Below are 144,179 nucleotides of genomic sequence, written 5' to 3' on the forward strand. Positions count from 1 at the left end.
TTGGAACAATCAGGGTTAAGTGGCTGCCCTAGGGCTATCCAGCAAGCATATATCTGATTATAGATTTAAAATAAGGTTCTTTTGACACTAGAGTTAATGTCACTTCCCTTCCCTGTTCTTAGAGGTATTAAATTCTTAGTTCTTATATGCCTTTTTTCTTTAATTATTCCTCTTTTTAAATCACATATCAATTTTACTTTAAAATTTTAAATCATATGTAGAAAAGGTTTTATTTTTACTGCCTGGTGTTTTTCTTGATTATTATTTTTGTGCCATTTTTGGAATATTTATTAGTAGATTAATCATATCACATATTTTTACAATTTATGTTTTATAGTAACATTTCAAATACATGACTTGTATTGAAAAATATCTTTTTCACATATTATTGGTTGCTAATTTGTAGTTAACTTTCTATGTTTTATTTTTATTTATTTTAGTTTTGTTTTATTTTTTATAATAGCTTTATATTTCAAAATACACACAAAGTCAATTTCAACATTCATCCTTCCAAAACCTTGTGTTCCATTTTTTTTTTCTTTTTCTCCCCCCTTTTCCCTCCTTTAGAAAGCAACTAATCCAATATAGGTTAAACATGGGCAATTCTTCTAAATATAGCGCTACAATTATCATGCTGCACAAGAAAAATTAGATCAAAAAGGCATAAAGAGCTGAAACTCTTAAAAGGTGTGCTTGAATCAGACAACTGAGCACTGAAGGCTAATTACCTATTGGGCAACAAGCTCTATTAGCATATGTTTGGAAAAATGGCCATTCTCACTATTCTATGCTAGCTCGATGTTTTGGTGTATACAGATAATCATAGGAGTGTAATGGGCTGAAGCTGAGCAAATGCACTGAGCACTTTAGGCTAATTACCAATTGGACAATACTCTATGCTTGGAGAAAGAATGGCCCCACCCATTCTCTGTGCAAGTTTGATCTGTTGTGTAGAAGATTGGGTAGAGGATTTAGGGAGTGGAGTGTGAGAGCTAGACATACTGCTGGTCGGATTCAGTTCAGGATTGCTTTCACTTTGTATCGCCATACCTGTTCACCTCCACAAAGAATAAAGATCAAGGACTTTTGCTTATCCTGACTCTGGCTGATTTTAAAGTGCCCTAGGGTACTAATGTGATTATCACATAGGAGAGATTAGAGGGTGAAGTGAGACAAGCCAGACTCACTTTGCAGCAGGAGGAGGATAAGGGAGGTTGGTGGAGAGCTTGTGGCAGTTTTGTCCATCTCTTTTACCTCTCCCCCTAAACACCAAGGACTTTTGTTTATTCTGACTCTTGCTGATCCTGAGGTCTCCAGGGAGCTAGCCCAGACTTTACAAAAAGGAAATAAAATAAGGGGAAAAAAACAAGAAAGTGAACAACAACAATGACAAAAAAACTAAAAATACTATGTTGTGATCCACATTCAGTCCCCCTCTCTGGATGCAAATTATTCTCTCCATCACCTGTCTATTGGAATTGGCCTGAATCACATCATTATTTGCAAAGAGCCAAGTTCATCACAGTTGATCATCACATAATCTTGTATCATTAGTTAATGTATGTTCCTTCAGATCTTTCTGAAATAAGCCTGCTTATCATTTCTTATAGAACAGTGATATTGTATTCCAATTCTTCCATATACAACAGCTTGTTTAGCCATTCCCCATTTGAAAGGAATCTACTCATTTTTCATTCCTTTTCTATTACAAAAAGAGCTTCTACAAACATGTTTGTACATGTAGATTCTTTCCCCTCTTTTATGATTTCCTTGGGATACAGACCAAGTAGTGACACTGCTGGTCAAAGGGTATGCACAATTTTATAGCTGTTTGGGCAGAGTTCTTAATTGTGCTCCAAAATGGTTGAATCTATTCACAACTCCATGAACAATGCATTAGTGACCCAGTTTTCCCATATCCCCTTCAGCAATTATCATTGCCAATTTTTGGTAATATTAGACAATCTGAGAGGTGTGAATGGGGTATCTCAGAGTTGTTTTGATTTAATTTAATTGTTTTGATTTAATTTTCATTTCTCTAATCCATAGTGATTCTGAGCCTTTTTTCATATGGCTATAGATACTTTAATTTCTGTAAAATAGTATTTTTGAGTAGCAGCTTGAATTCCTTTTATTTTTAAACATAGCATTCCATTTTTTCTTGTGATTTCTTATGACTATGGAATAATACTGAGATAATTTTGTTTCTTTTTATTCACACTTAATAATATTTTAGCTTTTAAAATGTTTTTTAGTGAAATAGTTTTATAAAATATCAAATTCTTTGGAGTTTGAAAAATATTGGTCTCATTTTATTGATTCTCTCAAGTTACATTGTTATGTTTTTCTGGGAAAAATAAAATTCTTAAGTTATCTATAAAATTCACTGGGTAATCATTTTTGGCTTTTATAGAATTTTTGTGTCATTTTAATATTGATGAATGAATGAAAACATGTATAAGTACTTATTAGATGTAAAGCAATTTCTCAAGTACTGGTAATAGAAATAGAAAATAGAAAAGAAAATAACCCATTCTCTTAAGGACCTCACATTTTAATGGAAAATTGATCACTTATGGAAAATTTCAGCTGTAAGTAGATGAAAAGTTTCTATGATCCTTAAGCTGAAGTGGTAATGCAGAAGGTAATTTATCTTCTTTAATTTTATTTCTTCTCATAGACACACATCAATTTCTGGGATTGTACTGTAATGTCTGGACTAGCTTTCTGGAGGTCCTCTGGGAGGGCATTAGTCTCAGCAGGATAAACACAATGAGAATGGACCAGAATAGAGTCTAAAGTTTTTATTGTTTCTTACACAGATTAAGTCTGTCATAGTCTGACCCAGTTTCCCTCAGCAGTCTGCCAGTCTTCCAGTCTGACTTCGGTCTGACTTCCTGTCTCCAGTTCTTATATAACCTATTACAATTATATCATTATAGCATACTGAATGGGTGTGAAGTAGAGAGATATTACATCACCATGCTAAGTATTAAGTATATGTAAACTAGATAACCATTGTCTCATCAATTCCTCTGAGTTAACCACCTTGTTTCAAGTATACTTCTTTCAAGTATATGGTCTCCAGAGTTATGGCTTTCCACACTGTACCATTTTACATTGGCAAATTTTTTGATGGTAAGAACTCCCCCCCCCAAAAAAAAAATCTTCAGTAGCTAACTTTTTCCTCCTGCAGGAGCAGTTACCAGGCTTTCTTCAAAAAGATTGCTTGTAATATGATGACTGTGACTGTGCTCAATCAACTGGAAGTATTGTCATTCCAGAGTGTTGGGTTCAAGTTCTCATCTATTTGTATTTGAGTCAAGATAGTAACAAGGTGTTGGCAGTTGGTAATTTATCCAAACTGGAACTTGTTACCTCCTGTTTCTCCCTCAGGTGTTTTGCTGCCTCATCTAGGCTGGATTATAGATGGCACTTGGTTGACCATTGTCAGGGATGACTGGTCCATTTTCCTCAGTAGTTGTCTCTTTGAATGAGAGTTGTGAGGGCTGGGTTACGAGCAGGAAGAGTGATCTAATTCTTTCTGCCACTCCACAGGGCTCTTGTCCTCATATACTTTTTAGTGGTAATTAATCAGGAATTGTTGCTAAGGTAAAAAAGGAATGTGAACTCATTTTCTACAATAATTTATCCTCTTCATGATGTTTTCTAGTAGTTGTTCTGAAAGCAGAATTGATGGTTTATGGGTCATTAATATTTTCAAGGGTTTAGGATTCAAGGTTCTGGGCTTTCTCCCTTGATCTGCAAGGAAATGCTGATCAAAATGGTGGTGGTGATTTGACTTTCCTGGGACATGCTCTCTTATTATCTCTCAGAGTTCTATTTGGGTTTTATTAAGAAAACTCCCATCCTTTTAATTATTTTGCATACTAAACATGGAATTTTATCTGTCATATAGTTTCTGCTGCTTTGGATAGTTTCTTCATTTTGTATTTAATTCTTCCTATTATGGTATTTCTTTTTTTTTTCTAATTCCTAGGTTTAAAACTGATTTCTGACCAAAACTGAATTCTTATTTTTTTCTGTATTTATTCTTTATTACAAATGATGGGTCTTTAAGATGCATAAGGTAAGGAGAAGAGATATATTTCAAAATGAATTTAAAATATGATATATCAATAAAAGTATTTCATTCATCTTTTGAAATAATTTAGATTTTCTGTTACTTTTTCCATGATCTGTATGCAATTTGCAGTGCTATTTTTTATTTTCCTTCATGTATATATATATTCATGATTATAAAGCTGGAAGATTTTATTCATTTTTCCTTTTGTATTTCTGATCCTTCTTTTTTTTTTCTCTTATGAGATTTTCTCTTCACACCCTAGATATTTTAGTGAGTGCAAACAAACTTTGACTGGAAAATTACTAGTCAAGCATGATAGAAGGATCATTTTTACTCCTGTTCAGAAAATGCAGCTACAATCTAACTTTTTTTTTTCCTGTGAATCATGATGAATGGTAGATTCATCTTACATGTCTTTTAACAAACTATTTTAATCAGTTCTGTCTATGTTCAAGGAATAAGTCCTAGATTCTCAGGTCTCCTTTTTCTTCAAAAATTTCCAAAGTCCACATAACATTTTCTGAACTATCTGGAAGGTTAAGTAACCATTAATTTCAAAATGTTTTCACATATACCATCAATTTGTAATTTTTATGCAAGAAAAATATATTACTTAGCCTTTTCTTTCTGAATGTAAAGACAATTTTTTTTAGTAATACATTTTACACAGTAAAGAAAGGCACCTTAAAAGATTATAAAGAAAAAAATAGAAGGAAAAGAGATTAAATGATAAAATAGAGTGTTTATTCCTAATGAAGCAAGACAAAAGGGGTATGAAATATAGATTGTAGAAAGAGAAATAAGGTACTGAAAGATTGAAAAAGGATAATGATTCAGAGATAAAATGAAGATCCTCAGGGTGAAACTTTGCATCTTCACTCAACAAATGTTACTTCAAAGTAGACATTGATGATTTTATTACTGTGGCTATAATATTCAGCCTCTGTAATCATGGTATATTTTAAAATTCTAAGCCAATTAGGATTTTTATTTATTAGGTTCATCAATACAGGGAAATGTTTACCTCATTTAATTTCTGTAAAAATATATACTTTTTAATCAAACTGTGCATACCCTTTGATCCAGCAGTGCTACTACTGGGCTTATACCCCAAAGAGATACTAAAGAATGGATAAGGGACCTGTATGTGCCAAAATGTTTGTGGCAGCCCTGTTTTAGTAGCTAGAAACTGGAAATTGAATGGATGCCCATCAATTGGAGAATGGTTGGGTAAATTGTGATATATGAATGTTATGGAATATTATTGTTCTGTAAGAAATAACCAGCAGGATGAATACAGAAAGGCTTGGAGAGACTTACATGAACTGATGCTAAGTGAAATGAGCAGAACCGGGAGATCATTATATACTTCAACAATGATACTGTATGAAGATGTATTGTGATAGAAGTGGATCTCTTCGATAAAGAGAGCTAATTCAGTTTCAATTGATCAATGATGGATAGAAGCAGCTACACCCAAAGAAACAACACTGGGAAATGAATGTAAACTACTTGCATTTTAGTTTTTCTTCCCGGGTTATTTTTACTTTCTGAATCAAATTCTTCCTGTGCAACAAGACAACTGTTCAGTTTTGCATATATATATATATATATATATATATATATATATATATATATAGTATCTAGGATATACTGCAGCATATTTAACATATACAGGACTGCTTGCCATCTAGGGGAGGAGGTGGAGAGAGGGGAAAAATCGGAACAGAAGTGAGTGCAAGGGATAATGTTGTAAAAAATTACCCTGGCATGGGTTCTGTCAAAAAAAAAGTTATTATTTAAAAAAAAAGGAAAATGAAAGGACAAAAAAAAAAAGAATTCCCACTATTGCATAGATGGTGGCTTACAAGTTCACTTAAAGATAAGCATTGATAGAAAAATAATAAGTTAATATTTGTATAGAACTTTAAAATATATATATATATACTTTTATAAATATATTAATTTAAAATTAAGTAGTGATGAGGAAATATTTTCACCTTATAGGGTTCAATAATTTGATCATGTTTATTAATGCATTGCCTTGCAACATATCAACTATTGTCAGTGCAAGAGAATATGATAAATATAAAAGAAAAATAAAACATAATTCTTATCTTAAGGGACTGACAATCTATTGTGGGAAGAGGGAGAGGAATGGACACACATGTAGTACAATACAAATAACAGTATAAGAAAACATATGATTGCATTCCCACACAAAATGGAGTGAAGAAGAAGTATGTGCTTGGAAAGAAAGAATAATGAATTGATTGATGCACAAGATATGACACTTTTCAAGGGTGACACTAATTCATCAAGGAAGTATTCAGTGAATTGGAGACTAAAAAGAAAAAAAAACACCTCTTTTTATTCTTGGATCAATTTATATTAAACTCAAAACTTGAAAGTTAATAAAAACATAATTGTATATATTACTTTGCCTGATTTTTTAAAATAACTTTTTATTGACAGAACCCATGCCAGGGTAATTTTCTACAGCATTATCCCTTGCACTCACTTCTGTTCTGATTTTTCCCCTCCCTCCCTTCACCCCCTCCCCCAGATGGCAAGCAGTCCTTTACATGTTAAATAGATTACAGTATATCCTAGATGCAATATATGTGTGCAGAACTGAACAGTTTTCTTGTTGCACGGGGAGAATTGAGTTCAGAAGGTATAAATAACCCAGGAAGAAAAACAAAAATGCAAGCAGTTTATATTCATTTCCCAGTGTCCTTTCTTTGGGTGTAGTTGCTTCTGTCCATTTTTGATCAATTGAAACTGAATTAGCTCTCTTTATCAAAGAGATCCACTTCCATCAGAATACATCCTCATACAGTATCATTGTTGAGGTATATAATGATCTCCTGGTTATGTTCATTTCATTTAGCATCAGTTCATGTAAGTCTTGCCAGTCCTCTCTGTATTCATCCTGCTGGTCATTCCTTACAGAATAATAATATTCCATAACGTTCACATACCACAATTTACTCAACCATTCTCCAATTGATGGGCATCCAGTCATTTTTCAGCTTCTAGCCACTACAAACAGGGCTACCACAAACATTTTGGCACATACAGGTCCCTTTCCCTTCTTTAGTATCTCTTTGGGATATAAGCCCAGTAGAAACATTGCTGGATCAAAGGGTATACACAGTTTGATAACTTTTTGAGCACAATTCCACATTATCTTCCTCTGTCATTCTAGCCAATCTGACAGGTGTGTAGTGGTATCTCAGAGTTGTCTTAATTTGCATTTCTCTGATTAATAATGATTTGGAGCATATTTTTATATGTCTATAAATAGTTTCAATTTCTTCATATGAGAATTGTCTGTTCATATCCTTTGACCATTTATCAATTGAAGAATGGCTTGATTTCTTATAAATTAGAGTCAATTCTCTATGTATATATTACTTTAAAAAAATCCAATTTACCTACCTCCTTTTTAGTCACAAATGTTTAATTAAAGCAATCATTCTAAATTTGAAAGAATATATATAGAATTCTTTGGGAAAATCTAGATTCCAATTAACTTTGTCATTAATTCCAGTGCATTTTGAGTCATTATTCTTTAATTAGCAGAATTGAGAATCTCCATGATTAATAAATATTTCTTAGAGTAATGGAAAATGAAAAAAAAATGCTCACTCAGAATTTCCCCATCTCTATACTTACATATTTTTAAGGTAAAATAAGAAATAATATAAAGGGAGGAATTATGTAAGTGTATATGTTACTAGGCTTTCTTCACTTTGGACTATCTTAAAAGTTTCTAATTCATGGCCTTCTGCAGAACCATATTATAATGTTGTCCCGTTAAGTTATACTATTTTGTTATAATAAGTAAAGAACTATTTCCAGGAGTAATCTAATTAAAAATGTTCCTGAAAGAGCATTTCATAATGAATTGATATTCTTAAAATCTTAATCGCCCATTTTGATAATCCTGGTTTAAAGATGAAGTTATTTAATATCTTGAAGCAAGCTGGGATTTTTTTCTTGAATATTAGTTTCTTTATTGTGCTTAGCTTGAAAAAAAAATAGAATTGTTTTTCTTCTCCTAATTCGTATTAAGCCTATTGAAATGTAGAAAATGTAGTGAAATGTTGCTTACAAGATGGTTTTATTGCCTATCAGATTTTTGTGGCCTCAGCCTGCTCTATTTTTTTGTTACCCTGTTACTGTAATATCTTATAGAAAAAAAAAAATTACTTTTCAATACACTGTTGTTTTAAATAACAAAAACAAACAAACAAACAAACAAACAAAAAAAAAAAACTTCCTATAATCTGTCTCTTCTGGTGGCGTATATTTACTGTGACTTTTCTGGGTATCTTGTACATACCTGTCCCCTTTCTATGTATACTGCCACATAAGTATACATATGGAATGCTATTAAATTCTCAAAGCATTAAAAATTATTGTCATAATTAACCCTATCAATTTTGTGAAGTAGAAATGAAAGTTTCAATCCAAAACAGGAGGTACTATCTACAATCCTTTGAGGTAAGTTTGCCTTTCATCATCAGGATTTGAACTCTAAACTTATCTTTATTATCTTGGTTGATCAGGAAAGACAGTTCTAAAAATCTTTGTAATGTAGATATTCACTAAAGCACTGAAAATTCTTTAAATATTTCTGTCAATATTTTTCAATTCTGCTTGGGTACAGAGTTAAAATCCAGATTAAAAATTATTTATAATTTCAAGTTTTTATTTCTCACCCTCCCTCTCTTACTTTCCATATTCAATCTGTCACAGAGAATGACTAAATTTTTTTACACAATTCTTTGATTCCCCCTCCTCTCAGCCAATTTCTACTGCTATTACTCTAACACATTTTGTGTTATTCAGAAGCATATAAGAGGGCCTTTTATTGGCTCTACTGTCTAAGAATTTCAATTGCTCATGCACATAGCTGGTAGTATAATCTTCCAGATAAGTTTTCAATACCATCCCTCTCCTGAAATAGCTCTTTGTTTGTCATTTTAATTCTCTGCTACTGTACTTAAAATTAAGACCTTCTACAAATAAACATTATCCATAAACAATATGCAGAGAGATAAATTGTTTTTTAGCATACCATTTTTTAGAAAATGATAACAAGATATTCATAAGGAATGAGAAAAATATATGGGGGAAATGGCTTTAAAGGCAACTAGGGAAACTTTGGTGATCATGCTTATGATAAACATAATTTCTATTGAAGGAATTTGGAAAATTCTGGAAAGCTGAAGAGGTTTTCAGTACAGACAAGGTAAAGATTTGTGTGAGATAAGATATAATCTAAGTTGCAACCTCTTTAAATATTAAGGGATTTACTGCTAAAAGTTTAGTATCCCAACTATGAATGTTTTCTTTTTCTCTCCCTTCCTCCTTCCTTTCTTTTTTCCTCTTTCCCTCCATTTCAACTTTCTTCCTTCTTTCCTTCCTTCCTTCTTTCCTTCATTCATTCCTTTCTTCTTTCCTTCCTCTTTTCCTTCCTCCCTCCCTTCCTCGCTCTTTCCTTCCCTCCTTACTTCCCTCTGTCCTTCCTTCCATCCCTTCCTCTCTTCTTCCTTTCCTATCTCCTTGCCTTATCTTCCTTCCTTCCTTCCTTCTTTCCTTCCTTCCTTTCCTCTTTCTAATTTGCCTAAAACTAATCCAAATATGTGTTGCTTAAAATTCTCTCAGGTCTACTCTTATCATTTTCTTAATTTAACAATTTTTTGACATATTCACTCTTGATTTCAAATTCTACATTATTAGTACTTTCTGGGCATAACAATTTAGACATTCCATAGCAATATCAAATTTAACATGTAAAATTCACTTCCTCATACCTGCTCTCTTCCCCCAGTTGGGGGATATGTTGAAGCAAGAAAAAGGAAAGAGGAAAATCAAATTGTTAGTCTTAGAAAGAAAAAAAAAGATCTTTCCATTAATGAAAAGGAAATAAGAGCAATAATTAGGAGTTATTCTGAACAACTTTATGCCAGGGAATTTGATAACTTAAATGAAATGGAGAAATACCTACAAAAATATAGAATGCTGAGATTGACAGAGGAGGAAATAAATTAAATAATATCATTTTAGAAAAAGAAATGGAACAAGCTATTAATCAACTCACTAAGAAAAACCCCCAGGACCAGATGGGTTTACATGTGAATTCTACCCACCATTTAAAGAATAATTCACTACAATACTATATAAATTATTTGAAAAAACAGGGAATGAAAGACTCCTACCAAATTCCTTTTATGACACAAACATTGTACTGGTACCTAAACCAGGTAGGACAAAAACAGAGAAAGAAAATTACAGACCAATTTCCCTAATGAATATTGATGCAAAAATCTTAAATAAAATATTAGCAAAGAGATTACAGAAAATCATCCTCAAGGTAATACAATATGACCAAGTAGGATTTATACCAGAAATGCAGGACTCATTCAATATTAGGAAAACTATTAGCATATTTGACTATATCAATAACCAAATTAACAAAAAAAAATATTATCTCAATAGATGCAGAAAAAAGCATTTGATAAAATTCAACATCCATTTCTATTAAAAACACTAAAATATATAGTAATAAATAGAGTTTTCCTTAAAATAGTCAGTAACATCTATCTAAAATCATCAGTAAATGTCATATGAAATGGGAATAAAATGGAACCATTCCCAATAAGATCATGGGTGAAACAAGGTTGCACACTATCACCATTACTATTCAATATTGTATTATAAATGCTAGTTTTACAAAAAGAGAAGAAATATTAAAGGAATTAAAGTAGGTAATGAGGAAACCAAATTATCACTCTTTGCAGATGATATAAAGGTATTCATAGAGAACCCCAAAGAATAAACTAAAAAGCTATTGGAAATAATCTACAACTTTAGCAAACTTATACAAAATAAATTCACATATATCCCCAGCATTTTTGTACATCACTAAGAAAATCCGACAGCAAGAGATACAAAGAGAAATTCCATTTAAAATAACTGTTGATAGTAAAAATATTTGGGAATTTATCTGCCCAGGGAAAGTCAGGAACTATATGAGCAAAACTACAAAACACTTTCCACACAAATAAAGTCAGATCTAAACAATTGGAAAAATATCAAGTGCTCAGGGCAGCTAGGTGGCACAGTGAAGTCAGGAAGACCAGAGTTCAAATCTGGCCTCAGACACTTAACACTTCTTGGTTAAGTGAGCCTGGGAAAGTCACTTAACCCCAATTGCCTCAACAACAACAAAAAAAGTATCAAGTGTTCTTGGATAGTTTGGCGAATATAATAAAGATAACAATATTGCCTAAACTGGTCTATTAATTTAGTGCTATACCAATCAAACTCCCCAGAAACTTTTACTGACCTAGAAAAAATAACAACAAAATTCATCTGAAAGAACAAAAGGTGAAGAATTTAAAGAGAATTAATGAAAAAAAAAATCAAATGAAAGTGGCCTAGATCTACCAGATCTAAAACTATAGTATAAAGCAGCAGTCATCAAAAACATTTGGTATTGGCTAAGAAAGAGAACAGTTGATCAATGTAATAAGTTAAGTTCACAGGAAAAATAGTCAATAACTATAGCAAGCTAGTATTTGACAAACACAAAGACCCCAGATTTTGGGATAAGACTTCACTATTTGACAAAAACTGCTGGGAAATTTGGAAACTAATATGACAGAAACTAGGCATTGACCCACACCTAACACCATATACCAAGATAAGGTCGAAATGGGTTCATGATCTAGACATAAAGAATGATATTATATACAAATTAGAAAAATATAGTCTATACTCTCAGACCTGTGGAGTAGGAAGGAATTTGTAATCAAAGAAGAACTAGAGATCATTATTGATCACAATATAAATAATTTTGGTTATATTAAATTAAAAAGTTTTTCAACAAACATACCTAATGCAGGCAACATTAAAAGTAAAGCAATAAACTGGAAAAACACTTTTACATTCAAAGGTTCTGATAAAAGCCTCATTTCTAAAATATAAAGAAAACTGACTTATATTTATAAGAAATCAGGCCGTGCTCCAGTTGATAAATGGACAAAGGATACAAGCCGACAATTATCAGATGAAGAAACTGAAAGTATTTGTAGTCATATGAAAATGTGCTCCAAATCACTATTGTTCAGAGACATGCAAATTAGGATAACTCTGTGATATTGTTACACACCTGTCAGATTAGCTAAAATGATCATGAATGTTGGAGAGGATATGGGAAGCCTGAGATACTGATAAGTTATGGACCAGAACTTGAAACAAGGTGCTAAGTAAGTGGAATTGAGGAGACAGTGGTTAAATGTAGCTTAGTATTTATTTAATCCTACAACAAATAATGGTTTCCTAGTGATATAATGATTGGTGTATACTCAGTGTGGATCATATAAGGAGCTATCAGGGCCAGAAAGGACAAGCACATTAGAAGCTTTCTGAGGCTGTGGCAATTCATTCCTTCATCCACCTTTGTTGTGTCTGGAGACTAAAGCACAAACCTTTGGAAGTTGAGGAGATTCAGCAGCCAGAGAAAGCAGTTGAGCAGAAGTAATCAAGACAGAAAAGTGGTGGCAGGCTGTCCTGTGGAGAACACTGAAACCAAGATCTGGAAGGCCTTCAGAAAACTAGCCAAGCCTCAAGTGAAGGAAATAAGACTTTAAAGGAGACAATAAAGGATTTGGACTTTAACTCCTGGCTGCATTTGAGGTGATTATTGAACTGAAAAGAAACCTGTTTCCAGAGAACATTATATGTTGGAGAAGAATATTACACCAAGACATTGTTTGTGGAACTGTGAACAAATCAAACCATTCTGGAAAGCAATCTGGAATTATGCCCCAAAAGTTATCAAACTGTGCATACCCTTTGATCCAGCAGTGTTACTACTGGGCTTATACCCCAAAGAGATACTAAAGATCTTGGGTGTATTTCTTGAACATTATATATGGACATTCTTTGTTCTCTATCTACCTATATGCCAATAATTGATAATTTGTTTTTAAAACAAATTCTTTGTCTATTCCTGCAATCATAAGATTATTAATTGATTATTCAATTTTTTCTTATCAATTTTATTTTTTTCACATATTTCTCCTATCTGAAGTGATAATATGTTGAATAATATGTTCATCTGTATTCTTTTGGGGAAAGTATTTTAAATGCTTCATTATTGTTGAAGTTCCTTCCCTTTTCAATGTTAAGTAGGATCAATTCTGTAGAACATATTATTCCATGTTACCTTCATATAGTCTTTGAAATTTGAAATAATATATCATGAGCTTTCCTTTGTTTTCTTATGGACAGAGTAGTTCTTGGTTACTTAAATTGACTTTGCTTCATTGCTAAAGGTTTTTTTCACTTGGCTGACTAGTAAATTCAGAGTTTGACATTAAAATTCTGATACTTAACCACTACCTCTTCTCAGTATGTGATCTTTAGATTCTATGTTTGGCCTGGCATAAGTACATTATTCACTGATATATATATATGTATATGTACTTTTAAAGTGATTTGAAAAGCCATGCTTTAAAATATTTCCAGTGTTTTTTTTTTTAACATTTTTCCTTTAGTGTCTCATTAAAAGTACTTTTCCAACCTGTAAATAATGTATCTGATTTAGCAAATATAATTATAGCTATGATAACATTTATAACAGCAACAATAGTGATAGCTAGCATTTAATGGAGAATAAGACATATAAAATGTTTTAAATCAATTTATTTCATTTTAATTCCTACAAAACAGTAGTTTTGGTGCTATTATTAATCCTATTTTACAGATGAAAAAACTCAAAATTTAATTCCCTTGCCAATGATGTTAGTATGAATATGACTATATTTGGATATGATTATAAGATTCTTGATTCAAATTTAACTTTCTACAACAATAGATAGACTCTCCTTGTCATAAGTTCTAAATAAATTGAATCCAAATAAATAACATTTTATTCTTTGCCTACCTCAACAGAAGGCACATAGAACACTCTTGAGTACTTGCTGAGTGATATTATTACTAACATTTCTTTATCATATCCCTGTGCTATGGAAAGTATTTTCCATATTTCATATATATTTTTTTACCATTTCATAGGGTTGATAGAGTTCAGCTACAGTGAAGTTTGTCAGTGCTCTATGACTTCATTGGAAAGATTTCATAGAAGATTAAAAATCAGTAGTTATAATATATCTTCACTTCAAGGGTTTCAATAGCCATCTGCCAATGTGTCAGTCAGTGTCAACATTTAATGTGCCAGGATTCAAATCTTGACTTTGTCATTTATATGTTCTTGAGCAAGTTGTTCAGCCTTGCCCAATTCTTTGTTACCATTGGAATAACCAGTCCTGTGTTTTCTTGGCATAGGAACTAGAGTAGTTTGCCATTTCTTTCTCCAGCTTCATATAGATAAGCATAAAGTGGTTTGCTCAAGACCATATAGTTAGTATGTGTCTGAGGTTAGATTTGAATTCTGGTCTTTCTGATTCAGGGCCAATGTTCTATCTACTTTACCAATAAAGTTATTGGTAAGTTACATGATCTCTATTAGTCCTCAATTTCTTTAAAATATGGAGGAAAGAGAGGCAAGATGAAGCAGAATGGTAGGAGATTGGACTAGGACTCTGTATAAGCTTTATTATAGTTTGAATATTTGCTGATTCTACTTTTTTGATTTTTGATATTTGTTAAATTATTTTAAAAATCTTGGATATGAAAACATCAGAAATAATTCACAAGTCTCTTGTACCTAGAGCAAAAGAAATGCTCCAAATGTTTTCTTTACATTTTTTTAATATTACTCTCAGTAGAGTATAAGCAACCAACTGGTTAAACATTTTGTGGTTTGTTTGATATAAGAAAATTTGTACTGCACTTCAAAGGAATACTGACATACAAAATTATAAAGAGTCAGAGGGGCAAAGATAATGACTCTAGAGCAGATTGCAGGCCAGGCAATTGGGAAATGATTTTAAATTGCTACCTCACTAAATAAAAGATGAATCATTTATGTGTATGAAATTGTTTCCCAACCAGATGTGCAGGTAGCAGAATGGGATATTTTAGAAGAAATTTAGCTGATCAACAAATTTGTACTCCCTCAGAGCCTATAATTACTGTACTGGAATTTTAAAAAAATTACATCGATGAGCAAGTATCTGATTTTATTTATTACAACAATTTCTAAAAATTGATGGTAATTTTGTCCTTGATATTTTCCCCTCTAATAGAAAGGGTCATATAAATAAAATATTGCATGATAGTATGAATATAGAAATCAAGGAAAGATGGATTTGAATTCTATCTTTGATACTTACAATTAACCATGAAAACTAAGGTATTTAATTTCTCTAATTTTTTGGTTTCATCATCTACAAAATATAAAATGCATATGATAATCCATCTTTGCTGGATTATTATGAAGAAAAAAATAATTTACTTTAAAAACTTTTCAAGATTTGAATTGTTATGTAAATTCTATTTATTATTGGTTTAGTTCAAGGCAGCATTATGGTGTTTAATTTAATAGTATTAGTTTAACTTAGAAAGCAAAATGTGCTTCTCTCCCTATTATAAGTGCTAATTACATATGTAGTGAAAGATCTCATCCAGTAAGTACAATTTAATTATTTTTTTTAGACAAATTAACAATTAGATTCCACTGAGGAAGTTTCATTGAAATGGATAGGTAGAAATATACTCAGAAGTTAAAAAAAAAAGAAAAGAAAACTTTATTTGATGTTTTTTCTTCTGAAGAACACTGAATTAAAGAAATTTTACTACTGAGAAAATAGAGATGGAATTTTAATACTATTTTTTGGAATGATCTTGCCTTATAAAGATTCATAAAAAACTGAATTTCAAACAATCTACATTGACTCATTCTACCTTAAAAAAATAAATTGTCTGATATGACCAACAAGATAAAAGACTACAATTTCTTTTTTCCCTCACAATCTCTCAAAACTCCCTAATATAAGATTCATTTTCAAGATTTAAAGTAGGATTAAGAGTATTTAAAAATAAATTCCTCAACATGAAAGTAGACTAGCAATGGGAAAGCCTGCCACACTGTCAGTATCAGCCCAAATCCTGCATAGTCAATGAGAGGACTCAATCCCCCTGAAGAAGAATTTAGGAGAATTTTCCCTGTGCTCTAGGAGCAGAGTTTATTTTTTTTTAATGAGCAAAAAAGCAAAACAAGAACAAGAACAAGAACAAGAACAACAACAACAACAACAACAACAACAAAAAACAGTTCTGACTATAGAAAGCACCTATAGAGAAAGGGAAAATCAGAACACAAACCCAGAAGAGGATAGTAAAGGCAAAATGCCTTCAAATGAAGCCTCAGTGGGGAATATGAACTTATGTTCAGTTCAAAAGACTCTCTTGAGAAAGTTGAAAAATATCTTAAAAGAGAGACAGAAGAAAAATGGGGAAAAGACAAGAGGAATATGAAGAAAAAGTATGGAAATTTTTGGGAAAGAGGTAATAGCTTGGGAAAGGATACACAAATCGTCTAAAGAAAGCAACAACTCTTTAAATTATAAATTTGGTGAAATGACAAAAATTGTTGAAGAAAACAACTACTTAAACATAAATTTGGTGAAAATGGAAAAAAAGAAAACATCTCCTTGAAAAGTAGAATTGGTAAAATGAAAAAAGAGAGCAACACTTTAAAAATAGAATTGACTAAATGAAAAAAAAATCACTGAACAAAACAAGTTCTTTAAAAATACAATTGGCCAAATACAAAAGGAGATTAAAGAAAAGGTAACTGAAGAAAATAATTTAGTAAAAAAAAAAAAAAAAAATAGAACACATCAAGAATTCAAACAAAATTCAATAAATGAAAAAAATAGAAAAAAATATAAAATATCTCAAACAACTGACCTGGAAAAATAGATGCAGGAGAGACAGTTTAAGAATTACTGTACTATATGAAAGCTGTGTTTTTTTTTTTTCCTTTGTTTTTGTTTTTTTTTTTTAAGAAATTATCAAAGAAAACAGGTCTGATATCCTAAAACTACAGGGTAAAGTAAGCATTGAAAGAATCCTTTGATCAATTATTCAAAAAGACCACAAAATAAAAACTCCAAAGAATATTGTAATAAAATTCCAGAGTGACCAGATCAAGGAAAAAACGTAAGCAGCCAGAAAGAAACAATTCACACATTGCAGAGCCACAATCAGGATTACCCAGGACCTGATGATTTAAGAGCATATTATCTGATGTAAGACAAAAGAGCTTGGACTACAATCAAGAATCAATTACCCAGCAAAATTAAGCATTATCTTTCAGAGAGAAAGATAGAAGTTCAATGATATGTGGGACTGTCAATTACATTTGATTAAAAGATCTGAGCAGAACAGAAAAGTTGATCTTCAAACATAAGACTCAAGAAAAATATAAAACAATAAACATGGAAGGAAAAAAAAAACTTTTTAGAGGTTAAAATGTTTACATCATTACATGGGAAGGTGATATGTACAACTCCTGAGAAGTGTATTTCTGTCAGAGTAGTTGGAAAGGGTATAATTAGAGAATGTAGGTATACACTTTATGTAAAGAATGACTTTAATGAGATGGTATAAAAAGAGATTTCACTGCTAGAAATAGAAAGGGGAGGTTAAATGGGGTAAATTACATCACATGAAGAGGTGCAAAAGTTTTATCACAGTTGAGGAAAAGAAGGGAGAGGAGTAAACATTGTTTGAATCTTAATCTCATTAGATTTGACTCATAGAGGAAATAAGGCATATCCTTCGGTTAAAAAAAATTGTCTTACCTTATATTAGGTAGATGGGGACAGGGAAAGGCTGATAGAAGAAAGGGCAGGAACTTCCGGCCAAGATGGCGGAGAGGAGGCACACAGCTGTGTAAGCTCCGTGTTTTCTCTCACTATCCATTTCATTACAAGCCTCTGAATTAATGCTTGACTGAAAAAAAAAACTCACAAATAGTTACCAAGAGAAGCTATCCTTGAGATTCACCAGGAAAGGTCCGTTTTTGCACAAGGGTGGGGACGGTTTTAGATCAGGCACAGGCTGAGGGCAGCGGCAGTGAGAGCACGGGAGCAGACTGGAGAGGGGGTGGGGTGTGATCGCAGCCGCCTCTGCGGGGAGAGCTTTGCTAAACAGGATTGGATACTTTGCCCTGGCAGCAAGTCAGCAGCCCAGCAGAGAAGCTAAAAACACCAGGGAGTGAAGAATACAACTCCAAACAGCTGGAGTCTCTCCGGACCTGGCCACCCCTCCCCCACAGTGTCTCAGCACACTCTCGGAGTCTCAGAGCGCAGGGGCAGCACAGTCCTACTAGTGCCTCACTGCTGCCCCCACAGTCTGTAGAGGAAGCTCAATAACACCACACAGGCCCTCCCCCAAAGAAAGCACTCCCCATTTAGGTTTTTTTTTTTTTTTCTTTTTTTTCTTTGCTAGTTTGTCTTTGATTCTTTGACAAAATGAGCAAAAAACTGAAGAGGACTTTAACCCTTGACAGCTTCTATGCAGATAGACAGCAGACTCTAAGCCCTGAGGAGACTAAAAACAGACTGTCTCCAGGTGAATCCCCAAAGGAGGAGATCATCTATTCCTCAGCACAGATGAATCTCATGGAGGAAATTAAAAAGTCTCTCACAAGAGAGCTAGAAGAAAAATGGGAAAAGGAGAGGGAGACTTAGCAAAAGAGCCTGGAGAAGTCATCCCACTCATTTAAAGAGAGACTAGATAAAGAAATAAAATCCTAGAAAAATAGGATTAGTGAACTGGAAACAGAAAACAGCTCTCTAAAAAACAAAATTGGTGAAATGGAAAAATTCCACAGAACAAAAGAACTCAATTGGACAATTAGAAAAAGATTTTTAAAAAGTGAGTGAAGAAAATACTTCGTTGAAAATCAGAATTGAACAATTGGAATTGAATGACTCGAGGAGACAAGAAGAATTAGTCAAGCAAATCCAAAAAAATCAAACAATGGAAAAGAATGTGAAATACCTTCTGGGGAAGACAACAGACCTGGAAAACAGATCCAGGAGAGACAATCTGAGAATCATTGGCCTCCCAGAAAAGCATGATGAAAAAAAGAGCCTGGACACTATTTTCCAGGAAATTATCTAAGAGAACTGCCCAGAAGTCATAGAAACAGAGGGTAAAATAGACATTGAAGGAATTCATCAATCACCCACTGAAAGGGATCCTAAAATCAAAACACCAAGGAATATAGTGGCCAAATGCCAAAACCCTCAGATGAAGGAAAAAATACTGCAAGCGGCTAGAAAAACCCAATTCAAGTATCAAGGAGCCACAATAAGGATCACCCAGTATCTAGCAGCATCCACATTAAAGGATCGAAGGGCCTGGAATATGATATTCTGAAAGGCTAAGGAACTTGTTATGCAACCAAAAAATAACTTACCCAGCCAAAATGAGCATCTTTGTCCAGGGAAAAAGATGGATATTCAACAAAGTAAGCGAATTTCACCTATGTTTGATGAAAATGCCAGAACTTAACAAAAAGTTTGATCTACAAATATAGAACTCAAGAGAAATCTAAAAAGGTAAAGAGTAATCTTGGGAACTATATTTCGGCTATAAAGATGTATAAAGAATACATGTATACCTTGTTCTAGAAACTAGATGTGGAAAGGACATTGTACCAGAAAAAGGGTAAAGTGGTGTACTACATCTCATGAAGAGGCAAAGGAAACCTATTAAATCTGAGAGAAAAAATGGAGGGGGATGAATATAGTGGGTATCTTACTGCCTTCAAAATTGGCTTTAAGAGAAAAATTTAGACATATTCAATCTATGGTGAAAGTTCTCCCACCTCATTGAAAAGTGAGAAGGGTTAGGCATGGACCCACACTTAACACCATATACCAAGATAAGATCAAAATGGGTCTATGACCTAGGCATAAAGAACAAGATTATAAATAAATTAGAGGAACATAGAATAGTTTATCTCTCAGACTTGTGAAGGAGAAAGAAATTCGTGACCAAAGATGAACTAGAGACCATTACTGATCACAAAATAGAAAATTTTGATTACATCAAATTAAAAAGCCTTTGTCCAAATAAAACTAATGCAAAGAAGATTAGAAGGGAAGCAACAAACTGGGAAAACATTTTCACAGTTAAAGGTTCTGATAAAGGCCTCATTTCCAAAATATATAGAGAACTGACTCAAATTTATAAGAAATCAAGCCATTCTCCAATTGATAAATGGTCAAAGGATATGAACAGACAATTTTCAGAGGATGAAATTGAAACTATTACCACTCATATGAAAGAGTGTTGCAAATCATTATTGATCAGAGAAATGCAAATTAAGACAACTCTGAGATACCACTACACAGCTGTCAGATTGGCTAAGATGACAGGAAAAAATAATGATGAATGTTGGAGGGGATGTGGGAAAACTGGGACACTGATGCATTGTTGGTGGAGTTGTGAATGAATCCAACCATTCTGGAGAGCAATCTGGAATTATGCCCAAAAAATTATCATATTGTGCATACCCTTTGATCCAGCAATGTTTCTATTGGACTTATATCCCAAAGAAATACTAAAGAAGGGAAAGGGACCTGTATGTGCCAAAATGTTTGTAGCAGCCCTGTTTGTAGTGGCTAGAAACTGGAAAATGAATGGATGCCCATCAATTGGAGAATGGCTGGTTAAATTGTGGTATATGAATGTTATGGAATATTATTGTTCTGTAAGAAATGACTAGCAGGATGAATACAGAGAGGACTGGCGAGATTTACATGATCTGATGCTAAGTGAAATGAGCAGAACCAGGAGATCATTATACACTTCGACAACGATATTGTATGAGGACATATTTTGATGGAAGTGGATTTCTTTGACAAAGAGACCTGAGTTTCAATTGATAAATGACGGACAAAAGCAGCTACACCCAAAGAAAGAACACTGGGGAACGAATGTGAACTATCTGCATTTTTGTTTTTCTTCCCGGGTTATTTATACCTTCTGAATCCAATTCTCCCTATGCAACAAGAGAACTGTTCGGTTCTGCAAACATATATTGTTTCTAGGATATACTGCGACTTATCCAACATATAAAGGACTGCTTGCCATCTAGGGGAGGGGGTGGAGGGAGGGAGGGAAAAAAAATCGGAACAGAAACGAGTGTCAATATAAAGTAATTATTAAATAAAAATTAAATAAAAAAAAAAGAAAAGTGAGAAGGAAAAAGTGAAAAGGGAAGGAATAAGCTAAGTGGAAGGGAATACAGAAACTGGGAGGGAAAGGGGTAAGATAGGGGGAGGAACTCTAAGGCAGGGGGAGGAATACTAAAAAGGGAGGGCTGTGAGAAGCAAGTGGTGCTCACAAGCTTAATATTGGGAAGGGGGGTAGGGGGAAAGAAGAGAGAAAAGCATAAACCGGGGTTAACAAGATGTCAAGTAATACAGAATTGGTCATTTTAACCATAAATGTGAATGGGGTAAACTCTCCCATAAAGAGCAAGCGGTTAGCAGAATGGATTAAAAACCAGAATCCTACAATATGTTGTTTACAAGAAACACACCTGAAGCGGGGAGATACATGCAGGTTAAAGGTAAAAGGTTGGAGCAAAATCTACTATGCTTCAGGTGAAGTCAAAAAAGCAGGGGTAGCCACCCTGATCTCAGATCAAGCTAAAGCAAAAATTGATCTAATTAAAAGAGATAAGGAAGGGCACTATATCTTGCTAAAGGGTAGCATGGATAATGAAGCACTATCTATATTAAACATATATGGACCAAGTGGTATAGCATCTAAATTCTTAAAAGAGAAATTAAGAGAGCTGCAAGAAGAAATAGACAGCAAAACTATAATAGTGGGAGATCTCAACCTTGCACTCCCAGAATTAGATAAATCAAACCACAAAATAAATAAGAAAGAAGTCAAAGAGGAAAATAGAATACTAGAAAAGTTAGATATGATAGATCTCTGGAGAAAATGTAATGGAGACAGAAAGGAGTACATTTTCTTTTCAGCAGTTCATGGAACCTATACAAAAATTGACCATATATTAGGACACAAAAACCTCAAACTCAAATGCAGTAAGGCAGAAATACTAAATGCATCCTTTTCAGACCATGATGCAATGAAAATTACATTCAACAAAAAGCCAGGGGGAAGTAGACTAAAAAATAATTGGAAACTAAATAATCTCATACTAAAGGATGATTGGATGAAACAGCAAATCATAGACATAATTAATAACTTCATCCAAGAAAGCCATAATAATGAGACATCATACCAAAATGTATGGGATGCAGCCAAAGCGGTAATAAGGGGAAATTTCATATTTCTAGAGGCCTATTTGTATAAAATAGAGAAAGAGAAGGTCAATGAATTGGGCTTGCAACTAAAAATGCTAGAAAAGTAACAAATTTAAAAAACCCAGTCAAATACTAAACTTGAAATTCTAAAAATAAAAGGAGAGATCAATAAAATTGAAAGTAAAATAAAAAACTATTGAATTAATTAATATAACTAAGAGTTGGTTCTATGAAAAAACCAACAAAATAGACAAACCCTTAGTAAATCTGATTAAAAAAAGGAAAGAGGAAAATCAAATTGTTAGTCTTGAAAATGAAAAGGGAGAACTCGCCACTAACGAAGAGGAAATTAGAGCTATAATTAGGAGTTACTATAATATAATTAGGAGTTACTTTGCCCAACTTTATGAGAATAAATTTGACAACTTAAATGAAATAGAAGAATACCTCCAAAAATATAGCTTGCCCAAACTAACAGAGGAAGAAGTAAATATCCTAAACAGTCCCATCTCAGAAAAAGAAATAGAACAAACTATCAATCAACTCCCTAAGAAAAAATCCCCAGGACCAGATGTATTCTATCTGTGAATTCTATCAAACATTTAAAGAACAATTAACTCCAATGCTAAATAAACTATTTGAAAAAATAGGGATTGAAGGAGTCCTACCAAACTCCTTTTACGACACAGACATGGTACTGATACCTAAACCAGGTAGGCTGAAAACAGAGAAAGAAAATTATAGACCAATCTCCCTAATGAATATTGATGCTAAAATCTTAAATAAAATATTAGCAAAAAGATTACAGAAAATCATCCCTAGGATAATACACTATGACCAAGTAGGATTTATATCAGGAATGCAGGGCTGGTTCAATATTAGGAAAACTATTAGCATAATTGACTATATCAATAACCAAACAAACAAAAACCATATGATCATCTCAATAGATGCAGAAAAAACATTTGATAAAATCCAACATCCATTCCTAATAAAAACACTTGAGAGCATAGGAATAAATGGACTTTTCCTTAAAATAGTCAGGAGCATATATTTAAAACCATCAGTAAGCATCATATGCAATGGGGAAAAACTGGAAACTTTCCCAGTAAGATCTGGAGTGAAGCAAGGTTATCCACTATCACCATTATTATTTAATATTGTATTAGAAACACTGGCCTCGGCAATGAGAGTCGAGAAAGATATTAAAGGAATTAGAGTAGGCAATGAGGAAACCAAACTATCACTCTTTGCAGATGATATGATGGTATACCTAGAGAACCCCAGAGATTATACTAAAAAGCTATTAGAAATAATTCATAATTTTAGCAAAGTAGCTGGATACAAAATAAATCCCCAGAAATCCTCAGCATTTTTATACATCACCAACAAAACCCAACAGCAAGAGATACAAAGAGAAATTCCATTCAGAATAACTGTTGATAGCATAAAATATCTGGGAATCTATCTACCAAAGGAAAGTCAGGAATTATATGAGCAAAATTACAAAAAAGTCTCCACACAAATAAAGTCAGACTTAAATAATTGGAAAAATATTAAGTGCTCTTGGATAGGCCGAGCGAAGATAATAAAGATGACAATACTCCCTAAACTAATCTATTTATTTAGTGCTATACCAATCAGACTTCCAAGAAAATATTTTAATGATCTAGAAAAAAATAACAAAATTCATATGGAACAATATGGAATCTCAAGGGAATTAATGAAAAAAAAAATCAAATGAAGGTGGCCTAGCTGTACCTGATCTAAAATTATATTATAAAGCAGCAGTCACCAAAACCATTTGGTATTGGCTAAGAAATAGATTAGTTGATTCGTGGAAAAGGTTAGGTTCACAAGACAGAATAGTCAACTATAGCAATCTAGTGTTTGACAAACCCAAAGATCCTAACTTTTGGGATAAGAATTCATTATTTGATAAAAACTGCTGGGATAACTGGAAATTAGTATGGCAGAAACTAAGCATGGACCCACATTTTAACACCATATACCAAGATAAGATCAAAATGGGTCCATGACCTAGGCATAAAGAACAAGATTATAAAAAAATTAGAGGAACATAGGATAGTTTATCTCTCAGACTTGTGGAGGAGAAAGAAATTTGTGACCAAAGATGAACTAGAGACCATTACTGATCACAAAATAAAAAATTTTGATTACATCAAATTAAAAACCTTTGTACAAACAAAACTAATGCAAACAAGATTAAAAGGGAAGCAACAAACTGGGAAAACATCTTCACAGTTAAAGGTTCTGATAAAGGCCTCATTTCCAAAATATATAGAGAACTGACTCAAATTTATAAGAAATCAAGCCATTCTCCAATTGATAAATGGTCAAAGCATATGAACAGACAATTTTCAGATGATGAAATTACCATTCAGATGAAAACTATTACCACTCATATGAAAGAGTGTTCTAAATCATTATTGATCAGAGAAATGCAAATTAAGACAACTCTGAGATACCACTACACAGCTGTCAGATTGGCTAAGATGACAGGAAAAAATAATGATGAATGTTGGAGGGGATGCGGGAAAACTGGGACACTGATGCATTGTTGGTGGAGTTGTGAATGAATCCAACCATTCTGGAGAGCAATCTGGAATTATGCCCAAAAAGTTATCAAATTGTGCATACCCTTTGATCCAGCAGTGTTTCTATTGGGCTTATATCCCAAAGAAATACTAAAGAAGGGAAAGGGACCTGTATGTGCCAAAATGTTTGTGGCAGCCCTGTTTGTAGTGGCTAGAAACTGGAAAATGAATGGATGCCCATCAATTGGAGAATGGCTGGGTAAATTGTGGTATATGAATGTTATCGAATATTATTGTTCTGTAAGAAATGACCAGCAGGATGAATACAGAGAGGACTGGCGAGACTTACATGAACTGATACTAAGTGAAATGAGCAGAACCAGAAGACCATTATACACTTCAACAATGATATTGTATGAGGATGTATTTTGATGGAAGTGGATTTCTTTGACAAAGAGACCTAACTCAGCTTCAATTGATAAATGATGGACAGAAGGAGCTACACCCAAAGAAAGAACACTGGGAAACGAATGTGAACTATCTGCACTTTTGTTTTTCTTCCCAGGTTATTTTTACCTTCTGAATCCAATTCTCCCTGTGCAACAAGAGAACTGTTCAGTTCTGCAAACATATATTGTATCTAGGATATACTGTAACATATCTAACATTTATAGGACTGCTTGTCATCTAGGGGAGGGGGTGAAGTGAGGGAGGGGAAAAATCGGAACAGAAATGAGTGCAAGGGATAATGATGTAAAAAAATTACCCTGGCATGTATTCTGTCAATATAAAGTTATTATTAAATAAAATAAAATAAAATATTAAAAAAGGCAGAAGTAAGCAGGGGAAGGGATGAGAAGGGGAGAAGGGGCTAAAAAAAAAGAGAGAGAGAAGATTGATGGAGCAAGTGGTCAGAAGTAAAACACAGGTGAGGAAGGAAATGGGTTAAAGATAGAAAAATGTATAAATTGGGGAAAATAGAATGACAGGAAATACAGATTTAATCATTTTAACTGTAAATGTCAAATGGATAAACTCCCCCATAAAATAGAAATACAGGCAGATTAGATTAAAAGCCAGAATCCTATGTACAAGAAACATATCTGAAGAAGAGAGACTCATATAGAATAAAAGTAAAAGGGCAGAGTAGAATGGTTATGCTTCAACGTAAGTAAAAAAAAAAGGAAAGAAAGAAAAGAAAAGGAAAAAAAAAACAGGGATAGCAATCCTGATCTAAGATCAAACAATCACAAAATAGATTTAAATAAAAGTGATAATCAAGGAAAATACATTTTTTTCCCTAAAGGGTACCATAGATAATGAAGTAATATCAATAATAAACATATATGTACCAAATAACATTGTATCCAAATTCTTAGAAAAGAAGTTAAGTAAGTTGCAAGAAAAAATAAAGAGCATCACATCCTCCCTCTACCAGAAGTCGATAACTCCAATTGCAAAATAAACAAGAAAAGAGTTAGGGAGGTGAATAGAATTATAGAAAAGTTAGGTATGATAGGCCTTTTGAGAAAATTGAATGAAGACAGAAAAGAGAATCCCTTTATCTCAGTGCCACATTCACAAAAACTGATCATTTAGTAGGGCATAAAAGCTTCACAATCAAAGATAGAAATAGTAAATGCATCTTTTTCAAATCATAATACAATAAAAATTATGTGAAATAAAGAGCCAAGAAAAAATAGATAAAATTAATTGGAAACTAAATAATCTGATCCTAAAAAAAATGAGTGATCCAAACAAATTTAAGAAATAATCAATAATTTCACCCAAGACAATGACAAAATGGAAACATAACAAAACTTGTGGGATGAAGTCAAAGCAGTTCTGAGGGGGAAATTTTTTCTCTCTAAAGACTCTTATGAATAAAATAGAGAAAATAGAAGATCAATTAATTGGACATGTAACTAAAAAAGCTAGGAAAAGAACAAATTAAAGCCCCCTAATTAAATACCAATTTAGACATTCTGAAAATCAAAGGAGAGAGTAATAAAATTGAAGAAAATTATTGAACTAGTTAACAAAACTAAGAGTTGATTTTATGTTTAAAAAAACAACAAAGTAGATAAACCTTTGGTTACTTTGCTTTGAAAAAGAAAAACAAAGACCAAATTAGCAATATCAAAGATGAAAAAGGCAAACATCACCAAATGAAGAAGAAATTAAAGCAATAATTAAGAGCTATTTTGCCCAGTTCTATGCCAATAAATCTGATAATCATAGCAAAATGAATGAATATTTACAAAAAATATACATTGGCTAGGTTAACAGATATGATAATAAATTAAATTAAATATATGACTTTATTTTAGAAAAAGAAATTGGATAAACCATCAAGCAATTAAACTCCTGAAGGAAAAAAAATATCCAGAGCTAGATTGATTTACAAGTGAATTCTAACAAACATTTAAAGAACATTTTATTAATATAAACTATTTAGAAAAATAGGGGAAGAAGGTCTTTCCAAATTCCTTTTATTGACAAAGATGTGGTACTGATATCCAAACAGGGAAAACAGAAAGAAAATTATGGATAAATTTTCCTAATGAATATTGATGCAAAAATCTTAAGTAAAATATAGTAAATAGATTACAGCAGCTTATCATCAAAATGATTCACTATGACCCAATGGGTTTTATAACAGGAATGCAAGGCTGATTCAATATTAGCGAAACTATCAGTATAATTGACCATATCGATAACTAATCTAACAAACCATATGGTTATCTCAATAGATGTAGAAAAAGCATTTGACAAAATACAATACCCATTTCTATTAAAAACACTGGAGATCGTAGGAGTGAATGGAGTTTTCTTTAAAATGATATGTAACATCTATTCAAAAGCATCAGCAAGTGATATATGTAATGGGTATAAAAAAGAAATATCAGGGATCAAAGATGATGAGGGATAAAACAAGGTTTTCCATTATCACCATTATTATACATCACTATCACATTATACTATATTGTTACAGAAATGTTAGCTTTATCAATAAGAGAAGAAACAAATTGAACAAATTAGAGTAGATAATTGTTAAGGACTATGCCTAAGTGTGAAGGAGCAGGTTGATTCTCTGAAAGCCCCCACAGCTGTGAATTATAACACATTTGAAGGAATTGCAAGGCAGCCTTTACTGACATAGATGTTGCTTGTGGATTGGGAATGAAATAATTTGGAGGCAAGAAGGAAGAGGAGAGGGGCCAGAGAATGCAACTGCCTCTCAGTCTCCTTGCATCATTACCATCCTTTTACATGAAGGGATTTATTCTGCTGGACAGAATTAGATCCCCAGCAGCCACTAGCAAGAGGCTCCCATAACAGATAATGTAGGTAGAATAAATAGAGTAGTAATGAAGAAACAATACTATAACTCTTTGAAGATTATATGATGGTATACTGGGAAAATTTAGCAAATCAACTAAAAATGACTAGAAACAATTAACAATGTTAGCAAAGTTGCAGGACATAAAATAGACCCACACAAATCATCAGCATTTCTAAATGTGACCACAAATTCCAATAGCAAGAGATAGAAAGAGAAATTCTACTTAAATTAGCTGTAGGTAATATAAAATATTTAGGAGTCTGCCTGCAAAAACAAAGTCAGGAACTACATAAACACAATTACAAAATGTTCTTCATGCCAATAAAGTTAGATCTAAACAATTGGAAGTATATAACATGCTTGTGGATAGCCTAACTAATATAATAAAATTAACAATTCTAGCTAAATTAATCTACTTACTCAGGGACATAAAAATGAACTGCCAAGAGATCCATTTATAGAGCTGGAAAAATAATAGCAAAATTCATCTGGAACAAAAAAAAAGTCAAGATTTCAAGAGAATTAATGAAAAATGCAAAGGAAGGTGGTCTACCTATACCAAAAGTCATCAAAACCATGTGGTACTGGTGAAGAAATAGAGATGCAATATGTAGATTTTAAGAAGTTAAAATAATATTGCATTGTAGAGATAAAAATGGACTTTGGATTATAATGACAGGAAATTTTTTAGGTGAGGAAATTACCTCTACCAATTCAACTTGGAAGATTTTTTGAAGCTTAAGTCTTACAGAGTTGTTTGAAATACAGAGAAATTTTGAGACTTATTCAGATACACTTAACTAATATGGTTTAAAGAGAGCATTTGAAAGACTGTCCTGGGTTTTAGGACATCTCTCTAATTTACTATGTCTCACTACCTTTTGGGGGTCTTAAATAACTTATTTAATGAAAACATTAAGATTCCATGCCCCACCCCAAGTATATCACAGCACCTTAACTGGAGGAATGATTTGTCACACAAAAGAAGTGATCTTCTTGGCTTCAGAGAAGAGAACTAGGACAAATGGTTATGTTATTAAAAAAAAAATCTGGGAGGAGGTAGATATTCGGTGTAGTTGATAAAGCACCACCTCTGAAGCCAGGAGGACTTGGATTCAAATCTGGCCTCAAACACTTAAAACTTCCTAGTTGCGTGACCGTGGGCAAGTGAGTTAACCCCAATTGCTTCAGCAAAAAACAAACAAACAAAAACAAAAAACAAAACAATATCAACAACAAAACCCTTCTATGTTAAATATAAGAACAAAATTTACAATAATAAGGGAAATCCAAAGAGATATAAAATGTTAGAATACATTGAGTTCTAATTCAAATATAGGTCTTAAATATGGATTGGATTAGATTGAGATCTACATTATAAGATTTTTAACATAAACTAAATAGACTTGATTAGCCCCCAAATTTAGGAATCCATTGATTTTCTTTTTCTTTTTTTATTATTATAGCTTTTTATTTACAAAACATATGTGTAGGTAATTTTTCAACACTGACCCTTGCAAAATCTTCTATTCCAAATTTTCCCCTCCTTTCCCTCACTCCCTTCCCGAGATGGCAGTAATTTCAATACATGTTAAAATGTATGTTAAAGTCAATATATGTATGTATGTATATATTCATACAGTTCACTTGCTGCACAAGAAAAATCGAATCTAGAAAGAAAAAAAAAACTGAGAAGGAAAAAAGATGCAAGCAAACAATAACAGAGAGAGTGAAAATACTATATTGTGGCCAACACTCAGTTCCCACAATCCTCTCCCTGGGTGTAGATGGCTCTCTTCTTACGGAACAATTGGAACTGGTCTGAATCAATTCACTGTTGAAGAAAGCTGCATCCATTAGAGTTGATCATCATATAATCTTGCCATTGCCATGTACAATTAACTCCTGGTTCTGCTCTTTTTACTTAGCATCAATTCATTTAAGTCTCTCCAGGCCTCTCAAAAATCATCATGTTGGTCATTTCTTACAGAACAATAATATTCCATAACATTCATATACCACAATTAATTCAGCCATTCTCTACTTGATGGTCATCCATTTAGTTTCCAATTTCTAGGCACTACAAAAAGGGCTGCCACAAACATTTTTGCACATGTGGGCCCCTTTCCCTCTTTTAAGATCTCTTTGGGATATAGGCTCAGTAGTAGCACTGCTGGGCCAAAGGGTATATACATTTTGGTAACAGTTCGAAATTGCTCTTCAGAATGGTTGGATTCATTTACAATTCTACCAATAATGTATCAGTGTCCCAGTTTTCACATATCCCCTCGAAAATTCATCATTATATTTTCCTGTCATCTTAACCAATCTAAGAGGTGTGTAGTGGTATCTCAGAGTTGTCTTAATTTGCATTTCTCTTATGAATAGTGATTTGGTGCATCTTTTCATAAGGCTAAATAATTTCCATTTCTTCATCCAAAAATTCTTCATTCATATCCTTTGAGCATTTATCAATTGGAGAATGGTTTGATTTCTTATAAATTAGACTGTATTCTCTATTTTAAAAATTAAGCTTTTATCAGAACCTTTGAATGTAAAAAATGTTTTCCCAGTTTATCCCTTTCCTTCTAATGTTGTCTGCATTAATTTTGTTTGTACAAAAACTTTTTTAACTTAATATAATCAAAATTACCTACTTTGTGATCAATAATGATCTCTAGTTCCTCTTTTGGTCACAAATTCCTTCCTCCTCCACAGGTCTGAGAGTATGTCCTATGGTTTTCTAATTTATTTATAATCTCAATCTTTATGCCTAGATCATGAAGCCATTTTGACCTTATTTTGATATATGGTATTAAGCGTGGGTCAATGCCTAGTTTCTGCTATACTAGTTTCCAATTTTTCCAGTGGTTTTTGTCATACAATGAATTCTTATCCCAAAGCTGGGGTCCTTGGGTTTCTCTAAGACTAGATTGCTATAGTTATTGATTATTTGGTCCTGGCTACCTAACTTATTCCACTGATCAACTAGTCCATCTCTTAGCCAGTACCAAATAGTTTTGATGACCACTGCTTTATAATATAGTTTTAGATCTGGTACAGCTAAGCCACCTTCATTTTATTTTTTTTCATTAATTACCTTGAAATTATTGATCTTTTGTTCTTCCACATACATTTTATTATTTTTTTCTAGGTCAGTAAAATAGTTTCTTGGGAGTCTGATTGGTATAGCACTAAATAAATGGATTAGTTTAGGTAGTATTGTCATCTTTATTATTATAGCTTGACCTATCCAAGAACACTTGACATTTTTCTAATTGTTTATATCTGACTTTTTTTATGTGGAAAGTGCTTTGTAATTTCCTCATATAATTCCTGACTTTCCCTTGGAAGATAAATTCCCAAATATTTTTACTATCAACAGTTATTTAAAATGGGATTTCTCTTTGTATCTCTTGCTGTTGGATTTTCTTAGAGATGTATAAAAATGCTGAGAATTTATGTGGATTTATTTTGTATCCTGCAACTTTGCTAAAGTTGTGGATTATTTCTAATATATTTTTAGTTGATTCTTCGGGGTTTTCTAAGAATACCATCATATCATCTGCAAAGAGTGAAATTTGGTTTCCTCATTATCTACTGTTATTCCTTTTGTCCCCTTTTCATCTCTTATTGCCAAACTTAGCATTTATAATACAATATTGAATAATAATGGTGATAGTGGGCGATCTTGTTTCACCCTTGATCTTATTGGGAATGGTTCTAGTTTATCCCCATTACATATGATGCTTATTGATGTTTTTAAATAGATGCTACTGACTATTTCAAGGAAAAGTCCATTTATTCCTAAACTCTCCAGTGTTTTTAATAGGAATGGGTGTTAGATTTTATCAAATACTTTTTCTGCATCTATTGAGATAATCATATGTTTTTTGTTAATTTGGTTATTGATATAGTCAAACATGCAATAGTTTTCCTAATATTGAATGAGCCCTGCATTCCTGGTGTAAATCCTACTTGGTCATGTTGTATTATCTTGGGGATAATTTTCTGTAATCTCTTTGCTAGCATTTTATTTAAGATTTAATATTTATTTGATATTTTATTTAAGATTTTTGCATCAAATGTTGGAGGGGATGCGGGAAAACGGGGACACTGATGCATAGTTGGTGGAGTTGTGAACGAATCCAGCCATTCTGGAGAGCAATCTGGAATTATGCCCAAAAAGTTATCAAACTGTGCATACCCTTTGATCAGCAGTGTTTCTATTGGGCTTATACCCCAAAGAGATACTAAAAAAGGGAAAGGGACCTGTATGTGCCAAAATGCTTGTAGCAGCCCTGTTTGTAGTGGCGAGAAACTGGAAATTGAATGGATGCCCATCAATTGGAGAATGGCTGGGTAAATTGTGGTATATGAGTGTTATGGAATATTATTGCTCTGTAAGGAATGACCAGCAGGATGAATACAGAGAGGCTTGGAGAGACCTACATGGACTGATGCTAAGTGAGATGAGCAGAACCAGGAGATCATTATACACTTCGACAAAGATATTGTATGAGGATGTATTCTGATGGAAGTGGATTTCTGTGACAAAGAGACCTAACTGAGTTTCAATGGATAAATGATGGACAGAAACAGCTACACCCAAAGAAGAAACACTGGGAAATGAATGTGAACTATTTGCATTTTTGATTTTCTTCCCGAGTTATTTTTACCTTCTGAATCCAATTCTCCCTGTGCAGCGGGAGAACTGTTCGGTTCTGTAAATATGTATTGTATCTAGGATATACTGCAACATATTTAACATATATAGGACTGCTTGCCATCTTGGGGGGGGGGTGGAGGGAGGGAGGGGAAAAAAATGAAACATAAGCGAGTGCAAGGGATAATGTTGTAAAAAAAAATTATCCTGGCATGGATTCTGTCAATACAAAGTTATTATTAAATAAAATAAAATTTAAAATTAAAAAAAAAGTTTTTTGCATCAATATTCATTAGGGAAATTGGTCTATAGTTTTCTTTCTCTGTTTTCATCCTATCTGGTTTAGGTATCAGTACCATGTATGTATCATAAAAGGAATTTGATAGGGGTTCTTCATTTTCTATTTTTTCAAATAGTTGATATAGTATTGCAGATGATTATTCTTTAAATGTTTGTTTTGCAAGCAGGGCATAATAGCCAATACTGTGGTAGAGTCTTCCCTGTAGGTTCTCCACAGCATGGAGTCTGCATCTCCCCATAGAGATAATACCCTGCCCCGGTCTGCACAGTGCTGGCCTCTGTGCTCTGCCTGCCTGCCTGCCTGCCCCTAGCCTCCTCCTGTGCCTGATCAAAACACACCTTTTCTGGCAATCTTCAAAATTATCTTCTACTGATAACTTGCTGCACTCCCAGTATTTGTGGATTCTGCCAGTACAATACTATTTCAGAAGCTGAATTTTGTAATTAGTGTGAAGATAGTAGGAGAGCACAGAAATAAGCCATCTTGGCTCTGTCCCCCCAGGCCTTTCTATAATCAGGTTTTTTTTAAATCATTTTTATAGAACAATACCTTAACCTTCATGTACCACAATTTTTTCAGCCATTCCCCATTTGATAGTCATCCACTTCTTTTTCAATCTTTGCTACCACAAAAAGAATTGTAAAGGGCCACAGATAACAGGTGAACTCTGGGGGAGGTACAAGACCCTTCCATCGGGAGAGCTGTCCACCTTCCTGAGAAGTCAGAGAGCAGTGACAACCTGTGTTTTAATTAAAGAAGAGTGATACCAAGTGGCAAAAAGTCATTTACATGAAATAGCAAGTTTTTTTTAAAAATGTGGTCCTGCATACACAATATATAGTTAGCACATGTTCAGTATGCTGTGGTTATGTAAGAGTATTAGGGTATATAAGGCTGGAGAATTTGAAAGGAACATACTCCATGTTTGACTATCTACATAAGTGCCACCTTTTTACTCCTTTTCTAAGATCAAGTACTCCATCTGATACTGAGATCTTCCAGAGAGCTAGTCCAGATGCAACAAAGAGTTGCTACAAACATTTTTGGACATGTGGGTCTTTTTTCCTCCTTTATGATTTCATTGGGATAAAGAATCTGTAATGCCAGTGCTAGGTCAAAGGGTACCAACAGTTTTATAGCTCTTTTGACATAGTTCCATATTGCTCTCCAGAATGGTCATTTCATAACTCCACCAACAATGCATCAGTGTCCCAATTTTCCCACACCCCCCCCCAACATTTATCATTATCTTTTTCTGTTATCTTAGCCAGTCTGAGAAGTGTGAGGTACCTCAGAGTTGTTTTAATTTTCATTTCTCAAATCAATAGTGATTTAGAGCATTTTTCATGTAACTAAAAATGGCTTTAATTTCATAATCTGAAAATTGTCTGTTTACAAATTTTGCCCATTTATCAACTGGAGAATAAATTTGAAATAATTCTTTATAAATTTTGGAATCATGACCTTTATCAGAATTATTGGATGTAAAGGTTTTTTCCCTCTCATTTTTCTTTTAAAGTATTTTATGAGCTTTTTTGTGAGCTTTTTATGGTCAAAATTCTTTTTTGTTTCTTGCTCATTTTCTTTCCTTTTTTGGTATTTCTTTTTTTTTTTTTTTTTTTTTTTTACTTTTATGCTTGAGCTCTGCTCCTGGGTTAAAGTGGGTGCTTCCCCAAGTTTCTGGTGCAGCTCTGAGCCTTGGCTTTTAGCACTGGGGCCCCTTGTATTTGCAGGGGGTAGCTTTTCCTGCTCTTTCCAGGAAATAGCCTGGTTTTCCAGAGTTTACCTTCTCAGCTGGTACTGGAGGCTGCCCCATTGATGTGCTCCTTTACTGAGTCAGAACTGAGTCTTAGTTGCTGATTTGCTGTGACAAGCTTTCCCAGAATCTGTCTGAATTGAGCTGAACACCATTTTCATCTCATTGAGATTAACCTTTTTTGAAGTTTTTCCAATCTACTTTGAATTGGATAGTGGCTTCATTCCATCAGACTTTATTCAGAGTCTTGATTTCATGTGTTTTTTGAGAGAAACTTGGAGGGCTCAAGCAGCTTCCAGGCTTTATTCTGCCATCTTGGCTCAACCCACAGAAGTCTCTTTTTATTAAGTCTCCTTTATTTTTTCCAGATCAATTTTTTATTTCAATAAGACAGTTCTTTTTCATTCTTTTGGCTTCATTTTATTGTGTCTTCATATCTCATTGAATCATTGGTTTTCACTTGTCCAATTATAAATTTTAAGGAATTATTTCTTAAGTGAGTTTTTGCATTTCTCTTTACATTTGGCTAATATTGTTAGTTATACCAGTAAAGTTTTGTAATCACTTTCTGTTTAGAAAATTATGGTTCTTAAATATTACTTTACTTTTTTTGTTGTTTTTGTTTTTGTTCCCCTTTCACACTGGTAATTGTCTTATCATAATTGTCATCTTTTACTTTCATTTCTTTATTTAATCTTCCTCTTATTTATCTTACTTGATTTAAAAAATACTTTCAAAGTTCATTCAGGATTTCTTGATGGACTTTTATCAAAATTACATAATTTTCTTCAAGGATTTGCTTTTAGATTTTGTTTTACTTTGTTGCCTTCTTCTGAATTGGGGTTCCAGCTTTCCTGTCACTATACCATCTTTTTCATTGTGAGGTTTTTTGTTGTTTGCTCGGTTTTCCACCTTATTTTTTGATTTTGAATTTTTTGGTAAAGTTGGTGTCTATTCCTGTTGTATGTATATGGGAAGTAGGGACATCTCCCAAGTTACAGTCTTTATGCACTATTTTTTTCAGAACTAGGTCAGGGAATTTGGAAGTTTCTGGTGCTTCCAAGATGGTTTTCTCTGGAAAGAGGTATGAACTTTGCTCTTCTCATCTGTACTCTGGGACTTACCGGGAAAGATCCATTTTCCCTTGGTATTGCAATAGAATGCTTTTCAAAGTGTGGGACTAGAAACAGTACTATTCTTCAGGGTCCCTGAAATCTTGGGACTGTGATAGGGCTTATCAGGATATTCCCTCTTGAAGGAAAGATCTCCTCCCACCTATAAATTATTATGCAGATATAGGTGCAGGCAATAAATTTGTCAAATACTATCTGATTCTGCACCCAATGGTAATATGGTGGTCCTGTATAACATTTTGCTGATTAGTTACCAAATCTTTTTACTGTCTCTGGCTTGAAAGCTGCTGCTTCTACTTCTATTGTCATCACCAAATCCCACCATTGGCATTTCTTCCAAGTGAGCTTTGGGTCAGCCTTCATTCTGAGTCACAAATCACTATTTCCATCCTCTTTGGACTATAAGAAGGTCTCATCCTGAACTTTTGTTTGTTTGTTTTGTCATGTCAGAACTCAATCTGAGATGTTATTTTAAAGATGTTTAAAAATTATTAGGAGAGGTCAGTTAAGTGCTTTCTCTACTTCACCTTCCTGTCTCTGACCCTGAAAGATTACAATTATTAAAATAGGGATTTTATAGGCACATCATTTAGAAGTTCTTTGAGAACTATGTATAATTATCCTAATATGTGTATTATCAAACTCACAGCTGCAATGGGCCAATGAGTTTCTCATGAGATCATTTAAATATATACATTATTCAATGTTTTTCTCCTTTGGAGATCAAAGTTTGAGAACAATAATTATTTAGATTGATTTGATGTTAATACCAAAAGCCCAACAATCATTAAAAAAAAACAATAATGAAGAAAGCAACAATCATTAAGAAACTATCATTATTGTTGTTTGTTAAAATCAATAAAAATGAACAATTAATTAATATGAAAAAAGATAACAACCCCACCTCCATGGGCTTCACAGTAATGAACTTCTTTCTGTTCTTGAATCTTCTGAAACTGACCCTAACTGACAAAGAGTTCTAGTTATCAGTTAGAAATCATTGTTAAAAAGTAAGTTATTTAATAATCTAATTCTATTGTTAGGGACTTTATAGAATTTTGAAAAACATAATGAAGTACAAATGCAATACATGCTCTCCATTGAAATTTCTGATTTTTTAAAAATTTGTTTCTGATTGATATAGTATGGTTTTATGCTCCAAACTAAAAAATGAAATGTCTGTGCCTTTGTCAAAGAGTACATCTTTGCAAGGACTTTCACAGATTTAGCGAGTCTTAAAAAATAAATTTTCTGGTTGTGTGGTAAAAAATTCACTACTGTTTTGACCCCTAATTGAGGAACTTTGTACTTTCAGCTGCCATAAATCATCAGTATAACCTTCGGCTAAATAAAGCAAGTTTGCTACTTCTCACAGACCATATCAAATATGAGATTCTTTAACTCTGACAGTCAAGCAGAGAGAAATGCATAACTTTTAACTCTTTGACTATTTGGGATATTTAGACTGGCAATAAAATGAAATAGAACAAAGCTTAGTAGGACTCAATAGAAGAATAATGGTCAGGTTTTCACTATTTAGTATTTTGGAATACCATAGACCAGGCAAGATGTGATGGGAAGATACCACATAAGGATTTTTATAGGGGAAAAAAAAACCCTAAAGGCAATTTAAATAAAATATAAATGCTTTCTTACTCATAACCAGAGAAACAAATTTTCAAGCAAAAGAACAGCTTAGGGCAAGGTTTCTTCCTTAACCTCAAGTCCATGGATCACTTATAGACCTATAGATAAATTTCAGGGGTCTATGAACTAGGATGAGGGGAAAAGTCTTATAGCTTATTTTCACTAAATTCTAACTGAAATTGAATATTTCCTTCTATTATAAAACTTTATAATAATACTAGGAATTATAGAAACTTTAGAAAGATACTAGGAAAGGATCCATTATATTTTATCAGATTGCCAAATGAGTATATAACACTCAAAAAAAAAAAAAGGTGAAGGACCTCTATGCTAAGGAAAACTACTTAAGAGATAATGACCATTTGTTATTTTAAAATTAAATTAAAGATGAATCTGCTTTAATGGCATGAGCTACTTTTCCAATTTTCCTCTCATAATTTTTATAACAAGAAATTTATCTTTAGTAAATTGGTATACTTACTATCTTTCTATCTCATTATGCCTCCAAAATTTTCTTATTTTCTTCTGTGCTTTAATCATAGCATTGCCTGTGATCTAGAATGTCACTCATTCCTCCTGAATTTCCATATTCTACCTATCCTGTGAAATGCTGCTCAAATATCACCTTTTGCTATGGTATTTTTGGTGGTCTTTTCAACAAACTACTTCAACTTAAGGTGATCCCTTCCTCTGGTGGGCTTGGAGTGCACTGATCTTTTGTACCACTAATTTGCCAGGTCACTGTAGTGGCCTTCTCAACCTTGAAAGTATTCTCCTTAAGGGCAGGGATTATTTTGTTTCTTAGTTTGTATTTCTAGTTCCTAACACTAAGATTTGCATAATTGTCCATGAATACATTTTTATTGAATTTAATTGCTTTACTTTATAGAAGTGTGGCACAAGGCATAAAGTTGTGGAGATAAATTTGGGAAGATCTGAGTTTGAATGCCACAGCAGATAGATACTATGAGCCATGTTTGTCTTTTTTTCTTCTACAAAATGAGGGAAACAGACTTTTTGATCTCTGGAACCTCTTCCAGGTCTAAATATTTAATATGTGAGCTGTGGAATTGTTTAACACTTGTCTGATCATTATCATTAAATATTTGCTTTTTATCTAATTTCTATATCCCTAAGTAGATTATTTCCTGAAAGTTAGAGGTTATATTATTTGTATAATGGAAAGAATTTGGCAAAATCCCTCCTGTGAATGGGAATTCTAGAACATTTGTTGTTTATTTGAATATTTAAAGATATTTCTTGGGGAATCCAAAATGGTAGAAATAAGTGTGGAAGTGGCCTGAGCTTTCTCCCCAGTTTTTCTAAGAAATGCCCTTAATTAAAGCTTCTAAACAGAATCTGGAGTGGTAGAACACAGAAAACAAACAAAATAAAATATTTTTTCAGCCTAAGATAACTTAAAAGGATTTCAGGAAAGATCTGCCTCACTTGGGTAAAGGGAAAGTGGAGTCCAAAACAGACAGTATCCAGGCAAGCAACTTGGAAGCTCTTAGCTACAATATACATTAACAATCTCAAAGCCCTCAATTCTAGCTCAACAGGTCAGTGGCAACACAGGCCACTAAAGAAATAAATGGACTTTTTTCTTATAATGATATATAATATCTACCGGCAAGCATTATGTATAATCGGGATAAACTAAAAGCATTCCCAGTAAAATCAAGGGTAAACAAGAATGCCCATTAACAATACTACCAAGATGAAGTCAAAGTGAGTAATACCATAAGCAAATTAGGAGAGCAAGAAAGAGTTTATTTGTCTAATCTATGAAAAAAAGGAGGAATTTATTATAAAACAAGAGATAGTGAACATTATGAAATTCAAAATATATAATTTTGATTACATTACATTTAAAAGATTTTGTGCAAACAAAGCCAATATAATCAAGATTAGAAGTAAAGCAGAAAGCTGGGAAACAATATTTACAGCCAATGCTCCTAATAAAGACATCATTTCTAAAATATATAGAGAAGCAAATCATATTTATAAGAATATTAGTCATTTCCCAATTAATAAATGATCAGAGGATATGAAGAGTTTTCAGAAAAAGAAATTAAAGCTATTTATAATTATATAAAATACTATAAATCACTTGATTAGAGAAATGCAAAGTAAAACAATTCTAAGGCACTGTCTCATGCCTTTTAGGTTGGATAATATGATGTTAAATATAAAAAAGTGTTTGAAATGTGGGAAAATCAAAACACTACTGTATTGTTGGTGGAGTTGTAAAATGATCTAACCATAATGGAGAGCAATTTAGAACTTTGAGCAAAGGGCTATAAAACAGTGTATACCCATTAATCCAGCAATACCCCTACTGGGTCTGTAAGCCAAATAAATCATTAAAAAGGGAAAAGGATACACTTGTACAACAATATTTATAGCAGCTCTTTTTGTAATAGAAAATAATTAAAAGTTGAGGGAATGGCTGAATGGCTGAAACATGATATAAATATGGAATAGAATACTATTATTCTATAAAAATGATGAGCAGACAGATTTTAGAGAAGAAAAACACAACCTGGAAAGACTTACATGAACTGATACTTTGAAGTGAATAGAATCAGAATACTGTACTATACTGTAATACTAATACTATACTATAATATTAGCAACATTGTATCTTAATCAGCTATAAATGGTTCAGTTCTTCTTAGCAATACAGTTATACAAGACAAATACAAAGAACTCACAAAGGAAAATGCTATCCACATCCAGATAAAAAACTGGTAGACTCTGAATGCTGATCAAATCATTTTCCCCACTTTTTTTCATATTTTTCCTTTTGATTCATTTGTTCTTTAGGAAGTATGAGTTATATAAAAATATATTTTACCTGATTGTACAGTTATAAGCTGTTTCAATGTGTGTAACATCTTTGGCAGAGAGGAGGGACAAAAATTTACAAATCAAAATCTTGTAAAAATGCATGCTAAATATTTTCCTGACATAACTAGGGTGAAAAATAAAATACTATCAAATGGTTTCCAACCTAGTTAAAAATGAGTAACATTTATAGGTACATTTTTTGGCTTGGTCATCCAAGATATTCATCAAAGAAATACCTATTAAATTAAAATTGTTTAGGAAAAGCAAATAACCTCACTCTTGTTTTCATGAATAGATATTTATCAAGTATCTAAGGAAATACTATTCTGTTAGCTTAAAGGAAATAGAGAAAAGTTCCTGGATATTTAGAGGATTGCAATTAAAAAGATGTCTTAATTCGAATCTGTTTTTTTTTTTTTTTTTAATTCTTTGGCCTTTTCAATTGAAGGGACGAAAAAGAAAGATTCCTAAACATCAAAGTAACTAAGTGGGAATATTAATTAAAGAGGCTTTTATTAGCAATTAAATGAGCAATTCCTATAAAAGGTGATCTTAAATTAACTTTGCAATAAGCAGACTATGTCCTGGTAGAACAGAGTTAAATTAAGATTCCATTAATGAATAGCTTTTTACTTGTTAATTGAGTTAAGGAAGGTTTTTGTTGTCTGAAAAATAGTTTTTTATCTCAGTTTTTTCTTCTCTCTGGATTTTTCTCAAAAGGTATATTTTTAACTAAGCAAAATGTGATGTTAGACATTTAAGCAAATGATTGTGTGTGTGTGTTATTTTACTTGATTATTATTTATAACTTTGGTTTATGATCAACAATTTAAAAGTTGTATTTTTGGATTTCCTTCACAGGTTAATTGTACAATATTTCAGAGTCCGATTTTTTTTCTGTACAGAAAAATAACAGTTTGGTCATGTATACTTATCATGTATCTAATTTATACTTTAATATATTTAACATCTTCTGGTCATCCTGTTATCTAGGGGAGAGGGTAGGAGGAAGGAGGGGAAAAATTGGAACAAAAAGTTTGGCAATTGTCAATGCTGTAAAATTACCCATACATATAACTTGTAAATAAAAAGCTATTTAAAAAAAAAAAGTTGTATTTTCCTTTTTCCTATTTCCCACATCTCCTTTATTAGCATTTCATCAATATCAGCAAAAACACCCCAAAAAACAACAAAATAAAACCACAAGCCAACAACAAAGAAATAATTACTTCAAAACCTATATACCAAATAAAGATTTTACAAATAAAAAAATGAAATCAACATTTTTAAGCTCTATTTTGTATTTCTCTAGGTGATTGATAATCTGATTTTTTCTTCCCAATTTAAAATTAAATCTCCAACCTTCTGTCAAACTGAACTTAATCTTTAGAGTGCCTTTCAGAGCTCCAGGATAGTCTTTGTAAATGAATTTCCTTGTTACATGATAAAAATTACACTGCAGTTCTGAAACCTAATTTGGGGTCTATGTACTTTCAGCTTCATAAATCATCAGCACAGCCTTCAACAGAACTGCTCTCACCACTTTTCATAGATTGTTATATAGTGTATAACTATATAAAATAAAGGAACAATAATGTCTTTTAAAATTCAAATTCAGGGCATTACTTGTAAGGGAAGAAGTTTGCTTAGGTTAATACTATGATATAAAACATGGAATTTTGCTAAGATGACTTTTGGCTTTTGAATATTTGAAAGAAATCTGAAAGACTATGAAAAAAGAGATGCTATTATTTGTCTCTGCATGTGCATGCACACATTTATTTTTAAGCCCTGATAACTGTTTATAGTTTTAACTTTAGGAATTATAGGTCCAATTCCTTTAATGTTTCTTTCAAATTTTGCAGAATTTTACATTTGATATGTCATATTTTTTTAATCAATTGCATCTATTGCATACTTCGATTTAATTAATTAATTATTATTTTCTTTTGTAAAACACAGAACTCTTTATGTCTGTGTATTCATGAAGAGTTGAAACTGGCATACATGTTTCTGTTTTATCCATACTACCACCAGGTTTATATTTTGATGTTGTTTATTTTTGCAGTATCTGAAATTTTGGTGATCAGTAACTGGTCTTGGCATGGTTTTTGATGCACTGAGATGTTAAGTGACCTGCCTAGGATTCCAAAAATAGTCTGTCAAAGTGATAGGATATGAACTCATGTCTTCCTAGCTAATAGATTATCTCATTAGCTGTTAGACACTTACCTCATCAAATTGTTAAGGGAACCAAATGTTATACATTGTATATTGCTTTGGAAAACTCAAACTTCTACATATGTCCTAATTGTTGTACTTATAATTTGTCTTTTATGATCTGCCATGACAGAAATAATTGGCTCACATAAAAATTAAATTCTGGAATAACAACTACATAAAAATATAGTCTTAATAATAGTTGAATGCTAATATTGTTTAGATATGAAATTCTAAAGCTGCCAAAATCTGCAGGGAAGTCTATAAATAAATTCTTTGCTTACATGATGCTAAATATACATATAAAATAGCTAGCTCTTAGCTATTAGATTTTTTAAAACACCTAGGTGGCAAGCTTTGTGTATTCATAAAGTTTGTATCATTGTTAGCAATTATAAAAGTGATTCAGCAGGGAAAGTAAGGATGAGAATTTGAATTCTTTTCTGCTACTTATTAGTTAGATAAGTTTTAGACATGTCATTTAACCTTTAAATTTCCTGACTTGTAAAATGAATTAATCAGGTTAGATTACTTCTAAAATCATTCCTATTTCTAAATCTTTGGTCTTATAAGTTTTGCAAGTATAGAAAAAATTCATATAAATATAAATGTAAGATTAAAATGAAGATGCCTTCTTTTCATGTGTGTATATGATAATTATCATGCATTTTCATGTATGTGAATGCCATGATCCTTCTTTTGAGGAATTATCATATGTATATATTCACTTGAACATTAGCAACTTTAGAAGCTACAGCATGATATAAAATACTATAATAATATAGTATACTATAGTAATACAGTAAGTGTTTGATGTGGAATTCAAATCCATTACTGTATTACTATAGTATATTATAGTAATCACAATTTCTTTAGGAAAAACATATAACCTCTCTGGGTTTTAATATCCTCACATGCAATAATTTTTTCTACTTCCCAGGAACGAGTGAACAAGAATATAAAGTTCTATGTAAATATAAAATGTTATATAATTATTGGAATAGGTTAGATTATTTATTTAAAAACACTTTCTTAAGAAGGGAAAAACAAGAGCCAATATTCCTGAATTAAATCCTTTAGTACTTGCCAGCTATGATTTATAAATTTGGTTAATTTTTCAATCTTGCAGAATTTACCCCAATGTTAGGACTTTTCTATTATATGATCATTCATTTATTTTTAAACATGTGCAATTCTTTTATACATATTCCCACAAACATCATGTTGCACAAGAAAAATCAAATAAGATCTTATTTATAAATGGATGTACTAATATGAAAGAATGTACATTATTGAAGACACAGATTTGAGAAAACTATTGCTATGCTATTACTAACTGATTCCATAATGCTTTAACAGTTACAAAGCTCTTTCATCTTTAAAAAACAAAAACAAAAATGTGTGTAATATAACGTTAAAATACTATTATCTCATCTTAGAAATAAAGTCAAAGAGGAGAACTGTCTTGGCAAAAGTTATACAATTAAGATTAGATTCAGTGCTTGAACATTTATTCTGATTCCAAGTCATATTCATGTCTGAGGAATAATGGGATTGTTAGTGGTGATGGTAAAGGAATTGAGAGAGCCACTATAGACCAAAAATTGATTTAGGGGAGAAACTATTCCTATAGCATTAGTCTCACCTGACTTTATAAGAAATGTAGAAGCAGAACATTTTTTAAAATTATCTCAACAGTGGTGTTTAATATCTCTCACCAGAACTTTGTTTATGGATGATTAAACCAGTCATTATCATGCCATTAAGGAATTCACAAAGAAGATTTGGGCATATTCTAGGGTTGGATAAAATCAGTATAGTGTCTTGTACAAGGACCATTTGGATAAATTCATATTCAGTGGATACACACATGTATAATGCATAATGCATACATGAACATATATATGTACATATTTGTATTTATACATAAATATAGTATGCATTTATATGCATATATGTATGGTAATTAGATTCTCTCTGAATATGTGTGTATTTATCATATATATGTATATATATATATACTCTTTATCCATAAACCTGGTAATTCTTATTAATTGATTAATTGAAGTAAAATTCATCTCCCTTTTTGTGTCTCATGATTTCAGCATTCATTTTAGTAAAAGGTGGTTTCTTTTGTTTTGAGGGGGGTCCTCCTTATTATGACACCACTTTTGCCTTTGGTAAACTTTTTCAGGAAGAGATGATATTTTATATTAATGGCATTAAATCTGTTATTTTTTTTAAAGTAAATTGATGTCTTGTTTAAACATTTTTCTTGAATCACATACAGTTCACCTTCTGATCTTTATCTTTTCTAATTTTATATTTCCTTTCATCTTTCATCTAGTCAATCAATGATCAGATTGCACACAGACCTGATTTTGAAATAATGGCTTCTTTTATAATCATCAGTTTCCTGCCTGTTAAGATAAAACAAATCCATTTTATGATATCATTCAGTACTAGCCATGTGTAGAATGTTCCTACTATTTTCTTGAAGAAAATATTCATGTTATATAAACATGAAGCTTTAGGTACTCTCTAGGCCATTGCAAACTTTCATTTCTTGATCCAAACCATACTTTTCAACATATCAACACCCTCTCTTGTGCCTACTTTCACGTTGAAGTCATAAGATATGAAAACATGTTGATTGGGGTGTTCTTAGCAATTTAGATGTAGAATTCCTTTACTACAGTAATCTCTGCAACATACGTTGCAGAGGTGTAATGATCTTCTTGTTAAACTATGTGCTGTTTATACTTAACATATATGGTGCAATGAAAGATGATCTAGTACTCAATGAAAATATGTTCTTATTATATTTTGATATGCAAGGAATCCAACTTAATTCTTTGTGGGGGGGTTTAAATTTCTATTTAGCATTACTTTCTTTGAGTCTTCTAGTCAAATTTTTAAGTATCAACATGAATATCGTATAGTTTTATAAATAATTTTCATATCTTGATAATTTGACAAAGTTTACACTTTATATCTGTGGGTTTAAATGTATAGTTAAATTAAAGGCTATCAAGAAGATTTACTGTTCTAACAATGATATCTGACATTTGCATAACAGTTTGTAAGTTTGTAAAATACTTTATGTTATTTCCCATAAGCTCACAAAAAAGAATTATGAAAGGTAGCACAAAAAGCAATAGAAAACATAATGAACATAAATCAATCTCATTCTATTGCCAAAAATAACTTGTCCATGAGAAATATCATGAAAGATAATATTGGATTGGTGTGTGTATGATTCAAGTTCGAGTATTAACTATACAATAAGACTGAGGTTCACAATATGAGCAGCCTGTGTGACATATTGGCATCTCCAAGATATCAAACAAATCAGATGATGGCCTTCAGCACACTGAGTCACTACTCTGTAGAAAATTTATGAAATAGACATAAATTAGACTTGCACAGTATGACAGAAAATTAAAGTTATTGTTTTTATATAAGGGAATATAAACCAACCAAATCAAAGATCAAACTAAGTAGAAATTATTTCTGTCTTGTATTTAGCTTTGGGGTTTTTCAATTGATGATTTAATTGTCTTTCTAGTGTAAATTTAAAAATTTCGATGATTTTTTGCAAGTGTATCACAAAATATGAAAATAGAGTATAGAAATAACTTGTATTTGCTCAGGCAATTATTGTCTTACTTTTTCTTTAGGAATACTATTTATTGCCATTGTTTTATCAAGTAAAGTTTCCTAGAAATATGATAAATTTATTTTTGTGGAAATATTTCATTAAGTTGTACCTTAAGATTGTAGTCAAATAAATTGTTGCTAAACTGTTTAGCAATTTTTTTTATTCGTGATATAATTTATTGGGAAAATTTTGTTTTGTTTATAAATTAAATATATTTAAAGAATAAAAATCATATTTTATGGATACGCTCTATATTTCAACTGTCCTATTTACTGTGGATTTTTAAAACTGTCATTCTCTATATTGGTGTTCAGATCCTTTTTTAGGATTTTAAGCTTTTTTGAGATAAGGGAAGATGATTTATTTCAACTTTGTCTCTTTCTCAGCATTTGTTACAGTATTCTTCATAATCTAGATGATTAATAAATGTTTACCTACATAACATTTCATTTTGCCTACTTTTAGTGCTAAAATTTAACAACCTTTTTACTATTCAATCTTATTTTTGATATTATATAGAGGACAACAATAAGAATTCATTAAATATGTGAATAAATTCTTTTTTACAGGTAAGGAATGTCTAATTATGGACAAAAGCTATAAGCACATTGGTAGCTTCTGGCTATGTTGAAAACAAAATGTTTTATTTATTGACAAATTAGTGACTGTTCTCATTTGATAGCACATTAAAAAAATTGCTTTGGGGAATTGTGTTATGTTATTCACCATTCTTTTAAGGTATTAACAGCCCTTAATGAGAGCTAAGCTCCATAAAATGAGTTATATTGCTTAATGTGGATATGCATATCTATCTATCTATCTATCTATCTATCTATATGCTATCATACAAATTTTCAATGACTAAATAGCTTATTTATATTAGCTTTTATGTTCAATTAACTATTTGCAAACCTAAGAATCCTATGCCCTTCAGGGGACCTTGTGTAAAATACAAAAGAATATGATAAAATTAAGATCCATGATATTAATATATTGAGTCTATTAAGTTACACCCACTTCTGCAAAAATTCCCAGCCTGAGAATGCTAAGTAGAATTGTGATGTAATCACAAGCTGACATCTTCCTTCCTTCCTTTCTTTTTCTTTTTTTTTGTTCTATGACACTTACGTGACTATTAAGACATTTTAGATTTTCTGTGCCTCAGTATTATTACCAAGTTGTTGAGATCTGTGAAAGATTAAATGTGCTATTTTTAAATAATAATTAAAATGAAAGAAATGAAAAGAAAGAAGTGAGGAAAAGGAATGAATGAATGAAGAAAGGAGCAAATGACACTATTTACCTTCATCATCGTTTTTACAACAAAGAAATATGGTAATTATTAATTAAAGTGTTACTTACACAATTGACACTAAGCAATATGAACATTTTCATGAATACAGAAAAGTCTATTAAATTAAATGTTCTGTGACAAAATGGTAGGATTGCTAATGTGGCTGGATAGTAGAATCATAATCTAAACTAATCTTGAAAACATGAAATGATGCAGAAAATTTTACCAGATAATATGTTATAGGAATAATATAAAATTCTGTTATTACAGAATATCAGCATTAAAAGGGATCTTAGATATTATCTACACTTGGGTTTAAAAAATAATCATTAATACTTAATGGTTCAACTACATTTCAGGTGAACATATGAAAAGGAGGATTTTAATTGATTAAAAAAACTCAACAAAATTCTATTAAGTGATGCAGTTACCAAAGAAGTGTATTTCCAATATATACTGTCTAGAGCAAGGAAGGTTATGGTTCCATTCTAGTGGCTTTGACAGAATACATCTGAAACATTGTATTCCATTCAATATACAATAATTTTAAAAGCTCATTGATAGATTGAACACTGACAATAATGGTAAAAGTATTTAAAACTAATCCATATGACAAATGGTGAGAAGAGGAGTTTTGCTTGAAGGATTCAAAATTTGCCAATGTGATATCTTCTTTCATTGGCTTCCACATGAAAGATCAAGTGACTTAGTCTGTGAATCTCCAGAGAGCTTTGGGTAGAATTTTATAAATATGAACTCTTCTTTTTTTAAATTCCTAATTGTTGGAAAGATCTTTACTTTAATGATATGTGTACTATATTGGAAAATATGGCACATCTTTCCAACAATTCAAGCTGTCTAACATGAAATCATCTTCTTTCATCAGTAATAAATTCTCTATAATTCAGTACTTAGGAAAAGATTAGAGCTACCTACTAGGGATGGGGTACAGGTAGCACCTAAATGATGTTGAGGGTTGAACAATATAATTTCAAAAGTTATTTCCAATACTAAGATGTTGTGTTTCCTTAAATGTAGCTTTTTATGAAATATAATAATTTTGATTTTTTAAGAACATGATTGGGTGGAGGAAATAATTTCTCTATTAATTGAAAGGCCTGTTTAGGGAATTCTCTATAGTCTCCAATGAATTGCTCGTGAATATGTAAATACATTAATTTCTCTACTGCAGAGTTTTTCCAGATTAATTATTTTAGCCATTAGTACCCAACAGAGAACTTAATTGCCTCCAGAATATGTGACCACATTCAAAGAAAACAAATGCAGCAAGGTTATCTCAAGATCTTAATCGAAAATTTCTACTTTGAAGTTAGCTAGGAAAGACTGGTATTGCATACCATGTAACTAAGTAACTGCTGTTACTAATAGATGCACATATGTCTCTCCCAACTAACATCTTGGAATGCCTATGATATTTTCCAAGTTTGAACTCATTGTTCTTCGCTCTCTGTTACAAATTCATGTATATTGGGATGACACAATGAAACTTTTGAATATCTTCTTGTTCCACATAAATGAAAGCCCAGGAACAATAAATAAATGAATAAGTGAGTTATTGGGCTGATTTACTATAGAGTAACAGGTTGGAAAAGTGATGATTCACCAGAATAGTTTTTGTTTCATTTTTATTCTTCAATTTATTACTGAGAACAGTTTAGAAGGAGAAAAATGTGTAATAATCTGTGAGATCAAACTACTGTAGGCTATCATTATTTGATTACAGGCATTTGTTTTTGTCTATGAGGTGTTTTATTCTAGGTTATAAGGATTTCTCTTGCTGCCTCTCTCATTATAAATCCAGATATGGCACTATTCCCACAGTGTTTAAAGCCCTCTTCTAAAATATTGGCAGGAGAGTGGTAATTTGCTTTTATTTTGATTCATGATTGCAGTTCTCCATATTCCTTTAACTTTTATCCCTTCTTCTTCTTGGAAGCCAAGAGATTCTTAATCTAATATCAGCCCTTCTTCACCATCTTATGTTTTGGTCATCTCAGAATTATATTTAGTTTTAATGGGGAATTGTTTATGATTAGGTGATTAATATTTGAAGTAGAATGAAGATAGCCAAGACTATAATTAGAAGAAAGGGGATTTATCTTCCTATAGCACGTTCTTCCCTCTGAGCAGAGCCCAGGAATTGGGAAAGAGCAGATGTAAAAAACCTTCTCCAAGCTGGCAAAGGCTGCACCTGGGCTTGATTGAGTACAGGTAATTGGTGCCAAAGAACAACAGTTGGCTCAGGCTTGGCTGGAAGGAGCAAACTTGGACATCTCTGTCTTTTCCAGTGAGGTATACAGCTGGTTTAAAAAACATTTTGTCTTTAACATCTGTCCCTTCATATCCTGCTTGGTTTACTATAAATCTCAAGTTTTACCCAGTATGTGTGATTTTAAAATTATTCAAAAGATCCTAATTTGATAGTTGATGGGTATCTTACAGGTCATATAGTTAAAAGCCATTTTTTATACTAGGAAATTGAAGGTAAGAAAAAATAAATAATTTTATTAAGGTAACACAAAGGGCTATTATGGGTAATTTAGTTCAGCATTTTTGGGTAACATATGAGGAAACCAAGGCCCATATATGTTAACTAGCCTGTCACATAGGAAGTCACATGGAAAACCTAACATTTGAACATAGGACCTTTGATTCCAAATTTCATGGTTATTGGATAACAGCATACCATATCTTTAGAGTATGGTAATAGCTTAATATAGGAAAAAGAGGGAGAAGCATGCTAACAGATATAGGGAAGCCATAGCAGAGAGCTAGAAAGTTTTGCTTGAAGTCTCTATTATATTTAAATATCCGTTAAAAATCCACTCTTTCCTTTCCTTTCCTTTTTTTTTTTTTTTTTTTTTTTTTGGCTTATGTATCACATTAAACTCCTGGAAACTTGCCAGCCATGAAATTGGGCTAGGAACAATTTCCCTTTATAATCTCTTCAAAGCTTTCTACTGGTTTTCTGAGAGAGGACACCTGAATGGTTATGATTTATGTCAATTACACAAAATTTTTCACTTTGGGGGAATTTTTTTTTTATCTGAACATTAAGTTTTCTTATCAAAGCTTTCCCATTTCCTGACCATTTCCATGATCATCCCCAAATCACCCTGTCAATTTGGTATTTAGTTTGATGGGATTTGAATTAAACATTAATTGCATCATTTGCATCTGATGAGCTTCCCCCTTCAACAGTGTCCTTATAGTAGGGCAACCACTAATTTTTGCAAAAACAAAAACAAACAAAAACAAACCCCAAAGCCACCTATTAAAGTTTACAGTATCCAAAGAGATCCAAGAAATGTTTTTGGCAATACTACTTCTATTTAAATAAAATAATATACAATGACACAATAAATACATTAGCTATTATCAGAGCTTTATTAAGAGTTGAAAAACAAAACACCTATAATCTGAAATTTTATGAAAAGTTTTTCAGCCTATTTTCTCTCTATTTTTTTTTTTTTTTTTTGCTCTTTGGTGACTGAGTCATCACATACAGTAAACAGTATTTAGAACAGAAAAAAAATTTACCTTATTCTGAAAATGACATGTTTAGGATAATAACAATGTTGATTTAAATGTCTTTTTTGCAAGCTTCCCCTCAATCTTAGAATGCTCTTCTTACATAACTTTGCCTCCTGACTCTCTTTTTTTTTTAAGACTCAGTTTAGATCTGTCTTTTCAAAGAAGCCTTTTTTAATACTATATGAACAAACATTGCTACCCTCTTCCCTTTGAGATTCTATGCAAATACATACATTTATGCATACACAAACACACACTCATACACACATATACATGCACACATAAACTATGAACAAGATATAAATAAATCTTTTACATAATAGTTTTTATGTTTTCTTACCACTATAATAAAGGATTTTTGAGGATGGAGCTATTTTTTCTCTTTTTTTATATCCCCAGTACTTGGCACAATGTCTAGAAGGTAATAAGCATTTTATAAATGCTTTTATAAATTTTATAAATCTTAATATTAACACAGGTAATTATTACATCCAGTATTTTGTGAATATTGTACTAATCATTAGCGACTATATACATATCCATATTTAATCATTATTATAATTCTGTTTAATATATATTATCATTATTAATATTAAAATTTTATATTAAAAAATGAAGGTTCAGAGAATTGAAAAGTTTTGCCCAAGGTCACAAAGACTAGAAGTGGAAAAAGTTATCTTCTGACACTCCCATTACTCTAGTCCAGGCTCTCATTAACTTGTGCTTTATTCTTGCAGTAGCCTGCTAATGTAAGTGTCTGCCTCAAGTCTCTCCACACTCTAATCTTTTTTTCAGCTACTAGAGATTGTCCTAAACTGCAGAGTTGATCATTTCACATATCACATTTTCAGTAAACTCCAATGGCTTCTGATAACTTTCAGGAGAAATTATGAAAAACTCTAGCATTCAAAAGCTTTCATAGCTTACCCCACTCCCTTTCCAGTTTTCTTACACTTTGCTTTTATCATGTATTATTTGATACAGTGACACTAGCCTCTTGATAGTTCTACAAACAAAACACTCCATTTTCTCCACTCCTAGCCTTTCCCTGGCTGTCCAGTATACTGGAAATGTTCTCTCCTCTACTCTAACCATTGACCTCCTTGATTTTCTTTGTATTGTAACTAAAATCTTACCTTCTATACAAAGCTTTCTCTAGCTTCTCCTAATTCTTCCATCTGCTGATTATTTCTTGTTTATCTTATATATAACTTGCTTTTTATGTTTTTGTTTGCATTTTGTGCCCCACCCATTATGTCTTATCCTTCTCATTGTATGGCTTTCTTCTATCTCTTTGCATTGTTCATTTTAAAAAGCCTTAATTCTCCTTGTTATTCCCTGGCATTCTGTTTTAAATTATGCACATTTTTCACTTTCTCTTTTTCGTTCCTCTTTCCTTCTTTCCTAAGCTATTTGTAAAGACTCGTTAGACCATTACTTTACTTTCCAGTTTTTTTCTTCTTTCTTAGAAATTTTGTTGTTCTTGTTGCCTCCTTTACAATATTGCAAACCTCCGTCCTTAGTTCTTCAGGCACACTATATCAAATCAATTCCCTTTAAATACCTGTATCACCTTAACTTCATATTTAGAAGAAATATTATGTAGCTCATACATCTATAGTTTGATGGTGTTCCCTAATTTCTTCAATTTAATTCTGAATTTTGCAATAAGAAACTCATGTTCTGAACCAGTAAGTGCTATTTCTTGCATATTTTGATTTCCTACTTTAGCATTCCATTTACTAGGTGACTGTGACATCTTTTGGGGGTGCTGTTTTTGAAAGATACTGTAGATTTTCAAAGAACTAAGCAACTTAAGTCTCTTTGGCACCAGTGGTTAAAAAACAGACCTATATTACTGTGATGTTGAATGATTTGACTTGGATTATAACTGATATTTGGTCATTTTAAAATCACATCTTAGCACTGTTTTTATTTTTATTTTTATTTTTTATTGAGTTTGAGGGATACTCTATTTCTTCCAAGTGATTCTTGCTCACATTATTGCATGTAGTGATCACCTGAATTTGATCTATTTAAGTTCACTGACACACAATATGATAATGTTTTATCATTAGCTAGCTATCTTTACATATATTTTACATTCTAGCTTCCTTTGTAATGTTAATCTTTCCAACATCTTTCTTTTTATCACCAATTACATTCAAAGTTGAGCTTCCTTTTGTGTTTGGCCCAGTCCCATCATCAGTACTAGAATTACTTATTGTTGTCCTTCAATCTTCCACAAGAGTGTATTCGACACCTTCTAACCTTATATGCTCATCTTTTAGTGTCATCTCTTTCACAATTTTAGTAATGCTCAATGGATTTTCTTGGCAAGAATACTGGAATAGACTTAAGCAAAGTACAAGCAAAGTACAGATTTCAAGGTAATGTTTCAGACAAAAATGGGCATGATAGAAAATGGAAAATTGTAGGAATTTAATAGAAGTAAATATATATATATATATATATTATATATATATACACATACACACACACACACACACACACACACACACACACACACACACACATATATATATATATATATATATATATATATATATATATATATATATTAAGGGGAGTTGGCAAGAATACACAGCAGAATTCTATAAGAAAGATTTTATCATCACTGATTGTTGTGTCACAGGAGCCCTGAAAGTGGCTGCTGGAGGTCCAACCCAGATGTGCAGAATGGGAATGAGAAGATAATACTAGGAGACAGAGAAGCAGTTGCTGTTCATGCTCATGAAACGGCTGACTGAGAGGCCGTTGCATTGTCTGACCTCTCTCCTCTTCCCTCTGACTCCAATTTATTTCATTCCCAGTCTGCAACACCTGTGTCAGCAAAGGCTGCCCTGCAACTCCTTTAGATGTTATGATCCACGACTGTGGAGGCTCTAAGAGAATTGATCTGACCATTAACAACCGATAACCATGACAATATAGCTACTGATCTAGACCCGCGCATCTTAATGAATTCAAGTGGGCCTTAGGAAGGAACCAAGAAAGGAAGGAAGGAATAGAGGGAGGAAGAAAGGAAGGAAAGAAGAGAGGAAGAAAGGAAGAAATAAAGGAGAGAGGAAGGGAAGGAGGAAGAAAGGAAGGAAGGAAAAAAGGAAGAAAAGAAGGAAAGAAGGGAGTAAGGGAAGGATGGAGGGAAAGAGGAAATGTCCTTGCTCATGAAAATACAATTCACTTCTGATAGCAGAGTTTAATTATATCACTAACATATACAACAACTTTTTCAGCCATTCCTCAATTGATAGGCATCCTTGTAATTTGCAGTGCTTTGCCATTACAAAAAGAGCTATTATTAATATTTTAGAACATATAGGTTCTTTTCCTTTTTCCCCTAATCATCTTTGGAAAAATACCTAGTAGTGATATTGTTGTGGCAAAGGGTATAAGCTGTTTAATAATTTTTTGGGATATGGTTGAACTGATTCACAATTCTACAAACAATGAATCAATGTCCCAAATTTTCCATATCCTTTCCAACATTTGTCACTTTCTTCTTCAATCATTTTAGCCAATCTGGCTGATATAAAATGGCATCTCAGGGTTTTGTCAATTTGCATTTAGATTATTTTTATATGACAGTAAATTGCCTTGATTTCTTCAATGGAAATCTGATTCTTAAGCATTTCAAGTTGTATTAGTATAGTTCCGAATTTTCTCCCTCCATTCCCCCTCCATTGGAAAGGCAAACTATTTGATATAGGTTATACATACTAAATCCTGCAAAACATTTCCATGTTAGTCAATTCAAAAAGAAAATACAGACCAAAAGTAAAACAAAAGAAAACAAAAAGTAAAGTATGATTCTTTGTGTATTCAGATTCTATCAATTCTTTCTTTGGAAATTGGATAGCATGTTTTTTTTTTTTTTAATCATAAGTTCTTCAGAATTATCTTGGATCGTTGTATTGCTTATAAGCTAAGTCATTAATGGTTGACCATCATATGATGTTACTGTCTCTATATATGATATTCTCCTGATTCTGCTCATTTAACTCAGCATCAGTTTATAGAAGTTTTACAGGAAGCACCCTACTCAGCATTTTATAACACAGTAATATTTCAATCATATATAATGACTAAAACAGCCATTCCCCAACTTATGGATATTCTCTCAATTTCTAATTATTTCCCAATCATTAAAAATGTTGTATTGATCTACTTTTAAGACTTATCTCTTCTCTGGAATGCAATGATCTAAGATAATTTCAAAAACACTCATAGTGGAAAATGTATAATATATCCAGAAAAAAAAAAAAAAAACCTTTGGAGTCTAAGTGTAGATTGAAACATGCTATTCATTTTTTTCTTTCTCATGCTTTTTTATTTTTCTTCTGTTTCATTTTTATAACATGACTAATGTGGAAATATGTATGATATGCTTGTATGTATATTCTATATCAGATTGCTTGTTGTCTTGAGGAGGAAGCAGGAGAAGAAAGGAACAGAAACAATGGAAATCAAAATTTTATAAATGTGAAGTTTGAAAAGAAAAAAAGCATATTTTTCAAAGTTGCTATATTGTATAGGTATATAAATGCAGATATATGTATATATATGATGTATAATTTGTACATATAGGTCCTTTTCCTTTGCATTTTTCCCCATTACTCTGGGATGTATACCTAGTAGTGGTATTGTTTGCTCAAAGGCTATGCAAATTCTATAACCCTTTGAATTTTGAATGTTCTGTAGAATATTGGTCTTCATCACTAGTGCAGTAGAGTCTCAATTTTCCTACAACCCATTAAACAGCTGTCATTTTCCTTTTTCTCTCATATTGGCCAATGAAAAAAGGTGTGGGATGGCAACTCAATGTTCTTTCAATTTTCACTTCTCTAATCAATAGTAACAGATTTTTAAAAAAATATATGTTACTATAACATAGGATTGTTTACCTCTCAGACCTGTGGAAGAGGAAAGAATTTATGACCAAAGAAGAACTAGAGATCATTATTGATCACAAAATAGAAAATTCTGATTATATCAAGTTAAAAGGGTTTTGTACAAACAAAAGTAATGCAGACAAGATTAGAAAGGAAGCAAAGTTCTGATAAAAGCCTCATTTCCAAAATATATAGAGAAATGACTCTAATTTATAAGAAATCAAGCCATTCTCCAATTGATAAATGGTCAAAGGATATGAACGAAGAATTTTCAGATGAAGAAATGGAAACTATTTAGCCTTATGAAAAGATGCTCCAATCACCATTGATCAGAGAAATGCAAATTAAGACAACTCTGAGATACTACCTAGCTCTTAGATTGGTTAGGATGACAGGAAAAGATAATGATGGATATTGGAGGGGATGTGAGAAAACTGGGACACTGATACATTGTTGGTGGAATTGTGAATGCATCCAACCATTCTGGAGAGCAATTTGGAACTATGCTCAAAAAATTACCAAACTGTACATACCCTTTGCTCCAGCAGTGTTACTCCTGGTCTTATATCCCAAAGAGATCTTAAAGAAGGGAAAGGGGCCTATATGTGAAAAAATGTTTGTGGCAGCCCTTTTTGTAGTGGCTAGCAATGGAAATTGAATGGATGGCCATCAATTGGAGAATGGCTGAATAAGTTGTGGTATATAGATGTTATGGAATATTATTGTTCTGTAAGAAATGACCAGTAGGATGATTTCAGAATGTCCTGAAGAGACTTACATGAACTGATGCTGAGTGAAATGACCAGAATCAGGAAATCATAATACACTTCAACAATAATACTATATGATGATCAATTCTCATGGACGTGGCTCTCTTCAACAATGAGATGAATCAAATACGTTCCAATTGTTCAATAATGAAGAAAACCAGCTACAGCCAGTGAAAGAACTATGGGAAATGAGAGTGAACCACAATATAGCATAGCATTTCCACTCCTTTTGTTTTTGTCCGCTTGCATTTTTGTTTTCCTTCTCAGGTTATTTTCACTTTATTTCTAAGTCCGGTTTTTCTTGTACCAAAAAATAACTATGGATATGTATACATATATTGTGTTTAATATATACTTTAACATATTTAACATGTATTGGTCTACCTGCCATCTGGGGGAGAGAGTGGGAGAAATGAGGGGAAAAGTTGGAACAGAAGGTTTTGCAAGGGTCAATATTGAAAAATTACCCATGCATATATCTTGTAAATAAAAAGCTATAATAAAAATAAAGAAAATATATTATAATAGGTAGCTTTAATTAATTAAAATCTGCCTCTTCATATACTATGTTGTTTTATCAATTGAGAAATGATTCTTATTTCTATAAATTTGACTTAGTTCTCTATATGTTTGAGAAATGAGTTCTTTATTAGAAAAACACTGTATTTTTTTTTACTGTTGTGATTACTATGCATTTCTCTCCATTTTATTTTCCCCTATTTATCTAGTTCTTTCTCCTTTCACCCAATCCATTCTCAAAAAATACTTTTCTTTTGATTTTTACCTCCCCTCTCCCTCCTGCTTTCCTATATGGGAAGAAATATTTCTATACCCAACTGAATATGTATGTTATTCCCTCTCTGAACCAATACCAATAAGAGTGAAAATCACATACTCTCCTCTTTTCCCTACCTTCTCCCTTTCGTAATAAAAATGTGTTGTTTTTATGTCAAATAATTTATGAAGCTCTATCCCCCTTTCTATCCTCCTTTCCCTTCTACCACTTTTCCTCTTTTCCACTCTTTATTTTATTTTGTTTTTAGATTATCATTTCATTGTATTCAACTCATCATGTGCCTTTTGATAATGTATTCTCTTTTTTACTAATTGTTTACAATTTTATACTTGAATCTTGTATTTGAAAGTCAAATGTTTAATTCATCTTTTTTTTTGAATCAGGAATACTTCAAAGTTCTCTATTCTTTATTTATCCATTTTCCCCTGAAGGATTATATTTAGTTTTGCTGATTTGGTGATTCTTGATTGTGATCCTAATAGACTTCTGCCCCCTGGAATAACATATTCCAAGCCCTCTTATCCTTTAGTGTAAAAATTGCTAAATCTTGTGTTCTCCCCAATGCAGTTCCACAATATTTGAATTGTTTTTGTTGTTCTTTGTTGGCTGCTTGGAATATTTTCTCCTTGATATGTGAGCTTTGGAATTTGGCTTTAACATTTCAAGGACTTTTCATTTTTGGATCTCTTATTGAAGGTGATAGGTGAATCTTATCCATTTTTATTTAACCCCCTGGTTCTAAAATATCAGGGTAGTTTTATACACACACACACACACACACACACACACACACACACACACACAATTTCTTAAAAGATGATGTCTAGGCTCTTTTCTTGGTCATGACTTTCATGTTGTCCAAAAGTTCTTAAATTTTCTCTCTGGAGCTATTTTCCAGGTTAGTTGTTTTTCCAAAGCAATATTTCACATTGTCTTTTGTTTCCTCATTCTTTTGTTTTTATTTTATTGTTTATTAATTTCTTTTAAATTCATCAATTTACACTTACTCAATGCTAATTTTTAATGAATTATTTTCCTTGGTGAGCTTTTGTTCCTTTTTTTACATAAAATAACTCTACTGTACCATTCAACCATATCAGATTGATTAAAAGTACAGAAAAAGAAAATGACAACCAGTAGAGGATGTGGAAAAAAAAATGGTATCCTAATGTACTGTTGATGCAGTTGTGAACTGGTTCACCAGTTATAGAAAACCATTTGCATTGCAACTATGTCCAAAGGACTATAAGGTAAGCATACCTTTTCATCCAACAATATCACTATTAGATCTATACCAGAAAGAGATAAAATAAAAAGGGAAAGGACTGAAATGTACAAAAATATTCATATCAGTTCTTTCTGTGGTGTCAAAGAATTGGAATTCTCTATCAATTGGTGAATTGCTAAACAAGTTTGTATTGGAATGCTATTGGGCTGTATGAAATGATAAAGGCAATGATTTCAGAAAACTCTAGGAAGTCTTATATGAACTGATGCAAAATGAAGTTAGCAAAATCACAAAAAACATTCTGTATAATACAGCAATAGTATACAAATAATTAACTGTAAAAACTTAGCTACTCTGATTAATACAGTGATCTAAGACAATTCTGAAGTATCTATGATGCAAAAATATTATCTTCTTTGAAAGAAAAAAACTGATGAATTCAGTGCATATTAAAGCATTTTTCCCCCATGTTCTTTACTTTTCTTGCTTTTTTGCAACATGGCTAATCTTAAAATGTTTTCAATTAACTTCACATGTATAATGGATATTTTAACACTTGCTTTTTCTTATCAATGTATAAGGAAGGAAGAAAAAGGAGGAAGAGAATTTAGAAATCCAAAATTTTCAAATGAATGTTTAAAAATTAAAACCACTAATATATTTGGAAAAGCAATTTTTAATGCAAGAATAAGGATTTATATTTCTAATTTAAAATTTAACTTATTAGATTATGGTGAGTTACTAATTACTCATATTTATGTCAACTGAAAATTTGGTTAGTTCAGCAGAAGTAGAAAGTATACTGTATTTTATTTTAAGTAAGAAGCTTCTTAGAAAAGTAAATATTAATCCTGAAATATTAAAACAGATCAAGAGGCAAGATATGCAGGGGTCCTCAAACTTTTAAAATAGAGGGCCAGTTCACTGTCCCTCAGACTGTTGGAGGGCCAGACTATACTAAAAACAAAAACTTTGTTTTGTGGGCCTTTAAATAAAGAAATTTCATAGCCCTGGGTGAGGGAGTAATTGTCCCCAGCTGCTGCATCTGGCCTGCGGGTTGTAGTTTGAGGATCACTGATATGGCATAGTGTGAAGAATCTATGTTTGACTTAACTTGTTTCCCAGTAGATTTATGACTACCAGCTTCTTCTCCTGTGCACTGACTTTGATGCTGAATTACCTCTCTAAATGTCTTCTATGTTTCTCGTCATATCATGCAGTTATTCTGTGGGTCCCCTCTTTCCTCTGAGATGCTGCTGGTGAGTTCTGGGGAAATGTCTGACCTTTTTGTTTGTTATATTTGGCCCTAACTACAATAAGATGTTTGAACTATGGAATAAGCATAAAAAATAGATTCAGTTTTCTAAAGTGGAAGCATTTCTTATAACATTGAAAATATTTTGTTAAATTTTTGGAGGTATTAGTATACATTTTTCAACATGTTTGCATTGAATTTGTATTAATCTGAAAGTAATTTGGATATTCACTGAAAAATACTAAAACTAAATTAGTTCAATTATTTAAAAAGTACTAATCCACTTAATAATAAACACATCATTTGGGGAGATAAAGGTATTTATTCTAAAATCCAGTATCTATGAAACTTTACTTGAATTCAAAATAATTTTTCTTGGTCCAAAAGTACACTAACATAGCACTCTCAGTAATATAGCATTTTGTAAATATTGTCTCAGATGATCCTCACAACAACCCTATAAGATAAGCATCCCCTGTTCTGCCCCAAGTTTTATTGGTTTTTCATCAATCTATGTTCTAATATGTTCTATTTATGGTGAAAATTGGGAGAGCTTGAAATTTATCAACCTACTCTGCCATCTTCCCAGAATCTTTTCCTTATCTCTTATTTTCTTGACCAATATTCACTTAAACTCTAGATTACAAGAAGTTAGGAAGGCAGAGAAAAATACAGAAAGATAGAAATAGAGAGACTTCAGAATGCTATACTTAATTCGATATCAACCATAATTCCCCTGTAGTTTTACCAGTGGCCTAAATTCTAGATCATTCAGATAAATAATTCAAGGAAATAATTTTATCTTTTCTCTTTAATCACCAGTTCACAGCAAACTAATTTTACAAGATTTTAAATAGTCCTTCACTGCAGCAAAACAATCATTTTACACCTTAATAACCAAGTAATTTCCATACTCATGATAATGGATATCCCAAGCCATTTCATTCTTCCTTTATCCTATAGTGCTCCCTATCCCCAAGTTCCCAATTGCCACATATTTCTCAGTTCATTTACAGAGAGCTCCCTCTTTTCCCCTACCCTTCATCTCATATCATTCAGGTGGCTTCTGTTACCATTTCCTTCTTCATCTTTTCACATATACAAATGTACATTCTTCTTATCAAGACAATCAAATCTACTTGTACAAATAACCTCATTCAGTTATGTTATCTCCAGCAAACTGTTTTCATATCCCCATTATCTCACTTATCTCCATATTTTCCTACTGATTACAGAAACTCTCATATCTCCCTTCTCCTCAAAAAATAAAAATAAAAAACAAACAAAAAACACTTTACTCAAAGCATTCATCTTCACTAGCTAACATCTCATATTTCTTCTCCCATATGTTGATAAATTTTTAAAGAAAGAGTCTACAATCTGTAACTATAAAAAGTAACTTCCAAGTTCAACACTCAACTGGAATTGTTTTCCCTAAAGTGACTAATAATTTCTTAATTTTATGACATTTTGAGCATCATCAACATTTTTGACATGTTAAGTCAGTAAGCATCTTCTTCTGGATATGATCTCTTCTCTAGGATTTCATAGGATTGTTTTCTTCTAGTCCTCTTCCAGGCTATCTAATCATTCATTCTTTGTTGCTTAAGCATCACCTATAAATGGTTCAGGTTAGATTATTAGTAGTTAGACTCTCCTTTGCATTTCTAATTTGATTATAGTATCACCCTTTACATTTTAAACCTATTTTGAACTTATCTTGATATAAGGTGTGAGATGTTGTTCTATGTCTAGTTTCTGCCATACTATTCTCCAACTTTCCCAGGTATTTTTGTCAGTGAGTTCTTATCCCAGAAGCTGGAGTTTTTGGATTTATCAAACAGTAGATTACTATTGTCACTGGATATTGCACCTTATATACCTAACCATTTCTACTGATCCATCACTCTTTTTTTTTTTTTTTTTTTTTTTTTTTTTTTAGCTAGTACCAAATGGTTTTTGATGATTGTAGCTTTATACTATAGTATTAGCTCTGGTATTGCTGGGCTACCTTCATATGCACTTTTCCCATCAATTCCATTGATATTCTAGACCTTTTCCTTTTTCCAGATGAATTCTGATATTATTTTTCCTAACTCTATAATATACTTTTTTGGCAGTTTGTTTGGTATGGCATGGAAAACATAGACTAATTTAGGTAGAATTGTCATTTTTATTTTATGAACCCAGCCTGCCCAAGAGCAAATGCTATTTTTCCAAGTGTTTAGACCTGATTTTATTTGTGTGAAAAATGATTTAATAAGTGTGTTCATATAGTTCCTGAATTTGCCTTGGCAGTTAGACTTCTAAATATTTTATAATGTTTACAGTTATATAAATGAAATTTCTCTTTCTATTTCTTGCTGCTGAACTTTATTGATAACTTATAGAAATGCCAGTGTCTTATGTAGGTTCCTTTTATATACTGCAACTTTGCTAAATTTGTTAATTCTTTCAAGAATCTTTTTAGCTGATATGCTAAATTATATCATCATATCACCTGCAAAGAGTGATAGTTTCATTTCTTCATTTTCTACTCTAACTCCTTCAATTTCTTTTTCTCCTCTTATAGCGAGTAGTAACATTTCTAATACAATATTGAAGAATGTATTTTTTTTACTTTTGCTTTCCAAATTTGTTTACTTCCACATTTTCTCTTTTGTTGAACTTTCTACCAGACTTATCAAACAATTGGAAATATATTAAAATTTTGACATTATGTTGGTCTATGATGTCTTGTAAACCAGTCAATTTGTTCTTTATAAATTTATGTGGCATTTGGAGCATATAAGTTAAATATCACTTTTGTTTCCTGTGAATGTAATATAGTTTTCTTATTTATCCATTTTTATCTGAATATTTATTTTTACTTCAGCAGCAAAATTTTAACTTTTGATTATTTGGATTTATTAATCATAGTAATTAGTTTGTCATTTTTATTCTTTGTATTTTTAAATTTAAAAATTTGTTTCTCATAAGCCATAAATAATGGAGTTTTGTTTTCTTTTCAAATGTATCACTATTTATTATTCTATTGGGTTGTTTAATCCATTTCCATTTAAAGTTACAAGTTTAGAAAATATTTTCCTCAATTTAAAAAAAAAAAAATAGTATTTTTCACTTTTCCTCTGTTAACATTGTATTTAATTTCTTCAGCTACTTTACCTTAATTTAATATAAAGTAAAACTATCTGTACTGCCTCCATTCTTATTATCCTAAGGTCCATTCTATTAGCCTTTTCCCTAATTGTAAAGTTTTCATTAACTTATTGTTCCCTCTTTCTGTATTCATTTCATCTAGTTATTGAATCTTCCATTATTCTCTCAGGTAAATAGAAGAGCTTAATTCCTCATCATATTCTCCCTCTCTTTCTCCTAATCATTTGTAAAATTTACTATTTAGTACTGGAATTGTTGATGTGATCAGTGTAATCTTTCTATTGGTACTTCTTCAGTGTTCAGAAGTTCTAGGCAAATATCTTGTATTATTTCTTTCATTATTGTGTGCTGCAGGTTTGGTTTTTGTTTTTACTTTTATGTTCTAGAAAACCTACAATCTTTGCATTATATCTTAATATTCTTTCTTCAAAACTAATATGTTTTTATTATATGGATAATATGTTTTCTTTTATCATTATTATTCTTTGCTTTGCATTGTCCTTTACTTTTAGATATTTGCTTCCATAATTATTCTTTCCTTCTTTTATTGGATGAGACTTGTAACTGTGGACTCAAATTTTTTGTTTGTTTGTTTGTTTGTTGTTGTTTTCTATCTTGCCAACTGTTTTTGCTGTGCAACCAAATAAATTTTTGTTTTTCACCATATTTAGATCTTTTTAAGCCGTTTAAGAATATTCTGAAATAGTTATTTGTCCTATTGGAAATCCATAATATATTTTATCTCATCAGGTTTTTATTTTTTTTCTCTTTGTCTTGTGATACTTATTTAGAGGTCCCTGGACTCTTTTAGCTGATCTAAAGGTTATATTCTGTTATAATGTGGGAGCCACCTGATAGTGGATGTTGGAGATCCAACCCAGACCTGCAGAATGTATCTCCTCTTGTGAGAGGATGATACAAGGAGACTGAGAGGCAGTTGCTGTTCTCTAACCTCTCTGACTGAGAGGCCATTGTATTGTCTGACCTCTCTCCTCTTCCCTCTGCCTCCAATTTATTTCATTCCAAGTCTATAATACCTGTGTCAGCAAAGGCTACCCTGCAACTCCTTCAGATGCTATGATCCACAGCTGGGGAGACTCTTGGAGAGAGCTCAGTTACACTCTAGTAGGCACCATTAGGGCATTCCCCATCTCTTAACCATGCTCCCTCAATTCCCCCTTTGTGAGTGGAGGGAGGAGGAGGAAGGGGAAGGGCAGTGACAACATCAGCACCACCCATACAGTAGCTTTATCCACCCCCTATGACATGATTATAAAGGGCACTGATTAAAGCTAAAGAGGAAGAGTTAAATTAAAGCTAAAGATGTATTTTGATACATCTGATTTAAAAAATAGAAGCATACCCTGTGATTGAAGACTTGGAATATTCAGTTCAAGGAAAAAAAATCGGAAATTACCAAAGATCTGAAAAAAGGCTTACACTCTTTATGAGTCTACATCATCTTATGTTAAGATGATATTAGCGAATTTGGATTTTGAAATTTTAGCCCCTAATGATTGGAAATCTATATCATGGACAGGTTTAGAATGTGGACAAAACTTGTTGTGGCTTTCTGAGTATAGTGAACTCTGTAGAATATAACCTCTGACCAACTAAAAGGTATAGGTCATTATGCAGACACTTTAGTGCAGATTAATTACCCTATAGCAGCATATGAGCAAATTGTTGCTGCTGCTATCAAAATATAGGACACTCTCCCAGGAAGGCAAGATAGAGGGGAAGCCTCGAAAAGTAGGGCATCTGAAAGCTGAATATTGGCATAGAAGACAGGGTGGGAGAACAAGACCTAAAACCCTATGTCCAAAATGCAACAGAAACTTTCATTGGGCATCAGGATGTAGATTAATTCAATGAAACAGGAAGCAAGGAAATATTCTGGAATATTCTAGATTTCCGCTGTTATAGCTGACTATTCTATGCTCACTATCTATGTAAATGGCATACCATTGAAAGGCTTGATAGACAGAGGGGCAGATTGTGTAGTCATTGGCCAAAGATTAAGGCAGATACATAGATGTCTGGCATAGGAGGATCAATAGCAGCTGAAGTTTGTTCTACCCCTTTGAGATGGATATTTGAAGGTGAAACATGAATTTTTACTCCTTTTGTAGTTGAAAAAATCCCCGTCAATCTATCAGGGAGAGTCATCTTACAACAGTTAGGATTACGAATGAGTACGGCTTTTTAAGCAGGGCTGCTGTTGAAGGCCTGTCTGTACTGACATCTGTTCCCATTCAAAGGAAAACTGATACACCAATATAGGTAGAAGAGTGGCCCTTACAAAATGAAAAAAATCAGGCCTTATTGGATATTGTATAGGAGCAACTTGACCAAGGATACTTTCAATCTTCTCTAAGTCCTTGGAATTCCCCTGTATTTGTTGTAAAAAAGAAATCTGGAAAATGAAGGATGCTCACTGATTTAAGAAAAGTGAATGAACAGATGGAAACTATGGGAACTCTTCAGCCTGGACTTCCATCTCCTATTCAATTGCCCTAGAGAATGGCCTCTTTGGGTTATAGACATTAAGGATTGTTTCTATTCTATCCCTCTAGATAAGGAAGATATTCAAAGATTTTCCTTGTCAGTGCCCAGTGTTAATTTAGCTGAGCTTTATAAAATATATGAATGGAGAGTTTTGCCACAGAAAATGAAAAATAGCCCTATTATATATCAAATGTATGTTGTTGCTGCTCTTACTCCAGTAATAAAAGGATTTCCAAAAGTTATGTTGTTACATTACATGGATGATATGTTGGGATGTGCAGCTGAGGAACAAATGTTAGAGGCATGCTACAAAAGGCCATAGAAACACTAAGGAAGAACAAATTGCATATAGCTCCAGAAAAATTCAAAAACATGCTCCTTTTCAATATTTAGGATATGAAGTATATCCTAAGGTCCTTACAGTATAAAAACTTTCTTTAAGAACAGAGAAGTTGAACACCTTAAATGACTTTCAGAAATTGATAGAAAGCCAATGAATGCATCCAGATTTAGGTTTAACTACTTATCAATTACAACCATTATATGACATTTTAAGGGGAGACACTGCTTTAAACTCACCATACCAGCTTACAAAAGAAGCTCAAAAGGCTTTGACAGAAGTTGAATTGGCTTTATCCAATGTGGTTGAAAGAGTCACTCAGAAACCCTTGGACATATCAGTTTTTGATACAAAAGAGGCACCCACAACAGTCCTTCATCAAGAACACAGTGTAATAGAGTGGCTGAACTTTCCAGCACAATCAGAACAAAGCCTTATTTCTTACCCAGTGCTTGTGGCGAGAATTTTATTAAAGGCCATTAAAAGAATAGTACAATTATTTGGGATAAGATCTGACAAGATATATACCTTTTATACCAATGCACAAATTAATGTATGCTGTGAAACCATCCCAGAATGGTAAATTTTATTGGCCACAGCTCCAAATTTTACATATGGGTCTTCATAAAGATATCTCAGCTATTACAATTTTGGCAATGGAGTTTTGATGAAAAGATTCCTCTCAAAGGACCAACTATCTTTACAGATGCATCAAAACATAACATTTATGTTGTATACTCTCATGACTTAACTAGAAAGAGAGTAGTCAGAACTCATTTTCAATCCATTCAGCAGAATGAATTGTGTGTAATCATGCTAGCTCTAACTTATTATCCAGAAGATGTAAATATAATATCTGATTCAGCCTATTCAGTAGGTGTGGTACAAAGAACTGCTACAGCCCAAATAAAATTTGTAGCTTCTAATGTATTTCAGCTCTTTAAGGAACTTCAAGAGCAAGTAAGAAAGCATCAAGGTAATATTTATATCTTGCATGTCCCCTCTCATAGTGGACTTCCAAGTACTATTTTTTCTGAAAATTAAAAGATAGATAGCCTTCTAACCATGTGAGCCAATATTCCTTTATTTCAGGAAGCCCAAGAATCACATTCTAAATATTATCAGGCTGCTCGAGTTTTATGTTTGCAGTTTGGGATAAGAAAAGAGGAAGCTAGGATCATAGTAAAAGCCTGTAGAGCTTGCCTTCCTTTCCACGCTCCTACTCTCCCTCCACGGAAAAACCCTTGTGGTTTGAGACCCAATAAAATTTAGCAAATGGATGGGACCCATTATAAATCTTTTGGTCATCTGTCTTTTATCCATGTTGTAGTAGACACCTTTTCAGGGTTTACTTTTGCAATACCAGCAGCAAAAGAGACAGCCTAAGTGGTCACTGAATTCCTTATATAAGCATTTGCAATAATGGGTGTGCCACAAGCAATAAAAACAGATAATGGACCTGCACATACTTCTAAACATTTTGCACACTTTTGTGCACAGTATAAAATTTTACACATCACTGGCATACCTTTTAATCCTCAAAGATAGGCAACAATAGACAGGAGAAACAGAGACATCTAGATGTTACTCCAAAAGCAAAAGAAAGGGGCAGCCACAAGTAACCCTAGAAAACTTTTAAATTTAGCTCTTTGCACTATAAATTTTTTTGATTTTTGATAAAGATGCACTGGCTTTGTCAGGTTTTATAACTTGCCGTAAAGGCAGTGTCCAATGTGAGCAGCTCCATTATTTTTAGATAATCGCCAGGTAATGTGGAGAGATCCAGAAAGTGGTGAATGGAAAGGACCAGATAGGTTAACTGCTGGGGGAGAGGGTTTGCTTGTATCTATACAGATGGAGAAGGAATCAGATGGGTGTCAATGAGCCATATTCTTCTTGTTCATTGGGGAAAAAAAGGAGAAGACCCAAGAAACATCAAATGGTTCCATCTCTCACTACATTTGCCACTGAAAAAACATGACAATGAACATCAAAAATTATTGATGAGATTGCTGCAGGACTTCAAAAATTGCAGGAATCATTAGATTCCCTGACACATGAAGTAATGGACAATAGATTGGTTCTGGACTATCTCTTTGCTATCTCTTTGCTGCTGAAGGAGGTGTATGTGTGACTCATTTATATGCCTTCCTTCTAGGACTTATCGATATGTATAGTCATATCGATATGTATATTCATATTGTTTGTTATATCATTATGTTGATTCATGTTGTTTGTTACATCACTACTAGCCTTTGTTATATTATTACGTGCTTGAGTAATACCTCCCATGCTGATGGATTTATGTATATCTGTTTCAAGTAAGACCTTTCAGTCCAGAGAAAACCTGCTAACAATATCTAGTTGGTGCTCACCTCCCTTCCTGAGAAGTCAAGGAGAGCATGCTCACCTCCCTTTGGTGTTCTCACCTTCCTTCCTTAGAACACTACCTGTGTTCTAAAACAAAAGAAAGTAGAAGATATAGAAGACTGGAACTCTAGAGAAGTATACGTGAAACAAGGTGTTAACTCAGTGGAATTGATGAAATAATGACTCTCTAGTTCACATATATACTTAGTACTTATTATGGTGATATAATGGTTCTCTAAGTTCACACATAATCAGTATGCTGTAATGATGTAATTACAATAAGGTAATACAATAAGGTAAGTCTTAAGAAGGACTGGAAAATAGACATTTGATTTTTAACAGTCTCATGGTGGCTGTCCTGCACTCCTGCACTCCTGCACTCCTACACTCCTGCATTCCTGCACTAAGATCAAGACAGATCCTGAGGTCCTACAGAAAGCTAGCCTGGACATTACAAAATTCTGTAATGTTATTATTATATTCTCTTTTGATTTATTTGATTATGCTCATTGCCTTCACTATATTTTCTTGTCTGAGACATTTTGTAATTTTTCTCATTTCCCTCTTATTTCCCCCCAGTGCTAATTTTCTCATTTGTTTCCTCTTAAGTGGGGTTTTAAATCCAGATAGATGATTTAGAATTCAATGTATATTGGTATATTTAAGTATATTGCTGTACTCCTCAGAAACAGAGGAATATTAAGAAAGGAGGAAAAATTGAACATTGTTTTGTATTTCTCTCATTGCTTTTTAAGGAGGATAAGTAGAGGATGATGGATTGAGTTGTAAACTTGAAGAGCTTTCTGTGCCAATAAAAACTCAAATATTCATCTGAGAGCCAAATATGTGAAAATACATATACATATATGTGTGCATTTGTTATGTGATATAATTACATATTATATATCATATAATATATATTTGTGTGTATGTATGTTCATATATGCATGATACCTACAGAGCTATTGAGTTATAGGTAGATATAGTTAAATCAAAATATATAAATATATAGTTATGGATGGCTATCTTTATTATATATGCATGTATACACATGTGTACTGTGAACATGTTCACAAGCTATAAATCTTAGGTAATGTATGGTATGACTTTCACAGAAAGTATACACATAATACAACAACTAGATATATAATAAACATGTATATGTATATGTGTTTTATATATGTATATATATACATATATAAAACACATATATATGCATACATGCATATCATAATTTGAGTCCAATATTATATTATCTTCATTAAGATGATATTTGAACCAGTGGGATCAGATGAAAACACCAAAAAATCTAGTACTTAGATCAAATGAGAAGTGCAAAGATAATGTCTTGAGAGATATTTGTGCTTAGGTTATGGGAAATGGAGGAAATAGAGACAAAATAAATTGAAATAGACTGATATGGGCTGAACCAGAAGAAAACAAACAGACTTCTAGAATTGAAGGTGTGGACTCATGCAGGTAAAAAGAAAATAAAGATGATGTTGATTAAGATAAAAAAAAAACTAAAATATTAAATGATTTGAAAATAAGAAGATGAAATGAATATATGGTTTAATAGATAAGGAATTATTGTTTACATTTGAAAGAACAGGCAATCTTGAAACATAATGAAAATAGAGAGGAAAAAAAAAACCTTTGGTCAAATAGAAAGCTATGGGAAATGAATTGTGCATCCTGGTGAGGAGTACATAGAAGAAGGCACTTTGCTCTAGTTTTAAGCTTATGGCTTGGTTCAGTTCAATTTCCTGACTCATAACAGTTTATATCTGTAGAACATTTAAAATATTCATTTCAGGCAAACTATTAGATTATTTAACTTAAATTGAAATAGCTTTTAGTAGCCCTAAACTGAATGTTTGTGGAATTTTCCTTTTTTAATTAGTTCTTCTTATTTCACATAGACTCATTTATGATTTCTTTTTGTTCCAGAGGTTCCTTATATGAAAACATATTACTTATCATTTGTGATCTGCTTTACATCTATTACAGATATAGATGCCTATAAAGTTCACCACTTTAATTTTACAATTCAAGTCTTTGGATCACACACTTGGAGCTTGAGAAAAATTTGAAGACCAGGAACCCCCCCCCCCCCTCTAATTTAGCAAATGAAGAAACTAAGCCTCAGATATTTATTTGGCTATGATCAAACAAATTGTGAATGACAGACAAAATATATGGAACTAGGATCTCTAACTGTAAAGTCAGCGTGCTTTCCATTATATAACAATGTTTTAACATCCAACCTAATTCCTATTCCTATTTAATTTAGATAGAATGTATCGTTAGATTTGGATTTGGATAAAACAAAATGATTAAACTTTTCCCACAGATATTGCCAGCAATAATAATCTATTTCTTTTGTTTGTTTTACAACTTCACAAGAGCAACAAATATTTTATGGGTTTTTTAAAGGTAGAATATAATATTTTAAGAAGGAAAAGGTACAGCTTTCCATGGGGACTTGTGGCATTCAAAAAAAAAATAAGTGCACTATAAGGTCAGCTATTTTGTTCATTATGTTTTCAATAATTGAAAGCTAGAAGATTAGCTGAATCATCAAAGATAAGGCATGGACTGAATTACTGGAAGACAGGAGTTTTTTCTTTCTTTCTTTCTTTCTTTCTTTCTTTCTTTCTTTCTTTCTTTCTCTCTCTCTCTCTCTTCCTTCCTTCCTTCCTTCCTTCCTTCCTTCCTTCCTTCCTTCCTTCCTTCCTTCCTTTTTTCCTTCCTTCCTTTCTTTCTTTCTTTCTTTCTTTCTTTCTTTCTTTCTTTCTTTCTTTCTTTCTTTCTTTCTTTCTTTCTTTCTTTCTTTTTTCTTTGTTTCTTTCTCAGAGCAGGGAGGGAGGGGAGTGTTCCCAGGGTCTATCTTCTTTTCTTGGAAAACTAACTCCAAATGTGGGTAGTGATTACGGAAAGTAAACAGGTAACAACTGAATGTTTCAAACTTGCATTGCACTGTTGTGAGATCAGTAATTGAAAATTGAAATTGAAAATATGGGCATAAAGCAACAAAATGTCAATGTTCTTAGTCCACAGAGTCCTTCAGCCATAAGGCTCACAGAGTGCTCTGGAATATATAAATTGTTTTCCATAGGACTTCATTATATCACAGAGCTAAATTTTATTTATTTATATTTGCAAAATCTATACTTGCACATGTGTAAACTCCTCAAAATAGAGAAGTGATATCCTTTTTATGTGAATATCACAAAATCCAGTTATAGAAATTAACCTAACAGATGCAAGGAGGAGATGAGAAAAGTGATCCAAGGAAGTGAGAAATGAGGAACTAGGTAATGTAGACAATAGAATTCTGTGCTTGGAGTCAGGAAAAGTTGAAATTAAATCCAGTCTTAGACACATTTAGTTAATAAGAAAACTTATACTATAATTTTTGTCTCATAGCTATTAGTCAGTGTTTTGTCCTCTATGCCATATAGATTATATTATACTTAGAATAGGATGGGATCTATTTCATTAAAAACTGGAGAAAGTCACCAAAAGAATTAGTAAACATAAGACAGACAATTTGCTTTTGGTGTACTAAAATGTAGAGCATAAGAATAAATCAAAAAGAAATGAAGGAAATTGATGGGGAGAGGGATGCATTAAATTTAATCTATATGTATTTGTGATTACTGTGCACTATTTCCATAAACACAGTACAGCATGGTTTCATCAAAAACAGTTCATGATGAAAGAAGCTCTTTTCTTGCTTATAAGATACTGAACTTCATATCCAGAAAAGAGTATAGATATAATTTATTTGGATCTGATCAAAGCATTTGACAAATCACTTTCTTTTTTATGTAGGCAAGATGGAAAGATGTGGGCTAGACAATATCACATTTAGGTGAATGGTAAACTGGTAAATGGGCTCAAAATATAATAATTCATTAACTGAAGTCATCTTAAAAGGAGGAATCTGTTCAAGTATCCCAGGAATCTCTCTGTTTTTGGTCTCAGTTTCATTTTTTTTAAATTCAAGGTTATTGAATCTCAAAATTGGAAGGAATGCAAGAGACCATAGTTGCCTCTACTAAATACCATACAAGTGGTCATCCACCCTTTTCTTGAAAATTTCTGAGAAGGAATCCATCACTCTCAAGGTAGTTGATTCCACTTTTGGATTTATCTAATCATTGCAAAGTTTTCCTTTACAGAAGATTAAAACAATATTTCTGCAATCTCTAACCACTGCTTCTCATTCTTTCCTCTATGGCCAAGCAGAACAAGTATAGATTAAGCCACATACATTTCCTAATTATTTTTCTATATGCTGTTTTCATTTTATAAATTGGCCAGTTCTGCCTTATGTTAGCTTTTATTAAATAAAATTATCTCAAAGCACTTCACTTTTCTATTTGCTTTCTGAATGATCACCAACATATCAGTGTACTTTTTGTAGTCACAGAATTGAACACAAAATTTCAGATGATAATATATAACCAGCCAGGTATTGCATTGGATAGTTGCCAGGTGTAGCCCGGATGACCTGAGTTCATATCTGGCCTCAAATTTTCTAACTATGTGAGTCTGAGCAACACACTTAATCTCTGTTTGCCTCACTTTCCTCATCTATCAAAATGGAAACACTAATAGTACCTATCTTCTAGGGTGATGATTGAATGAAATAATAAATCTAAATTGATTAATATACTGCTTAGCACATAGTTAGCACGTAACATAAATGTTAACTATCCTCATTATTATTATGATCATGGTCAAATTACAGATGACCAAAACCTGAGAGATGTTTAATATGTGTCCAAATTTTTAAAAATGATCATTTAAAAATAGTGGACTGAAATTCTTTAAAGGATAAAAAAAACAGCAAAATATATAAGTCCTTATTGGTTAGTCTAAAGGTATGTACTTGCACATTTTCTTGCAAATATTGGAGTAGTTTTCTATTTACTTCTCCAACTCCTTTGAAGATGAAAGAATTCCAGCAGAGTTAAGTTTCTTTCCCAGAAATGAATATAAAATGCTTGCATTTTTGTTTTTCGTTCAGGGTTATTTATACCTTCTGAATCCAATTCTCCCTGTGCAATAAGAGAACTGTTTGGTTCTGCACACATATATTGTATCTAAGATAAACTGTAACCTATTCAACATATAAAGGACTGCTTGCCATCTGGGGAAGGGGGTGGAGGGAGGGAGGGGAAAAATTGGAACAGAAGTGAGTGCAAGGGATAAAGCTGTAAAAAATTACCCTGGCATGGGTTCTGTCCATAAAAAGTTATTTTAAAAATAATGTTTATTTCCCAGGTCACATAGCTAATAAGTTCTTGAGACCATATTTGAACTTTAGAAGATAAATCTTCCTGACTCCGGGTCTGTTGAAGTGGCAAGGAGACAAGTCATTGAAGAGAATTATCACCACTAGTGACAACTAAGACCAATTGCCATCAACAGATAAACACAAGGGTCTTGGGAATAGTAGTACTTCTCGACCACTTCCGGCCAAGAAGGAAGGGGAGGAGAGCTCAGACCTCTCTCTCTGCTAGCTGTTTGTTTCTCTTCTTCTTTTTGCTTTTTGCTCTACCCACTGCTTTTTGCTGAGGCAGTTGGGGTTAAGTCACTTGCCCATGGTCATACAACCAGGAATTGTTAAGTGTCTGAGGCTGAATTTGAACTCAGGTCTTCTTGACTTCAAGGCTGGTGCTCTATCCACTGAGCCATTTCCTCCCCCTCCTTTTCCACTCCCCTGCCTCCACCCACCAAAATCGTCATTTCCCATACAACACATCAGGACTTGCACAAAGAGTGGGTGGGGGCCATTCTTTCTCCAAGCTTATATACTAATAGATTATGGTCCAATTACTATTTAGCCTCATGTGCTTGGGACCTCAGTGCATCAACTCAAGCCTCAGCCCATTACAGTCAATGAATTGGGCTTGCAACTAAAAATGCTAGAAAAGGAACAAATTAAAAACCCCCAGTCAAACACTAAACTTGAAATTCTAAAAATAAAAGGAGAGATCAATAAAATTGAAAGTAAAAAAAAAAAACTATTGAATTAGTTAATAAAACTAAGAGTTGGTTCTATGAAAAAACCAACAAAATAGAAAAACCCTTAGTAAATCTGATTAAAAAAAGGAAAGAGGAAAATCAAATTGTTAGTCTTAAAAATGAAAAGGGAGAACTCACCACTAACGAAGAGGAAATTAGAGCTATAATTAGGAGTTACTTTGCCCAACTTTATGCCAATAAATTTGACAACTTAAATGAAATAGAAGAATACCACCAAAAATATAGCTTGCCCAAACTAACAAAGGAAGAAGTAAATATCCTAAAGAGTCCCATCTCAAAAAAAAAAAAGAGAACAAACTATCAATCAACTCCCTAAGGAAAAATCCCCAGGATCAGATGTATTTACATGTGAATTTTATCAAACATTTAAAGAACAATTAACTCCAATGCTAAATAAACTATTTGAAAAAATAGGGATTGAAGGAGTCCTACCAAACTCCTTTTATGACACAGACATGGTACTGATACCTAAACCAGGTAGGCTGAAAACAGAGAAAGAAAATTATAGACCAATCTCCCTAATGAATATTGATACTAAAATCTTAAATAAAATATTAGTAAAAAGATTACAGAAAATCATCTCCAGGATAATACACTATGACCAAGTAGGATTTATACCAGGAATGCAGGGCTGGTTCAATATTAGGAAAACTATTAGCATAATTGACTATGTCAATAACCAAACAAACAAAAACCATATGATAATCTCAATAGATGCAGAAAAAGCATTTGATAAAATCCAACATCCATTCCTAAGAAAAACACTTGAGAGCATAGGAATAAATGGACTTTTCCTTAAAATAGTCAGGAGCATATATTTAAAACCATCAGTAAGCATCATATGCAATGGGGAAAAACTGGAACCTTTCCCAGTAAGATCTGGAGTGAAGTAAGGTTATCCACTATCACCATTATTATTTAATATCGTATTAGAAACACTAGCCTCTGCAATAAGAGTTTAGAAAGATATTAAAGGAATTAGAGTAGGCAATGAGGAAACCAAATTATCACTCTTTGCAGATGATATGATGGTATACCTAGAGAACCCCAGAGATTCTACTAAAAAGCTATTAGAAATAATTCATAATTTAGCAAAGTAGTAGGATACAAAATAAATCCCTATAAATCCTCAGCATTTTTATACATCATCAACAAAACCTAACAGCAAGAGATACAAAGAGAAATTCCATTCAGAATAATTGCTGATAGCATAAAATATTTGGGAATCTATCCATCAAAGGAAAGTCAGGAATTATATGAGCAAAATTACAAAAAAGTCTCCACACAAATAAAGTCAGACTTAAATAATTGGAAAAATATTAAGTGCTCTTGGATAGGCCGAGCAAATATAATAAAGATGACAATACTCCCTAAACTAATCTATTTATTTAGTGCTATACCAATTAGACTTCCAAGAAAATATTTTAATGATCTAGAAAAAAATAACAACAAAATTCATATGGAACAATAAAAAGTCGAGAACCTCAAGGGAATTAATGAAAAAAAAATCAAATGAAGGTGGCTTAGTTGTACCTGATCTAAAATTATATTATAAAGCAGCAGTCACCAAAACCATTTGGTATTGGCTAAGAAATAGATTAGTTGATCCGTGGAAAAGGTTAGGTTCACAAGACAGAATAATCAACTATAGCAATCTAGAGTTTGACAAACCCAAAGACCTTAACTTCTGGGATAAGAATTCATTTTTTGATAAAAACTGCTGGGATAACTGGAAATTAGTATGGCAGAAATTAGGCATGGACCCACACTTTAACACCATATACCAAGATAAGATCAAAATGGGTCCATGACCTAGGCATAAAGAACGAGATTATAAATAAATTAGAGGAGCATAGGATAGTTTATCTCTCAGACTTGTGGAGGAGAAAGAAATTTGTGACCAAAGATGAACTAGAGACCATTACTGATCACAAAATAGAAAATTTTGATTACATCAAATTAAAAAGCCTTTGTACAAACAAAACTAATGCAAACAAGATTAGAAGGGAAGCAACAAACTGGGAAAACATCTTCACAGTTAAAGGTTCTGATAAAGGCCTCAGTTCCAAAATATATAGAGAACTGATTCAAATTGATAAGAAATCAAGCCATTCTCCAATTGATAAATGGTCAAAGGATATGAACAGACAATTTTCAGGTGATGAAATTGAAACTATTACCACTCATATGAAAGAGTGTTCCAAATCATTATTGATTAGAGAAATGCAAATTAAGACAACTCTGAGATACCACTACACAGCTGTCAGATTGGCTAAGATGACAGGAAAAAATAATGATGAATATTGAAAGGGGATGCGGGAAAACTGGGACACTGATGCATTGTTGGAGGAGTTGTGAACAAATCCAACCATTCTGGAGAGCAATCTGGAATTATGCCCAAAAAGTTATCAAATTGTGCATACCCTTTGATCCAGCAGTGTTTCTATTGGGCTTCTATCCCAAAGAAATACTAAAGAAGGGAAAGAGACCTGTGTGTGCCAAAATGTTTGTGGCAGCCCTGTTTGTAGTGGCTAGAAACTGGAAAATGAATGTATGCCCATCAATTGGAGAATGGCTGGGTAAATTGTAGTATATGAATGTTATGGAATATTATTGTTCTGTAAGGAATGACCAGCAGGATGAATACAGAAAGGCTTGGCGAGACTTACATGAACTGATGCTAAGTGAAATGAGTAGAACCAGGAGATCATTATACACTTGGACAATGATATTGTATGAGGATGTATTCTGATGGAAGTGGATTTCTTTGACAAAGAGACCTAACTGAGTTTTAATTGATAAATGACAGGTAGAAGCAGCTATACCCAAAGAAAGAACACTGGGAAACGAATGTGAACTATTTGCATTTTTGCTTTTCTTCCTGGGTTATTTTTACCTTCTGAATCCAATTCTCCCTGTGCAACAAGAGAACTGTTCAGTTCTGCAAACATATATTGTATCTAGGATATACTGCAACATATCTAACACATATAGGACTGCTTGCCATCTAGGGGAGGGGGTAGAGAGAGGGAGGGGAAAAATTGGAACAGAAAGGAGTGCAAGGGATAATGTTGTAAAACAATTACCCTGGCATGGATTCTGTCAATATAAAGTTATTATTAAATAAAATAAAATAAAATATTAAAAAAAGAAAAAGAAAAAAGCACCAAAACCCACATGAATTTGCAAGTAAATTCTATCAAACATCTAAAGATCAACTAATTCTAACTGTGAATAAATTATTTGGAATTATAAAAAAATAGTAGTACTTCCCAAATCATTAATCTTGTCTCTTTTCCAGTTTTAGCAGTTATCATCCAAGTAAGTGGGATCTGTGGGTAAAGAGGCAGCCATCCTGAGTCAGCCAACTGGAGCTCATAAGGTAGGTAAGTTAATCTAGCTACAACACCAATGCATTCAGAGACAGAAACAGCAGCATATTCTAGACAAGTTCAACTATGAACCCTAATGACTTCTCCATCATCTCTCCTCAGAGCTTAATGGAGACAGTCCAAGAGCCTGATCTCATCTGCCTTTATAATAACTATTTTTCTATCCCAGTGCCCATTGCCATCATTATGGGAAGCAACCCTTATGGAGATTCAGCTTGACAACTCCAGCCACAGTTGCTGAAATTATATCTACTGAAGCCCCTAAAAAGAAAGTTCTTATCAGACAAATCCTTGACACTGCCAAATGTTTGGCATAAAAAATCTGACATGATTTGATCAGTATGATGGCATTTAGATTGTTTCACTTTTGTATTTTTATATCCATACAGTATAGTTCAAGATACCTAATACATTATTAGTAAATGCTTTCTTGTTCATTTATTTAAAGTCATCCAAGAACACTGGTTGCAAGTTAAAAAATGATAAGAGCTTTCTTGGTTACTCCTCAAATTGATAGGAAGAAGAAAGGATAAAAATATTGGGTCCTTTCTATAACTTCCCATCTAATTGCATTTTTATTAAATTCCTGTAGCCTTTTCATCTTCTCCTTATGGGTCAAAGCAATATTATACTCTTTTTAATGACCTGCAAGCTTGATATCAGTAAATAGTTGGATATGGGAAAAAATGCACTTTCATAATAGAGCAAGTATCCAGAATAGGGCAGCTATACACCTTGATAAACTTTTTGGTAGGCCTGAGTTTATTGGCCCTTTTTCAGGGATGCCATTTTGAAACAAGAGAGAACAACTCTGTTAGTAATAGAAAGACATTACTTGAGTTTTAGAAATTATTGTGTCTGAAGCTGCTTGGAAGGGGAACATATTTTTATGCTTACCTCACAAGTTTGCCACCACCATATTCCAAATACCTAGAACAAGAGAAAATGCTCCTTGATAATTAAGAGCTTTCCAAAGATAACTAAGCAGGTAGGTTACTAATAGAGTGTTCTTTATTCTGAATATCATCAATATATAGCAGACCTCAGAATCACTGATTGAGTGAACTCAGTTAACTAAGATAAGATAGTAGAACTAGTGCTACAAGGAAATTCAGAGTTCCTCTTTTCTAACGCCCTTTTCTAAAACAATAAGGGAAATTGAGGTCCAGAAAAGCCTCACAGTTGGAAGTTGGATTTGAACCCAAGACTAGGTCAGTTTCTGGATAATACCAAGCTCCTTTTTAGCTGCTGAATTCCTGTTGACCTACATTGGAAAGTAAGGATATCTCACTTGCAGATTTCTACACCAATGAAATCACAAGTCAACACTCACCATCACTCTACTCCCACAAAAGATATTACTTTTTTCTTGCAACATTCAACTATATACTTGCATTGATTTTAAATCTACAAAAAGTCTGAATTTTTTTCCCATAACTTATATAGATATGTTTCACCTAAACTGTTCCTGTGAAGTAGATTTTTTTTTTAATGAAGCACAGAATTCCAAAGTTATCTCACTGAAGTTCCTAATGTCATAGTAGTAAATTCAACTAGTGAAGATATTATATACTCATGATTTTGATATCCTCTTATCAGCCCTCCTTTCTATCTGTGAATTAACTATAAATGTGGTAGGAAAGGAAGCTATATCTCTTTCTAAATTATTTATTAAAATATTGAACAGAACATGCCCAGTAATATTCCCCTGGGGAATTTCACCAGAAACTTTACTTCCATTTGATATTAGACCATCAAATATCACTTAAGGGGGCTAATAAGTGAATCTAATCTGAATCCAAGTCAGGTATCATCTCTCTCATCTTTCTTCTTGTCTTCTTGGGACATTGTAAAATAATTTGTTAAATATCTTGCTGAAAATATGTAGCATCCTGAAATATTCAGGGGAAAATTTGGAGAAAATAATACTTAATTTGGCAAATGCTACCTCTGGAAGAAGATTCAATATGCTTTATTTGGCTGCATTTATTTTCTAAATTACTAAAAGCCTCACTAACTCTCAAATAATAGATATATTCATATGTAACAAATAAGAGAGAAAGATTTAAAAATTTTGAGGCCCACAATTCTCTGACTGCCAAATGTTGAAATTGAATATATTGAGATAATATATTTGATTTCTGAACTCAGCTTGGCATCCAAATGTCTCTTGTAAGGGCCTCATCTTTATAATTTTTTTAAATGAAATTTGGCAGCAGACTAAGACTCAAGTGTACAGCCTGTAGAAACCTTGATGTTATTACATTAAGAACTATAGACAAAGCTCAGAGTTTAATTGGATGGAATTATGATTTTCACATTTCTATTTAAATTAGTCAGTACAGCAACTTGGGAATGAATTGTCCTTTAACTTCAGTGCAAATAATATTTCTTCTTTTTTGTTTAATTATTTGTTAAGTATGGAAAACTTCAAAGTATCTAAACTTTAGTTTAAAAAAATCTTGACATTTTAAATATGCCTGTCAAATTTAACATTCTAATTAGAATCATATTTCAGGGTAAAAGGCAGGGTAAGTATATTGAGTTTTTTAAAAAATTATTTTGTATTCCTGAATAGGTACAGAACAATTAGATCATTGGTATTTTTCTGATATATTCTAAACATAATCAGATGATCTTGATCTGTGTGTGTGTGTGTGTGTGTGTGTGTGTGTGTGTGTGTGTGTGTAATGAATATGTCACTTACATCTTACTTTGGAAAATCCATTTCATTAATAAAACAATGCATGATTAGACACTTGAAAACACAAAGGAAGGAAATGTAGGTAACCCCTATTTTAAAAGTTTTGATTAATAATTGACAAAACATAGTTGCTAAGACAAAACTTATTTTCTTCTTAATGAAGATTATGAAAACATATAACCAAGAGATCATTCCATCTCACTTGCTGAGGGGATTCCTTAGGAGTTTTTTGAACTATTAATCCATAACCATCTTCATTTTTCATGTTTCTTTTGATAAAATGGAAGCAGCTTCAGAGCAAGAGCTATTTCTTTTTTTGCATTTAATGTCCTATATGTGGCATATAGCAAGTGCTTACTAAATGCTATTCATTCATTCATTTATTCATTCATAATAACCCTCTAGTTAGACTTGACTGGGACCCAGAAAAGAGACCTGGGTAAATAAAGATCCTAGAAATTGTTATGCTTTTCATTATTTTCCTGCCTGCCTTTCATTTCTTTTTCCAATTTTCTTTTACCACTCCTGTCTTTCTCTAATCTTCCTGGAATCCTTGTTACAACTATGTCAAATTAGCATTTTTTTGAGACTTTGCTTATAGCTATTTTCATATGTTGTCTTCTTGATTTATGCCTTGGTCTTCCCTGCCACTATAATTGATTTTTATGCTTAATTTCTTTTTGTTGTTGCTCTTTGCTCAATTTTCTAGCCTGTTTCTTGACTTTGAACTTCATATTGAAGTTGTGCTCTGAACATCCACTATCTTCAGCAATTCTGGAAATCTTCAAATTTTCAGTCCAAATTGGTGTGATGTAAGAAGTGTCATCACTGGTCTCTTGGTTTATAGTTTGGTCTATTCTCATTTAAGGAGATTGCTTTCCTTACACTCACAAGTGCTAGTGCTTTTCTAGGCCCAGAAACAGAAATCAAGTTCCCTAGTCTTCTGCAGTCATAAACCTAACACTCTTGGCTTTAAACTGTGATTTGGGCTCCTGATCCCTTATGGTAAATCACAAGTGTTCTACCTTGAAATTGTGGTCCAGAATTACACATGATTACAATATATTATATAATAATATATTACATATGTAACATATATATATAACATATATTTTATACATATATTATATATGATTATAGTACAAGCTCCACCCAATGTCAGCAAAGGCTCCCCTGTATTCATTTTCTGACCCTTTGCTGAACCCCTTCTGAAGCTGTTGCTGCTATGGCCTTATTCCCTTTCCCTGCAATGCCCACCACTAGTCCTGCTGTGTCTAGGCTGGGTCCCACCCCTGTATCACAGACCTGTCCTATTGATGTCCTAAATTGTCTTAGGCTGCAAGATTTTTTTGTTTTGATCTGTCATGGGTTCTACAACTCCAAAATTTGATTTGTGAATTTATTTTAAAGTTGTTTGGAGGTGAATGTTGTGAGAGTTCTGCTGGATTGCTGCCTATATTTTACCATCTTGGCTGGTTATAAATTTTTTAATGTGAGTATTATACCTTAGAAATCAGAAAACACTACAAATTAGGAGATGATTAATCGTTTGTTGATTGTCAAAATGCAAGAAAGTCAGATAAAAAGTAGATAATTCAACTTAAACTTTAAAGTGTCACTTGTAATTTTGATAAACAGTCATTAAAGATTGATCAGCACATTCCTACATGTCATTCAAGCTCAGATCCTCATGTCCAGTTAACAAAATTATTAAGCACTTACTATGTTTCAAGCACCATTCTCAGTTCTGGAAATACTGTCAAAATACTGTCAAAGAGCTTACAATCCAATGGCAAAATTAATTAAAACAACCATGTATAAATAATATATATGCAAACACATAAACATATAATGTCTATGTATAAAATAAACATATATATTCAAGATATAGATAGCCATAGAAATATATAAACAAGATATGTGTGTATATTTATGTGTGTGTGTATACACACACACCATATGCTCTTTGAAGCCTTCTCTAAATCTGACAACAGAAAATAGAACTCCCTTTTCAAATTTTTCCTAGAAAATTTTGCCAGAATTTCTCCTTTAATCTCATCACATTCTAATTTATATTTGTTCAGAAATCATATCACTTCCAGAATTGTAAAGTGATTGAGGTGAGAGATGCTATCATTTTTTCACTCTAATCTTATAATCTAATTTATTGTTCACAAATAAATATTTGTTGACTTTTTGGACTTAAAATCAAGTACTTAATTGTATGTCAGCCATTTACATATAATGCCAAATCATCAAAGGTAAAAAACGAAGATCTTATTTTCTGTAGCTGATCCAATGATCATAAAATAACAGCTATTTGTGTGAGGGGAATAGAGCTCAGATAAGCATGCCATTAGATTGCCAGTTTTTACTTGAGTTAAAAATATGATTGAATTGTAGGTTTACACTGAAAATCCTCAAGTATAAGTTAGCCTATATTGAAGTATGATTTCATTTCAAAATAAACAATACAAATGTCCAAATCTTTGTATGATTACTATCCCCAAATTTAAATTGTGTCCACATGTAGATTAAATCATTGTCCCATAAGCAGTTTATAAAACTGAAAATTTTATGAAACCAGATTTGCACTCCACTAAAAAACATTAGACCAAAGATAAATTTATATATGACTGAAATAGTCAATTTGTATATGAATGAATGGTTAATGGTCAGAGGTATTCCTAAGCAGGAGTGTTCCTAACAGTAAATTATATGTAAAATAACTATATATACTTAAGTATCTACTATTTACAAAAAAAACACTTTTTTAGGAAATGGGGATAAATCAATAAAGTCACAATTCCTAACTATCGGACATGACAATCCAACAGAAATGCTACAACAAATATATGACAAAGTCTATTGAAAAAGCTAAGAGGGCTAGGCAAATGTTAATTTAAAAAAAAAGTAAGTGACACTCCCTGGCTCCGTATGTTTTTTCCTATTTTAATTTCATTTTCAGCGATTTAAGAGTCTTCCAAGTGCAAAGAAGAAAAGCTGCACATCTGGACTGCTAAAAGAATCAAATTTTTGCCTGGGCTACCCTGAGGGCAGCAGAGAATTGGTCTTAAGCTTATATTATTCCCAAGAGAACCTTGGAAAGAATCACAGATGTGCAATTCACAGTGTTTAAGAAAAGCTAGAAATATGAATGAGGATTTAGATATGCAGAGAGATTGTGAAAAGGAGAGGTGTCATAACTATATCTTCAAATATGGTGTCCTTAGAACCTGCCAGTATAGAAAATGACAAGTTCAGTTGTGCAATTGTCTAATACAGAAGTATTTTCTCTTTCATGTGACTTAAAAAAACCTTTTTTGGTGAGATTGCACCTTCAAAGAAATGGTATGCAGTGTCTCATTAGAGTCAAGCCTGGTGCACAGGAGTGAAAGGCATGATTCAAGATTACAGAGGTGTAGAAGTTGAAACAACTGTTATCCACAGTTCTTCCTATTCACAGGTACATGTTCAAAAGACATCAGACAATACTCATTTTTGACATGCTGAGTGACAAGTTTTTTATGCTACAGTACCTGTGAAAGCTGGGGTCAGGTGTTCAGTGTTTTAATTAATTAGATGCAAAAGAACACAAAGAAGTGTAAAGTAAAAAGTCAGGGAAGGGGAAATAATATGGTATTTGGAAATCTTATAAAACCTAAACACCTGAGGTTTGACCTAATTATTCTGAGTGGGGATTAGAGCAAAATAGAGGGGAAAAAATCTAAAATAATATAGTGTCATATGTGCGAGAGCTTTTTAGTCCTCTTTGGAGAATAAGCTATTCTGAAAAAAAAAAAGTTTTCTCAACAAATGAACTTTAAACTTTAGTAGCACCAAGACTTGTAAAAATTTGTAAACCTATTGGAAAGAAAAGGTTCTAAACTTTATGGCACGTTGATTTAAAGATATATACTGATATAAAGATATATTTTCAACTTCTCATTGACTCCTTGTCACATTTAGGAATATTATTACTTTCTACTATGATATAGTGACACCTACTGAAGTGTGTGTGTGTGTGTGTGTGTGTGTGTGTGTGTGTGTGTGTATGCTATATCATCACCAAATAATAGATATTAAGTAAATATCCTTTTCTTTCAAGACTAAACTTAGGTAAACAATGGTTACTAAATAGGGTTACTCAATTTTCCTTGATAGCCATATAAAACTAAGCCTCTGAACAGAGTCTAATAAAATGAAACCACTCTTCAGCTAAAGATACACTGGGAGGACTACAAGAAGAGTCAATCTCACTGGGGTATTCAAGTCATATGAAAAAAATGCTCTAAATTACTATTGATTAGAGAAATGCAAATTAAAACAACTCTGAGGTACTAATTCACATCTCTCAAATTGGCTAAGATGACAGGAAAACATAATGATAAATGTTGAAGGGGATGTGGAAAAACTGGGACACTAATGCATTGTTGGAGTTGTGAAATGATCCAATCATCTACATACCAATCTGGAACTATACCCAAAGGTCTATAAGACTGTGCATAATCCTTGACCCACCTACACCATTATTGGGTCTGTATCCAAAGGGAAAAGGACACATATATGCAGAAATGTTTGTAATAGTTCTTTTTATAGAAGCAAATCATTAGAAAATGAGTGGATGTCCATCAATTGGGGAGTGGCTGAATAAGCTGTGGTATGTGAAGGTAATAGAATATTATTCTATAAAAAATGATAAACAGGCTGAACTTAGAAAAGCCCAGAAAGATATATGTGAACTGATGATGATCTTAACAAGCAGAATCATGAATATATTGTTCATAATAACAGCAAGAATGTGCAATGATCAACTATGAAAGACTTGGTTCTTCTCAGTAGTTCAGTGATCCAAAGCAATCCCAATAGACTTTGGACAGAAAATTTCATCTGCATCCCGGAAAAAGAACTAAGGAGACTTAATGAAAATCAACATATACTATGTTCACTTCTTTTTTCTTTTTTTTTCTTCTCTCCCACAGTTTTTACCTTTTTCTCTGATTTTTCTCTCCCAACATGATTCATAAAGCAATGTGTACTAAAAATAAATAACTAATGGAGGAAAAAAGAAAGGGATGTTCAGCCTAGTTCAGATAGTGTCCAGAAAAGCCAATGAGAGGGTTTTAAAGATCAGCAACTGAGACTCTCAATCCCGGCTCAATAGTGGAGTAAAACAGTGGGATAGCCTCAACTCCCAGCTCAAAAGGCAAAGTATTAGTCCAGGAAAGCAGGCTGTTTCCTGGAGAGAACATGTTCCTAGAAAGAGCATGTGGGGTTTACCCCCTGCTGTGAGCAAGGGACCAAACATAAGATCCTTGTGTTCAAAATCAAGGCTCAGACCTTCATTGGACGTTTGGGACACTGCTCCCTTTAATTCAGGAGCAAAGCTCAAACTTAAAAGCCATAAAAGAGGAAATAAAAAAGAGAAGGGAAAAAGTGAGCAAGAAACAGAAAAGAACCTTAACCATAGAAAGCTACTATGGTGACAGAGAAGACCAAACACCAACTCAGATGAGGAAAAAAATTACTTAAAAATTATAATTAAATGGGGGCAGTTAGGTGATACAGTGGATAAAGCACTAGCCCTGAAGTCAGGAGGACCTGAGTTCAAATCTGGTCTCAGACATTTAACACTTCCTAGCTGTGTGACCCTGGACAAGTCATTTAATCCCAATTGCCTCAGCAAATTTAAAAAAAAAATTACACTTAGACAAATAGGAAAAAAAAAGCCCATGGCAAAAAAATAATCAATTCCTTAAAAACAAAAACAAACAAACAAACAAACAACAACAACAAAGCAATAGGCCGAATGAAAACAAAAATCCACTAAAGAAATCAACACCTTGAAAAGAAGAATTAATCAAATGGAAAAAGAGATACGAAAGTTAACTGGAGAAAATTACACATTAAAACTATAATGGGGCAAATTTAAGCTAATGACTCTATGACACATCAAGAATCAGTCAAACTAAAAAGAAATGAAAATATAAAAGAAAATGTAAAATACCTAATTGGAAAAACTGGTAAATTGGAAAATAGATACAGGAGAGACAATTAAAAAATTATTGGTCTAGCTGAAAACCATGAACAACAGAAAAGGGTGTCTGAATGGAATTCTTTAAGAGAAAACTGCCCTGATATAGTAGAATCAGAGGAGGAAATAGTTAGTGAAAAAAATCTATCAATCATCTCCAGAAAGAGATTCCATAAGGAAAACCCCAAGAAACATTGTTGCAAAACTCCAAAACTATAATCTCAAGGAAAAATACTGCAAGTAGCTACACAAAAACAATGCAAGTATTGAAGAAAAACAGTCAGGATTATCCAAGATATGTCAGAGGCTTTAATAAAGTGTCAAAAGGGCCTGGAATACCAAATTCTAAAAGGCAAAGGACCTGGGATTACAACTAAAAATCAACTAACCAGGGAGACTGGGCATCATTTTTCAGGAGAGAGATGGAACATCAGTGAACTAAGAGACTTTCAATCATTTCTATTGATAAAACAAGAACTGAACAGAAAATTTGGTCAAACACAGGACTTGAGATGCCTAGAAAGGTAAACAGAGGGGAACACACATGTATTATTAAGAGGTTAAACTGTTTACATTCCTAAATAGGAAAATGATATCTGTATCTGTTATTGAGGGGCCATACATGGATGGAGGGAAGGATTTTGAATGGACTCTGATATAATTATATTAAAGAAAAAGACATTAAGGGGTGGAAAAAGAATTGTACTGGAATAAAAAAGAAATAAAATAGCAAAAATTAAATCACAGGAAGAGGCATAAAAGAGCTATTACAATTGAGAGAAAGAAGGAAGAGGAATGAGCATTGTCTGAAACTTAACTCACCAGTTTTGGCTCAAAGAGGAAATAACATAATCACTCAGTTGGATATAGAAATTTATCTTACTCTATAAGGAAGCAGGAGGAGAAAGGGGAAAGAAAAGGAAGGGGCTGAGTAGAGAGGAGGGCAGAAATACTAGAAGAAAAGAGTAAGAGAAGGCAGATGAGGGAGATAGAATTAAGGGCAGGTAGAAGGTGTAATTGGTTAGAAATAAAACACTACTAAGGAGTGACAGGCTCAAAAGTATATACAGCAGAGAAAATAGGATGGAGGGAAATACCAAGCTGGTAATCATTACAGTGAATGTGAATGGGATAAATATTCCCACAAAATGGAAGTGAATAGCAGAGATAAAACACCCACAATCCTATCATATGTTGTTTATATGCAAGAAACATATGAAACAAAGATACATTATAGATTAAGAATAAAAGGCTGAAGCAGCATTTATTATACTTCAACTGAAGCAAAAAAAAAAAAGCAGGGATAGCAATTCTGATTTCAGATAACACAAAAATAATTATAGATCTAATTAAAAGAGATAAAGAAGAAAATACATCTTATTCAAGTGTATCATAGATAATGAAGTAGTATCAATACTGAATGTATAGGTACCAAGTGGTAGAGTTTATAAATTCTTATTTAAGAAGTTAATCCAGTTCCCTATACCAAGATAAAATTGAAATGAATTCAAGATTCACATGTAAAGAGTGATATTATAAGCAAATTAGAAGAACAAAGATAGTTTATCTCTGAAAGCTATGGATAAGGAAAGAATGTGTGACAAAAGAAGAATTCAAGTCTGTTACTAAATGCAAAATTGATGATTTTGAGTATATTAGCTGAAAAAGGGTTTATATAAGTAAAACCAATGTAAGCAAGCTTAGAGGAGCAGCAATAAACTGGAGAGGAAATTGACATTAGGGGTTCTAACAAAGGCCTAATTTCTAAAATATACAGATTTATAACAATTCAAGCCATTTTCCAACTGATAAATAGTCCAAAAAAAAAAAAAAAACATAAACAGGCAATTTCCAGATGAAGAAATTAAAACCATTTCTAGTCATATGAAAAGGTGCTCTAAAACACTACTGATCAGAGAAATGCAAAATAAGACAACTCTGAGGTACCACTACACACTTCTCAGACTGGCTAAGATGATAGGAAAAGACAATGACCAATGTTGCAGAGGATGTGGGAAAACTGGGACACTAATACATGGTTGGTGGAGTTGTGAAATGATTTAACCTTTCTGGAAATCAATTTGGAATTATGTCCAAAGGGCTGTCAAACGGGCATATCTTTGATCCAGCATGTTTCTAGCGGGCTTGAATCCTAAAGAGATCATAAAGGAGGGGAAGAAACTCAATATAGAGAGCTAGAATTCTGGAGAAGTATGCTTGAAACAAGGATACTTACAACAAAGTATTAACTAAGTGGAATTGATGATATAATGGTTCTCTAGTTCACATATATGTAGTATGATATAATGATATAATCATTCTAGTTTGATATAATGATATAATCACTAGTTGGCACATACTCAGTATGCCATAATGATGTAACTGTAATAGGGTATTTAAGGACTGAGAGAACTGAGGACACAGTCAATCAGAGTGAACAGACTGCAAAGAAAACAGACTCTGAAGGAGACAATAAAGACTTTAGACTCTATTCCTGACTATTCTTGTAATGAGTATCCTGCTGAGACTAAGGCCCATCCAGCAGACCTCCAGAAAGCTAGCTTGGACATTATAACTCACATGTGCAAAAATGTTTGTGGCAACTCTTTTCATAATAGCAGGAAATTGGAAACTGAGTGTAGGTCCATGAGTTGAAGAATGGATGAATAATTTATAGCATATGAATGTTATGGAACATTATGGTCCTATAAGAAAAGATCAGCAGGATGATTTCTGAGAGGTCTGGAGAGACTTACATAAACTGATGCTAAGAGAAATGAGCAGAACCAGGAGACCATTATACACCACAACAACACGACTATATGATGATCAATTCTGATTAATGTGGCTGTCATCAACAATGATGATTCAGCCAGTTTCAATGACTGAATGTGGACCAAAACATATTATTTTCACTTTTTTGTTGTTGTTTGCTTCATTTTGTTTTTCAACTTATTTCCCCCTTTTTGATCTGATTTTTCTTGTGTAGCATGTTATTTGTGGAAATATATATAGAAGAATTGCATATGTTTAACATATATTGGATCATGTGATGTCTAGGGGAGGAAGTGGAGAGAAGGGAGGCAAAACAATTACGGCACAAGGTTTTATAAAGGTAAATGTTGAAAATTATCCATGTATGTATTTTGAAAGTAAAAAGCCTTCATTAAAAAAAGAAGTTAAACCAGTTACTTGAATAAATAGGCAATAGAATATATTAGTGGGGTTCCTCTGTCTCTTTCTCTAGAACTAGATTACTCTAACCACAAAATAAACAAGAAAGAAACTAGGGATCTTAATAGAATCCTAGAAAACATAGAGAATATTCTGGAGAATATTGAATACAAAAAGGAATACACTTTTTTTTCCTCAGTGGTACATGCCACCTACATAAAAATTACCATGTATTAAAGCATAAAAACCTCACAATCAAATGGAGAAAAGCAGATATGGTTAAATGCTTCCTTTTCTGTCCATGATGAAATAAAAATTATATTCAAAATTTCAATCAAGAAATATAGGTTAAAAATCAATTGGAGATTAAATAATCTAATTCTAAAGAATGAATGGGTGATATAACAAATTAAAGAAACAATTAATATTTTCATCCAAAAGAATAACAAAAATGAGACAACATATCAAAACCTACGGGATAACCAAAGAAGTTCTTAGGGGAAATTTGATATCTCTAAAATGGTTTATGAATAAAATAGAGAAAGAGGAGATCAATTAATAGTGCATACAACTAAAAAACCCAGAAAAAGAACAAAGTAAAAACTACCACTTAAATGCCAAGTAAGAAATTATGAAACTCAAAGGAGAAATTAATATAATTGAAAGTAAGAAAACTATTGAACTAATTAATAAAATTAAGATTTGGTTTTATGAAAAAAACCAACAAAATAGATAAGCATTTAGGTAATTTGATTAGGAAAAGGAAAAAGGAAAATCAAATTGTTAATCTCAAAAATGAATAGGAAGAATTTTCCACCAATGAAGAGGAAATTAGAGCAATAATTAGAAGCCATTTTGCCCAACTTTATGTCAATAAATTCAATAATCCATGTGAAATAGAGGAATACCCACAAAAATATTGATTTCCCGTGTTAACAAAAGAGTAAATAAATTATTTAGTCCCATTTTAGAAAAAGAAATAAAACAAGTTATTAATCAATTTCCTAAGAAGAAATCACCAGGACCAGGTGGATTTATCCAGGAATTCTATCCAACATTTAAAGAACAATTAATTATAATACTATGCAAGCTATTTGAAAAAAGTAGGGAAAAAAGGACTCCTACTAAATTCCCTTTATGACACAGACATGGTACCTAAACCAGAGAAGGAAAATTATAGACCAAGTTCCCTAATGAATATTGATGCAAGAATCTAAAATAAAACATTAGCAAAGAGATTATAGAAAGTCATCCCCAGGATAATACATCATGACCAAGTAGGATTTATACCAGGAATGTAGGGCTGGTTCAATACCAAGAAAACTATTGCCATAATTGACCATATCAATAATCAAACCACCAAATCATATGATAATCTTAACAGATAGAGAAAAACCTTTTGACAAAATACAGCACCTATTCCCATTAAAGAAATTATAGTTCATAAGAATAAAGGAAGTTTTCAATAAAATAATAAGAAGCATAGATCTAAAACCATTAGCAAGCACTATTTGTGGTGGGAAGAAACTAGATTCATTCCCAATAAGATCAGGGGTGAAACAAGGATGCCCATTATCACCACTATTATTTGATATTGAACTAGAAATGTTGGCTTTAGCAATAAGAAAAGAAAAGGGAATTAAAGGAATTAGAATAGGCAATGAGGAAATAAAATAATCACTCTTTGCAGATGACATGATGACAAGAGAATCCTAGAAAATCATCCAAAAACCTACTGGAAGCAATTCATAGCTTTTGTAAAGTTGCAGGGTATAAAACAAACCCACACAAATCATCTACATTTCTATATATTGCAGACAAAGCCCATCAGCAAGAAATAAATTCCATTTAAAATAACTGTGAGCAAAATAAAATATATCGGTGTCTACCTGCAAAGACAAACCCAGGAACCATATGAACACAATTACAAAACACTTCTAACACAAATAAAGTCATATCTAAACACTTGGACAATAGCAGTTGTTCATAAATAGGCCAAGATAATATAATAAAAATTATAATTTTACCTAAATTGGTGTGCTTATTCAGTTCCATACCAATCAAACTAACATGAAATATTTTATAGAGCTAGGAAAAATAGTAACAAAATTCATCTGGAAGAACAAAAAGGCAATAATAATGTTAAGGGAATTAATGAAAAAAATACAAAGGACAGTGGCCTAGTAGTACCAGACCTAAAACTACATTATAAAGCATCAATCATCAAAACTATTTAATACAGGCAAAGAAATAAGAGTGTTGGATCAGTGGAATAGCTTAGATACACATGACACAGTAATCAATAACTGTAGTAATGTAGCATTGGACAAACCCCAAACTTTAGCTTATGAGCTAAAATCCCACTATTTCACAAAAATTGCTAGAAAAACTGGAAAATAATGTGTCAGCAAATTGGCATAGAACTATATCTCATAATTCATACCAAAATAAGGTCAAAATGGGTACAGATTTGGGAATAAAGGATTGTACCATAATCAAATTAGGAGAGCATGGTATAGTTTAGTTATCTGATTTTTAAAGAAGGAAGGGAATTATGACCAAAGAAGAATTAGAAAACATGAAATACGAAATGGGCAACTTTGATTACACTAAATTTTAAAAAGTTTAGCACAAATAAAACAAACACAAACATGATTAAAAGGGAAGTTCAAAGCTGGGGAAAAATTTTATACTTGGTGCTTCTGATAAAGGCCACATCTCTCAAATATATAGAGAATTGACTCAAATTTATAAGAATACAAGTCATTCCCCAATTAATAAAAGGTCAAAGGATATGAACAGACAGTTTTCAGATGAAGAAATTAAAACAATATTAGAAAAATGCAAATTAAAAAATCTCTGAGGTATCACTCCGCGACCTCTCAGATTGGCTAATATGATAGGAAAAAGTAATGATAAATGTTGGAGATGTAGGAAAACTGATATCATTTTGCCTTGTTGATGGAGTTGTGAAATGATTCATCCTTTCTAAAGAGCAATTTGGAACAATGTTCAAAGAGCTTTGTGACCCAGCAGTACCACTACTATGTCTTATCCCAAAGAAATCATACAGGAGGAGTAAGGGCCCACATGTGCAAAAATGTTTATAACCATTCTTTTTGTGATTGCAAATAATTAGAAAATGAGTAAATGCCCATCAATTGGGGAATGAGTGAATGGGTTATGAGATGTGAAAGTAATGGAATGTTATTCTTCCATAAAATGATGAACAAGTCCTGGAAAGACCATGAATTGATGAAGAGTGAAAAAAGCAAAAGAAGGAATACATTGTACATAGTAACAGCAAGAATGTGCGATGATCAACTATGAAAGACTTGGTTCTTCTCAGAAGTTCAGTGATTCAAGGCAATCCCAATAAACTTTGGATAGAAAACACCATCTACATCTAGAGAGAGAACTAAGAAGGCTGAATATAAATCCACACATATTATGTTCACTTTTTTTCTTTTCCTTCTATTTTTTTCTCTTGTGGTTTTCCCTTTTAATTTTTCTCTCCCAACAAGATTCATAAATGTTTATTAAAATTAATGTACATGTGTGCATAATCAGAAAAATAAAACAATAAAAATAAAATAAACTTTGAGTCATTTATTTTTTTAAGTTTTATAATGTTTTAAAAAATGAATGTGTGTTGATTATATTGGGATGATGTCAAAAACATAAAGAGCTGAGAAAGAAAGATACATTGTAAGAAAGGGGAAGGGAGGAAAAATGAGGAAAATTATGTCAGAGAAAAGAGGCATATGAGGAAAATATTTTGTAATGTAGAGGGAAATAAGAGGTATCAATCACTCCTGAACCTCACTTTCATCTAAATTTGTTCAAAGAAAGAAGAATATGTACATTCAGATAGGTAAAAACAAAATTGACTTACCCATAAGGGAAAATGGAGAGGGATATTATAAGAAAGAGGAAGAGTGATAAGGAGGGATACAGATTAAGGGAGATAAGGGTCAGAAGCAAAACAGACTTCTCATGAGGGACAGAGTAAAAAGAGAAAAAGAAGGATATATAGAAGAAAAAAAGATAGAGTAAACTATATCATTAGTAATCATTACTATGAATATGCATGTCATGAACTCACCCTTAAATTAGAAGTGAATAGCTGAATGAATTAGAAACTGAAATCAAACAATATGTTGCTTATAAGAGATAGATAGGAAGAGTTAAAATAAATAGAGTTAAATAAGGAGATGCAGCAGAATCTATTATGCTTTAATCAAAGTAGGAAAAAAAAAACAGGGGGAGAAATAGTAACCTCAGAGCAAAAGCAAAAATAAACCTAATTAAAAGAGATAATAAAGGGAAATACATTTCATTAAAAAATATGAACGGCAATAAAGTATTATCAATTTTGTACATGTTGCTCTAATAAAGCCCTCTCAAATATATAGGATACTGAGTGAAATTTCTAAATATAAGAGCCATTCCCCAATCGAGAAATGGTCAAATGACATGAATAGGTAGAATTTTCAGAAGTCAATATTATCTATATTAATGAAGTACAAATTAAAACAACTCTGAAATACCACCTCACAAGTACCAAAAATAACAAATGCTGGAGGGATTTGAGGAAATAACTACACAAAGAAATTCTTAGTGTATTTGTGAACTAATTCAGCCATTACAGAGAACAATTTGAAACTACTAAAAATGCATCACTTTTGACCTACTATAAGTCCTTATTCTAAAGAACTCAAATAAAAATATTTATGGCAGTTCTTTTGTGTTGGCAAATAATTAGAAATGTCCATCAATCAGGACATGATTGAACAAGTTATAGTATAAGAGGAAAAAAAGAACTATTATACTATTAGAAATGATGAGAGGAATGGTTTTAGAAAAAATGCCAAAAGTCCTATGTGAACCAAAAGCAAATTGAACAAAACCAGTAAATCAGTGTACATAATAAAAGCAATATTATAATAAAGACCAATTGTGAAAGACTTAGCTACAATGATGAGTACAACGAACAAACACAATTCCAAAAAATTATATTTACTTCTACAAAGAGAACTGATAAACTCTGAGTGAAACATGAAATATAATTGTATTTATTTTTCTTAATTTTTGTGACATATTCAAGTTGTCATAATCATCATCACCATCATCATTATCCAGAATAAATTCCTGTCAACCACCACTCCCACTCTTCACAAAATAGCAGCTAATCAATAAAGAATTCCAAGGAAATTGTATATTCAAATATGTGTGTGTGTGAGTATAAATATATATATTTACACACACACACATGCACACATATATATGTATGTCTGTATGTATGTCTATACATTCATTTGATACACATGAGTTTCCTAGAATTTTTTGTTAAATGAATGTGTTTTTTCTGGAGCATAATTTGTTATTTCTCTTTTGATCACACATTACAATATTTTGATACACTGAATATGGAACTGATTTAGTACATATTTTCTCTTTATACAACTGTTATGTGACAAATTAAACTGAGCTAATAAATCATAAGACTCTCTCACTTAAGGCTAGGCATTATTTAAAAATATCCAGTAGTTCAACAAGTCCTACTTTTTGCGACTGCCATAGAGAAATAGATTGAAGCATCTATGAAATCATCTGTTGGACTAGAGAAAGATGTAACATGGAATTCTAACATATTGGACAAATGCTCTGGACAGGAAGAGATATATCTAAAATACAGACTACTCCTATCCTTACTTGAAATAGAAAGTTAGGAGTTCATGATGGAGATTTGGGAGGTTATAGTATTTGACAGGTAAAATACTTGGGATAGAGAACCAAAATTTAAGTCACGTATTAAAATTAATAGAGAGAAGGATAGTGACTAGAGATTTACAAGGATGGACAAACAAGTATCTGGACAGAATAAAGTGAACTTTATAGATGGGTATAGATCCTTGCCAGAGTCCTCCTTAATTGATTAATCTTTAATCCAGACAATAGTCATTTACCCAAGAACTAGGAGAAATGCCAAAAGCAAGTTCTGACATTACTCCTGGAAATATCAGGTCACAGATATCAGTGTCAAGCATTGCACTCTCTGCCAACAATGAGTAAGAAAAGGAATTCCCCTGTGATTGTCAGAATTCTACTTATTTCCTTTTCCTTTATAGAGTCATTCTTGATCTCTTGGGGAATCATCTCTTCTTGCCATATAATCCTGAAAACTTTTGAGAACTTCTATATGAGCAGTGACTCCCCTGTCTTATAGATCTTTGCTGGAATGGAATCCTCACTAGGTACTTTCCACATGAGAAAAGTCTAATGGAGATCAATACCTCTTCATTAGTTGGAAGTTCAGATAGAAAAAGAATGACTTTAACCAGAGGTATACAGTCAACGGTTTCAGCTTCTGTTCATGACAGTCTATGGAGAACACTAAAGCCCCTCACTGGAGGGGCTAAGCAAATTGTAGAGGGACAAAAATAGTATCAAGGTCAGCTACCATACTTATGGTAAATTAATTAATTTGAAAAGGCTCAAGCCAAGACTAAATTAGAAAGAGAATTGGTGCACATTTTTTTTTATTTGCAGATAATAGTGAACTCAAAATAGCCACTGAGACCAAGATACAAGAGTATAGATGTAATCTCTGCTGCTTGTTTTAATTTTGGCCTGACAATTAACACCAAGAAAACAAAAGTTCTCCTCCAGTCAGTATCACAACATCCATTTGTGAAAATCATCAGTTACAGCAAATGGAGAAATACTGAAAATTGTGAATAACTTCACTTACTTTGGCAGTATGCTTTCTAGGGATGTACCCATAGATGATGAGGTGGATGCATGCATTGTCAGAGCTAACTTAGACTTTGGGAAACTCCAGAAGTATGGGAGAGAAGAGGTGTTACTGCCTAACAAACTGAAGATCCAAGGAGCCAATGTGCTGTCCTTGTTGTGGAATGCTTGGGAAATTTAGATATCTACCAGCACCATGTCAGGAAACTGAATTGCTTCCATTTGTCTTGTTTTCAGAAGATTCTGAAGATAGCTGGCAAGATAAGTTTACAACACCTTAAGGTCCTTTCTTGAATGACAACTTTACATTTGCCTAGAAAACTATTTCACTGAGAACTCATACAAGGCAAATGTTTTCATGGATGTCAAAAGAACAATCCAATATACTGCAACATATTTAACATATATAGGACTGCTTGCCATCTTGGGGGGGGGTGAAGGGAGGGAGGGGAAAAAATGAAACATAAGCGAGTGCAAGGGATAATGTTGTAAAAAATTACCCTGGCATGGATTCTGTCAATACAAAGTTATTATTAACTAAAATAAAATTTAAATTTTAAAAAAAAGAACAATCCAAGGACATCTCAGGGTCTCTCTGGAGAATTTTGGAATTGATTATGTGATATGGGAGATGTTAGAAAAAGCTGTTCCATACCGCATGCCTGCATCAAAGAAGGTGCTGTGCCCGTGCAGGAAAATGGATTGCAATAATTCAAAAGAAAATGAGAATTGTAGATTTAGGGACAGCTCCACTTCAAATGTAAATAATTTGTGCCCAACCTGTGATATGGCCTTCCAAACTTATATTGGTTTAATTAGACACAATCAGACACGTGTATCTTGTCTCCAATATAGTCATATGATTTTGGTCCTCTTTGAGAATGGAGAACAACAACCAACCAACAAGTAGCCCTCAAAAAATTCATTTCCCATACTTATAAATATGAAGTTGAATTAAGTTTCTAAACTTCAAAAATTGTTTACCTGAAAATTGTATTTTTCTCAAAATGTGTTTTTCTTATCTCTCTCTCCTATGAGTCTTAAAGGAAAATTTAGCACTTTCAAAACTGTGTTCTATTGTTTATTATAGTTCTATAAGTTTTGATCTTTTTTTTGTCCTCAGATAATCATTACACTCACACATACATACATACATACATACACACACATATAAATGTAATATTTTATATTTTTTGCAGCTCTCAAGGTATGTGGTAATATGTGAGATATATAGTAATTTTCAAAAAAACCTTGCTTACTGATTTATATTTGTTAGAATAGTAAGATAATTACTATAAGGGGAGGGGAAAAGCACTAAATATGGATCTTCTATATGTTGGGCATTGTGGTAATCTCTTTACAGATATTATTTCATTTGATCATCACAACAACCATTGGAGGCAGGTGTCATGAGGAAATTAAGGCCAAATAGGTTGTGACATGCCAAGGATCATATAGGCAGTAAATAGCTGAGGTGTAATTTGAATTCAAATCTTTTTGACCTCTAGCTATACTATTTAGCTGCCTTTATAGTGAAGAATTTTATGACTAAAGACCTCTTTTAAAATGTGAATTCTTGTCTACCACCTTCTTATATCTAGTTTATCTATTTTATACAAATGAACTTTTATGTATTACTTTAACATGTTTATTATAGTTTTTATAATTTATAATTTTTCTATAACTATTATTTTACTTTCTTGAAGACCAAATAAAAGAGAGAAAAAGGAAAGGAGAATCATGGGACACCTTTTAGATTTATGAATCCATGTGTTTATACCCAAGACTGACCTCTTCAGCTATTGAAAGGCTCTGATCATGTTTATTTCTTTGCATATGTTCCTATATTTTATTTGCCACATGGCATTATGAATATTAAGCAAACATGTAGTATGCATCTGCAACACACATGATTACTGGAACACAAAGAGAAATATAACAGAGGTCTTTCAAGTAACTTGAGATCAAATAAGGATGCAACATGAAGACAAATACATAACCATGCTACTGATTGCTGCCCTAAGTGCTTAGTGATGCTTTTCTTTTATCATGAAACAAGATGATATATTAGTTCAAAGCAAAAGATATTTAATTGATGTGAATACATCCAGCCATTCTGGAGAGCAATTTGGAACTATGCTCAAAAAGTTTATCAAACTGTGCATATTCTTTGACCCAGCAGTGTTTCTACTGGGCTTATACCCCAAAGAGATACTAAAGAAGGGAAAGGGACCTGTATATGCCAAAATGTTTTTGGCAACCCTGTTTGTAGTGGCTAGAAACTGGAAAGTGAATGAATGCCCATCAATTGGAGAATGGTTGAGTAAATTGTGGCATATGAATGTTATGGAATATTATTGTTCTGTAAGAAATGACCAGCAGGAAATACAGAGAGGATTGGTGAGACTTACAGAAACTGATGCTAAGTGAAATGATCAGAACAAGGAGATCATTATATACCTCAACAACAATACTGTATGAGGATGTATTCTGATGGAAGTGGATTTCTTCAACAAAGAGATCTAAATCAGTTTCAATTGATCAAGGATGGACAGAAGCAGCTACACCCAAAGAAAGAACACTGGGAAATGAATGTAAACTGCTTGCATTTTTGTTTTTCTTCCCAGGTTATTTTTACCTTCTGAATCCAATTCTTCCTGTGCAACAAGAGAACTGTTTGGTTCTGCACACATATATTGCATCTAGGATACACTGTGACATATTTAACTTGTATAGGACTACTTGCCATCTGGGGGAGGGGGTGGAGGGAGGGAAGAGGAAAGTCGGAACAGAAGTGAGTGCAAGGAATAATGTTATAAAAAAATTACCCAGGCTTGGGCTCTGTCAATAAAAAGTTACAATAAAAAAGATATTTAATTGAATAGCCTAGCAAGATGAATGACAGAGAAATTTCTGTTAGGTTATCCTTTCCCACAAGTGATCATCATGCTAGTAGAGTAGGAGATACTTATATAGACAATACTCATGATAAAATGAGACTGATAGTAGGGAAGACATATTCTTAGGCTGAGTATGAGAGTAGGGCCTCTCATGCTTCTGATATTAAAGAATCATTGATATCTTGTAATTATGGCATCAAAATGGCAATCTATACTAAATAAGAACATTTGAAGGCAATTGCTAGTTGCTTTCATTACTGGTATTTCTATTTCTCCCTGTTAAGTAATATAGTGGATAGAGCACTAGGGCTGGAATTAGGGAGACTTGATTTCAAATATGGTGTCAGACATTTACTAGATGTGTGACCATAGAAAATACTTAACCCTGTTTTTCTCAGTTTCCTCAGCTGTAAAATGAGATGGAGAAGGGAATGACAGAACACTCTAATGTCTTCGCCAAGAAAACTCCAACAAATCAACACAACTACAAGAATGAAATGACAACACCACTCTCTGCTAGTTATCTCTGGGGCAGTTGCTTTTCATGTTAATACTATTGCCATAATATATTATAAACTCATGCAATCTGAGGCACAGGTTGGTAATGGCAAGGTTATGTCAACTCTAGCTTAACAGCCCAAAGGGCCATCTTTATCTCTTTTGTCAGACAAGCCTGCAGCCAGATAGCTAGGGATATCCTTAGCCATTGTAAAGTCTATTTTATTAGTTTATTTCCTCCTGCTGTTATTCAGGATATTCATAAAAAAACTCTTATCTACACTATGGAGAAAAATTCAGTTAGTCAATCAACTGCAATTTATTAATTACCTACTGTGTGCTAAACACTGGAATTCTTATAAATTCATATCATATCCTGGGTCACTAACATGGTGACTTTCAAGTTATTTTGGGAACTCTTCTTAGAAAAACGGAAAAGACTAGAGATAAGATAGAATGTTTTTTTTTTCTCTTTTTTAAAACCCTCTTCCACTCCTGCAAAAAAAAAAAAAATTCCAATTGCTCTATAATTCAGCCTGCATCCAGATGGAAAGTAAAATATGGATTTTTCAATTTCCACCCCAGTCTCTTTATTTTATATTACTATCTTTGTTATGCATTCCTATGAACAAAATAATCACAGATCTTATCACAAGGTGAAAAAAAGTATATAAATTACTGTGACACTATAAAGAATGAACTATGTACAAAGGACCATTCATGAAAACCTGTCAACACAAATTTATGTAGGGAAAGATCACTGTCACCTGGTAGGGGAGAAGGGTGAAATACTTCATCAAAAAGGAGTAATCATACTTGGTTGAAGTACAAAGGAAGAAATAAAAAAAAAAAAAGAATGAAGGAAATTAAAGTGATGGAAATTGTAACAAAGGAAGAATCTATATTAAGCACAACAAGCAGAATAGTCCAACTTCACTTGAACAACAAACATAAAGTTAAAACAAATATATTAAGAGTGGAAAGTTAAATTATTGTATCATCTCTTTAAAAGTACTACATAGTATGGGTAAGAAGGTTAATATAGCTTGACTTTCTATTGCCTAAATTATGGATAAGATTCTTGTACGTTTAAATAATAAATTGAAAAAGTCAGTGTTACTTGGATCTTTTGCCAAAGAAGGAAGAATAATAAGTATTTAACTTAATTTTTAAGCACACAAAAGATATTATTTTCACTGTACCCATTAAGTCAAGCAAAATGCCACATTGGGGTAAGGAAGAAGGAAGGAAAAGAAAAGAGGGAGAAAAAATGGAATGTGGATAATATTAATTATATTTTTCCAATTTGAATTTTGAATGAATAGCCAATTTCAATTTAGAGAGAATATAGATTGTTTTTCTTTTCCTTTTTTTTTTTTTTTTTTTTTTTTTTTTTTTTGCTGAGGCACTTGGGATTAAGACCAGAGTTATATAGCTAGAAAGTATTGAGTGTTTGAAGCCAGATTTAAACCCAGGTCCTCTTGACTTCAGGGCCAGTGCTCTATCCACTGCCCCATCAAGCTGTCCCTATTTTTTCTTCAATAAATTTATCTAGAAATATCACCACTGCTGAGGTATAGGTATACTATATGTATATATGTGTATATAGATTATATATACATATGTATGTATGTATATATGCATATATACACATGTGTTGTGACACAGGAGCTACCTGACAATGGATGCCGGAGATCCAGCCCAGACCAGCAGAATGCATCTCCTTGTGTGAGCATGTGAGAGAATGATATAAGGAGACTGAGAGGCAGTTGCTGTTCTCTGACCTCTCTGACTGAGAGGCCATTGCATTGTTTGACCTCTTCCTCTTCCTTCTGCCTCCAATTTATTTCATTCCCAGTCTGCAATACCTGTGTCAGCAAAGGCTGCCCTGCAACTCCTTCAGATGCTATGATCCACAGCTATGGTGGCTCTCAGAAAATCGACCTGTCCCTTAACACACATGTATGCAATTATGCATATTTATTCATATGCATCTATACATGCATGCATACATAAGATGTTCTAGAAGTTTTTTTTTTTTTAAGCAGGAAGAATTTAAAATACACTTTATGTATTTTTATATAAGGAAATGGGTATGAATATGTACATAAATATGTTTATTTGATATGCATTATGTCAATGTATGCAAATATGTGTATGTATGCACACACATATATATAGATATGTAGGTATACATATATGCATATATGTATTGTAATACACTGTGCATATATTTATGTATACATACACATAAGTATACGCATATGTATGTATGTGTATATGTGTTTATGTGTGTATGTGCATATATGTATATATACATATGTGTGTGTGTGTGTGTGTATGTGTGTGTGTGTAAGCTCTCCCCTATCTATCTAAGTAAAAGGACCTTTCTTGACAAACCAACTTATTTACTAATAATACAGAGCAAACTTGTACATCCTCTGTATACTCTGAGTATATGTTGAGAGCAATTTCTTTATTATCTCTTCTGTCAAGGTCAATAGTCAAGGAATGTTAGGGAACATGTAAAGGGGGAAATGGATTGATAGTGAAATGCAGTAGACCTGGAATATGACATGTATCCAAATATCAAGCACAGTAAAAGTGAAATTTTCAGCGCTTTGGGCCTATCATTGTAAACCACTCCATTCTGTTACCAGCTTATATAAGCCATTAACATTTTAAAAAGCCATTGCACTTTAATAGGCAGCTAGCTCCAGTTACTTGTGTTTATTCTACCAACTCACAGTGGATTATTCAATACCCTTAATCCCTAGTACTTGATGCTTTGAGTTATTGTGATGCTCCTCTTAACCTTCATTCAAAATCTGAGTTCACTCTTACATCTAACACCATTAAATATCACAATAAGGCACATTATGTATTGATGTTATATGAAAAGTAGCATAAAAATGATGGATATTTTTACAGCATCAGGTTAGAAATGGATTTTGAACTTTGCAGGATGTGACCCAGTATTAAACTTGCTGAGAGTAGTTGTTCCATTCCCTCAATCTATGCCTCTTAATTTCAGTCTGGTGTGTAAAGACTCATAATAGTTTAGTATTCCTATAAGAAATGAGTGGGCAAAAGGAAAGAGAATATAAACATTTATATTGCACTTACTATGTGCCAGACAGTGTGTTACGCAATTTACAAACATTATCTCACAACCATCCTAAGAGGTAAGTGCTATTATTATCCCTCTTTTATACTGAATATACTGAGGCAAACAGAGGTTAAATAATTTGCCCAGTTAAATAGCTAGTAAGTAGCTGAGGTTAGATTTGAACTCAGGTCTTTTTCTCTTTAGGCCTCATTGTCTATAGACTAAACTGCTTAGCTACCATGTCTGAGGTATTCTAGTGATGATGTTGAAATTAAAGGGTGTATGTGCATGTGTGTGTAGAAAACTAGCATGGATTTTAAAGATTCCTCATTACCCATTTATGGGAGTCCTCAAAGCATGAGGGGCAGGGGGAAATTACCCTTTCCTGAATGGATTTGCCCATCTAATTCCCTGCAGCAACAAATCTTATTCCTTAATGAATGGAATTCTGCCTCAGAGATTGAGAATGCTACAGGGAAACCCATAGTAGTGGAAAATGTCCTCTCAGAGTATATGTTCTCTTTCAGCATGAATGAGTGCCTGCTGTGTAGATACAGAAATAGATTATGAGTCTCTTAAACTTAACTCTTTAACTCTTAAGCAGCTTTCTCAATTTGGAAGCCAAATGTGCTCCAAATAAATGGTTTTCTGAATCAAAAGAACAACATTCAAAATAATACCAGTGGCCTATCAGGTCTATCAACACATCTCTGTTCATCCCTATAGGAATGTGCATTGCTCTATGTAGTCTTAAGAAAGATTTGCAACATTGCATCCTAATGTATGTAATTCAATTGCTCCTTCTCACACAGCTTCCCAGAGCTCTATCCATAATGGTCAAATCTTTTGCCATGCCCTCTCAGAACTATGTTCCTTCATTATTTATTGTTAGAATTCTTTTAATATGTGTGCATCTGTAAGGGGACTGTTTTAACATTATTCCTTCTAGGAATCCTATTCATCTGTCATCAATAGATAGCTGTATGCCATGAATAATCATATTACATATACTATTGATAAGCATGTTTATGTGTATTTAAATGTCTTTGTAACACACACACATACACTCATGTACATATATAAATATATATTTGCTTCAAGACCCAGTCTGTGACTTTTTTTTTTTTGCCACAAACAGCAATAATTTTTTCTCATCCTTTTTATAAAATGTGTGAACATCAATGAAGTCAATATTATTTCTTCTTTCAAAATTCATAATACTTTCTGATTTTTATTATTTGTCAATGATTTACTTGGTACATGTTACTAATTATATATATTATCATATTATCATCAGAACCAGCTCTAAATATAATTGTGAAGCAAGAGTAGTGGAACTTTAATCTTCACATGTCTCTACTCTAACTATCATTCTGCTTCCACCCCCAATTTCACCCTTACTTTACATGAAGAACATAATCTAGATAACTACTTTTGAGCAATTTTGACTCCAAAGCTTCTATTTCTCTAAAAAAAAAGCCAAAACTAGCATGCTCTGAATCCTGTTCTACCAACTAACATGATCAATTTCCTCATTAGCACCAGCAAAAACTGCTCACCTGATGGCCAGCAAGAGCTTTGGATTTGACAGTACCTTCTAGGTTACCAAATCTCCCTCCATACCAGTCTTCATATCCATCATCTAGCTAGGCAAGCTCTATGGAAATAAAGACAGGTTTTCCTAATCAGTGCTAATCAACTTTTACATAGAAGACAGAGAAGCCAGTCTAGTTGAAGAATGTAAGACACCTGCAGGAGAAACATGAGGAAGATATGTCAGATAAGTCAAAAAAACTTGACCACCATCTCCTATCTAAACCTGCTAGAGACAATCTGGGACCCTATAATCAACAACCATAATCTTCAATGATAATCCTGGGAAGCAAGCCCTATGGAAATGCAGTCACACATCTGTTCCTGCAGGTGCTACAGCCATATGAAGACCAAGCAAAGGAATCTCTTACAAGTAAAATCTTTGGCACTGTCAAATAATTCAGCACAGAAACATGTATTTTTATCAGTGGAAATTAAATGAGAAGTATTACCATCTGCTTTTGTGCTATTTTCTAAGGATCATGATACTATTCCATCTGATTTGCAGGTGAAACCTTCAATATAAAAGTAAAATTAAAATATATATAGTAGTCTGGCAAAAACTATGTAGAGAACTACATCACCCACAATATAGCAAAATAAACACAAATTGGGTACATGATTTAAACATAAGGAGTGATATCATAAATGTTAATGGAACGTGAAAGAAATTATCCAACAGATCCATGTATAGGGGAAGAATCTATGACCAAGCAAACTATAGAGAAGCTCACAGTAGGCAAAATTAATAACTTTAAATATTTAATTAACTTAATTAATTAAATTTTTAAAAATAATTTAATTAAATTAATTTTTTTAAAAATTAATATTTAAATTAAATAAGTTTAAACAAAATTAAAACATTTTTACACAAACAAAATCAATGCAACTAACATTAGAAGGAAACAGAAAATGGGGGGAAATGTTTGAAAAAGAGTTCTCTGAGAAAGATCTCATTGCTAAAATTAAATTGATAAGGATAAAAGCCATTTAAACTGATAGTCAAAGAATATATTAGACAAGTTTCCAGAGCAACAAAATGGGGATGGAGCCAAGCTGATGGGGAACAGACATGACTTTCTGTGACCTCCTCTTACATTCTCTCAGAGCAAAAGAAGATTAAGCCTCTAAGCTGGTTTTGGAGTCACAGGACCCACAAATATTTGGAATACAACACATTTCCAGAAGAAGATAGCTTGGAAGAACTTCAGAACAGGTCTGTTTCAAACATGCAGTAGAACAGTCTGCTGAGCCCAGACCACAGCCCAGGGAACCTGGGGCAAGGATCTGGGGCAAGGAGTCAGAGTGTTGCAGCTTTTGTGCACTAGGGAATCTCCTGAAAGCCTCTTAGGCTAGCTGCTCTGTCCTGGTTTCCAGTGGGTAATCTAACAGATTTGCTATAAAAGGCAAATTCTAAACCATTGAGTCCCAGAAGAACATGAGATCTAGACACCATTATCCAGCACTGGCAGTCAATAAGCAGAACTTCCCCAGGGCAGACTAAAGCAGCTATTATTCCTTTGCATTAAGAGCCGACCTGAAGCCTAAAAAAAAAAAAAAAAAAAAAAAAAAAAAAAAAAAAAAAAAAAACCTTTTATAGAGAAAGATAATAACAGACCTGAAATATTGAGATTTCTAAAGGCAAATCAACTCCAGATGAAGCCCCAAAGGGAGATATGAGGTGATCCCCATTTCACAAGGGTTTCTTGGAAGATTTTATGAAGAATAATCAAAAAAGTAAATGAGATCTTTGCAAGAAGGGATGGGAAAAGCATATAACTCCATACAAAATAGATATGAAGAGGGCAGAGCCAATATGGCAGAGAGTAGATACAATCTTCTGTGACCTCCTCTGACCTTCTCTCAAACCAACAGCAGATTAAGCCACTAAATTGGTTTTGGAGTCAAAGAACCCACAAATATCTGGCATACAACACAGTCCCAGAAAAAGATACCTTGGAAGAACTTCCAAACAGGTTTGTTTTAAACAAGCAAGGGGACAGTCAGCTGAGCCCAGATCACAAACAGCAAGCCCAGGAAAAGGAACTGGGAGTCAGAGCATTGCAGCTTCCACGCACCTGGAAATTTCCTGTGAGGCTCTTAGACTTCTCTGTGCTGGCTGTAAGCAGGTGGTTTGACAGAATTTCTACAAGAGGTAAATTGTGAACCACTGAGACCCTGAAGAATGCCAGACTTAGCCAAGATTACCCAACACTGGAAGTCAATCAGCAGAACTGCCCCAGGGCAAATTAAAGCAACTGTCCTTTTCTGTTAGTTTGGGCAAGCTATATTTTTTGAAGGTATTCTTCCATTTCATTTAAAGTGTCAAATTTATTGGCATAAAGTTGGGCAAAGTAACTCCTAATTATTGTTCTAATTTCCTCTTCTTTAGTGGTGAGTTCTCCCTTTTCATTTTTAAGACTAACAATTTGATTTTCCTCTTTCCTTTTTTTCAATCAGATTTACTAAGGGTTTGTCTATTTTGTTGGTTTTTTTCATAGAACCAATTCTTAGTTTTATTAATTAATCCAATAGTGTGTGTTTTTTTTTTTTACTTTCAATTTTATTGATCTCTCCTTTTATTTTTAGAATTTCAAGTTTAGTGTTTGACTGGGGGTTTTCACTTTGTTCTTTTTCTAGCATTTTTAGTTGCAAACCCAATTCATTGACCTTCTCTTTCTCTATTTTATGCAACTAGGCCTCTAGAGATATGAAATTTCCCCTTATTACCACTTTGGCTGCATCCCATACAGTTTGGTATAATGTCTCATTATTGTCTTTTTCTTGGGTGAAGTTATTAATGATGTCTATGATTTGCTGTTTCACCCAATCATACTTTAGTATGAGATTATTTAGTTTCAGATTATTTTTTTGGTCTACTTTCCCCTGGATTTTTGCCAAATGTAATTTTCATTGCATCGTTGTCTGAAAAGGATGCATTTACTATTTCTGCCTCACTGCATTTGAATTTGAGGTTTTTATGTCCTAATATATGGTCAATTTTTGTATAGGTTCCATGAACTGCTGAAAAGAAAGTATACTCTTTTCTGTCTCCATTTCGTTTTCTCCAGAGATCTATCATATCTAACTTTTCTAATACTCTATTTACCTCTTTGACTTCTTTCTTATTTATTTTGTGGTTTGATTTATTTAATTCTGAGAGTGCAAGGCTGAGATCTCCCACTATTATAGTTTTGTTGTCTTTTTCTTGTTGCAGCTTTCTTAATTTCTCTTTTAAGAATTTAGATACTACACCACTTGGTGCATATATGTTTAATACTGATATTGCTTCATTATCTATGCTACCCTTTAGCAAGATATAGTGCCCTTCCTTATCTCTTTTAATTAGATCAATTTTTGCTTTTGCTTGATCTGAGATCAGGATGGCTAGCCCTGCTTTTTTGACTTCACCTGAAGCATAGTAGATTTTTCTCCAACCTTGCATGTATCTATTTTTTTAGTCTGCATGTATCTCCCTGCTTCAGGTGTGTTTCCTGCAAACAACGTATTGTAGGATTCTGGCTTTTAATCCATTCTGCTAACTGCTCCTAATCCATTCTGCTAACTGCTTCCTCTTTATGGGGGAGTTTACCCCATTCACATTTATGGTTAAAATGACCAATTCTGTATTACTTGCCATTTTGTTAACCCCTGTTTATGCTTTTCTCCCTTCTTTCCCCCTTACCCACCTTCCCAGTATTAAACTTGTGAGCACCACTTGCTTCTCACAGCCCTCCCTTTTTAGTATTCCTCCCCCCACCTTAGAGGTTCTCCCCTATTCTCACAGTTTCCGTATTCCCTTCTGCTTAGCTTATTCCTTCCCTTTTCACTTTTTCCTTCTCACTTTTCAATGAGGTGGGAGAAGTTTCACCAAAAATTGAATATGTCTAAATTTTTTCTCTTAAAGCCAATTCTGATGGCAGTAAGATACTTACTCTATTCATCCCCCTCCATTCTTTCTCTCAGATATAATAGGTTTCCTTTGCCTCTTCCTGAGATGTAGTACCCCCACTTTACCCTTTTCCTGGTACAATTACCTTTCTACCTCTAGTTTCTAGAACAAGGTATACATGTATTCTTTATACATCTTTATAGCAGAAATATAGTTCCTAATATTTCTTTTTACCTCTTTAGGTATCTCTTGAGTTCTATATTTGTAGATCAAACTTTTTGTTAAGTTCTGGTTTTTTTCATCAAAAATAAATGAAATTCACTTATTTCATTGAATGTCCATCTTCTTTCCTGGAAAAAGATGCTCATTTTTGCTGGGTAAGTTATTTTTGGTTGCATACCAAGTTCCTTAAGCTTTTGGAATATCATATTCCAGGTCCTTTGATCCTTTAACATAGATGCTGCTAGATCCTGGCTAACCCTTATTGTGGCTCCTCTATATTTAAATTGGGTTTTTCTAGCTGCTTGCAGTATTTTTTCCTTTGTCTGAGGGTTCTGGCATTTGGCCACTATATTTCTTGGTGTTTTGATTTTAGTATCCCTTTCAGTAGGTGATCAATGAATTCTTTAATGTCTATTTTACCCTCTGTTTCTATGACTTCTGGGCAGTTCTCTTTGATAATTTCCTGGAAAATAGTTTCCAGGCTCTTTTTTTCATCATACTTTTCTGGGAGTCCAATGATTCTCAGATTGTCTCTCCTGGATCTGTTTTCCAGGTCTGTTGTTTTCCCAAGAGGGTATTTCACATTTTTTCCCATTGTTTGATATTTTTGGTTTTGCTTGACTGATCCTTGTTGTCTCCTCGAGTCATTCCATTCCATTTGTTCGATTCTGATTTTCAATGAAGTATTTTCTTCACTCACTTTTTAAATATCTTTTTCTAAGTGTCCAATTGAGTTGTTTTGCTCTATGGAATTTTTTTCCATTTCAGTATTTTTTTTTTTAGTGAATTATTTTCTTTTTCCAATTCACCAGTCCTACTTTATTTTTTTCTTTTTTTAAATTTAAATTTTATTTTATTTAATAATAACTTTGTATTGACAGAATCCATGCCAGGGTAATTTTTTACAACATTATCCCTTGCACTCGCTTATGTTTCGATTTTTTCCCTCCCTCCCTCTACCCCCCCTCCCCCAAGATGGCAAACAGTGCTATATATGTTAAATATGTTGCCTTATATCCTAGGTACAATGCATATTTGCAGAACCGAACAGTTCTCCTGTTGCACAGGGAGAATTGGATTCAGAAGGTAAAAATAACTAGGGAAGAAAATCAAAAATGCAAATAGTTCATCCAGTCCTACTTTCTTGTGAATTGTCTTTTCCAATTCATAAATCCTACATTCTAGCAAATTGTTTATCTTTTCCAATTCACCATTCTTATTTTACTGAATTTTTTTTTTTTACTTTTTCCAATTAACAAATTCTGTTTCCCATGAAAAAATTCATGGGAATTTTTTACCTTTTCCAATTCATATTTCAGCAAGTTGTTACTTTCTTGCAAAGCTTCTCTTTCCTTTCTCCATTTTTTTCTAACTCTCTTTTGAGACTTTTAATGGTTTCTTCTAAGAGAGCATTATGTAAAGGGGGACAGGTAACATTCCCCTTTGGGGTATTGTCTGAAGACTGTTTGCAATTAGTCTCCTCAGGGATTTTTTCTGTATAAAAGCTATCGATAGTTCTTTTGATTTTTTTACTCATTTTTTAAGCCTTTAGGGCAATAGTTCTCAAAGTATGGGAATCCTGGGGATCTCCGAAACCCTTGTAGAGTGTCTACAAATTCAAAAATAGTTTTTATTCCCAATATGGTAAATGTCTATAAATATAAACCAGATAAACAAAAACACTTTGGAGAGATCCTCAAAAACAAAAATTTGAGAATCACTGCTTTAGGGTCTGCCTTCAGGGCAAGGGGGTTACCCACTTCCTCTGCAAAGCAAGGAAAGATGTAAGCAGGCTTCAGGCAGCGAGGTGTGGGAGTGCTCTGGGCAACCCCGCCACTCCCAACTGGAAGTGATTCAGCATGGTCGAGCTATGGAAGTGCCCAGTGGAGAACCTCACTGTGTGCTTTAGCGACTGCCCTAAGGTTAGAGTCTAAGCAGTGAAAGTGTCACTATCCTAGGCCAAAGCCCACTTTGTGGCTGTAGGTATTAGCAGCTGACCAGTGAATAGCCCTGCTCAAACTGGAAGTGTCTCTGCCCCAGAAGCAAATCACACTGCGAAAGTTCTATTGCCCCAGGCCGAGTCCCCCACTGTGCAGAATAGAGGCTGGCCTGGGCTATGCCCCCCTGCCATGTAGTTTCTCACCTGCCCCAAGGAAAACCTAGTTGGGGCTACAAGGTTGTGCTGTGATCTGTGCTGTCACTTCCAGTTGGTTTTGGATGGGTAAAGCCAGATCCTATTAGGCTCTAGCATTTTTAGAGTGGTTTTGAATTCTCTGTTGATCTACTGTTTTGCAAACAGAGCAGAGAAATCAGTCTATGCCAGTGTCATCTCTGTAATTTTTCTAACCACAGAGAACCACTCCTGCCCGGTCTGCACAATATGCTCACCTCTAGTTCTCTACCTGCTTGTGCTGTTCTTCTCCCTGGCCCCTCAGGACAAACCTTTTCTGATGAAATTCCAGATTATCTTTGGCTGGTTAGTTGTGGTACTTCTAGTCTTTGTGGGTTTTACCAGTCAATCACTATTTTTGAGGCTGAATTTAATGTTGGTTGTGAGGGTATTAGAGAGCCCAGAAAGTCACGTGTGCCTTCTCTACCATCTTGGCTCCACCTCCTATATTCATTCTTTATATGTCTTTATAGCAGAAATATAGTTCCCAAGATTTTTTTTTTTTTTTTTTTTTTTTTTTTTTTTATCGTTTTAGGTGTCTCTTGAGTTCTGTATTTGGAGATCAAACATTTTGTTTAGTTCAGGTTTTTTCATCAGAAATAGAAGAAATTCACTTATTTCATTAAATGTCCATTTTCTTCTCTGGGAAAAAATGCTCATTTTGCATGGGTAAGTTATTTTTGGCTGCATACCAAGTTCTTTAGCTTTTTGGAATATCAGATTCCAGGCCCTTCTATCATTTAATTTGGATGCTGTTAGATCCTAGGTAATTCTTATTGTGGCTCCTCTATATTTGAACTGATTTTCTCTAGCAGCTTGTAATATTTTTTCTATGGTTTGATAGTTCTGGAATTTAGCCACTATATTTCTTGGAGTTTTCAGTGTAGGGTCCCTTTCAGTAGGTGATTGATGAATTCAATTACCTTCTGTTTCTATAACTTCTGGGCAGTTCTCTCTCATAATTTTCTGGAAAATAGTGTAGAAGCTCTTTTTTTTTCATCATATTTTTCAGGGAGTCCAATAATTCTCAGATTGTCTCTCCTAGATCTATTTTTTCAGGTCTGTTGTTTTCCCAACAACATATTTGACATTTTTTCCATTGTTTCATTTTGTTTGTTTGTTTGTTTGTTTGTTTGTTTTTTGTTTTACTTGACTGATTCTCGGTGTCTCCTTGAGTCATTCAATTCCATTTGTTCAATTCTGATTTTAAATGAAGTATTTTATTCACTCACTTTTTTATATCTTTTTCTAATTGACCAATTGCGTTTTTAAGTGAGTTGTTTTGTTCTATGAATTTTTTTTTCCATTTTGCCAATTTTATTTTTTAGAGAGCTATTTTCTTTTTCCAATTCACTAATTCTGTTTTTTAAGGATTTGATTTCTTTATCTACTCTACCTTTAAATGAATGGGATGACATATCCAGACTCTCTCGCCAAGCCTCCCTTTCCTTTTCCCATTTTTCTTCTAGTTCTCTTGTAAGAACCTTTTTAATTTTTCTATGAGAGTCTTGTATGTTCAGGATCAGATCAGATCCCCTTTTGGGGATTCATCTGGAGACAGTCTGTTTTTAATCTCCTCAGGGTATAAAGTCTGCTCTCTATCTATATAGAAGCTATCAATAGTTAGAGTCCATTTAAGTTTTTTGCTCATTTTGTCAGAGAAGAATCAAAGAAGACAAACTAGCAAAAAAAAATGCAGTCTGATTTTGGAGGGAGTGGTGGGGAGAATGGTATTACTGAGCTTCCTCTACAGACTGGGAGTGGGGGTGGGGCGCAGCAGTGAAGCAACTAGCAAGACAACAATGGCTGTGCTGCAATGCATTTTGAGACTCTGAGAGGGTGCTGAAACATTCTGGGTTGGTGGTTATGGCCAGGTCCCAAGAGACCCTAGCTTTTCATGGTTATAGTCTTTACCTCCTGTGTTTACAGTTTCTCTGCTAGTCTACTGGATTGCTGCCAAGCCAAAATAGCCACACTGTGGTAAAGTTCTTTCTGCAGAAATGTCTGAGATCACATCCCACACCTTTTCAGTCTGCTCCAGTCATGTGAGCTGCCTGTTGTACTCTCGCTGCTGCTGCCTGCCCTCAACCTGTGCCCAATCTAACCATCCCCACCCTTGAGCAAAACCAGACCTTTTCGGGTGAATTTCAAGGATGTTTTCTATTGGTAATTATTTGTGTTTTTTTTTTTCCAATCAAGCACTAATTCCAAGGCTTGTCATGAAATGAATTCTGAAAGCAAAGATGCAAATTAAGTAGATGTGTATGTCCTCTCTGCCATATTGGCTGGAATTCCCGACAATATTCAAAGTAAGAATTTAAAACCATATCTAATCATATGTAAAGGTACTCTAAATAATTACTAATCAGAGAAATGCAAATTAAGACAACTAAGACACCAGTACACACCTCTCAGATTGTCTAAGATGACAGGAAACGATAATAACCAATGTTGGAGAGGATGTGAGAAAACTGGGTCACTAATAATACATTGTTGGTGGAAAGTGAATGGATCCAGCCATTCTGGAGAGCAATTTGGAAGTATGTTAAAAAAATTACCAAATCGTGCATACCTTTTGATTCAGCAGTGTTTCTACTGGGCTTGTATCACAAAGAGATATTAACAGAAGGAAAGGGACCACATGTACAAAAATCTTTGTGGTAGCCCTTTTTGTAATGGCAAGACACTAGAAACTTATTGGCTGTCCATCAGTTGGAGAATGGCTGAATAAGATATGGCATATGAATACTAAGGAATATTATTGTTCTATAACAAATGATCAAGAGTATGATTTTAGAGCAGCCTGGAGAGACTTACATGAATTAATACTAAGTGAAATGAGCAGAACCAGGAGATAATTGTATAAGGCAACCTCAATATTATATGACGAACATTTCTGATGAATGTGACTCCTTCCAACAATGAAATGATTGATGCCAGCTTCAACGATCTTGTGATGAAGAGAGTCATCTATACGCAGAGAGAGGATTGTGGGAACTAAATATGAATTACAGCATAACATTCTCACTCTATTTGATGTTAACTTGCATTTTGTTTTCTTACTCATTTTCTTTCCTTTTTGATATGATTTTTCTTGTGCAGCAAGAGAATTGTATAAATATGTTAACACATATTGGATTTAACATATATTTTAAAGTGTATAACATATATTGGATTGCTTATAGGAAGGGATGAATGGAAGAATAGGAAAATCTGCAATACAAGGCTATGCAAAGGTCAATGATGAAAAATTATCCATTCATATGTTTTGAAAATAAAAGGCATTTAAAAATAAATAAATAAATAAGGAGAGGCTGTGAAAATAGATGATTTTGATTATATTATGTTAAAAAGGTTTTCTACAAACAAAACTAATGCAAATAAAATTAGAAGAGAAGTAATAAGCTAAGAAAATATTTTTTACATTCAAGGGTTCTGATAAAGATTTTATTTCTAAAATATATAGAGAATTGACTCAGATTTATAAGAATTCAAGTCATTTTTCAGTTAATAAGTGGTTAAATGATATGAACAGGAAATTTTTAGTTGAAGATATCAGAACCATGTCTAGTCATATGAAAAAGTGCTTTAGATCACTATTGATGAAAGAATTTCAAATTAAAACAACTCTGGGATACTACTACACATCTCTCAGATTGGCTAAGATGACAGGAAAAGATAATGACCAACATTGGAGGGGATGTGGGAAAACTGGGACACTGATACATTGTTGGTAGAATTGTAAATGGATCTAATTATTCTGGAGAGCAATTTGGAACTATGCCCAAAGGGTTATCAAATGGGGTATATCCTTTAACCCAGCAGTGTTTCTACTGGGCCTATGTTGGAATCCTTACTAACTGCTAACTAATTAGAGTTGATCTAATCTTACAAGAAGATGTTTTGGGCAGAACCTGAAACAAGGTACTAAGTAGAACTACCCATAATCCCTCTCTCTGGAAGGAGCATAAATAGGCCAATGGGCCAGTCGGAGAGGGCTTCAGAGGAAGAGGCTACAAGTCGAGATTTCACCGGAATGACATGAAGACTGGAGCTGGCTGGAGGCTGAAGAAAGCAGAGGCAGAGGCTGAAGGACCAGACCTTTGGATTTAAAGATATTTGGAGAGAGCTCTTGGAACCAAGCAGAGAGATAGTCCTCTAAGCTAACCGGGCTATATTGGAAACAATAAAAGATCTAAACTTTTATCACCTGGCTGTGTTTTGAGAAGAAAAAGATCACCACATTTTGGCGCCCTGAACGTGGTACAAACAGACTCCTCAGTGGATTTCAGTGGAAAAGCTCCAATCCTGATTCAAGTGGAAAAGCCTCTGATCCTGATCCAGTGGAAAAAACTTCAACCCAGAAATTAGGGTGAGTGCAACAAAGAAATTTTGTTAGAAGAGTTAAAGTAGAATTTCATCTAAGATGGGACAGATATTTAGAAAACAGTCTGTTTCTGTTCAAGGAAAATGTTTAGAGAGCATTGTCAAAATTATGGAAAGCCAAAGTTTAATTATAAGTTTACAGCAAATCACTGAACTTTTACAAACTGTAAAGGACATATGTCCTTGTTTCTCTCTTGATAAGGAATTAGATTTAAATGAATGGAAATTGGTTGGAGAGGATCTTTGTCAATTCTATGATAAAAATGGGCCTAACTCAATAATTAATACATATAATGTAATACAATTGGCTATAAGAAGTTATTTAAGTGATAGAATGATGAAAAGGAAAGTACAGGAGGAAGAATTGCCAACTTTACTAGGTGAAAAGGAGGACAAATCAGATGAGAATGGAGTTAATTACAATTCTGAGTATGATACTTCACAGCAGGAGGAATTAGGTGATTCCACATCTCATGACCCTCCCCCCGCAATTAACCCTTCATGGGTGGAACAAGGGGGAGGGAGAGAGACAGAAACACAGTCAGCTTCTCCTGTAAAGCAGAATTTAACAAGATTAGAAAAAGCATTAATTAAAGCAAAAAATGAAGGAGAAGATATATCTGATCTTATAAATGCATATCCTGTGATTGAAGAGCTCAACTCCTCAGGTCAAAAAGAGAGAAAATACACTGCTTTTAATTTGGGAAAAATTAAAGATTTGAAAAAGGGTTGCACTCTTTATGGGGCTACATCATCTTATGTGAAGATGTTACTAGATAATTTGTCTTATGAAATCCTAACCCCGAATGACTGGAAATCCATAACGAAAACTTGTCTAGAACCGGGACAAAATTTATTGTGGCTTTCAGAGTTTCATGAATTATGTAGGATTCAAGCCCAACGCAATAGGCAAACAGGAGCTATTGTACAAGTTGCTTTTGACCAACTAGCTGGTGAAGGTCAGTATGCAGAGAGTTCAGAACAGATTTATTATCCCATAACAGTGTATGAGCAAATTTCTAAGGCTGCAATAAAAGCTTGGAATTCTCTCCCTGGACAGAAAGATGGAAATAATGCTGCCACAGAAATAATGACTAGACATTTGGCTAAGGAAAATGCCAATGAGGTTTGCAAAAGAATTATATGGGGGCTAGACAAAGATGCTCCTTTAGAAGAAATCATAAGACGCTGTGCCACAGTGGGCACAAATGATTATTATGCCCAGACTATGATGAACATGGAAAGACAAGGTCCTTCTTGGCAGAGGAATTCTAGAGAAACTCGTCGATGTTTTCAGTGCGGAAAAATTGGACATTTGAGAGCTCATTGTAGATATGGAGATAGAGTGAGAAGACAGGGTGAGAGAAAACCCAAAACCCCATATCCAAAATGTAACCGAGGCTTTCATTGGGCCTCTAAATGTATATTGACCCAGAAGAATGAGAGGCAGGGCCCAGTTCCAAAGTATCAATCAAAGGACAGGTGGGGCATGATAGCAGCTGAGGTCACACCCAGAGAGACTTTAGAAATTCAGGATTCTGATGTCATCAACCAACAGAAAAGCAATCAGGATTACAGTTGGGAAGAATACAGGCCTTTTAAGACAGCAAGACAATATCCAATGCAAACGACTCCAATGTAATTACCAGATGATGAGGAGAAATCCCAAATTTGGTAAATAGAAGGGAATTAGATTAACTGCTTGGGGAAGAGGATCTGCTTATATTTCCACAGATGGAGAAAGAATCAGATGGCTGACTATGAAACTGTTAAAAAGACTTTTAAAAGCTTCAGGAATCATTGGATTTCCTAACACAAGATGAAACTGTTTTACTTCTTGAAAAATCAGCAAGAATCATTGGGTTCCCTGAGATGAAAAATTGTTGATGAGACTTTTGCAGTACTTCAGGGCTTACAGGAACTATTGGATTCCTGGCACATGAACTAATGGACAATGGAATCCTATTGGACTGTTTCTAGGACTTATGGACATGTGTAAATTTTTAGGTTGATTCATGTTGTTACATTACTACTAGCCTGTGTTATATTGCTATGTACTTATGTAAATTATGTATAATGCCTCCCATATTGATGGATTTATGTATACCATGTATATCTGTTACAAAGTTCTGGCCCATATTGATGGATTTATGTGTACCCCCTCACAAACCCCCTATGTTTTAAAACAAAAGAAAGGGGGAGATGTTGGAATCCTTACTAACTGCTAACTAATTAGAGTTGATCTAATCTTACAAGAAGATGTTTTGGGCAGAACCTGAAACAAGGTACTAAGTAGAACTACCCATAATCCCTCTCTCTGGAAGGAGCATAAATAGGCCAATGGGCCAGTCGGAGAGGGCTTCAGAGGAAGAGGCTACAAGTCGAGATTTCACCGGAATGACATGAAGACTGGAGCTGGCTGGAGGCTGAAGAAAGCAGAGGCAGAGGCTGAAGGACCAGACCTTTGGATTTAAAGACATTTGGAGAGAGCTCTTGGAACCAAGCAGAGAGATAGGCCTCTAAGCTAACTGGGCTATATTGGAAACAATAAAAGATCTAAACTTTTATCACCTGGCTGTGTTTTGAGAAGAAAAAGATCACCACAGGCCTATATACCAAAGAGATCTTAAAGAAGGAAAAAGGACCCACTTGTGCAAAAAAGGTTTGTGGCAGCCTTTTATTTATTGGCAAGAAACTGGAAACTGAGTGGATGCCCATAATTTGGATTTAATTTTTCTTTTTCAATAAGATAATTGTATAAATATGTATGCATATATTGGGTTTAACATATAAAAATAAATAACATTCAAAAACATATGAAAAATATTAGTCTAAATGACTAATTATTAGAGAAATGCAAATTAAAGCAGCTGAGATACAACTTTACACCAATTAGGTTGACTAAGATGATAAATACTGGATGGTATATGGGAAAATAGGTAGATTAATTCACTGTTTATAGAATTCTGAACTATATCACAACAATTTGTAATAAATTTTGTTTTGTTTGCCTTCTCAAAGGGATGAGCAAGGGAAAAAGGGATGAAATGGATGAAAATAAAACAAAATTGAAATGAGAAAAATCAGCCTTCTATTTAATTAATAATAAATAATATTCACAAGTTCTATCAAAATTAGTTATCTCCCTCATAATAGTGTTACAAAATGCACTGTTAACTTTAAATTTTTGAATTGGTTTAATAGTTACAAGCCCAGACTATTAGTGCACCAAGAATTTAACCAATGCAAAACAATACCATGTATTGTCTCCAAGAAGCAGTGAAGAGTCAGAGAAAAATAAGAAACAGATGTTAGGGTGCTTTGATTAGTCCCTGATTTAATAGTGTATGAGCAAACGGATTTTAATATAGTTGCCATTAATCTTTTTTGCTTTTGAAACTCCAAAACTTGGTATAGGTCATAGTACATAATGAGCATTTAATTCTTTAATTCTTTGTTGTCGAATTGAATTGAATTGAAACCATAGATGAAAGTGCAAAAACCAGAAGAAAGCAGTTAAGTTAGTGCAGAATGAGAGATACAAAGGAAATGAGAAAGATCAATAGGAAGATAAAAGCTGGATAGGGACACATCAAAGCACATTAACTAGGGATAATTAAAATAAACAGTTTTTGACCAGAAGCCACTTTATCAGTCAAAGTTAGAATAAGGAAAATCTAAGGGAAGGATTTCACCCCAAATCTGAATTATGTTCTATCTCAGTCAGGCTTAACAGACAAAAAGGTAGATGGTCTATAACTTTATTTCACTTAAGTTGGATCTGAGTAGCGGCTCAGTGGATGAGTAACTGCTATATTAAAATATCTTTCTCTCAAGTATTTCCTGTTGAACATTGACTTTTCTTCAATCTTAAGTACTAAAGTATACATCTAAAAATAATTTTGTAGCTAACGATTACTGGTGTCTATTATAGAGGAGGGGAGGAGGAAGATAGATAAAACATATAGCATGTGTTTAACAAATGCTTCTTGATTGATTGATTGAATGTGATAAATGGAAAGGGAACCTATCCAAAAATCATCTCACATATCCCAATGCAAATATATTGATTGCTCATCTTTAATCTTTTTTAAAGTACTTGCAAAGAATGCTTGAGAGCTAACTCAGTCAATGCCTGATCATTGTCGCATACAAATTATAGTGGATTTCTATACTTGATGTATGTCCCTTCATTCTAATTTTCACTGAAATCATCAAATTGCTATAGCCTACTTTTCCTTATATATTCCTCTTGTGTACTAGCTAAACTGGAAGGGATTTTCTATTATTTCATATTTTTCATCTCATAAAAATGTCATAAATCCAAAATTTCTGTTTTTTTTTCCCAAATAAGCTGTTCACACTTATAGGAAGAAAAAAGATGGTGATATCATGGGATTAAGAAGAGATGTCACTGCTGATTTGCCTTGGAACACACTACTTTCAAGACAATTAGCAAAATTCAAAAAGAAAGCTCTGGTGGAGTTGGAAGAAAAATCAATAATTCTATTAAGGAAATAAGCATTTAAACCAGACTCAGAGAGATGAAATGGGTTGCATTGTTCCAAAAATTACAATATAAACATCAACCTAATAGATAGGAAAAATGTTAGGAAATGCAATTTAATTTCTAGAGCTCCCTTCATTACTATTCCCCTCAAAGAATCATTTATGACATTATGGCAAAGTAGTTTAATCTGACTTCAGTTTGAATACTGCCACTGACACAGGTCTGCATAGAGAGAACTTTTTGTTTTGGTTTATTTTGTTTTAAGAAATGAGAGAGAAAAAGAGGCAAAACATAGCTATGAACAGTATTTATTTGAAACACATAAAATATCTGTAACCTATTTAACATGTATAGGACTGCTTGCCATCTGGGGGAGGGGGTGGAGGGAGGGAGGGGAAAAATAGGAACAGAAATGAGTGCAAGGGATAATGTTGTAAAAAAATTATCCTGGTATGGGTTCTGTCAATAAAAAGTTATTTAAAAATTAAAAAAAAAGAAACACATAAAATATGTACATTAAAAAGATATCTATTAAAATAAGATATAATCTACTTAATGAAAAGGACATTCATATAATCAAGATATAGTTTAAAATTAAAGCATAATTTTTAGTTCAAAATATCTTTTCAAATGGTATCATAAAAAATTCCCCCCTTTCATTACCATTTCAATTTTTCAAATAATGAATATTTATTTACACTTTTTAAGGATTTGTTTGAAAGTAATTTTAATAGGAATTATAGACAATCTATCACTTTTAAAAGAATCTTAATCAATACAATTATGGGTAGAATCTTTAGCAAGAATGTGAATACATTTCTGGTTACAATACACAATGCTGTAGCCACCATCACCCCAATGCATTTCATAATGAATGTTCTCAGAAAAAATGTGTTGACTCGCTGTCATTTGAAAAAAAAAAAGTGAAGTTCTTTTCTTGGATTTTGGGGCTGGCAGCTTTGAAGGAAGAATGCTAGTTTAGTTCACATGAATGGAACCCCCTAGGATATATTGCTCTTACAAATCCAGACAATCCAAATCTGGAAGGGTTATTGGTTCTGACACCTAATCACAACCTAGTCAAGTAGGATCAGGACACAGCCATAAAAGAATGATTTTTTTTTTTAATGAATTAGATCAGTTGGTCATTTTGCCATCACTTCTTGTAGCATGACTTTTAACTTCTGAAAATAAATTTCTCTATTTGAATTCTCCTCACTGGTGACAAAATCCAGTTTTTGCCTCAGTACTTTGAGCACTGGGTTTCTGAAAGATTCTGGCTCTTGCTCTAGTCTGGTTTCTAGTTTATATTCTCTTGCATACTAATCGGGATGTAGGTTCTATATTTTTTTGAACAACTTAGTTGGACTAAATGATGACTGAGATGATTAAAAGTTCTAGAGCTCAGATTTTATGTTCCTCTTTCACTTAGGAAGAGATTATCACTCAGTTCCCATGACTAACCTAATCACTGGGTTATGTATTAATCCCTTAAAGGAGACAATATTTCTCTTTTCCAACCCTATACTTTGCAGCAGCACTCAGTCCTGTTAAGTATGTTGAAGCTAGTAACACTGGATATGAGACACAACATGTGACAGAGTCTCAATTGAATTTAATTGAAACAAATCAAATCAAATTTAATTTAATTTAATCAATGTGAGCAATAAATGAGCAAATCAGCAGATCTGGATTCAAACCTTTCAAGCTAATCAATAGCTATGCCATTTTAGGATAAATACCTCATTTCTATGAGCTTCAGATTTCTCAAGTATAAAATGTGCTATATATAAAATAACATCTTTAATTTAATAATTATAATGGTATCATTATCTTTAAGATTAATTTTTATTAATTTAATTTTTGATAATTTCTTTCTACTTTCACATAAATTATTATTTGATTTAAGTCTATCAACAGTTATATAAAAGAAGCAAGGAACTTATTATCATCCCCAAATTAAGATAAAAAGAAAATATATTCAGAGAATTGAGGTGAGTTGCCTAAGGTACTGAAGTGGCAAATTGCAAATTTAGGGTTTTAACTCAAATCTTTTGAATATAAAGATAGGATTCTTTGCACAGTTTTCCTCTCTCTCTCTCTCTCTCTCTCTCTCTCTCTCTCTCTCTCTCTCTCTCTCTCCTTCTCCATTTCTCTGTTTTTCACATACCCAAAGACACTAAAATAATATTTGTGGAAGTGCTTTGAAATCTGTAAAGTGGAATACAAAGGTAAAGCATTAGAACTATTACAGTAAAGGGTAAGATTCACTAATCCATAGTTCCCAGGGGCCTCCTTAGGGCCTTTTATGAATAGAAAGTACACTGGCTCTTCACCAAAAATCCAACACAGTAGTTGTTTGTAATGTTCATTATACCTTTTGACCAAAAATTCCATAATTTCATCCTTCAACTGCATAAAAATCTTGGATAGATGCCATCCATTCCTGAACATTTATCTACATTGGGCTTGTCAATTAAGTCTAGAATATTTTTTGCATTTACCACTATCTGATCTATTACTGGTTACTTGTCTGCTTCCTAAAGCAATTTAGGGGTAGAAATCTCCTGAATATCATCTTCAGTTGTAAAAAAAAAAAAAAAAAAATCAATGTTGGCCTTAGTCCAATGGTAATATAGAGTTGAAATCATTAGTTGCATTAATAGTCTCAAAGACCTGTAGTCCTAAATACTTCCCTATATTTCTTAATGGCACTTGTTATTTATAAGAGTTTCATTAACTATTAAATTTTAAACTGCGTATCCTACTGATAACTACAAAAAGACTGATTGTCTTTTTGTAGAACATTTGAATTTATGATATAGTATTTGGAATGCACAATATATTATAAAATATTTATATTCTAGTTTTGGCTTTATAATAGTTAACTTTGAGATTTGGGGTAATTTATGGGAGTTGTGCAAAATTTTGGTAACTAAATATGCACTAGATAAATCACTGGGATTGGATTTAGGAAGACTGAATTCAAATCCAGCTCCAGACACTTACTAACTGTGTGACCCTGGGCAATTGACATAAATCTGTCTTCCTTACTTTTCTCTCTGTAAAATGAGCTGGAGGAGGAAATGGGGTATCATTTCATCATCTTTGCCAAGATAACCCCAAATAAGATCATAAAGAATCAAATATGTGGAAAGCAATGATAGAAGAGCAACAACAAAATATTAACAATTTGTCTCAATAAAGGAAATAAAGCTGTACCTAATAGCTGCTTAGTAAAACTTTGTTAAATTGAAAATTTCTGCTTATCCTTCCACCTGTATTAATCACCCTCTTGCTTCTACACACACACACACACACACACACACACACACCTGCCTACTTCCTACTTATTTTCTTGTCTGAATTCAAATATCAACTTCTAAATGACATTTCTGAACATGTACAATACTTTTAATTTCTTACTGAATTTTAAAAATCTATTAATCAAACAATCTTGTATGCAAGACCTAGTGAATCAGGACATCTATCTAGGACAAGTGCTGAAAGTAACCAATGATCTGGGCCACTAAATGCATAGTAAAAAGACAGTAGATAATCATGTATTTGAGAAACTATTTAAAGCTTTTAATATGTCCAAACTCTTACCAATTACAAATCCAATACTTTTTCCATTTGTTTCTTTAAAAAAAAAAACTTTTCAAATGATCTTCCATTAATTTTTTGCTAATTTTGGAATATTGTAATATACCAAGAATTAAAATTGGAGATTTACTTATACAAGTATTGTAGTATTTGGGGGGCTAAATACATTAAACACATTTATTGTGATTACCTATATTTAAGAACAAAGGTAACAAATACCAACAAGTACTTATTAGACACATATTATATGATAGGCATTATGCTCCATGCTGAGGGAAAGAAACAAAAATTATATAGTCCTTATACTTAATGAGTTTTTATTCTTGATTTGATCATCCCTGCTATCATGCTAGACTATTTCACTTAGAGACCCCAATATCCATGGGTTCAAATATCACTGCTATGTCTCCAAGATGTACATACATATATCCCTAGCCTCTTTCTTGAGTGATTAATCACAAATTTCTAACTTTTTTTTGAATATCTAAAACTGGATATCCTAGTCTGATAGTGGGAATTTTCTTTTTTGAGGCTTCAGTAATTGTGACTTCCGAGATGGATGACCTACAATATACACCACCCTGTAGCAACTGATCAGTAGTTGGAACTGGTGGTGGAGCAGATAGCCAGCAAATTAACTACAAGAGTTGTGTCCCTTAATGTTAAGTGCCACTCTCACACCTAACTACCGCTAATTGTCCTGATTCCTAAGTCTAATCAGAGAAATTTTGGTAAATATTATAAATCTTACCTCTTTTTGAAGTCTCCAGAAATCATCTGGCCACAATTGCATATGGATGCAGTTTGAGCATAGTAGAGCACTGGAGAGTTTTGGCAGACAAGCTTAGACTTTATTCATGTGGTTTACACCTTACTCTATGACCTCCTGCACTATCTTAGTATCTCTTCCCAAGGCCGAGCCCCGTGTAGAAGGTGGAAAAGAGATGGAAAAGAGAGGTTGAGTCCTTCCTCTTCTGAGCTTATATAGGATCTATGAGCTCACAGGCATAAGCCAAATAATGATGGAGATTACATCCCAATACTGACACGATTTCAGATTGTTTAGGATTCCTGCTGTGGGTGGAGGTCCCACCCATGAAGGAAGTCCCTATGTACATATACCCAATCACATCTAGTGACCTCAAGACCATTGGCCTACTTTCATCCCAATTGCGCTTGCTAAACCTCTCTAATGGACCTTTACACCTTCCTAATGTTTATATAAGCCAGGCAGAAAGCAAGACCTGTGAGTTAGTAGATACTTTGAATCTTAGAGCTCGAGAACTCTGGTTCTTTACTTTGCTATGAGGTAGTGATTGAGAGAACAACTTCTGCCAAGTGGACAAGAAACCCTAGCTAAAACTACAGAAAGCTCTGAGTGAGAAATAGAAGTTGGCATGTAGCAATCAAATGATATCATTAACCCTAAGACCAAAATAGAGATTATCCCTGAAGCAGGGTCTCAGAACTCTAGAAATTGAAATAGAAGCAATCTCTAAATGACATAATATTGGATAATAGTACAGAGTGAGATATATAATATATGGAGGAATGGTTAGACTTGTCAAATATTATCCAGAGATAAAGAAGGATTGGGGTGAAAAAAAAACCCTTAGATGTGGAAACTGAGAAACCAACTTCCATCAAAAGAAAAGCCACCCTAGCTAAAGCAGCACAATATCTTGAGGGAAAGATAGGAGGTGACATGTACCAACTAAATGACACTATTGTTACCAAGTCTAATACTTTCTTTTCATCCATAATCCTTTTTTTACCTTTCCAAAATATCTCCATGACTAAGTTCAGATCATTTTATTTTGCATATAATGGTATTTCATATTCTTTATATACATTTTATATGCACTTACTTAATTAGGGTAGACAACATATAGGTATTTGAGTAATTACAAAATATCTACAAAGTTACTTGGAGGAAGAGTTGCACTACTCTTTGGAAATATTAATGCCACCTCTTTTGATCTGATATATCTGATCAATCAATTTTATTTTATAAATTATTTTTTACAAATTTGAATCAGTTACTGATATATCTTGAAAAGAGATTTTAGATTGTCTCTCCTGAATCTATTTTTCATGTCAGTTGTTTTTCCAATGAGATATTTTATATTTTCTTCTATTTTTTTTTTATTTTGGAGAGTTTTGTTTCACTGATTCTTAACATTTCATTCAGTTATTCACTTCTATTTGCAATTCTAATTTTTAGTTAATTATTTTTCTCAGCTTTTTTACTTCCTTTTGCATTTGGTCAATTGTACTTTTAGAGAAATAGTTTTGTTTATTTTTTTCCATTTTACCAATTCTATTTTTCAAGGAATTGTTCTCTTTTTTCCATTTCACCAAGTCTATCTTTTAAGAAGTGTTTTGTTGTTGTTGTTGTTGTTGTTGTTGTTATTGTTTTTAGTATATAAAGTCTTTTTTTTTCCATTTCACCCAATATATTTTTAAGGAGTTGTTTTCTCCAGGATTTTCTGTGTTTCCTTTTCCCAGCTCCCATAAAAAGCTTTCCTTTCCTTTCCCCATTATTTTCTAAATCTCTTTTAAGATTTTTTTAAATTCTTCCAAGAGATTCTGTTGAGTTGGAGATCAGTGTATTCTGCTTTATGTCTTCATTTAGAGACAATTTGCCATAATGTTCTCAGGGCTTGATTCTGTTCTTTCCTGTCTCCATTATAGCTATGTATGATCAGAGCACTTTTTGCTTTTTTGCTCATTTTTAAAGGTTAATGTTTGCTCGTAGGGCAAAGGGGAGATTGAACTTTAGTTCATTCCCTCTATAGGATGACAGGGGCTTCTTATTACCCTGGCACTGGTGGTGCTGCCAGCTTCCTTCCTGTTCTGGGTGGCCATGGCCAATTCCAATTTGTTATACCAGGATTCAGTAGCTCATTATTTGTCTTCTGTAGTTGCACTGGAGGTTTCACAGCTAGTCTGCTGATCCAGTAGCTTCTAAACCAGCACAGAGTAACTAATATTGTTTTATTTTGTCTGAGAGCTTTCTATTATTTTCCCCACTCAGTCATGTCCCCCCTGTCCAATTGAGATAGATCTTTCCTAAAGTCCTTTCAAGATATCTTCTGTTAGATATTTCTTTCACTTTGAATATTTGTGGCTCCTGTCACTAAAAAATCTGCTCAGAGGCTTTATCTAGGATTGATTCTGAGGGAAACCAAGAAGAGGTCTGGTAAAGTCCTGTCTACTCTCAGCCATCCTAGTTCTGCCCCCCGCCCCCTAAAAAAAAAAAAAAAAAAAAAAAAAAAAGGTTTTTTTTTTTTTTTGACAAAGACCTTTCATTATACTTTTATCTTAGTTATCCAAAAACCCAGATTAACTTTGTCATGGCTTGTAAATGTCATCTATTGTCATCTACTGAAACATCAAGCCCATTTTGTTCATTTTTATATTTGCTTCATGATTCTACTTCCTTTCAAAATCCATACCAGAATCACTGAAGTAAGGATCAAAATCTTTTGACATCATTTCCATACCTCACCCTTCCTACCCCAAACTTCCTGGAGAATTGTGTTTTTTAAAAGTCACATCTCTTACCAGTTTTAATTGGCTTGATTCTCAGTTTTTCTCTGACTCTCTGTGAATCTGTGTCTATCTCTGTATCTATCTCTGTCTCTGTCTCTGGCTTTTTCTTTTTCACTCTGTCTTTCTGTCTCTGTCTCACTCTATGTCTCTCTTTTTCCTCTCTCTCCCTCTCTCTCTCTCTTCTCTCTCTTCCCTCTCTCTCTTCTTTTCCCCCCTCTCTCTTTTCTTCCCCTTCTCCTCTCCTCTCTTTTTCCTCTCTCTCCCTCTCTCTCTCTCTTCTTCTTCTTCTTCTTCTTCTTCTTCTTCTTCTTCTTCTTCTTCTTCTTCTCTCTCTCCAATTCAGCTTTCTGAATCTGAAATAATTTTTTAATGTTTTGTAATGCAGACTATATTATTATTATATTTCTCATGACCTAGTTACTTTTACCACATTCTTATTGATTTCTAATTCTTAAATTATTCTGCTTTTAAATAATGCTCCACGTGTTTCAATTGTATTATTTATTTTAGTATTCTTTCTCTTTCTCTTTGTCTCTTTTCAATTTAATTCACTTTTTAAATATTTGATTTTTTTAATCCTTTCAAAATGTATTCTTTACCTCATTCTTTCTTTTTAGGTACTGAGATAAATGCAAATAGAGCTACAGAAAGTTCCTTTAACTTGAGTAATTTGATCTACCCAAATTAATTTAATTAAAGGTTATTTCCTGTAGACAATCAAAACTTTTTTCCATTAAAAGTTAAACATTGATATATATAAAAAATATATATTTTTAAAGCAGCAATAACTAAACCTGAGGAGCTCCTTAAACACTTTTCAGTAAAAAAAAAATAGAGTTGGTACAAAGTTTTTGAGAAATCCTATAACCTGCAATTTTCATGAGAAAAAATAACAAAATTATATGTTGCAAATATTTGCAAATTTTAATTTCTAATTTTAAAATGTGAAATAAATTCCAAGATATACAGTTCAATATGAAATTTAAGTATTTCTCCCATTATCATTTGCATGAATTTTCCCTGAACCTTGATTCTTCAAATCAAATTGAGAGGATTTCTGCTCAAATTGGGAAATTTTATTTTGTTTTTGAATTGTTTGTAAATTTTATTCCTTTTGTTTTAAAGGTTAATCTTATATCCTTGAAAAAGAAAAGGCACACAAACTCCAATCAGCATTATACAATACTGATTAGTCGTCTGGGATCCATTCCAAAATTAGTTTTAACAGACTTTTGGTAAAAAATTTCTTAGATTCAAGTTTTCTAAGCCATAGAAATGTATCTTTTCCATCTAGATATTTCTTCTTTCCCCCAAAATGAAAAAAAAGTGGGTTATTTTCAGTTCCTATAAGTAATCTAAGTAAAGCTCAGAAATAGGAGTTAATATGACAGTCATTCAACTGCTTAAGAATAGGTTTTAATTTGCAAATTATTCATAATACATTTTCTTCCATAAAATCAAACAAGCTGTAGAAAAGGTAAATATCTTTTCTATTCTGAAACTTAGCTCCACACAAGACAAGGTTTCATATGTTTTTTATATAATAAGACTATACATGTCCAACACAAAACATACCTTGAAGAGTTTGTTAAGAAGCAAGATGAATCAGTAACAGACATATCAAGTAAACAGAACAACAGACATTGGTGATTCCAGGACCAAAAATAAAGGAGGGAATAGGGAGAATTCTGAAAATTATCCCTCAAAGACAGGGAATTATCAGAAAGAACTCTCCACTTCACAGCAACATCATATGGAGATATTTAATAAAACATCATCAAAGCAAGAGTTGTAGATGTGGAAAAGGAAGAGTCAAACCCGCCTTCAAGTTTTTACTGATACATTATTGTCACCATGCAAAGAAGTAAGAAAATGAGAATGCACAATATAAACTTGAAAATTGAGAGCCTCATTTTTGGACATATTAAATTTTTGACATTCTGGCATGATGTTCAGAGGGAGGTGTCCATTAGTGAATCAGAAATCTAGTACTGGATGCTCAGAAAAGAAATTGCAATTTAAAATAGAGACTTGGGAGCAATTGATACAGAATCAATTTTAAAAGTTGTTGGAAGAGATGCAAGCAACAAAGGAGAAGGAATAGCTAGCAAGGATAGAATCAAAAGTACAACCTTGGGAAATGACTGCATCAAGAGAAAATTAGAGGAACTTTTGTTTTGTTGGGGCAGTTTATTTTTGTTGAAGCATTTGGGATTAAGTGACTTGCCTAGGGTTACACAGCTAGGAAAGTATTGAATATTTGAAAAACATTAAGAAAACATATGCGGTAACAGCATTATTGTTTTAAGAACTTTGATCAAATAAGTCATTTTGACTATTATAAGTACTCAAATTAACTACAAAAAAAAAAAGCATGATGAAAGATTTTGTCTGCATCCAAAGAAAGAAATGATAAATGGAAGTTTGTATTGAATGATTTTACAAACTAAGTCTAAAGGTAGCCATCTCTCTAGAAGCAAGGAGGGGAGGAAGAGATGGGGAAAAAAGAAAAAAAAAATGCATAATAACTTCATTATCTTTAAGTGGAATAAAAAGTTGTACATAATATATTTGCAGTTTCATGTACAATACTATGTTATAGAAATGCTTATTTTAGTCAACAAATTAGAAATAAAATAAATCTTTTTAAAATGCTTCTTCCTTTTCTTTCTCTGGATTATAAAATTCCTTAGATGAGAGGCTAATGGTTCTTCATCTTTATATGTCCCATAATACCTACCACAATACTTTGCACAAAATAGGTACCCAATAAATGTTTATTAAATCAACAAATAGATATGTGATTAGAATTTCAAGAATTTTCAAACTGATTATGTGATTACATTGGTATAGGGAACTGGGACTATGATTCCATTAGCATGGGGAACTCTCTCTATCAATGCCATTCAACATATATTCTCTAACTTATAATTGTAGAGAGTTATCTAGAACAATAACAAGATATGTAACTCGGAATCACATAAAAATGTGTACTATAAGCAAGATTTGAACTCATTTTTTCTTATCTTTAAGGTCATTGCTTTATTTACTGTAACAAGATACTTCTTTTGATAATGCATTGTCATAAATATCTTCACTCATTCTATTGTTGGTTTGTATCTTAAAGTCTAACAGAATAGATCATTCCCTGAAAACTAAAATGGTAGACAAATTGGATTTTCTTGAGGAAATCACATCAGAATTTTGAGTGACTAACTAGGGTTAGAGGTTGTATAGCTTCCTACAATACAGTTATTCACTGAAAACTTAATTTAATGAATGAAATTAAAGTTAGAGTAAGCATACTCCACTTTGGTTTATTCTGTCTTTTGTATAGATCTTATAGTTAAATCCCTTGGGCTTGTCTTGAATTAATGCTAATATAACGATCTTCCTAAAACATATTAAATGAGCACATTTATTATCTTTCTTCTTTTTCTTTTGCTCTCCCTGACTGGGCAAAATTATTTCAACATAATTTCTCTTACTCTGAGAAAACAGTGACCCTTATTCATGTAGGATCTGACAATTTAGAGGAGAATGGATGCTATTTAGTTAAAATTCTGAATTTTACAAATGAAGAAATAAGGAAAAATTGGCCACAGAATTGCCCCTAATGATTAAGCCACTTCCCCAAGATTATGTACATAGGAAGAGAGCCCAATTTCATACATATTTGATTCTATATTCATGATTGTTTCTATTTTTCCATGAATCCCATTGTAAAGTTTATATGCAAACAGTGGTTTATTTCCAAAGCAACCAGACTCAAAATAGAGAAAACTTGAATTCAAACTTATATGTCTATATCTATTTATAAATAGTTTTGTATACACACACATAAACACATGTATAACAGACAATTTAAGTTTAAAAAAACTGGTTAGGTTGCAGTTACTGTACACAATATTTTAAAAAGTTTATGAAAATACTTTCTCTTTATTTCATTGTTCTTTAAATTCACTCTTATGTAGTATATTTTTAGTTAATTATTTTTGGGGGGCAGTTAGGTGGTGTAGTGGACAGGGCATTGGCCCTGAAGTCAGGAGGATCTGAGTTCAAACCTGGTCTCAGACACAACACTTCTTAGCTGTATGACCCTGGGCAAGTCACTCAATCCCAATTCCCTTCACAGAAAATGTTTTTTTTTTTATTTAGTACTATTTTTATGTAGTAAAATTCACTTCATTTCCCCCATAAATCCTAAACTAAGTTTAATTCAGACAAATGAAAGGTGGTTGGCTAAAATTAAGCCTGAAATCTGTTTTTACCAAGCAGAACTATGGAGTCTCATGAGATCAGTATATGACTGAACAACAGTTACTTACTCTGCCAATGAAATTAAAACACAACAATATAAATTACAAACAATAGGTAAATTGAATAAAAAAATGCAAAATTGGGGGAATGTTAGAAAATAAGAATAGGAACAATTGTGTTGGAAAGAAGCTCCATGATTAATTATGTCAGCAAAACTGGGAGACAACTTACCTTTCCAACCTAATTGGTTGGGAATATTTCATAGCTTCATTGAAATCTATTTATAATTGCTGGTGGAGTCTTTCTCCAGTTTTGGAAATAATTGCTCTAAAATATTCAAGCTAGATAGTCATCAACTTTAAATATATGTGCTAAACAATGGAGTTACAAATATTAAGAAAAGAACCCTTTATTATCAAGGAGCTCACAGTCTAAAGGGTGAGACACATGAAGACAACTATGGACAAATAAACTATATCCAGGATAAATAATAATCAAGAGAAGGAAGAACCTAGAATTAAGTGAGCCTCAGAAAGGCTTTATATAGAAGGTGGAACTTTTAGCTTAAAGGAAATCAAAAGATAGAGATGAGGGTGTAGAGTATTTCAGGTATCAGACAGCCAGAAAAAATGCCTAGAATCAAGAATTGGAGTGTTTTTGTTCAAAACACAATGAAGATGTAAATTTCCTTTGATTACAATACTCTGTGTGTGTGTGTGTGTGTGTGTGTGTGTGTGATATTAAGTACAAGAAAAGAGGGCAAGTTATGAAGAACATTGAATACAAAACAAAGGATTTTAAATTAAATACTGGAAGTGATAGAAAACCACTGAAGTTCACTGAGTAGCAAGTATGACCTGATCAGACCTAAACTTTTGTAAAATCAATAGAGCTAAATAAGTAGATCTGAAAATCATCATTAAGAAAATAATTGAATTTGTGAGTGATTAGATCATCAAGAAAAATTATGAGTGAGAAGGGAATGAAAATCAAGATAAAAGATTGTTTTAGTACACTCAATGGTTAGTGGACATAACTTGGATGAAATTCTAGCAAAGATTGAAAGGAAGAGTTCTATAGGAAGGAGGAGAGATAGAATCAGTGTTATGAAAACCTAGAGAAGAGAGAAAATCAAAGGATGAGCAAAAGTATCAAAAGCTACAGAGTTCAAGAAGGATGAAAACTCAAATAAAAAAGATCATTAGACTTGGTAATTAAGAAATTATTATTAACTTTTAATAGAGCATTTCTATTTGAATGGTGGTATAAATATAGCTGAATGCCAGTTAAAGGTTGTCAACAAATCAAAAAAAAATATTCGTGTCTATTTTATATCAGACATCATATTAAATCTTGGGGATATAAATGCAATGAATGAAAGAGTCTTTACTTGTAAAGACCTTACATTCTAATAGATAAACAACAAGGATATGTCTAAGTATATTCAGAATAAATCTAGGAAGAATAAACACAAATTATTCAATACAAGATAGCCTGAAAAGGAATGTATTTAACAATTGGAGGATTTTGGGGAATGTTTTCTATAGGATATGCTGATTGAGTTGCACAAAGTGAGGAAGGGAAGGATTCTATAAGGCTGATGTGAAGACGATGTATTCCAGGCAAAAGGAAAATCAATAAAAAATGTCATGAAGATGTGATATGAAGTATATTATGAAAGATATAGTAAGAATGTCAATACAATGTTGTCACAAGGTATTGGAGGGGATGCAATGTCTAATGTAAATGGAAAGTTAGGATAGAACAAGTTTTTAAGAGGTTTTATAATATGAAGAAAAATTTAAAAATTATTCTTGAGACAATAAGAGTATGCAACATGGAATGCAATTCTTTTCATTTCTATTCATTTAAATATCTATCATAATGATTATATATTAGCTAAAGTCACACATTATGTCAGGAGCACAATTGTTTCATTTTTAAAATATATATAAACTTGTGTAGTTGACAAAACATAAAATGGAAGATTACATAATACCAGCAGTTTTTTTTTTTTTTTTTTAGCATTAACAAACTTTATAATTGGTCTACACCTCCTTCTGAAATGTAAGCAGAGAGTAATTAGTTAAATTCCTAATTCTTTCTTATTATGGAAATTGACTTGCATCTCACAAAATCCCTTAAAGTTAATATAGTGACTACGATCCATTAATAATCAGAAAATCTGTAGTTATCTTCTATGGACACTTTTGTTCCCAAAATAATGGTTTATTTATTTAACTAATGGATGTTGTATTCTTGAGTTGTCATTCACACATGAAAACTATCCTTGGTAAATCTAAAAAGTACTTCTGAGATTTTTTATTTGTGTGTGTATGTGTATGTGTTCCCTGGGCAAATAATTGTTGATTTTAAATATATTTTTGTTATATTAGCAGTGCTAAATCAAAGGATTTACATAAAAAACTCTGAAATGGATAATAAAAGTATTATCAAAAGGCACAAACTCCAAATTTGCTAAGCATTGATTAATATTGTCAAGTATGTGTGTATGTGTACTCACAATAAAGTTATGTTGTTAGATGATAGATTAGATTAGATTAGATACACAGCAAGAATTCAAGAATCCATGACAATCAATAAGACTATAGATTTTGTGTGTAAAAAATTTTAGAAGACTTTCTAGTCAAACCCTATCATTTTAGATATAAGAAAATAAAGTCCCAGAGAAGTTGTTATTTGTCATAAGACACAGATCTAGTAAATATTAGACTTGAGATTCAAACTCAGATTCTCTGATTAAATGCATCATTCTTTGCTTTGTACCATGCTACCTTCATGGGAAAACTTCCCACATGGATAAAGATTATAAATCCTTAATAGCTTAGCAGAAAATGTCATGATTTTATAAATTGTTCCATCCATAACCTTGCCACTCCATCCCTCAACATACTAAATAAATAAATAAATAATCAATAATTTGTGGCTAATTCCCTTGTGATAAAATTATCTTAGTTAGAATACTTTATGATAATAGACAAAACATTGTTTGTCCCCTAGTCAACATCTTTCCATTTTGGGAACATGTAATGGCATTTTTGTCTCTACTGCTCTGACCTTCAAGTACCCAGAATTATCTCCATGCCCCAATGAATTATCAGAATAGATATTTTTGGTGGGTAGGTTAGTAGCATGCAGATCTAAGATTTGAGATTGTATTACCAAAGGGAGCAATCAGTAAAGAAATTACTTCTATTAATACAACTCATAGTATTAGAAAGGTACCCAAGATACTTCCAATGTAAATTCCTTTCTGAAATTCACCCAGTAAATGTCAAGTGTACAATCTGAGGTCAGTTTTTTCTTAATATGCAACCCTGTGTAAAAAATATTCTCATTGCTATGCTAACTCACAGCTATTCCATGATTTATATGATATATAAATAATGTATCAGATATCATGTAATGTTCAAAATATATTATTTTCTCATTTTATAGCTATTTTATTTATTTAAAAAATCATCTCCTAAATTAACATCATTAACTGTGTATTCCATTCAATACCAAAAAGTGATCCTTACTTTCAAAAATCTTACCGTAGGCAAAGGGTCTCATAATTTTAGGAAAGAGAGAAAAATAGAAAGATGCAAACATAGAAAGGGGACATAGAGAAAGAGACAAAGACAAAGACAAAGACAGAGACAGACACAGACACAGACACAGAGCCAAAAAGCTAGAGCCAGAGACAGGTAGAAGAGGGAGGGAGAGAGATGTCACAAATATGTTAGTTTCAGCAAGGATCCCCTCCTCTTCCTGTAAAAGTATAAAGAAAAGGAATGACAAGATGAGGATATTAAGCAGAATAAAGAAATAGAAGAAGCAGAAATGGAAGAAACCTTAGGCTTGTTTTGCTGGGCAGAGCTATGATTAATGAGATTCAAAACAAAACAAAACAAAACAAAACAAAACAAAACAAACAAACAACAACAACAACAAAAAAAAATCAAGATTCTCCTTCAATATAAAGGAAAAAATGTTCCAATAAATAAATTTGTATAAAATACAATTAATATAACCTTTTCTTTGAGTAGTCTTTCAATTTTTACAAAAAGAAAATAAACAGAATGGTTTTGGTTTTAGTGACTTCCCTAACAATAGAGGGTTTCAAGGACAGGTGAATAAGTATTCGAATACTTCATTGAACAACTATTAAAGAGGCAGTAAGGTAGTACAGTAAACTTTTCTTTACTCCATGAGTTCAGATCCTGAAAAAGTCTTTTTTCCTCCTCAAATACTACTTTCATGGAAACTTCAATCTTCATATTAATATTCCTTCAAGGAAACTAAATTTTCAGTCCTTTGATTTACTTATTTCCCATGGTTCATGCCATCTCAGTTAAATGCAGAAATAGATATACTGTTGTCAATAGTTATACTATGTCAAGGGTTCCTTGCAAGTTCTTTAACTGAGAAATTCCTTTATCTGATCTTTATAATTTGTTATTCCATTTTTTCTCTGTCTTATAACCCATTAACATGCTCTTTTTCTTCATTGTGATGCCTGATTCCCTTCATTCTTCAGTTATCTTTCAAGTCATCACCCTTACAGCAGCTACACTTTCCTTTTTTCCTATCTTGATTGTTTTTAGTAAATGAATTCACCTCTACATTATTTTCTACTACTTATCCTATCACTAATTTTGCTTTGCCTAGCCTCACCTTGGGTTATTTCCATCCCATCACTATTTCACTTCTATTTATGTGCTGCTGAATGAAGATGGAGACAAGCACAGAATCGTACTTGCTAAATGGATCCACTAAAATTTTATATTACATAACCTCAAAGGGGCTTTCATCGCAGATAGGTAATCCTTTTATATCTCCCTAATCAATTCATTTTCCCATGCAACACAATGGTTTTTCCAAACATTTTTATTACTCCAAAAAAACCTACCATGATTCTGCTATATCCACGTCACTACAAAAATACTCAGATCTTCTTCATTCTTCTCCTCCTTTTTGTGGTTAAACTCTGAGAAAGGTCTGTACCATTTAATATCCCACAATATAATGATGATGAACAATCCTTATTGAAGCCCTGTCCATAAGATACTCATGTTTTGATTCTGTATATATTCAATGATGGAACTCAGTTTCTAGAATTTTGTTCCTCTTCATTTCTTTCCTAGTTTTCCTATATGCCTTTATGCCTCAGTTAAAAGCTGCATCTTTTGCAAGAAAGCTTCTCCAACCAATCTCCATCAATGTTAATACCTTTCCTCTAAGATAACTTAAAATTTGTTAGCATTACAGCTTGGCAATCAGTATAAACTGCACATTTTGCCTTACTTTTGTTTTGATTGTCTAGACTTTGAAAAGGACATCTCAGTAATGTAATGACAAACACTAAGCTTGGAATCAGGAAGACTCTTTGTTCTGATTTTAAGACTGACTTGAGACATTTACTTGCTGTGTGAACCTAGGCAAGTCACTTAACCATGTTGACTTCAATTCCTAATCTATAAAATGAGCTGAAAAAGGAAATGACAAAGTTTTTTAGTATCTATGCCAAGAAAATCTCTGAAAAGGGGTCACCAAGAGTTGGATGTGATTGAAACAACTGAACAATAGAAGATTTAATAAAATTATAGAGAAAATGTTAAGAATGCAAATCAAATTGAAAAGTGTCATGTGTATAGATCCTTCTACCCCAGTGATGGTTCTTAAACACTTCTAAATCTAAAACTCTATTCTTCTGCTATTAAAATTATTATAGATTTCAGTGATTGTACTAGAGGAATAGATCTATTAAAAACCCCTTCCTATTAAAACATTTCCAACATTCTATGAATAAATAAAATAAATTAATATCTTGCATATACATGTTTCTGATTATGTGATTCATGTTTTTAAATGTTAGATTTGGTTATTTTCTTAAATAATAAATGTTGAATTCTACCCTAGAAAAGATTTCTTGAATTCCAACCCCCCCCCTTTTTCATTATCCCAAATAGTAAACATTTCTTTGAGTGCCCACTGAGTTCAGGATACTGGTGTAGGTACTAGGGACAAAGAAAGGCATATGGAAAATGGAATAAAAGGAAATGAGTTTAAATTAAAGGAGAAATTTCAGTTGGATAGCTTCTTGGCTATGACAATAAAACAGTAGGATGTAGCAGTGCCGAAAAATTTCTGCAAATGAGAGAAAGAAAGAAAGACAGAGAGGAGACACACACACACAAACAGAGAGAGAGAGAGAAAGAGAGAGAGGGAGAGAGAGAGAGAATATGCTCATAACCATTTGCTTTAACATTTATCTACCTGAAAGCAGAAAAGTGGACCAAGTAGCTAATATCTTAAATTTCCTCCTGTGATTTGGATATAGCATGAAATAATCATTCATCTTATGCTAGCATTAAATTGCCTCTATTCTGACAAGAACTAAAGATCTTCAGAAGTGGCAATTAGCAGAAAAAGAATGTCTTGGGGTCCAGATTTGTACTGTGACAGTTTAGCACACCCTCACTAATTCTGAGGATGCACACTTCTCTTACAATGGCTCTGAGCATTTTGAATCTAATTCCCTTTTTTCCCCAGAAAATCAATTAAAAGGTCCTGCTGAAAGACACAGAAGGCAAGATTTCTAAATGAAGGTGCAGTTGAATGGGCTGTGTATTCCTCAGTATAATATAGTCATTTTTAGCCCTCCAAGCAGGAGATGAATGGCCACATATGGAGGAGGTAATGATACGGACAGAACTCAGGTACTGCCATAAAATCGGGTGAACTCTAAGAGGAATCACATAATTTGCAGGTCCTGTCCAATAGCAGGATGATTATGCAAATCCATAGGATTAAGTTCTGTAATTTTACTATTGAGAAGGATTTTACAAAAATGCATAATATGGGGCATTGTTTTGAATCCCATTGACAAGCAAATATAGGTTGCTTTTGTTGCTATTTTCACTTTATAGTATGCTTGTACTCATAATATCTTTAGGGCAAAGCCAACCAAAAGTTATAACTTTAAAAAAGAAACATCCCACCATGTCCAAATAACCCTCTCCTTTTGTCTATTTTCTTTTTTACACTATAATAATGGTGAGCTACATCAATTTCCTCGCTTTCTGACTTAACTATTGGATGATCAGAGGACAGCTTCATCTCACAATTGTATTTGTTACAAAAACAGTACCTCCTGCTTCCTCACTTCTTGTTTAAAGCTCAGGCAGGGTTTGCTTCCCATAGTGTTTAGTAATTTCAAATACTACTCTCCTTCCCTCATTTAATTCCATATTGTTATTTTTGGAAGTCTTGAAAAAGCAATATAACTATTATTTCATAAATGTTTGTCTTTCTGGACAAACTGAGTATATAATTGGGAAAATAGTGTTCATGCTCTTCATTTCTATTTCAATTAACAACTATATTAAAAACTGACAGATAAATAATGAAAACAAAATGTTATGAAAACAGAGAAGCTCAATTGAATGGGTTGCAATTAAAAGCTTATCAATGCCCACTTTTGTTATCATTCAGTGGTGCTCTGAAACCTTCACAATGTGCTTAATATTTCATGCAACCCACAGCTTCCCAATGATTTTTTGCATTACATCAAGGCAAAAATAATTAATGGTCATTAACAAAATGCATAGGAATGCCTTGTGTACACAAGGATTATTGCACAACCCAACTTCTGAAAAATAATTACCTGCTGCACACTCTGGGAAAATTTTTATTGTTATAGACACCTTCATAATGTATTCTTTTTGAGGAAATGCTTGTTAAACATAATGTTGAACACCTGAAACTCCTTGTCCAATACAAGAGTAATTAAGAGAGTGAATGGTTATTATGTTTAGAGAGCTGGCTAGGAATACACTCTACAAATCCCATGAAATGTAAGATGGCCATTGCAGTGAAAAACATCGTATAAATTGTATGCTTATATCATATTGTGACAACATTTCTGTATCTTTGGTTAAAGAATGTTTCTTTATCAGATCAGAACAAAGGCACCAGCTTATTAGTATCTGTTGTTGCTAGATATTTCCATCCCTCAGAACAATTTGATAATCATTCCTAGAATTATGACTCCTTAGAGCTACAACTATAGACATTATTAACAAATATATATTGTGTTCGGGCATTCTGAATCTTGTGCATTTTTTTCCCAAGAAAAATTTGCTTCAAAAGAGACAATTGTAAGAATGATGCAGAGAACAGGTGTCAAATACCCACAGACAGCAGTACTGTCCAAATTAAATTAAAATGTGATTGAGAAATATTTAACAAAATAAATAAAAATACAATGAAACATGAATAATGCTCATTTGTGGTTTTTCTACATCAATATGTGGCATCCAGGGATCTTCATGTGTGGTTTGGTTTCCCTCACTATTTGAATTTGTCACCATTGATGTAGAGAATCGAGGAACCATGAGAAATCAATGTGGACTTCATACTACTCAACTAATTCTCCTTCTACAAAATAACTGGAGCAAATAGAATTCATGAAACTACTTAGCACAAATACATGCATGCACAAGAAAACATTTTCCTGTTCTTAATTTTTGCTTCCTATTAATCTTTTTAATCTGGTATTTAAGCAATTTGGCATTAAATCTCTTGGCTTAAATTTATGGACTTAATCTGCTATGGATAATACCTCCTCTAGGAATTCTAAAACTGAAAAACAATACCTATATTTTCTTAAACATTGATCTTTGAAGAATTTAAGTGTAAATTTAATTCCTCTGTGAATTCCCAGCATGCCATTACAAGGATTACTTGAAAACTTGTTTACTATTTTTCCCTTTCTCCTTTTTTCCTTTTATATTTATTACAGATTCCTCCAGGACATTACCTTTGAACCTGTAAGATATTGTGCTTTGTACTGATACAAATGACTTCCAGGAGTTCTAGTCACAGATTTAGTGACTTTTTTCCTATATCTCCTTCTGTTTCATTGGTATACCAGGAACTGATGAATAAGATTAAATGATATGATCTGGGGTGTACCAACTAATGGAGAAGTACTTTTATTTTCAGTCCAAAAAGTTAGCTACAACTCATTAACAATGAATGTATCATAGCTCAAAACAACTATATAAGAAGCAGTAATAAAAGTATACAAGACAGGCATTGCTCCTTGGAAATTCAAGAACAGGAGGATAAGAATCTCAATGTCCTGATCATAGAACTGGACCAACTAATTCAAACCCCTCCTTTTTAAATTGAGAAAATTGATGCTCAAGCAAATTAAGTGACTTAGATAAAATTTTTAAAAAGTAATAAAACAACAGTGGCATTTGAATAAACTTTATAAATAGTTAAATGTTTAAAATGGACCATCTTTGAAGTGGATCTCTTCAAGAAAGAGAGCTAATTTAGTTTCAATTGATCAAAGATGGGCAGAAGCAGCTACTCCCAAAGAAAGAACACTGGGAGATGAATATAAACTGCTTGCATTCTTGTTTTTCTTCCTGGATTATTTATACCTTCTGAATTCAATTTTCCCTGCGCAACAAGAAAACTGTTTGGTTCTGCACACGTATATTATATCCAGGATATACTGTAACCTATTCAACATGTAAAGGATTGCTTGCCATCTGGGGGAGGGGGTGGAGGGAGGGAGGAGAAAAATCGGAACAGAAGTGAATGCAAGGGATAATGTTGTAAAAAATTACCCTGGCATGAGTTCTATCAATAAAAAGTTATTTTAAAAAATGGACCATCTTTGAGAGTAAGTTTCATAATCAATTTTTTATATTTGCATTCCCAATTTCTAACATAACACAGATAAATGGCAAATAAGAAATGATTGATTATTCAATAAAACTATAAGTTGTGATTAGTGAGGGTTTGCTAATTATGATATTATTTTTTTCCCTTCAGTAGTATTTCCCCCAAAATATGTCAAGATTCATTTTTATGAAACTTTGTGTTCCAAATTTTTTCCCCTCCCTAAAACAGTAAGCTATATGATATAGGTTAAAAATGTGCAGTCCTTTTAAACATATTTCCATATTTGTCATGTTGTGCAATAAAAATATGACAAAGGAAAATGACCAAGAAAAAAATAAATAATTAATGACAATTAAAAAAAAAAAAAAAAAAAAAAAAAAACTATGATTTTATTCACATTCAGTCTCCATAGTTCTCTCTTTGGATAGGAATGGCATTATGCATCCCAAGTCAATTGGAATTATCTTGAAACACTACTTTATTGTGAAGAGCCAAGTTCAGCACAATTGATCAGCACATAATCTTAATTGTTACTATGTACAATGTTCTCCTGGTTCTGCTCACTGCACTCAATAAGAGTTCATGTAAATCTTTCCTGGCTTTTCTGAAATCGGCCAGATTTCAGAATAGCATCATTCTGATACTTCTACATAGGAATAAATGTGTAAGCTAAAGAAAGAAAAGAAAACCACTTGTATAGCACAAGGAAAATAAAGCTCAATAGAGAAAAATAACATGAAATGATACAGATTAGAGAAAACTTTATTTTAAATGCATTAGAATCATATAAAGAGTACAGGACTAAGAAATTTAGATTTTTCCTATTCATTTCCTCTTCTAACAAAGTAACTTCTCCTCTTCATTTCTCCCATGAGTTTAAGGCTGATTTTCCTCTTTTATACTTAGTCTTACATAAAAATGAATAAGGGAACCTGATTAAAGAAAGAGATCTTTTCATTTCAATAAGAAATAAAAGGAGATCTTCCTTGTGATTTGTTGTGTTGGAGATCTACTAAAACACTACTCTCAATCATTATCTGATTCCTGGTTCTACTCCATAAATTTCAGTGTTTGAACTACAAGATCATCATTACTGTGCCTCAGTGTATTATCCTTTTCATAAACTAGTTTTCCATAGAACAAATTCAATTCTATGGGAATCTGCATTCAAAAACTAAGTTGTTTCATAGCTGAGCCTCTGAGTGCCACCCCTATTCTTGATATCATTTTAGTCACTCTGACCATACCCATAAATCTGGGTCTATGCTTCATATGTAAAAGGGTATATTCCACAGTCCTTAGATATTCAGGGTCCTGGAGCAATTAGGTGGCACAGTGGGTAGGGCACCAGCCTTGAAATCAGGAGGACCTGAGTTCAAGTTTAGCTTCAGACACTTAACATTGCCTAGCTGTGTGACCCTGGGCAAGTCATTTAACCCCAACTGCCTCAGGGGAAAAAAAAACATATTCAGGGCCCAGATTCTTCATCTTCATATCAAAAACAAAGGAAGAAAAAAAAAAACAAATGAAGGAAAGAAACAGAAGAAAGGGGAAAAAAGAAAGGCTAGAAGGAAGGAAGGAAGAAGCAAGGGAAGGAGGGAGGGAGAAAAAGAGAAAGAAAGGGAGGGGAGGGAGAAAAGGAGAAAGGAAGAAAAACAAGCACAAAAATAACAAATAATGCAATACTAATCAATGGTTAACAACTTTCCCAACCCCAAAAAAGTATCATTGATGAAAACTTAAACAAGGGATAAATGCTTAATTATTGTCATATATGCTCTATCTTTCATTTCTTTTTCCTTGTACTGCCTACCTGCCTATTTCCCTTTATTTGAGATGCCTAATATGCTTCATAAATACTATTTTTCTCTAAAATGCAGCTATAGCATTGTCTTCTGCATGAGGCTTTTTAAATATCCCAAAGGTAATACTTTCCCTCATTAATTAATTGCTTTTAACTCCTATGTAGGAGATAGATAGATAGGTAGAGAGACGGATAGATAGAAATTGACATATTTAGCATCGGGGTTAGAAGTTTCATAGAGAACAAAAATATCACATAAAATATAGGAAATATATAGTATAGGTATGTGTGCTGCTGAGAGAGAAAGAGAGGAGAGAGAGACACACACAGAGACAGACAGGCAGAGAGAGAAAGACGGATACAGAGAGACAGAGACAGAGAGAGACAGAGAGAAGAGAGAGTGTATGTTCTTGTTTTCTCTTCCATCAGAATATGTGTCTTGCGAGTGGAGATTTTTATGCTGTGTATTTGTGTTCCAATGATTGATCAGGATTTACCAATTCTGAAAGCATCTTTCTGGAACTTTCTCCATAGGGGGAAATATATACATATATATAAACCACAGAAAGAAAAGAAAGCACAAGGGTAAAAAAAGAATGATCAGTACCTAGCAGTAAATGCTTATTGATTGGTTCACAAATCATTTTTTGCTTATATACAATCATTCATGATAGACAGTCTTAGAATCAAACATTACAAGTATCATTGCTGTTACCTACATATGTATGTACATACAGTAGGGCAAAAAATAAGTTCTTGTTAATTATATTAAATATGAGGGGCAAAGATACAACTTCTGCATAGCACTACCTTTCTTCATTTCAACTCATAAATCCTAGAGTCCTCATACAGGGTTTTATGCAGGTCATTTCTAATCATAAATTTATTTCCCAACCACACAAGAAATAAATTGACTTTGTTATGGATAACCTTCATAACTGCTTCATCTGAAGGAAATGAAACATCCCAGATTTAACCTTGCCATCAAGACTGTCACATTCCAAATTGTTAATTTTTTTCTTATAATGAATATGCTATGTGAATGATGTTTCTGATTTTTAAAAGCACACCCCATAGTTATGATGATACAATGTGCTTATAAGAGATTCTTCTCTATATTACCTTTAATATAAGAATTTT

Source organism: Antechinus flavipes, chromosome 4, assembly GCF_016432865.1.
Source record: "Antechinus flavipes isolate AdamAnt ecotype Samford, QLD, Australia chromosome 4, AdamAnt_v2, whole genome shotgun sequence".
Taxonomy (NCBI): Eukaryota; Metazoa; Chordata; class Mammalia; order Dasyuromorphia; family Dasyuridae; genus Antechinus; species Antechinus flavipes.